Source organism: Eucalyptus grandis, chromosome 1, assembly GCF_016545825.1.
Source record: "Eucalyptus grandis isolate ANBG69807.140 chromosome 1, ASM1654582v1, whole genome shotgun sequence".
NCBI classification, from domain to species: Eukaryota; Viridiplantae; Streptophyta; class Magnoliopsida; order Myrtales; family Myrtaceae; genus Eucalyptus; species Eucalyptus grandis.
Genome location: NC_052612.1, coordinates 37,557,077 through 37,701,255, shown reverse-complemented (window position 1 = coordinate 37,701,255; position 144,179 = coordinate 37,557,077). Strand labels below are relative to the sequence as shown.

At 36.7% G+C, this 144,179-nt stretch overlaps 2 protein-coding genes and 2 pseudogenes across 5 annotated transcripts; all 4 read right to left on the bottom strand.

Moving 5' to 3' along the window:
* Positions 1-41,922: 41,922 nt before the first annotated feature.
* Positions 41,923-74,658, bottom strand: LOC104453613 (annotated as a pseudogene).
* A 20,152-nt stretch (positions 74,659-94,810) lies between these two features.
* On the bottom strand, positions 94,811-97,555 carry LOC104432007. 4 transcript variants are annotated; one of them, XM_039309067.1, is made up of 5 exons: positions 96,136-97,547; positions 95,732-95,996; positions 95,464-95,592; positions 95,228-95,302; positions 94,811-95,018 (listed from the first exon to the last, which is right to left on the bottom strand). In XM_039309067.1, the coding sequence occupies exons 2-5, from the start codon at positions 95,985-95,987 to the stop codon at positions 94,858-94,860; spliced, it is 621 nt and encodes a 206-aa protein (XP_039165001.1). In that variant the 5' UTR covers positions 95,988-95,996; positions 96,136-97,547; the 3' UTR covers positions 94,811-94,857. The 4 variants fall into 4 exon arrangements, with proteins under 4 accessions (XP_039165001.1, XP_039164996.1, XP_039165005.1 ...); XM_039309062.1 differs by having other exon boundaries at positions 95,464-95,996; positions 96,136-97,555; XM_039309071.1 differs by lacking the exon at positions 96,136-97,547 and having other exon boundaries at positions 95,732-96,093.
* A 603-nt stretch (positions 97,556-98,158) lies between these two features.
* LOC104453653 (receptor-like protein 6) lies at positions 98,159-99,213 on the bottom strand. Its single transcript, XM_039298947.1, has 2 exons — positions 98,269-99,213; positions 98,159-98,185 (listed from the first exon to the last, which is right to left on the bottom strand). The coding sequence occupies exons 1-2, from the start codon at positions 99,211-99,213 to the stop codon at positions 98,159-98,161; spliced, it is 972 nt and encodes a 323-aa protein (XP_039154881.1).
* Positions 99,214-101,670: 2,457 nt separating this feature from the next.
* LOC120286620 lies at positions 101,671-109,657 on the bottom strand (annotated as a pseudogene).
* Positions 109,658-144,179: the final 34,522 nt, after the last annotated feature.

Here is a 144,179-nt window from a genome sequence, read left to right as displayed (position 1 = left end):
AAGATGCAAGGAGACTCACAGGCAGTGTACCACCAAAGTTGTTTGAGGACAAGTCAATGATTTGAAGCATTTGCCAAGTGTTGTGACTATGCGGACATCCAATTTCCCCATACAATTTGTTGGATCGTAAAACAAGGACACGGAGACGTGACATAGCCGTGAAATGGCACGGAAATGTCCCGTCTATTTGATTGTCCCCAATGTTCACAAACTCCAATGCCGTGCAACTTGCCAATGACAACGGAATATGCCCTTGCAACATATTCTCACTGATATCTAATGTCGTCAGACTACATAGTCCCGAGATGTTTTGTGGAATGTTGCCATTCAACTGGTTATTCCTCAGATTCAATACCTTGGGGAACTCCATTAAACAATCAGGAATAGTTCCATTCAGATGGTTATGCGATAAGTCGAGAACTTCAAGATAAACTTGATCAACATCTTTGCAAATAGACGATGGGATGAAACCATGGAAATTATTCTTCGAGAGGGTAAAGAACGTCAACTCTGGTAGGATGTTGCCGATGTCATCCGGAATAACAGAGGTGAAGTTGTTACTCGAGAAATCCAAGTAGTAGGCATGTGGCAACGGCAGGGGTGGGAATTTCCCTTGAAGCATGTTTGAATGGAGGTCGACAACAAACACACAAGGAGTAGAATTGCCTAGAGGTGTTTCCATATCTTCAAAAAAATTAGAGGAAAGATTGAGATACGCTAATGTCCATATCCATCTTGGTATAGTTCCTCGAATATAGTTGTTGGAGAGGTCGAGGGAGGACAATTTGGATTGATTAGCCAAAAATTGAGGCAATGTCGTCAAGTGGCAGGAAGACAAATTTAAGGATTGAAGTTTAAGGAATGAAAAGGCCTGGGAAGCAGTATTTGTGGCATCAATGGAGAAACGATTGTAAGAAAGATCCAAATTCGAAAGATTTCTTAGTTGATGTACCCAATTAATATGGAATGAGCCACTAAAATTATTAAAAGAAAGCGAGAGGTAGTTGAGCCCTCGGAGTTCCCATATAGACGTTGGTAGTTCTCCTCCTATCTTGTTGTTGCTCAAATCAAGTATTTCCAGCATGTGAGATGGAGCATCAAAAGATTCCTTCAATTGACTAGAAAAGCGGTTGTCGGAAAGTAAAAGCTCCTGAATCGATGGATGTGTGAACAAAGATGAAGGAATATTCCCTTCAAGTAAATTGAATCCCGGAGTCAAGAATAAGAAGACTCGAGAGGGATTCCCATTGTGTTGAATCAATCGGACCAATTAGACTATTGTGGGACAAGAGTGACTTGTGTTAGATTCTTGGACTTGCTGAATGATGGAATTGGACCGGTAAAATTGTTGAATGAGAAGTCCAAATAAGACAATCGCAAACGATTGGTGAAAGAGCTTGGGAAATTTCCATGAAAGTTGCAATTCGCTAGTTCTATTCTTGACAGATTCCTGAGAGTACCAATTGAATCTGGGAGCCTCCCGGAAATATGCGTGTGACTAAGAACCAATGCTTTAAGAGAACTATTCTCCGGAAATTCTGGCAAAGAACGGAGTTTGTTGAATGATAATTCAAGAATTTGAAGTGTTTGTACCTGGAAGATTTCATGAGGAAATTCTCCTTGCAGACCGCAATCGATTAGGCTTAAAGTTTTCAAGCTAGAGAAATTAGCAAAGAATCGAGGAACTGTGGAGGACAAGTCATTGCCACTGAGTTGAATGACCGACAGGTTTGCAAGACTCATAAGAGAAGGGTCGATAGGACCAAACAGAGAACAAGAAGACATGCTCAACACCTCAAGTTTCGGCACTGAAGAAGACAAGGTGTTGCACCACTCACTTCCCTTAGTATTTACAATGACCCCATCAAGGTACAGCTCTCTCAACTCCTGCAAATCGCCAATTAGCGATCTCAAATTGCGAATCTCATGGTTCAGCAAAGACACTTCGTAGGAGAAACAACTAAGATCAAGAGTACGTAGGCGGCTGAGATTCGCGAGGCCCGATGAAATTGCCGTGTAGTTGAAGTCATTGAATGCCAAGTTCAGGCCCTGAAGGAACTCAAGCCTAAAAAGGCTCGACGAATCGTCGATTCCACCAGAGATCGACTCTTCACTCAAATCGAGACCCACCACGAGGCCATCCTCACACGTCACGCCACTCCATGAATTAGTGCTTTGGTCCCAATGTACTAGCTTGGAGGACCTGGAAGGGTCGAAGATGAGGCTGTTTCTCAGCTCAAGCAACAGCGATCTCTGGTCCACACCAAGACATTGGGCCGACGTTGAAGCCGTAGCAGCGTCAGAGAAGATGGAGATCGTGGATATCGCAAGAAGAAGCCATGAGATGATCGAACCATTCATTGAACGAAGAGGTTGAGGAAGAGAGTGGGAAGAGGGAGTCAATCGAAACAGAGTCATCACTGAGGAGTGGAGGAGCCTCGTCAAAGGAAAGCGCAAAGCCTTGTGTTGATATCCGGAATGTCTTTAGTCACCAAAGTTTGGCTTTTATTTCACTTTCAACGATACTAGCACAAATATTCTTTATTTAATATGCTGTTTCAATGGAAACAAAAGGCCATAATTTTATTTTCAAAGAGAAAAAAAAAACTTTCTAAAATGTTGAAGAAAGATTATATATAGAATGTAGCAATATGTATTTGCTTGGTTAATAATTAATTGTACTAATAATAGTTGCACTACAGACCAAACCTTGCTCATAAATTGCATACAATGTATTATTCATGCTTAACGGCACTATATCTCACACAAGAAATGTTTCAACACTAGATATGGTATCGACATCAGTCGCTAGAAAAGGAAACAACAGAAGAAAAGAAAAGAAATTAGAAAATTAAAAAGATTAAGGAAATCAACATTGTATTGTCCAGAAATAAAGTTGAGTCAATCTAAAGTTTTCTTCACGTTCAACCTTTTTGAAGGGATATGACATGAAGACAACAATGTTTCTAAGCAAGCCAGAATTGCATTTTGGGTCAAAATTGTTCCAACCCGTTGGAGAGCACCCTCAAAGTGGGAGTAATAAGTCAAAAGTTACCCAGGAAGCGATTTATGCATAACTTTCCAACCCACCAATAATTAGAAATGGTGAATATTCTCTTGAATGACGACTTTTACAAGTCAATAAATTTTATTTTGGATTAATGTGTCGTGCCATCCCATGTCCAAAATTATGGAAATTTATGACATCTGACAAATTGCCACTCACTCTAAGCGATAACTTGTAAAAAAAATTTCTATAAGAGGTGATTAAAGGTTTTACAAAAAAAAAAATAGAAAAAAAAACTGCATTGCAACTTTTCAAAAAGATTTAAGATTTAGAACCGCATTTCCTAAATGACTTAAAAATTCTAATGTAAATTTCTAATTAGTGCAGTAATATCATTTGAAATGTTTAAATAAAAGGATTATAAAGAAAATAAAGAATTAATGAGTCGAAGATAAGACAATTAATGTTAACTAATGTGCGAATTTACAATCGATTGAGAAATAATCAAAGCAAACATCATATTATAAGGAAGATTATCGAGACAAAACTTCAACGCAATGAATGGTAAATAATTTTGCCACTATAATTTTAACGTTGAAGAAAGATTATATATAGAATGTAGCAATATGCATTTGCTCGGTTAATGATTAATTATATTGAAAATAATTGCACTACAGACCAAACCTTGCTCATAAATTGCATACAATGTATTATTCATGCTTAAGGGCATTATATCTTACACAAGAAATGTTTCAACACTAGATATGGTATCGACACCAGTCGCTAGAAAAGGAAACAACAGAAGAAAAGAAAAGAAATTAGAAAATTAAAAAGATTAAGGAAATCAATGTTGTATTGTCCAGAAATAAAGTTTAGTCAATCTAAAGTCTCTTCACGCTCAAACTTTTTGAAGGGGTGTCACATGAAGACAACAATGTTTCTAAGCAAGCCAGAATTGCATTTTGGGTCAAAATTGATCCTACCCGTTGGATAGCACCCTCAAAGTGGGAGTAATTTGATAAGTCAAAAGTTACCCAGGAAGCGATTTATGCCTAATTTATGCTTAACTTTCCAACCCACCGATAATTAGGATTGGTGAATGTTCTATTGAATGAGGACTTTTACAAGTCAATAAATTTTATTTTGGAACAATGTGTCGTACCATAGAGATGAATGTACCACTAGCGATGTCCAAAATTATGCAACAACACACTCTAATCGATAACTTGTAAAAATGTTTCTATAGGAGGTGATTAAAGGTTGTACCAAAAAAAGTGGGAAAAAAAACTGCATTGCAACATTTCAAAAAGATTTAAGATCTAGACCCGCATTTCCTAAATGGTTTAAAAATTCTAATGTAAATTTCTAATTAGTGCAGTAACAACATTTGAAATGTCTAAATAAAAAAGATTATAAAGAAAAATAAGAATGAATGCGTTGAAGATAAGACAATCAATGTTAACTAATGTGTGAATTTACAATCGATTGAGAAATAATAAAAACAAAAATCACATTATAAGGAAGATTATTGAGACAAAACTTCAACATAATTAATAGTAAATAATTTTGCCACTATAAATTTAACGTTGAAGAGAAGTTATATATAGAATGCTGCAATATGCATTTGCTCGGCTAATGATTAATTGTACTGAAAATAGTTATACTACAGACCAAACCTCGTCCATAAATTGCATACAATGTATTATTCGTGCTTAAGGGGACAATATCTCACACAAGAAATGTTTCAACACTAGATATGGTATCAACACGAGTCGCTAGAAAATGAAACAAAAGAAGAAATTAGCAAAGAAATTAGAAAATTAAAAAGATTAAGGAAATCAACGTTGTATTGTCTAGAAATAGAGTTTAGTCAATCTAAAGTCTTCTTCACGCTCAACTTTTTTAAATGGGTATGACATGAAGACAATAATATTTCTAAGCGAGCCAGAATTGCATTTTAGGCCAAAATCGGTCTTACCCTTGGGATTGCACCCTTAAAGTGGGAGTAATTTGATAAGTCAAAAGTCATCGACGAACCGGTTTATGCCTAACTTTCCAACCCACCGATAATTAGGATTGGTGAATGTTCTCTTGAATGAGGACTTTTACAAGTTAATAAATTTTATTTTGGATTAATGTGTCGTGCCATAGAGATGAATGTTCCACTAGTGATGTCCAAAATTATGGAAATTTATGACAGCCGACAAATTGCCACTCACTATAAGCGATAACTTGTAAAAAATTTCTATAGGAGGTGATTAAAGGTTTTACCAAAAAAATTTAGAAAAAAAAAGCTTTATTGCAACTTTTTAAAAAAATTTAAGATTTAGAACCGCATTTCCTAAATAGTTTAAAAATTCTAATGTAAATTTCTAATTAATGTAGTAACATCATTTGAAATGTCTACATAAAAGGATTATAAAGAAAATAAAGAAAATAAAGAAAATAAAGAATGAATGAGTCGAAGGTAAGACAATTAATGTTAACTAATATGCGAATTTACAATCGATTGAGAAATAATCAAAGCAAATATCATATTATAAGAAAGATTATCTAGACAAAACTTCAACGCAATGAATGGTAAATAATTTTGCCACTATAAATTTAACGTTGAAAAAGATTATATATAAAATGTAGCAATATGCATTTGCTCGGTTAATGATTAATTGTACTGAAAATAGTTGCACTACAGACCAAACCTCGTTCATAAATTGCATTAAATGTATTATTCGTGCTTAAGCGGATTATATCTTACACAAGAAATGTTTCAACACTAGATCTGGTATCGACATCAGTCGCTAGAAAAGGAAACAACAAAAGAAAAGAAAAGAAATTAGAAAATTAGAAAGATTAAGGAAATCAACGTTGTATTGTCTAGAAATAAAGTTTAGTCAATCTAAAGTCTTCTTCACGCTCAACCTTTTTGAAGAGATATGACATGAAGACAATAATGTCTCTAAGCGAGCCAGAATTGAATTTTGGGCCAAAATTGGTCCTACCCGGTGGATTGCACCCTCAAAGTGTAAGTAATTTGATAAGTCAAAAGTCACCAAGAAAGCGATTTATGCCTAACATTCCAACCCACCAACAATTAGGATTGGTGAATAGTCTCTTGAATAAGGATTTTTACGAGTCAATAAATTTTATTTTGGAGCAATGTGTCGTGCCATAGAGATGAATGTACCACTAGCGATGTCCAAAATTATGAAAATTGATCCTACCCGTTGGGTTGCACCCTTAAAATGGGAGTAATTTGATAAGTCCAAAGTCACCGATAAAGCGATTTATGCCTAATTTTCCAATGCACCGATAATTAGGATTGGTAAATGTTCTCTTGAATGATGATTTTTACAAGTCAATGAATTTTATTTTGGAGCAATGTGTCGTGCCATAGAGACGAATGTATTACTAGCGATGTCCAAAATTATGCAACCACACACTCTAAGCGATAACTTGTAAAAATGTTTCTATATAAGATGATTAAAGGTTGTACCAAAAAAATTGGGAAAAAAAAACGGCATTGCAACATTTCAAAAAGATTTAAGATTTAGACCCGCATTTCCTAAATGGTTTTAACATTCTAATGTAAATTTCTAATTAGTGCAGTAACATCATTTGAAATGACTAAATAAAAGGATTATAAAGAAAATAAAGAATGAATGAGTCGAAGATAAGACAATCAATGTTAACTAATGTGTGAATTCACAACCGATTGAGAAATAATCAAAACAAATATCATATTATAAGGAAGATTATCGAGACAAAGATTTTAACGAAATGAAGGGTAAATAATTTTGCCACTTTGATTTAAACGTTGAAGAAATATTATATATAGTATGTATGAATATGCATTTGTTTAGTTAATGATTAATTGTACTGAAAATAGTTGCACTACAGATCAAACCTCGTTCATAAATTGCATACAATGTATTATTCTTGCTTAAGGGGACTATATCTCACACAATAAATCTTTCAACACTAGATTTGGTATCGACATCAGTCGCTAGAAAGGAAACAAAATAGAAAATTAGACAAGAAATTATAAAATTATAAAGATTAAGGAAATCAACGTTGTATTGTCTAGAAATAAAGTTTAGTCAATCTAAAGTCTTCTTCACGCTCAACCCATTTAAAGGGGTATGACATGAAGATAATAATGTTTCTAAGCGAGCCAGAATTGCATTTTGGGCCAAAATTGATCATACCCATTGGATTGCACCCTCCAAGTGAGAGTAATTTGATATGTCAAAAGTCACCGATGAAGCTATTTAAGCCTAACTTTCCAGCCCACCGATAATTAGGATTGGGGAATGTTCTCTTGAATGAGGACTTTTACAACTCAATAAATTTTATTTTAAAGTAATGTGTCATGCCATAGAGATGAATGTACCACTAGTAATGTCCAAAATTATGAAAATTTATGACAGCCGACAAATTGCCACTCACTATAAGCGATAACTTGTAAAAATTTTCTGTAGGAGGTGATTAAAGGTTATACAAAAAGAAAATTGGGAACAAAAATGCATTGCAACATTTTAAAAGATTTAAGATTTAGACCCGTATTTCCTAAATGGTTTAAAAATTCTAATGTAAATTTCTAATTAGTGCAGTAACATCATTTGAAATGTCTAAATAAAAGGATTTCAAAGAAAATAAAGAAAATAAAGAATGACTGAGTCGAAGATTAGACAATCAATGTTAACTAATGTGTGGATTTACAATCGATTGAGAAATAATCAAAGCAAATATTATATTATAAGAAAGATTATCGTGACAAAACTTTAACGCAATGAAGGGTAAATAATTTTGCCACTATGATTTTAACGTTGAAGAAAGATTACATATAGAATGTAGGCATATGTATTTGCTCGTTTAATGATTAATTGTACTGAAAATAGTTCACTATAAACCAAACCTCGTTCATAAATTGCATACAATGTATTATTCATGCTTAAGGGGACTATATTTCACACAATGAATGTTTTAACATTAAATCTAGTATCGACATCAGTCTTTAGAAAATGAAACAAAAGAAGAAAAGAAAATAAATTAGAAAATAAAAAGATTAAGGAAATCAACGTTGTATTGTCGAGAAATAGAATTTAGTCAATCTAAAGTTTTCTTCACGCTCAACATTTTTGAAGAGTTATGACATGAAGACAATAATGTTTCTAAGGGAGCCAGAATTGTATTTTGGGCCAAAATTGGTCCTACCTGTGGATTGCACCCTCAAAGTGGGAGTAATTTGATAAGTCAAAAGTCACTGAGAAAGCGATTTATGCCTAACTTTCCAACCCACCGATAATTAAAATTGGTGAATGTTCTTTTGAATAAGGATTTTACAAGTCAATAAATTTTATTTTGGAGCAATGTGTTGTGCCATCAAAATGAATGTACCACTAGCGATGTCCAAAAGTATGAAACTTGGTCCTACCCATTGGATTGCACCCTCAAAGTGGGAGTAATTTCATAAGTCAAAAGTCACCGATGAAGCGATTTATGCCTAAATTTCCAACGCACCGATAATTAGGATTGATAAATGTTTTCTTGAATGAGGACTTTTACAAGTCGAGAAATTTTATTTTAGAGCAATGTGTCGTGCCATGGAGATGAAGGTACTAATAGCGATGTCCAAAATTACGGAAATTTATGACAATCGACAAACGCCACTCACTCTAAGTGATAACTTGTAAAAATATTTCCAAAGGAGGTGATCAAAGGTTGTACCAAAAAAAAAATTTGTGAAAAAAAAAAATGCATTGTAACTTTTCAAAAAGATTTAAGATTTAGACCCGCATTCCCTAAATGGTTTAAAAATTATAATATAAATTCTAATTAGTGCAGTAACATCATTTGAAATGTTTAAATAAAAGGATTATAAAGAAAAGAAAGAAAATAAAGAATGAATGAATGGAAGATAAGACAATTAATGTTAACTAATGTGTGAATTTACAATCGATTGAAAAATAATCAAAGCAAATATCATATTATAAGGAAGATTACTGAGACAAAACTTCAACGCAATGAATGGTAAATAATTTTACCACTATAAATTTAACGTTGAAAAAAATGTTATATATAGAATGTAGCAATATGGATTTGCTCGGTTAATGATTAATTATACTGAAAATAGTTGCACTACAGACCAAACCTCGTTTATAAATTGCGTACAATGTATTATTCGTGCTTAAGGGGACTATATCTCACACAAGATATGTTTCACCACAAGATATGGTATCGACATGTGTCGCTAGAAAATGAAACAAAAGAAGAAATTAGCAAAGAAATTAGAAAATTAAAAAGATTAAGCAAATCGATGTTGTATTGTCCAAAAATAGAGTTTAGTCAATTTAAAGTCTTCTTAACGCTCAACTTTTTTAAAGGGCTATGACATGAAAACAATAATATTTCTAAGCGAGCCAAAATTGCATTTTGGGCCAAAATTGGTCATACTCTTGAGATTGCACCCTCTAAGTGGGAGTAATTTGATAAGTCAAAAGTCGCCGATGAAGTGATTTATGCCTAACTTTCCAACCCACCGATAATTATGATTGGTGAATGTTCTCTTGAATGAGAACTTTTACAAGTCAATAAATTTTATCTTGGAATAATGTGTCGTGCCATAGATATGAATATACCACTAGTGATGTCCAAAATTATGGAAATTTATGATAGCCGACAAATTGCCACTCATTCTAAGTGATAACTTGTAAAAAAATTTCTATAGGAGGTGATTAAAGGTTTTACAAAAAAGAATTTAGAAAGAAAAAGCTACATTGCAACTTTTTAAAAAGATTTAAGATGTAAACCCGCATTTCCTAAATTGTTTTAAAAATTCTAATGTAAATTTATAATTACTGCAGTAACATCATTTAAAATGTCTAAATAAAAGGATTATAAAGAAAATAAAGAAAATAAAAAAATGAATGAGTCAAAGATAAGACAATTAATGTTAACTAACGTGTGTATTTACAATCGATTGAGAAATAACAAAATCAAAAATCATATTATAAGGAAGATTATCGAGACAAAACTTCAATGCAATGAATGGTAAATAATTTTACCACTATAAATTTAACGTTGAAGAAAGATTATATATAGAATGTAGCAATATACATTTGCTCGGTTAATGATTAATTGTACTGAAAATAGTTGCACTACAGACCAAACCTCGTTCATAAATTGCATAAAATGTATTATTTGGGCTTAAGGGGATTATATCTCACACAAGAAATGTTTCAACACTAGATCTGGTATCCACATCAATCGCTAGAATACGAAACAACAGAAGAAAAGAAAAGAAATTAAAAAATTAAAAAGATATTAAGGAAATCAACGTTGTATTGTCCAGAAATAGAGTTTAGTCAATCGAAAGCCTTTTTCACACTCAACCTTTTTTAAAGGGGTAGGACACAAAGACAACAATATTTCTAAGCGAGCGAGAATTGTATTTTGGGCAAAAATTGGTCCTACCCGTTGGATTGCACCCTCAAAATGGGTGCAATTTGATAAGTCAAAAGTCACCGACGAAGCGATTTATGCCTAATTTTTCAATCCACCGATAACTAGGATTGGTGAATGTTCTCTTGAATTATGATTTTTACAAGTCAATAAATTCTCTTTTGGAGCAATGTGCCGTGCCATAGAGATGAATATACCACAAGTGATGTTCAAAATTATGCAACCACACACTCTAAGCGATAACTTGTAAAAACATTTCTATAGGAGGTGATTAAAGGTTGTACAAAAAAAATTGGGTAAAAAAAACTGCATTGCAACATTTCTAAAAGATTTAAGATTTAGACCCACATTTCCTAAATGGTTTAAAAATTCTAATGTAAATTTCTAATTAGTGCAGTAACATCATTTGAAATGTTTAAATAAAAGGATTATAAAGAAAATAAACAATGAATGAGTCGAAGATAGGACAATCAATGTTAACTAATGTGTGAATTTACAATCGATTGATAAATAATCAAAACAAATATCATATTATAAGGAAGATTATTGACACAAATCTTTAACGCAATGAAGGGTAAATAATTTTTCCATTATGATTTAAACGTTGAAGATATATTATATATAAAATGTAGGAATATGCATTTGCTCGTTTAATGATTAATTGTACTGAAAATAGTTGCACTACAGACCAAATCCCATTCATAAATTGCATGCAATGTATCATTCGTGCTTAAGGAGATTATATCTCACACAATAAATGTTTTAACACTAGATCTGGTATCGACATCAGTCGCTATAAAGGAAACAAAAGAAGAAATTAGACAAGAAACTAGAAAATTAAAAAGATTGAGGAAATCAAAGTTGTATTGTCTAGAAATAGAGTTTAAATGGATATGACATGAAGACAATAATGTTTCTAAACGAGCCAGAATTGCATTTTGGGCCAAAATTGGTCATACCCATTGGATTGCACCCTCAAAGTGAGAGTAATTTAATAAGTCAAAAGTCACCGATGAAGCTATTTAAGCCTAACTTTCCAGCCCACCGATAATTAGGATTGGAGAATGTTCTCTTGAATGAGGACTTTTACAAGTCAATAAATTTTATTTTGAAGTAATGTGCTGTGCTATAGAGATGAATGTATCACTAGCGATGTCCAAAATTATGGAAATTTATGACAGCCAGCAAATTGTCAATTACTCTAAGCGATAACTTGTAAAAATGTTTCTATAGGAGATGATTAAATGTTGTACAAAAAGAAAATTAGGAAAACAAATGCAGTGCAAGTTTTCAAAAAGATTTAAGATTTAGACCCGCATTTCCTAAATTGTTTAAAAATTCTAATGTGAATTTCTAATTAGTGCAATAACATCATTTGAAATGTCTAAATAAAAGGATTATAAAGAAAATAAGAAAATAAAGAATGAATGAGTCGAAGATAAGACAATCAATGTTAACTAATGCATGAATTTACAATTGATTGAGAAATAATGAAAGCAAATATCATATTATAAGGAAGATTATCGAGATTAAACTTTAACACGATGAAGGGTAAATAATTTTGCCACTATGATTTTAATGTTGAAGAAAGATTATATATAGAATGTAGGAATATGCATTTGCTCGATTAATGATTATTTGTACTGAAAATAGTTGCACTATAGACCAAACCTCGTTCATAAATTGCATACAATGTATTATTCATGCTTAAGGGGAATTTATCTCACACAATAAATGTTTCAATCCTAGTTTTGGTATCAACAGCAGTCGCTAGAAAATGAAACAAAAGAATAAAAGAAAATAAATTAGAAAATAAAAAGATCAAGGAAATCAACGTTGTATTGTTGAGAAATAAAGGTTAGTCAATCTAAAGTTTTCTTCATGTTCAACCTTTTGAAGGGGTATGACATAAAGACAATAATGTTTCTAAGCGAGTCAGAAATGCATTTTGGGCCAAAATTGGTCATAACCAGTGGATTACACCCTTAAAGTGGGAGTAATTTGATAAGTCAAAAGCCACCGAAGAAGCGATTTATGCCTAACTGTCCAACGCGCCAATAACTAGAATTGGTAAATGTTTTCTTGAATGAGGACTTTTACAAGTCAATAAATTCTATTTTGAAACAATGTGTCATGCCATAAAGATGAATGTATCACTAGCGATGTCCAAAATTACGGAAATTTATGACAGTCGATAAATTGCCACTCACTCTAAGTGATAACTTGTAAAAAATTTCAATAGGAGGTGATGAAAGCTTTTACAAAAAAAAAAAAACAAAATTAGAAAAAAAAAACAGCATTGTAACTTTTCAAAAAGATTTAAAATTTAGAACCACATTTCCTAAATAATTTAAAAATTCTATTGTGAATTTCTAATTAGTGCAGTAACATTATTTGAAATGTTTCAATAAAAGGATTATAAAGAAAATAAATAATGAATGAGTCGAAGATAGGACAATTAATGTTAACTAATGTGTGAATTGATAATCGATTGACAAAAAATAAAAGCAAATATCATATTATAAGGAACATTATCGAGACAAAAGTTCAACGCAATGAATGGTAAATAATTTTGCCACTATAAATTTAACGTTGAAGAAAGGTTATATATAGAATATAGTAATATGCATTTGCTCGGTTAACGATTAATTATATTGAAAATAGTTGTACTACGAGACCAAACCAAGTTCATAAATTGCATACAATGTATTATTCATGCTTAAGGGGACTATATCTCACACAATAAATGTTTCAACACTAGATATGGATTCGACATGAGTCGCTAGAAAATTAAACGAAAGAAGAAATTATCAAATAAACTAGAAAATTAAAAAGATTAAGGAAATCAATGTCGTATTGTCCAGAGATAGAGTTTAGTCAATTTAAAGTCTTTTTCACGCTCAACTTTTTTAAAGGGGTATGACATGAAGACAATAATATTTCTAAGCGAGCGAAAATTGCATTTTGGACCAAAATTGGATCTACCCATGGGATTGCACCCTCAAAGTGGGAGTAATTTGATAAGTCAAAAGTCACCGATGAAACGATTTATGCCTAACTTTCCAACCCATCGATAATTAGGATTGGTGATCATTCTCTTGAATGAGGACTTTTACAAGTCAATAAATTTTATTTTGGATTAATGTGTCGTGCCACAGAGATGCATGTACCGCTAGCGAAGTCCAAAATTATGAAAATTTATGACAGCCGACAAATTGCCACTCACTCTAAGCGATAACTTGTAAAAAAATTTCTATAGGAGGTGATTAAAGGTTTTACAAAAAAAAGAAAAAAAAAACTGCACTGCAACTTTTTAAAAGATTTAAGATTTAGAACCGCATTTCCTAAATTGTTTAAAAATTCTAATGTAAATTTCTAATTAGTGCAGTAACATCATTTGAAATATCAAAATAAAAGGATTATAAAGAAAATGAAGAAAATAAAGAATGAATGAGTCGAAGATAAGACAATTAATGTTAACTAATGTGTGAATTTACAATCAATTGAGTAATAATCAAAGCAAATATCATATTATAGGGAAGAATATCGAGAAAAAACTTCAACGCAATGAATGGTAAATAATGTTGCCACTATAAATTTAACTTTGGACAAAGATTATATATAGAATGTAGGAATATGCATTTACTCGGTTAATGATTAATTGTACTGAAAATAATTGCACTACAGACCAAACCCGTTCATAAATTGCATACAATGTATTATTCCTACTTAAGGGGACTATATCTCACACAATAAATGTTTCAACACTAGATCTGGTATCGACATCGGTCCGCTAGAAAATGAAACAAAAGAATAAAAGAAAATAAATTAGAAAATAAAAAATTAAGGAAATCAACGTTGTATTGTCGAGAAATAGAGTTTAGTTAATTTGAAGTTTTCTTCACGCTTAACCTTTTTAAAGGGGTATCACATGAAGACAATAATATTTCTGAGCGGGCCAAAATTGCATTTTGGGCCAAAATTGGTCTCGCCGGGTGGATTGCACCCTCAAAGTAGGAATAATTTGATAAGTTAAAAGTCAACGAGAAATCGATTTATGCCTAACTTTCCAACCCAACGATAATTAGGATTGGTGATGTTCTCTTGAATGATGATTTTTACAAGTCAATAAATTTTACATTGGAGCAATGTGTCGTGCCATAGAGATGAATGTACCACTAGCGATGTCCAAAGTTATGAAATTTGGTCCTACCCGTTGGATTGCAAACTCAAAGTGCGAGTAATTTGATAAATCAAAAGTCATCGATGAAACGATTTATGCTTAACTTACCAATGCTAAATGTTCTCTTGAATGAGGACTTTATAAGTCAATAAATTTTATTTTGGAGTAATGTGTCATGCCATAGAGATGAATGTACCACTAGCGATATCCAAAATTATGGAAATTTATGACAGTCGACAAACTGCCACTCACTCTAAGCAATAACTTGTAAAAATGTTTCTATAGGAGGTCAATAAAGATTGTACAAAAAAAAATTGTGAAAAAAAATGCATTGCAACTTTTCAAAAAGATTTAAGATTTAGACCCACATTTCATAAATGGTTTAAAAATTCTAATGTAAATTTCTAATTAGTGCAGTAACATCATTTGAAATGCTTAAATAAAAGGATTATAAAGAGAGTAAAGAAAATAAAGAATGAATGAGTCGAAGATAAGACAATTAATGTTAACTAATGTGTGAATTTACAATCGATTGAGGAATTATAAAAGCAAATATCATTTTATAAGGAAGATTATCGAGACAAAACTTCAACGCAATAAATGGTAAATAATTTCGCCACTATCAACTTAATGTTGAAGAAAGATTATATATAGAATGTAGCAATATACATTTGCTCAATTAATGATTAATTGTACTGAAAATAGTTGCACTACAGACCAAACCTCATTCATAAATTGCATAAAATGTATTATTCGTGCTTAAGGGGATTATATCTCACACAAAAAATGTTTCAACACTAGATCTGGTATCGACATCATTCGCTAGAAAATGAAATAATAGACAAAAAGAAAAGAAATTAGAAAATTAAAAAGATTAAGGAAATCAACATTGTATTGTCCAGAAATAGAGTTTAGTCAATCTAAAGTCTTCTTCTCGCTCAACCTTTTTTAAAGGGGTAGGACATGAAGACAGCAGTATTTCTAAGCGAGTCAAAATTGCATTTTGGGCCAAAATTGGTCATACCCGTTGGATTGCACCCTCAAAATTGGTGCAATTTGATAAGTCCAATGTCACCAACGAAGAGATTTATGCCAAAATTTTCAACCCATGGATATTCTCTTGAATTATGATTTTTACAAGGCAATAAATTCTCTTTTGGAGCAATGTGTCGTGCTATAGAGATAAATGTACCACTGGCGATATCCAAAATTATGCAACCACACATTCTGAGCGATAACTTGTAAAAATGTTTCTATAAGAGGTGATTAAAGGTTCTACCAAAAAAATTGGGATAAAAAACTGCATTGCAACATTTCAAAAAGATTTAACATTTAGACCCGCATTTCCTAAAATGATTTAAATTCTAATGCAAATTTCTAATTAGTGCAATAACATAATTTGAAATGTCTAAATAAAAGGATTATAAAGAAAATAAAGAATGAATGAGTCAAAGATAAAACAATTAATGTTAACTAATGTGTGAATTTACAATCGATTGAAAAATAATCAAAGCAAATATCATATTATAAGGAAGATTATCGAGACAAAACTTCAACGCAATGAATTTGAAATAATTTTGCCACTATGAATTTAACATTGAAGAAATGTTATATATAGAATGTAGCAATATGCATTTGCTCGGCTAATGATTAATTGTATTGAAAATAGTTGCACTGCAGACCAAACTTCATTAATAAATTGTATACAATGTATTATTCGTGCTTAAGGGGATAATATTTCACACAAGAAATGTTTTAACACTAGATATGGTATTGACATGAGTCGCTAAAAAACGAAACAAAAGAAGAAATTAGCAAAGAAATTAGAAAATTAAAAAGATTAAGGAAATCAATGTTGTATTGTCCAGAAAGAGTTTAGTCAATCTAAAGTCTTCTTCACGCTCAACTTTTTTACAGGGATATGACATGAAGACAATAATATTTCTAAGCAAGCTGGAATTGCATTTTGGGCCAAAATTGGTCCTCCCCTTGGGATTACACCCTCAAAGTGGGAGTAATTTGATAAGTCAAAAGTCGCCGATAAAGCGATTTATGCTTAACTTTCCAACCCACTGATAATTAGGATTGGTGAATGTTCTCTTGAATAAGGACTTTTACAAGTCAATAAATTTTATTTTGGATTAATGTGTGGTGCCATAGAGATGAATGTTCCACTAGCGATGTCCAAAATTATGGAAATTTAAGATAACCGACAAATTGCCACTCACTCTAAGTGATAACTTGTAAAAAAATTTCTATAGGAAGTGATTAAAGGTTTTTCCAAAAAAAAATTAGAAAAAAAAAGCTGCATTACAACTTTTCAAAAAGATTTAAGATTTAGAATCGCATTCCCTAAATGGTTTAAAAATTCTAATGTAAATTTCTAATTAGTGCAGTAACATCATTTGAAATGTCTAAATAAATAGGTTATAACAAAAATAAAGAATGAATGAGTCGAAGATAAGACAATCAACGTTAACTAATGTGTGAATTTACACTCGATTGAGAAATAATCAAAGCAATTACCATATTATAAGGAAAATTATCTAGACAAAACTTGTTTGTTTTTTTTTTTTTATGGTAAAAATCCAGACAAAACTTTAATGCAATGAAAGGTAAATAATTTTGCAACTATAATTTTAACGTTGACGAAAGATTATATATAGAATGTAGCAATATGCATTTGCTCGGTTAATGATTAATTGTATTGAAAATAGTTGCACTACAAATCAAACCTTGTTCATAAATTGCATACAATGTATTATTCATGCTTAAGAGAATTATATCTCATACAAGAAATGTTTCAACACTAGATCTAGTATCAACATCGGTCCCTAGAAAATGAAACAAAAGAAGAAAAGAAAAGAAATTAGAGATTTAAAAAGATTAAGGAAATCAATGTTGTATTGTCCACAAATAGAGTTTAGTCAATCTAAAATCTTCTTAACGCTCAACTTTTTTAAAGGGGTATGACATGAAGACAATAATATTTCTAAGCGAGCCAGAATTGCATTTTAGGCCAAAATTGGTCCTACCCTTGGGATTGCACTCTCAAAGTGGGAGTAATTTGATACGTCAAAAGTCACTGATGAAGCGATTTATGCCTAACTTTCCAACCCACTGATAATTAGGATTGGTGAATGTTCTCTTGAATGAAGACGTTTAGAAGTCAATAAATTTTATTTTGGATTAGGTCATGCCATAGAGGTGAATGTACCACTAGCGATGTCCAAAATTATGGAAATTCATGACAGCCGACAAATTGCCACTCACTTTCAGCGATAACTTGTAAAAAGTTTTCTATAGAAGGTGATTAAAGGATGTACAAAAAAAATTTAGAAAAAAAAAACTGCATTGTAACTTTTTAAAAAGATTTAAGATTTAGAATCGCATTTCCTAAATGATTTTAAATTTCTAATGTAAATTTCAAATTAGAGCAGTAACCTAATTTGAAATGTCGAAATAAAAGGGTTATAAAGAAAATAAAGAAAATAAAGAATGAATGAGTCGAAGATAAGGCAATCAATGTTAATTAATGTGTGAATTTAAAAATCGATTGAGATATAATCAAAGCAAATATCATATTATAAGGAAAATTATCGAGACAAAACTTTAATGCAATTAAGGCTAAATAATTTTGCCACTATAATTTTAACGTTGAGGAAAGATTATGTGTAGAATTTAGCAATATGCATTTGCTCGGTTAATGATTAATTGTACTAAAAATAGTTGCACTACAGACCAAACTTTACTCATAAGTTGCATACAATGTATTATTCATGCTCAAGGGGACTATATCTCACACAAGAAATGTTTCAACACTAGATATGGTATCGACATGAGTCGCTGGAAAATAAAACAAAAGAAGAAATTAGCAAAGAAATTAGAAAATTAAAATATTAAGGAAATCAACGTTGTATTGTCCAGAAATAGAGTTTAGTCAATCTAAAGTCTTCTTCACGCTTAACCTTTTTAAAGTGGTAGGACATGAAGACAATAATGTTTCTAAGCGAGCCAGAATTGCATTTTGGGCCAAAATTGGTCATACCCGTTGGATTGCACCCTCAAAGTGGGTGTAATTTGGTAAGTCGAAGTCACCGACGAAGTGATTTATGCCTAACTTTCCAACCCACCGATAACTAGGATTGGTGAATGTTCTCTTTAATTATGATTTTTACAAGTCGATAAATTTTATTTTGGAGCAATGTGTCGTGTCATAGAGATGAATGTACCACTAGCGATGTTCAAAATTATGCAACCACACATTCTAAGCGATAACTTGTAAAAATGTTTCTATAGGAGGAGAATAAAGGTTGTACAAAAAAAAATTGAGAAAAAAAAACTGCATTGTAACATTTCTAAAAGAATTAAAATTTAGACCTGCATTTCCTAAATGGTTTAAATTCTAATGTAAATTTCTAATTAGTGGAGTAACATCATTTGAAATGTCTAAAAAAAAGGATTATAAGGAAAATAAAGAAAATAAAGAATGAATAAATCGAAGATAAGACAATTAATGTTAACTAATGTGTGAATTTACAATCGATTGAGAAATAATCAAAGCATATATCATATTATAAGGAGGATTATTGAGACAAAACTTCAACGCAATGAATGGTAAATACTTTTGCCACTATAAATTTAACGTTGAACAAAGATTATATATAGAATGTAGCAATATGCATTTGCTCGGCTAATGATTAATTGTACTGAAAATAGATGCATTTTAAATTGCATACAATGTATTATTCGTGCTTAAGGGGACAATACCTCACACAAGCAATGTTTCAACACTAGATAAGGTATCAACATAAGTCGCTAGAAAATAAAACAAAAGAAGAAATTAGCAAAGAAATTAGAAAATGAAAAAGATTAAGGAAATCAACATTGTATTGTCCAGAAAAAGAGTTTAGTCAATCTAAAGTCTTCTTCACGCTCAACATTTTTAAAGGGGTATGACATGAACATAATAATATTTCTAAGCAAGCCAGAATTGCATTTTGGGCCAAAATTGGTCCTCCCCTTGGGATTGGACCCTCAAAGTGGGAGTAATTTGATAAGTGAAAAGGTCACCAATTAAGCGATTTATGCCTAACTTTCCAACCCACCGATAATTAGGATTGGTGAAAGTTCTCTTGAATGAGGACTTTTACAAGTCAATAAATTTTATTTTGGATTAATGTGTTGTGCCATTGAGATGAATGTACCACTAGCTATGTCTAAAATTATGGAAATTTATGACAGCCGACAAATTGCCACTCACTTTAAGCAATAACTTGTAAAAAAATTTCTATAGGAGGTGATTAAAGGTTGCAAAAAAAAAATTTAAAAAAAAAATCGCATTCCAACTTTTCAAAATGATTTAAGATTTAGAATCGCATTTCTAAATGATTTAAAAATTCTAATGTAAATTTCAAATTAGTGCAATAACCACATTTAAAATGTCTAAATAAAAGGGTTATAAAGAAAATAAAGAATGAATGAGTTGAAGATAAGGCAATCGATGTTAATTAATGTGTGAATTTACAATCGATTGAGATATAATCAAAGCGAATATGATATTATAAGGAAAATTATTGAGACAAAGCTTTAACGCAATGAAGGCTAAATAATTTTGCCACTATAATTTTAACGTTGAAGAAAGATTATATATAGAATGTAGCAATATGCATTTGCTCGGTTAATGATTAATTGTGCTGAAAATAGTTGCACTACTGAGACCAAACCTTGCTCATAAATTACATACAATATATTATTTGTGCTTAACAGGATTATATCTCATACAAGATATGTTTCAACCCTAGATATGGTATCGACATGAGTCGCTAGAAAATTAAACAAAAGAAGAACATAGCAAAGAAATTAGAAAATTATAAAGATTAAAGAAATCAACGTTATATTGTCCAGAAATAGAGTTTAGTCAATCTAAAGTCTTCTTCACGCTAACTTTTTTAAAGGGGTATTACATGAAGACAATAATATTTCTAAGTGAGCTAGACTTGCATTTTGGGCCCAAATTGGTCCTACCCTTGGGATTGCACTCTCAAAGTGGGAGTAATTTGATAAGTCAAAAGTTACTGATGAAGCGATTTATGCCTAATATTCCAACCCACCGATAATCAGGATTGGTGAATGTTTTATTGAATGAGGAGTTTTATAAGTCAACAAATTTTATTTTGGATTAATGTGCCGTGCCATTGAGATGAATGTACCACTGGCGATGTCCAAAATTATGGAAATTTATGTCATCTGACAAATTGCCACTCACTTTAAGCGATAACTTGTAAAAAAATTTCTATAGGAGGTGACTAAAGGTTGTACAAAAAAAATTTAGAAAAAAAAAACTGCAGTGCAATTTTTCAAAAAGATTTAAGATTTAGAACCACATTTCCTAAATGATTTAAAAATTCCAATGTAAATTTCAAATTAGTGCGGTAACCTCATTTGAAATGTTTAAGTAAAAGTGTTATAAAGAAAATAAAGAATGAATGAGTCAAAGGCAAGGCAATCAATGTTAACTAATGTGTGAATTTACAATCGATAGAGATATAATCAAAGCAAATATCATATTATAAGGAAAATTATCGAAACAAAACTTTAACGCAATGAAGGGTAAATAATTTTGCCACTATAATTTTAACGTTGAAGAAACATTATACATAGAATGTAGCAATATGCATTTGCTCGGTTAATGATTAATTGTGCTGAAAATAGTTGCACTACAGACCAAACCTTGCTCATAAATTACATACAATATATTATTCGTGCTTAACAGGATTATATCTCATACAAGATATGTTTCAACCCTAGATCTGGTATCGACATCAGTACCTGGAAAATGAAACAAAAGAAGAAAAGAAAAGAAATTAGAAAATTAAAAAGATTAAGGAAATCAACGTTGTATTGTCCAGAAAAGAGTTTAGTCAATCTAAAGTCTTCTTCACGCTCAACATTTTTAAAGGGGTATGACACGAAGACAATAATATTTCTAAGTGAGCCAGAATTGCATTTTGGGCCAAAATTGGTCCTATCCGTTGGATTGAACCCTCAAAGTGGGTGTAATTTGATAAGTCAAAAGTCACTCACGAAGCGATTTATGCTTAACTTTCCAACCCATCGATAACTATGATTGGTGAATGTTCTCTTGAGTTATGATTTTTACAAGTTAATAAATTCTCTTTTGGAGCAATGTGTCGTGCCATAGAGATGACTATCACTAGCGATGTCCAAAATTATGGAAATTTCTGATAGCCGACAAATTACCACACAGTCTAAGTGATAACTTGTAAAAATGTTTCTATAGGAGGTGATTCGAAGTTGTACAAAAAAAAAATGGGAAAAAAATGCAGTGCAATTTTTCAAAAAGATTTATAATTTAGACCGGCATTTCCTAAATGGTTTAAAAATTATAATGTAAACATAATTTGAAATGTCTAAATAAAAGGATTATAAAGAAAATAAAGAAAATGAAGAATGAATGAGTCGAAGATAAGACAATCAATGTTAACTACTGAGTGAATTTACAATTGATTGAGAAATAATCAAAGCAAATATCATATTATTAGGAAGATTATCGAGACAAAACTTTAAGGCAATGAATGGTAAATAATTTTGCCACTATGATTTTAACGTTGAAGAAAGATTATATATATAATGTAGTAATATGCATTTGCTCGGTAAATGATTAATTGTACTGAAAATAGTTGCACTCCACACTAAACCCCATTCGTAAATTAAATACAATGTATTATTCGTGCTTAAGGGGACTATATCTTACACAATAAATGTTTCAACAATAGATTTGGTATCGACATCAGTCGCTAGAAAAGGAAACAAAAGAAGAAATGAGCAAAGAAATTAAAAAATTAAAAAATTAAAAAGATTAATGAAATCAATGTTGTATTGTCCAGAAATAGAGTTTAGTCAACTTAAATCTTCTTCACGCTTAACCTTTTGAAAGGGGTATGACATGAAGACAATAATGTTTTGAAGCGAGCCAGAATTGCATTTTGGGCCAAAATTGGTCCTACCCGTTGGATTGCACCCTCAAATGGGTTGTAATGTGATAAGTCAAATGTCACCGATGAAGGGATTGATGCCAAACTTTCCAACCCACCGATAATTAGGATTGGTGAATGTTCTCTTGAATGAGGAGTTTTGCAAGTCAATAAATTTTATATTGGAGCAATGTGTCGTGCCATAGAGATAAATGTAGCACTAGCAATGGAAATTTATTACGTCGACAAACTACCACTCACTCTATGCGATAACTTGTATAAATGTTTCTATATGAGGTGATTTAAGGTTGTACAAAAAAAAAATTGGGAACAAAATACGTTGCAACTTTTCAAAATGATTTAAGATTTAGACCCGCATTTCCTAAATGGTTCAAAAATTCTAATGTAAATTTCTAATTAGTGCGGTAACATCATTTGAAATGTCTAAATAAAAGGGTTATAAAGAAAATAAAGTATGAATGAGTCGAAGATAAGACAATCAATGTTAACTAATGTGTGAATTTACAATTGATTGAGAAATAATCAAAGCAAATATCATATTATTAGGAAGATTATCGAGACAAAACTTTAACACAATGAATGGTAAATAATTTTGCCATTATAAATTTAACGTTGAAGAAAGATTATATATAGAATGAAGCAGTATGCATTTGCTCGATTAATGATTAATTGTACTGAAAAAGTTGCACTACAAACCAAACCTCGTTCACAAATTGCATACAATGTATTATTCGTGCTTAAGGGGACTATATATCACACAAGAAATGTTTCAACACTAGATATGGTATCGACATTAGTCGCTAAAAAGGAAACAAAAAAAGAAATTAGAAAATTAAGAAGATTAAGGAAATCAATGTTGTATTGTCTAGAAATAGAGTTTGGTCAATCTAAAGTCTTTTCATACTGAACCTTTTAAAGGGGTATGACATGAAGACAATAATATTTCTAAGTGGGCCAGAATTGCATTTTGGGCCAAAATTGGTCCTATCCGTTGGATTGAACCCTCAAAGTGGGTGTAATTTGATAAGTCAAAAGTCACTCACGAAGCGATTTATGCTTAACTTTCCAACCCATCGATAACTATGATTGGTGAATGTTCTCTTGAGTTATGATTTTTACAAGTTAATAAATTCTCTTTTGGAGCAATGTGTCGTGCCATAGAGATGACTGTATCACTAGCGATGTCCAAAATTATGGAAATTTCTGATAGCCGACAAATTACCACACGCCTAAGTGATAACTTGTAAAAATGTTTCTATAGGAGGTGATTCAAAGTTGTACAAAAAAAAAATGGGAAAAAATGCAGTGCAATTTTTCAAAAGATTTATAATTTAGACCGGCATTTCCTAAATGGTTTAAAAATTATAATGTAAACATAATTTGAAATGTCTAAATAAAAGGATTATAAAGAAAATAAAGAAAATGAAGAATGAATGAGTCGAAGATAAGACAATCAATGTTAACTACTGAGTGAATTTACAATTGATTGAGAAATAATCAAAGCAAATATCATATTATTAGGAAGATTATCGAGACAAAACTTTAAGGCAATGAATGGTAAATAATTTTGCCACTATGATTTTAACGTTGAAGAAAGATTATATATATAATGTAGTAATATGCATTTGCTCGGTAAATGATTAATTGTACTGAAAATAGTTGCACTCCACACTAAACCCCATTCGTAAATTAAATACAATGTATTATTCGTGCTTAAGGGGACTATATCTTACACAATAAATGTTTCAACAATAGATTTGGTATCGACATCACGCTAGAAAAGGAAACAAAAGAAGAAATGAGCAAAGAAATTAAAAATTAAAAAATTAAAAAGATTAATGAAATCAATGTTGTATTGTCCAGAAATAGAGTTTAGTCAACTTAAATCTTCTTCACGCTTAACCTTTTGAAAGGGGTATGACATGAAGACAATAATGTTTTGAAGCGAGCCAGAATTGCATTTTGGGCCAAAATTGGTCCTACCCGTTGGATTGCACCTCAAATGGGTTGTAATGTGATAAGTCAAATGTCACCGATGAAGGGATTGATGCCAAACTTTCCAACCCACCGATAATTAGGATTGGTGAATGTTCTCTTGAATGAGGAGTTTTGCAAGTCAATAAATTTTATATTGGAGCAATGTGTCGTGCCATAGAGATAAATGTAGCACTAGCAATGGAAATTTATTACAGTCGACAAACTACCACTCACTCTATGCGATAACTTGTATAAATGTTTCTATATGAGGTGATTTAAGGTTGTACAAAAAAAAAATTGGGAACAAAATACGTTGCAACTTTTCAAAATGATTTAAGATTTAGACCCGCATTTCCTAAATGGTTCAAAAATTCTAATGTAAATTTCTAATTAGTGCGGTAACATCATTTGAAATGTCTAAATAAAAGGGTTATAAAGAAAATAAAGTATGAATGAGTCAAGATAAGACAATCAATGTTAACTAATGTGTGAATTTACAATTGATTGAGAAATAATCAAAGCAAATATCATATTATTAGGAAGATTATCGAGACAAAACTTTAACACAATGAATGGTAAATAATTTTGCCATTATAAATTTAACGTTGAAGAAAGATTATATATAGAATGAAGCAGTATGCATTTGCTCGATTAATGATTAATTGTACTGAAAAAGTTGCACTACAAACCAAACCTCGTTCACAAATTGCATACAATGTATTATTCGTGCTTAAGGGGACTATATATCACACAAGAAATGTTTCAACACTAGATATGGTATCGACATTAGTCGCTAAAAAAGGAAACAAAAAAAGAAATTAGAAAATTAAGAAGATTAAGGAAATCAATGTTGTATTGTCTAGAAATAGAGTTTGGTCAATCTAAAGTCTTTTTCATACTGAACCTTTTTAAAGGGGTATGACATGAAGACAATAATATTTCTAAGTGGGCCAGAATTGCATTTTGGGCCAAAATTGGTCCTATCCGTTGGATTGAACCTCAAAGTGGGTGTAATTTGATAAGTCAAAAGTCACTCACGAAGCGATTTATGCTTAACTTTCCAACCCATCGATAACTATGATTGGTGAATGTTCTCTTGAGTTATGATTTTTACAAGTTAATAAATTCTCTTTTGGAGCAATGTGTCGTGCCATAGAGATGACTCAGTATCACTAGCGATGTCCAAAATTATGGAAATTTCTGATAGCCGACAAATTACCACACAGTCTAAGTGATAACTTGTAAAAATGTTTCTATAGGAGGTGATTCAAGTTGTACAAAAAAAAAAAATGGGAAAAAATGCAGTGCAATTTTTCAAAAGATTTATAATTTAGACCGGCATTTCCTAAATGGTTTAAAAATTATAATGTAAACATAATTTGAAATGTCTAAATAAAAGGATTATAAAGAAAATAAAGAAAATGAAGAATGAATGAGTCGAAGATAAGACAATCAATGTTAACTACTGAGTGAATTTACAATTGATTGAGAAATAATCAAAGCAAATATCATATTATTAGGAAGATTATCGAGACAAAACTTTAAGGCAATGAATGGTAAATAATTTTGCCACTATGATTTTAACGTTGAAGAAAGATTATATATATAATGTAGTAATATGCATTTGCTCGGTAAATGATTAATTGTACTGAAAATAGTTGCACTCCACACTAAACCCCATTCGTAAATTAAATACAATGTATTATTCGTGCTTAAGGGGACTATATCTTACACAATAAATGTTTCAACAATAGATTTGGTATCGACATCAGTCGCTAGAAAAGGAAACAAAAGAAGAAATGAGCAAAGAAATTAAAAATTAAAAAATTAAAAAGATTAATGAAATCAATGTTGTATTGTCCAGAAATAGAGTTTAGTCAACTTAAATCTTCTTCACGCTTAACCTTTTGAAAGGGGTATGACATGAAGACAATAATGTTTTGAAGCGAGCCAGAATTGCATTTTGGGCCAAAATTGGTCCTACCCGTTGGATTGCACCCTCAAATGGGTTGTAATGTGATAAGTCAAATGTCACCGATGAAGGGATTGATGCCAAACTTTCCAACCCACCGATAATTAGGATTGGTGAATGTTCTCTTGAATGAGGAGTTTTGCAAGTCAATAAATTTTATATTGGAGCAATGTGTCGTGCCATAGAGATAAATGTAGCACTAGCAATGGAAATTTATTACAATGACAAACTACCACTCACTCTATGCGATAACTTGTATAAATGTTTCTATATGAGGTGATTTAAGGTTGTACAAAAAAAAAAAAAAAAAAATTGGGAACAAAATACGTTGCAACTTTTCAAAATGATTTAAGATTTAGACCCGCATTTCCTAAATGGTTCAAAAATTCTAATGTAAATTTCTAATTAGTGCGGTAACATCATTTGAAATGTCTAAATAAAAGGGTTATAAAGAAAATAAAGTATGAATGAGTCGAAGATAAGACAATCAATGTTAACTAATGTGTGAATTTACAATTGATTGAGAAATAATCAAAGCAAATATCATATTATTAGGAAGATTATCGAGACAAAACTTTAACACAATGAATGGTAAATAATTTTGCCATTATAAATTTAACGTTGAAGAAAGATTATATATAGAATGAAGCAGTATGCATTTGCTCGATTAATGATTAATTGTACTGAAAAAGTTGCACTACAAACCAAACCTCGTTCACAAATTGCATACAATGTATTATTCGTGCTTAAGGGGACTATATATCACACAAGAAATGTTTCAACACTAGATATGGTATCGACATTAGTCGCTAAAAAGGAAACAAAAAAGAAATTAGAAAATTAAGAAGATTAAGGAAATCAATGTTGTATTGTCTAGAAATAGAGTTTGGTCAATCTAAAGTCTTTTCATACTGAACCTTTTTAAAGGGGTATGACATGAAGACAATAATATTTCTAAGTGGGCCAGAATTGCATTTTGGGCCAAAATTGGTCCTATCCGTTGGATTGAACCCTCAAAGTGGGTGTAATTTGATAAGTCAAAAGTCACTCACGAAGCGATTTATGCTTAACTTTCCAACCCATCGATAACTATGATTGGTGAATGTTCTCTTGAGTTATGATTTTTACAAGTTAATAAATTCTCTTTTGGAGCAATGTGTCGTGCCATAGAGATGACTGTATCACTAGCGATGTCCAAAATTATGGAAATTTCGATAGCCGACAAATTACCACACAGTCTAAGTGATAACTTGTAAAAATGTTTCTATAGGAGGTGATTCGAAGTTGTACAAAAAAAAAAAATGGGAAAAAATGCAGTGCAATTTTTCAAAAGATTTATAATTTAGACCGGCATTTCCTAAATGGTTTAAAAATTATAATGTAAACATAATTTGAAATGTCTAAATAAAAGGATTATAAAGAAAATAAAGAAAATGAAGAATGAATGAGTCGAAGATAAGACAATCAATGTTAACTACTGAGTGAATTTACAATTGATTGAGAAATAATCAAAGCAAATATCATATTATTAGGAAGATTATCGAGACAAAACTTTAAGGCAATGAATGGTAAATAATTTTGCCACTATGATTTTAACGTTGAAGAAAGATTATATATATAATGTAGTAATATGCATTTGCTCGGTAAATGATTAATTGTACTGAAAATAGTTGCACTCCACACTAAACCCCATTCGTAAATTAAATACAATGTATTATTCGTGCTTAAGGGGACTATATCTTACACAATAAATGTTTCAACAATAGATTTGGTATCGACATCAGTCGCTAGAAAAGGAAACAAAAGAAGAAATGAGCAAAGAAATTAAAAAATTAAAAAATTAAAAAGATTAATGAAATCAATGTTGTATTGTCCAGAAATAGAGTTTAGTCAACTTAAATCTTCTTCACGCTTAACCTTTTGAAAGGGGTATGACATGAAGACAATAATGTTTTGAAGCGAGCCAGAATTGCATTTTGGGCCAAAATTGGTCCTACCCGTTGGATTGCACCCTCAAATGGGTTGTAATGTGATAAGTCAAATGTCACCGATGAAGGGATTGATGCCAAACTTTCCAACCCACCGATAATTAGGATTGGTGAATGTTCTCTTGAATGAGGAGTTTTGCAAGTCAATAAATTTTATATTGGAGCAATGTGTCGTGCCATAGAGATAAATGTAGCACTAGCAATGGAAATTTATTACAGTCGACAAACTACCACTCACTCTATGCGATAACTTGTATAAATGTTTCTATATGAGGTGATTTAAGGTTGTACAAAAAAAAAAAAATTGGGAACAAAATACGTTGCAACTTTTCAAAATGATTTAAGATTTAGACCCGCATTTCCTAAATGGTTCAAAAATTCTAATGTAAATTTCTAATTAGTGCGGTAACATCATTTGAAATGTCTAAATAAAAGGGTTATAAAGAAAATAAAGTATGAATGAGTCGAAGATAAGACAATCAATGTTAACTAATGTGTGAATTTACAATTGATTGAGAAATAATCAAAGCAAATATCATATTATTAGGAAGATTATCGAGACAAAACTTTAACACAATGAATGGTAAATAATTTTGCCATTATAAATTTAACGTTGAAGAAAGATTATATATAGAATGAAGCAGTATGCATTTGCTCGATTAATGATTAATTGTACTGAAAAAAAGTTGCACTACAAACCAAACCTCGTTCACAAATTGCATACAATGTATTATTCGTGCTTAAGGGGACTATATATCACACAAGAAATGTTTCAACACTAGATATGGTATCGACATTAGTCGCTAAAAAGGAAACAAAAAAAGAAATTAGAAAATTAAGAAGATTAAGGAAATCAATGTTGTATTGTCTAGAAATAGAGTTTGGTCAATCTAAAGTCTTTTTCATACTGAACCTTTTTAAAGGGGTATGACATGAAGACAATAATATTTCTAAGTGGGCCAGAATTGCATTTTGGGCCAAAATTGGTCCTATCCGTTGGATTGAACCCTCAAAGTGGGTGTAATTTGATAAGTCAAAAGTCACTCACGAAGCGATTTATGCTTAACTTTCCAACCCATCGATAACTATGATTGGTGAATGTTCTCTTGAGTTATGATTTTTACAAGTTAATAAATTCTCTTTTGGAGCAATGTGTCGTGCCATAGAGATGACTGTATCACTAGCGATGTCCAAAATTATGGAAATTTCTGATAGCCGACAAATTACCACACGCCTAAGTGATAACTTGTAAAAATGTTTCTATAGGAGGTGATTCGAAGTTGTACAAAAAAAAAATGGGAAAAAAATGCAGTGCAATTTTTCAAAAAGATTTATAATTTAGACCGGCATTTCCTAAATGGTTTAAAAATTATAATGTAAACATAATTTGAAATGTCTAAATAAAAGGATTATAAAGAAAATAAAGAAAATGAAGAATGAATGAGTCGAAGATAAGACAATCAATGTTAACTACTGAGTGAATTTACAATTGATTGAGAAATAATCAAAGCAAATATCATATTATTAGGAAGATTATCGAGACAAAACTTTAAGGCAATGAATGGTAAATAATTTTGCCACTATGATTTTAACGTTGAAGAAAGATTATATATATAATGTAGTAATATGCATTTGCTCGGTAAATGATTAATTGTACTGAAAATAGTTGCACTCCACACTAAACCCCATTCGTAAATTAAATACAATGTATTATTCAGGCTTAAGGGGACTATATCTTACACAATAAATGTTTCAACAATAGATTTGGTATCGACATCAGTCTAGAAAAGGAAACAAAAGAAGAAATGAGCAAAGAAATTAAAAATTAAAAATTAAAAAGATTAATGAAATCAATGTTGTATTGTCCAGAAATAGAGTTTAGTCAACTTAAATCTTCTTCACGCTTAACCTTTTGAAAGGGGTATGACATGAAGACAATAATGTTTTGAAGCGAGCCAGAATTGCATTTTGGGCCAAAATTGGTCCTACCCGTTGGATTGCACCTCAAATGGGTTGTAATGTGATAAGTCAAATGTCACCGATGAAGGGATTGATGCCAAACTTTCCAACCCACCGATAATTAGGATTGGTGAATGTTCTCTTGAATGAGGAGTTTTGCAAGTCAATAAATTTTATATTGGAGCAATGTGTCGTGCCATAGAGATAAATGTAGCACTAGCAATGGAAATTTATTACAGTCGACAAACTACCACTCACTCTATGCGATAACTTGTATAAATGTTTCTATATGAGGTGATTTAAGGTTGTACAAAAAAAAAATTGGGAACAAAATACGTTGCAACTTTTCAAAATGATTTAAGATTTAGACCCGCATTTCCTAAATGGTTCAAAAATTCTAATGTAAATTTCTAATTAGTGCGGTAACATCATTTGAAATGTCTAAATAAAAGGGTTATAAAGAAAATAAAGTATGAATGAGTCGAAGATAAGACAATCAATGTTAACTAATGTGTGAATTTACAATTGATTGAGAAATAATCAAAGCAAATATCATATTATTAGGAAGATTATCGAGACAAAACTTTAACACAATGAATGGTAAATAATTTTGCCATTATAAATTTAACGTTGAAGAAAGATTATATATAGAATGAAGCAGTATGCATTTGCTCGATTAATGATTAATTGTACTGAAAAAAAGTTGCACTACAAACCAAACCTCGTTCACAAATTGCATACAATGTATTATTCGTGCTTAAGGGGACTATATATCACACAAGAAATGTTTCAACACTAGATATGGTATCGACATTAGTCGCTAAAAAAGGAAACAAAAAAAGAAATTAGAAAATTAAGAAGATTAAGGAAATCAATGTTGTATTGTCTAGAAATAGAGTTTGGTCAATCTAAAGTCTTTTCATACTGAACCTTTTAAAGGGGTATGACATGAAGACAATAATATTTCTAAGTGGGCCAGAATTGCATTTTGGGCCAAAATTGGTCCTATCCGTTGGATTGAACCCTCAAAGTGGGTGTAATTTGATAAGTCAAAAGTCACTCACGAAGCGATTTATGCTTAACTTTCCAACCCATCGATAACTATGATTGGTGAATGTTCTCTTGAGTTATGATTTTTACAAGTTAATAAATTCTCTTTTGGAGCAATGTGTCGTGCCATAGAGATGACTCGTATCACTAGCGATGTCCAAAATTATGGAAATTTCTGATAGCCGACAAATTACCACACAGTCTAAGTGATAACTTGTAAAAATGTTTCTATAGGAGGTGATTCAAGTTGTACAAAAAAAAAATGGGAAAAAAAATGCAGTGCAATTTTTCAAAAGATTTATAATTTAGACCGGCATTTCCTAAATGGTTTAAAAATTATAATGTAAACATAATTTGAAATGTCTAAATAAAAGGATTATAAAGAAAATAAAGAAAATGAAGAATGAATGAGTCAAGATAAGACAATCAATGTTAACTACTGAGTGAATTTACAATTGATTGAGAAATAATCAAAGCAAATATCATATTATTAGGAAGATTATCGAGACAAAACTTTAAGGCAATGAATGGTAAATAATTTTGCCACTATGATTTTAACGTTGAAGAAAGATTATATATATAATGTAGTAATATGCATTTGCTCGGTAAATGATTAATTGTACTGAAAATAGTTGCACTCCACACTAAACCCCATTCGTAAATTAAATACAATGTATTATTCGTGCTTAAGGGGACTATATCTTACACAATAAATGTTTCAACAATAGATTTGGTATCGACATCAGTCGCTAGAAAAGGAAACAAAAGAAGAAATGAGCAAAGAAATTAAAAAATTAAAAATTAAAAAGATTAATGAAATCAATGTTGTATTGTCCAGAAATAGAGTTTAGTCAACTTAAATCTTCTTCACGCTTAACCTTTTGAAAGGGGTATGACATGAAGACAATAATGTTTTGAAGCGAGCCAGAATTGCATTTTGGGCCAAAATTGGTCCTACCCGTTGGATTGCACCCTCAAATGGGTTGTAATGTGATAAGTCAAATGTCACCGATGAAGGGATTGATGCCAAACTTTCCAACCCACCGATAATTAGGATTGGTGAATGTTCTCTTGAATGAGGAGTTTTGCAAGTCAATAAATTTTATATTGGAGCAATGTGTCGTGCCATAGAGATAAATGTAGCACTAGCAATGGAAATTTATTACAGTCGACAAACTACCACTCACTCTATGCGATAACTTGTATAAATGTTTCTATATGAGGTGATTTAAGGTTGTACAAAAAAAAAATTGGGAACAAAATACGTTGCAACTTTTCAAAATGATTTAAGATTTAGACCCGCATTTCCTAAATGGTTCAAAAATTCTAATGTAAATTTCTAATTAGTGCGGTAACATCATTTGAAATGTCTAAATAAAAGGGTTATAAAGAAAATAAAGTATGAATGAGTCGAAGATAAGACAATCAATGTTAACTAATGTGTGAATTTACAATTGATTGAGAAATAATCAAAGCAAATATCATATTATTAGGAAGATTATCGAGACAAAACTTTAACACAATGAATGGTAAATAATTTTGCCATTATAAATTTAACGTTGAAGAAAGATTATATATAGAATGAAGCAGTATGCATTTGCTCGATTAATGATTAATTGTACTGAAAAAAGTTGCACTACAAACCAAACCTCGTTCACAAATTGCATACAATGTATTATTCGTGCTTAAGGGGACTATATATCACACAAGAAATGTTTCAACACTAGATATGGTATCGACATTAGTCGCTAAAAAAGGAAACAAAAAAGAAATTAGAAAATTAAGAAGATTAAGGAAATCAATGTTGTATTGTCTAGAAATAGAGTTTGGTCAATCTAAAGTCTTTTTCATACTGAACCTTTTAAAGGGTATGACATGAAGACAATAATATTTCTAAGGGGCCAGAATTGCATTTTGGGCCAAAATTGGTCCTATCCGTTGGATTGAACCCTCAAAGTGGGTGTAATTTGATAAGTCAAAAGTCACTCACGAAGCGATTTATGCTTAACTTTCCAACCCATCGATAACTATGATTGGTGAATGTTCTCTTGAGTTATGATTTTTACAAGTTAATAAATTCTCTTTTGGAGCAATGTGTCGTGCCATAGAGATGACTGTATCACTAGCGATGTCCAAAATTATGGAAATTTCTGATAGCCGACAAATTACCACACAGTCTAAGTGATAACTTGTAAAAATGTTTCTATAGGAGGTGATTCAAGTTGTACAAAAAAATGGGAAAAAAATGCAGTGCAATTTTTCAAAAGATTTATAATTTAGACCGGCATTTCCTAAATGGTTTAAAAATTATAATGTAAACATAATTTGAAATGTCTAAATAAAAGGATTATAAAGAAAATAAAGAAAATGAAGAATGAATGAGTCGAAGATAAGACAATCAATGTTAACTACTGAGTGAATTTACAATTGATTGAGAAATAATCAAAGCAAATATCATATTATTAGGAAGATTATCGAGACAAAACTTTAAGGCAATGAATGGTAAATAATTTTGCCACTATGATTTTAACGTTGAAGAAAGATTATATATATAATGTAGTAATATGCATTTGCTCGGTAAATGATTAATTGTACTGAAAATAGTTGCACTCCACACTAAACCCCATTCGTAAATTAAATACAATGTATTATTCGTGCTTAAGGGGACTATATCTTACACAATAAATGTTTCAACAATAGATTTGGTATCGACATCAGTCGCTAGAAAAGGAAACAAAAGAAGAAATGAGCAAAGAAATTAAAAAATTAAAAAATTAAAAAGATTAATGAAATCAATGTTGTATTGTCCAGAAATAGAGTTTAGTCAACTTAAATCTTCTTCACGCTTAACCTTTTGAAAGGGGTATGACATGAAGACAATAATGTTTTGAAGCGAGCCAGAATTGCATTTTGGGCCAAAATTGGTCCTACCCGTTGGATTGCACCCTCAAATGGGTTGTAATGTGATAAGTCAAATGTCACCGATGAAGGGATTGATGCCAAACTTTCCAACCCACCGATAATTAGGATTGGTGAATGTTCTCTTGAATGAGGAGTTTTGCAAGTCAATAAATTTTATATTGGAGCAATGTGTCGTGCCATAGAGATAAATGTAGCACTAGCAATGGAAATTTATTACAATCGACAAACTACCACTCACTCTATGCGATAACTTGTATAAATGTTTCTATATGAGGTGATTTAAGGTTGTACAAAAAAAAAATTGGGAACAAAATACGTTGCAACTTTTCAAAATGATTTAAGATTTAGACCCGCATTTCCTAAATGGTTTAAAAATTCTAATGTAAATTTCTAATTAGTGCGGTAACATCATTTGAAATGTCTAAATAAAAGGGTTATAAAGAAAATAAAGTATGAATGAGTCGAAGATAAGACAATCAATGTTAACTAATGTGTGAATTTACAATTGATTGAGAAATAATCAAAGCAAATATCATATTATTAGGAAGATTATCGAGACAAAACTTTAACGCAATGAATGGTAAATAATTTTGCCATTATAAATTTAACGTTGAAGAAAGATTATATATAGAATGAAGCAGTATGCATTTGCTCGATTAATGATTAATTGTACTGAAAAAGTTGCACTACAAACCAAACCTCGTTCACAAATTGCATACAATGTATTATTCGTGCTTAAGGGGACTATATATCACACAAGAAATGTTTCAACACTAGATATGGTATCGACATTAGTCGCTAAAAGGAAACAAAAAAAGAAATTAGAAAATTAAGAAGATTAAGGAAATCAATGTTGTATTGTCTAGAAATAGAGTTTGGTCAATCTAAAGTCTTTTTCATACTGAACCTTTTTAAAGGGGTATGACATGAAGACAATAATATTTCTAAGTGGGCCAGAATTGCATTTTGGGCCAAAATTGGTCCTACCCTTTGGATTGCACCCTCAAAGTGGGTGTAATTTTATAAGTCAAAAGTCACCGACGAAGCGATTTATGCCTAACTTTCCAACCCTCCGATAACTAGGATTGGTGAATGTTCTCTTGAATTGTGATTTTTACAAGTCAATAAATTTTATTTTGGAGCAATGTGTCATGCCATAGAGATGAATGTACCGCTAGCGATGTTCAAAATTATGAAAATTTATGACAGCCAACAAATTGCCTCTCACTCTAAGCGATAACCTGTAAAAAAATTTCTATAGAAGGTAATTAAAGGTAGTACTTAAAAAAATTGGAAAAGAAATGCATTGCAACTTTTCAAAAAGATTTAAGATTTAGACCCGCATTTCCTAAATGGTTTAAAAAATCTAATGCAAATTTCTAGATAGTGCGGTAACATCATTTCAAATGTCTAAATAAAAGGATTATAATGAAAATAAAGAAAATGGAGAATGAATGAGTCAAGATAAGACAATCAATGTTAACTAATGTGTGAATTTACAATCGATTGAGAAATAATCAAAGCAAATATCATATTATAAGGAAGATTATCGAGACAAAACTTTAACGCAATGAATGGTAAATAATTTTGCCACTATATATTTAATATTGAAGAAAGATTATATATAGAATGTAGCAATATGCATTTGCTCGGTTAATGATTAATTGTACTGAAAATAGTTGCACTACAGACCAAACCTCGTTCATAAATTGCATACAATGTATTATTCGTGCTTAAGGGGACTATATCTCACACAAGAATGTTTCAACACTAGATCTAGTATCGACATCAGTCGCTAGAAAAAGAAACAAAAGAAGAAATTAGAAAAGAAATTAAAAAAATTAAAAAGATTAAGGAAATCAACGTTGTATTGTCTAGAAATAGAGTTTAGTCAATCTAAAGTCTTCTTCATGCTCAACCTTTTTAAAGGGGTATGACATGAAGACAATAATATTTCTAAGCAAGCCATAATTGTATTTTGGGCCAAAATTGGTCCTACCCATTGAATTGCACCCTCAAAGTGGGAGTAATTTTATAAGTCAAAAGTCACCGACGAAATGATTTACGCCTAACTTTCCAACCTACCAATAGTTAGGATTGGTGAATGTTCTCTTGAATGAGAACTTTTACAAGTTAATAAATTTTATTTTGGAGCAATGTGTCGTGCCGTAGAGATGAATGTACCACTAGCGATCTCCAAAATTATGGAAATTTATGACAGCCAACAAATCGCCACTCACTCTAAGCGATAACTTGTAAAAGAATTTCTATAGGAGGTGATTAAAGGTTGTGCAAAAAAAAAATTAGATAAAAAAATGCATTGCAACTTTTCAAAAAGATTCAAGATTTAGAACCGCATTTCCTAAATGGTTTAAAAAGTCTAATGTAAATTTCTAAATAGTGCAGTAACATCGTTTGAAATGTCTAAATAAAATGATTATAAAGAAAATGAAGAATGAATGAGTCGAAGATAAGACGATCAATGTTAACTAATGTGTGAATTTACAATCGATTGAGAAATAATAAAAGCAAATATCGTATTATAAGGAAGATTATTGAGACAAAATTTTAACGCAATGAAGGGTAAATAATTTTGCCACTATGATTTTAACGTTGAAGAAAGATTATATATAGAATGTAGTAATATGCATTTGCTCGATTAATGATTAATTGTACTGAAAATAGTTGCACTACAGACCAAACCTCGTTAATAAATTGCATACAATGTATTATTCGTGCTTAAGGGGATTATATCTCACACAAGAAATGTTGCAGCACTAGATCTGGTATCGACATCAGTCGCTAGAAAAGGAAACAAAAGAAGAAAAGAAAAGAAATTAGAAAATTAAAAAGATTAAGGAAATCAATGTTGTATTTTCCAAAAATAGAGTTTAGTCAATCTAAAGTCTTCTTCACGCTCAACCTTTTTAAAGAGGTAAGACATGAAGACAATAATGTTTCTAAGTGAGCCAGGATTGCATTTTGGGCCAAAATTGTTCCTACCCATTGGATTGCAGCCTCAAAGTGGGTGTAATTTGATAAGTCAAAAGTCACCGATAAAACGATTTATGCCTAACTTTCCAACCCACTGATAACTAGGATTGGTGAATGTTATCTTGAATTATGATTTTTACAAGTTAATAAATTCTCTTTTGGAGCAATGTGTCGTGCCATAGAGATGAATGTACCACTAGCGATGTTCAAAATTATGAAAATTTATGATAACCGACAAATTGCCTCTCACTCTAAGTGATAACTTGTAAAAATGTTTCAATAGGAGGTGATTAAAGGTTGTACAAAAAAACATTGGAAAAAATAAATGCATTAGAACTTTTCAAAAAGATTTAAGATTTAGACCCGCATTTCCTAAATGGTTTAAAAATTCTAATGTAAATTTCTAAATAGTGCAGTAACATCATTTGAAATGTCTAAATAAAAGGATTATAAAGAAAATAAAGAAAATGAAGAATGAATGAGTCAAAGATAAGACAATCAATGTTAACTAATGTGCGAATTTATAATCGATTATGAAACAATCAAAGCAAATATCATATTATAAGGAAGATTATCGAGACAAAACTTTAACGCAATCAAAGGGTAAATAATTTTGCCCCTATGATTTTAACGTTTTAGAAAGATTATATATAGAATGTAGTAATATGCATTTGCTTGGTGAATGATTAATTGTATTGAAAATAGTTGCACTACAGACCAAACCTTGTTCGTAAATTGCAAACAATGTATTATTCGTGCTTAAGGGGACTATATCTCACACAATAAATGTTTCAACACTAGATCTGGTATCCACATTAGTCGCTAGAAAAGGAAACAAAAGAAGAAAAGAAAAGAAATTAAAAAATTAAAAAGATTAAGGAAATTAACGTTGTATTGTCGAGAAATAGAGTTTAATCAATCTAAAGTCTTCTTCACGCTTAACATTTTTAAAGGGGTAGGACATGAAGACAATACTGTTTCCAAGCAAGTCAGAATTGCATTTTGGGCCAAAATTGGTCCTACCCGTTGGATTGCACCCTCAAAGTGGGAGTAATTTGATAAGTCAAAAGTCACCGATGAAGCGATTTATGCCTAACTTTCTAACCCTCCGATAATTAGGATTGGTGAATGTTCTCTTGAATGATGACTTTTACAAGTCAATAAATTTTATTTTGGAGCAATGTGTTTTGCCATAGAGATGAATGTGCCACTACCGATGTCCAAAATTATGAAAATTTTTGGTGGCCGACAAATTGCCACTCTTTCTAAGCAATAACTTGTAAAAAGGTTTTTATAGTACGTGATTAAAGGTTGTACAAAAAAATCGAGAAAAAAATGATGATCAAAAGGACTACATTGCAACTTTTCAGATTGATTCAAGATTTAGACCTCATTTCCAAAATGGTTTAAAAATTCTAATGTAAATTTCTAATTAGTGCAGTCACATTTGAAATGCCTAAACAAAAAAAAAATAAATAAATAATGAATTAGTAGCAGATAATCAATGTTAATTAATGTGTGAATCTACAATTGATAGAGAGATAATCAAAGTAAGTATCATATTATAAGGAAGATTATCGAGACAAAACTTTAATGTGATGAAGGGCAAATAAATTTGCCACTATGATTTTAATGTTGAAGAAAGATTATACATAGAATGTCGCAATACGCATTTGCTCGGTTAATGATTAATTGTACTGAAAATAGTTGCACTACAGACCAAAATTCGTTCATAAATTGTATACAATGTATTATTCGTGCTTAAGAGGACTATATCTCACACAAGAAATGTAGCAAATGAGTTGTTAAATGAATAGAACTAAGATACTCTAGTGATAGGGTAGCAAATGAGTTGTTAAAGGAATCCTCAATGATAGCATTAGTGGATTGACGTGTAGGTTGAGGTGTACCTTTGTACTCGAGATCGGTTGTTTGTGCTTGTAAGTTGCTTGGGATGTCATCGATAATGATTGATGCAAGATGACCTCATCTATGACAATTTGTACAATACTATTTGCATGAGGAGGAAGGACTTGGAGTGGCAATCATCGCGTCTATAGGCAAGGACAAAGAGCATTGTGCTTTCAAGGTAGCAAGTTGAGTCTCCTCGGTCAATAACTCTAAAACAACTGCCGCAACACGGGGTAATGGATTTTGATATAGAAGTGAAGCTTGCACAAGTTGAAATTCATTAGTGTCACAAAAAATTGCATTATGCACATGCGATTGCGATATTTAGTAAACTTGCGAGCATCAGAATCTGTTTCCCATTGCAGTTGATCCTAAAAAGCATGCTTGGAGGACAAAAAACCATTAATAGACTGATATATCTCCGAATGCATGCGATGCAGATTCTCTAATAGCTAATAGTAAGGGAGATATATTTGAGGTAGCATATTAGTTGAAAAACATATCGCATGCTTCCTTTGTTGTATTAAGATAGCCAAACTGAAGTCTAATGGAAGGAATTTAAGTGTTTTGAAATAAGATAATAATCTGATGATTTGTGCATCCTAGTCATCAGAGCATTCATTAAATTTCTCCTTGGTTTCACTAGTAATTTGAGTAGGTGTATGAATAGCACCTGCGATGTAATGCTAGAGTCAGCATCCTCTAAAAAAATTGGATATTTCTTGAGCCTATAAAATATAATTGGATCCCTTCAACATGGTCTAAATCAATATTGTGACTTCCAGTTTTTCCATCGTATGCAAAATACTAGCATAAACCTGATAGATTTATAATGAGTTTAAAGAAAATCGATACATGCAAAGCTGATATTGAGAAAATATGGCAAAAACTAGATTTAGGATATCACAATATCTAAGAAAATGGTATTAAAACACCACAAACCGGTCCAAAACGAGTTAAACCGGCTGGAAAAGTAGCCGAATCGGTGTGGCCAATGTGGTCATAGACTGACGTGTCAAACATGTGGCAGACACATGGTAGACAACTTGGCTGAAAAGTGGTGCTGAGGTGGTGATGAAATGGAGGATGACGTCATTTGCTAAGAGGACACTGTGGTTCACTTCAGAGGCACACGGGCGCATGGATCTCACGTGCAAAGGACTTGGGCGGTGTATGAGGCCGCGTTAAAGCTCTTTTGGTGAAGTTGTTTGTTGGGTTGGACTCGTCCGAGGATGGATAACCTGTTTTTGGTGGCTTTTGTCAAAAATATCCAACTAATGACTTGGGAAAAAGCACTTACAGGCGACTGCATCGGTGAATCCATGAAGTGACGGCGCATGGTGGCATGCGTGGCGGCTTCCCGAGCCTTTAGCACTTTTGATGCATTTATGTTTTAGTATTGTTTATTTTTCTATAAACATTATGGAATTAGTTTTAGATTTTTCCAATTGAAAAGCTTTCCGTCTTAATTAAAACAATCCTTACTAAATAATTTACTTCATTGCAATTTTTCATCATAAAACCATATTTTCAATGGCGTCGAAGAAAAATATGAAGAGAAGAATGAATAATATACACTTTCTCAAATTACTGAACCTCTCAAGGGGAAATCTTCATGGACGTGACTGTCTGAACAACACTTTATCCCACAATTGATAATAAGCAAATCTCCCTGATCTTATAAACACTAATGGACCACAAAATATCTAGAAGCCAATACGAACCCAAGCGATATGCCCATATAAATCCATCTTTTCTCGTTATCATTATTGTCTCCATCATCTCTAGCTTCTTCTGTCCCGTTTGTGGTAATTGAGCAATTTTTGTTGAGCAAAAGCCTGCACAATGTGAAGTTTCCTTTGAAAGAACTTTCAGAAAACATGAGAAACTATGTTGGAGATGATTCCCACAAGTTGATTGTTCAAGAGGTTCAAGAACGAAAAGAAATCAAGATTCGCAAGCTGACTTAGTATGGTTCCACTGAGGTGATTCCTTGACAAATCCAATGACTCAAGCTTATCCAAATTCCCCAAATCAAGAGAACTGATGACATTGTGCGATAGGTTGAGGAAATAAAGTGCTTTGAGATATCCTCTAATCTATTGCCCAGGAAGCCGATTGACTTGAAAATTTTTAGAATCTTGACAAGTTCTAGCTTTAGACTTTCGAAGGTTAAACTCATTGTATCTGGATAATAGAGCCCCTTATTCGGAATAACTCGTATTGCAGGTGATTGAAGCTTACATCAGCCTTCATTATAAATTTAAACCATCATATTTTATAACAGAATTTTTTTTTTTTTTTTTTTTTTTTTTTAGGTTAAGGGTCAATTTATATCAGACCAATTACTTGATATGAAATAATAGAGACATATAATTAGAACGCCACAACAATATTAGAACTATATTGACAAAGTCATAAAATTCTGGACTATATTGAAATGCGTATAATGGATATAGGACTGAATTAATAATTTTTCCTCAGGTAACTGCACCAGGAGTCTTAAAACTTGGAGTGCAAGTGTACATGACATGCTCAACGCAGAGCCATGCAAACTTTACATCTTCGAGCTCGCTATCTTGCGGAGTTGTCCCTGAGACCACATTGAATTGGATGTCTGCGGGAGTTAAAATCATCGGAATCCTGAGCCAGCCATCCCCCTCTGACCCGTCTCAATGAAAGCTTCCCTTTTTCGTTCTTCTTCGCTTCCAGGATTCTCAACGTTTTCGACTTCCCACGAACAACCTCTAGCCCCTCCTCTGAGCACTTGGGCGCCACCACAATCTCACAGAACATCCGAGTTTCACCATCCGTTGGGCTTCTGAACTCCCGGAATTTCCTCGCCAAGTTCTATATGCACAGTAGGACATTGCAAGGTTAGTGTTGATGTTTAGCTCAATCAATTTTGTCGAGTGAAACATTGCAATACTGACTCAGCAATAGGAGACCCGCGGCTACACCACTATTGTTGTTTCAATTTTGAGGGATGCCCGTGCGGAATGAGGTTTTTTAAGTTGCCAAAACTCACATTCCTTTCTATTTATCAGAGAATTATAATACATAATGGAATGTGACCATAGGCATAACATTGAGCCTAATTCGTAGCTCAAACTAGCTTGACTCAAGAATGAGCTTCGATCGGAACTCTATAGATTAAAAAATGAGAAGCCTCTTTTAGTTTATTATATTTGGATTCCGTGGGTCTACTATATAAGTATATACCTCATCAATTTCTACGTTGAAGGCCACTATACTTGCAAATGCACTGACTAGGTCTGCTTTGACTGCTCATCTGTATGCTTCAAGAATATCGCTGCGGGAAGCCACCCCACAAGGATTTGTATGCTTGACAACGACGCATGTAGGGTGGCCAAATTCAGATACACAATTCCAGGCAGCACGAGCATTCAGATAGTTATTATATTACATTTCCTGAAGCATCAATACATAATTCACAACAAATGAGGGACAGATCTGCTATTGTTACCATGATCTGTTGATGAAGTAAAAGAACTTTATGGAACAAACTACACTTGCAGTTGCTTAGAGACTTCTAAAGAGCATCCAATCTCATCTCAAAAACACATAGTTAACACGGAAGCCAATTAGTCCCCTGTATTGCTAATCTCCTTCACAAAACATTATTAGCGTTTCATCAAAGCTAAACATTCTGCACACTGAATATACAGATGGTTGACCTGGAAAGGAAAAGAAACTAGATGCTCCTTAAGAATGATTTGTAGAATTATGTCGAGCTGCCAACAAAACCAAAAGTTTAAGCTGCCCTGTTAGATGGATTAATTTGGTATTTAAATGCTCTATATTTGCTATCACACATAGGCTAGCATTTTACCACAAATTGAAGGGTGGAAGATCATTATGTTGAAGAAGCAAATGAAGTACCAGAGAGATGCGAAATGTGTACCTCCTGCTCCATGCCATATTAATTTCTTGAGGCCTTTGTCAATTCATCAAAAAGCTTCAGCTATTAGATGAAGATACTATCTATTATTTAGATTCTCTAACAGGATTCAATTTTAGAAAACTACCTTCTCTATCTAATGAAGTTTTCAAAGCTAGATGATTACTAGATCCACTGCAATTTCAACTTCCTCAGAAGATTGACATTGATGTAAACATATGACAATCAAGGACTCCATTAACCTTGACAAGACTATTGTCCACATAAACTGCAGCCTTCTAGGGGGATTTTCCCCATAACAAAGAGGACTCTCAAGAGAGAGAGGCACTGTTAAGCTGGGAGGGAATTTCTCTATCGAAAAGAAGAGTCATCAACCCTACATAAATCAGTTCAAAAACTAAGAGGAAACACAACCTACTGAAATTACTGATTTCCAAAGGAAGCAAACTAAAGAGTACATCTCAACCAAGTCTCCATAAAAGCCCCTCATTTGCATGTTTAGTGTGTCTAGACCGACATGCAATTTTAATTTCCCTAGTGGCTATGACATCAATTGACAACATGAACCAGATGAATACCTCCAGTTGTTTGTCTCCAAAGCCACTCTGACCCTGCAGAATCATAGGAAGCAACGTGCTGAAAGGCCTTCCAAGAAAGTTTTCTAAGGAATTGTTGATCATCTCCATTACTTTTCAAGAACTCCAGCAGTGGAGGATAGTCGTGTGAATCAACCCCAACGAGGACATCCTTATGATTCTGTTAGGAGACAAATGTCAGTTCAATTCAGATCATAAACATAAAACCATCCTCTGTGTAAAAACTACAGAAAAATCGACCACATGCGTATTGATATTTATAGGGGCAAAGCCAGCAACACCTCTTCAAAAGAAAGTGCAACACATTAGACATACCTATTATAGTTTATGATTTAACAAGCATCATAAGAAAAATTGTTGTTTTAGCAAGAAAAGCACAAGAACAACCATTCCCCAAATAGTAAGAAAGAATCTGGAGCCACAAAATGTGAAGGTAACGTGCTCTCAATAAATTACATGCCTCGGTTACTAGTGCCTTTGTAGCAAACTATGCATGATATATGTGAGCTCAGTGGAACTGAAGACACCAAATACAATCATATTCCCGCATACTTCCAAATTAAGTGCAATGAAGCAAAAAGAAACATAAATAAGTCTATGCCCTGACGATAATGAAAATGAATATATATAATGGTAAAGAACCTTTGCAACAGCTCTATCATGGCAGGACCACCAATATCAACATTCTCAATTCCATCTTCAAATTCAATATCAGCCACAGAGGTAACTTTGTCATGGAATGGATAGAAATTAATCTGCACAAGTTCCATCTTTCATCCTCAGAATTTCTAAGCTGACAAACTGTCAGAATGTTTCTACAAACATTAGGATGTCCAAGTATATGAATTTGTTCGTGGACAACTAAAATGCAGATTGCATAAACCTACAAGACAACTCACCAATTCCATGCTTATCGAGAGCCTCCATGTGTTGTTGTTGATCTCTCCTGGCAAAGATTCCTCCATGAATATTAGGATACAAAGTCTTTAGGCGACCATCCAGCTATTAAATAGAGTAATGTAAAAATTTCCCGTTAAAATCTAAGTCAAGTTGCCAAAAGACGATTGTTCCATGTGTGATGTGCACCCATGTGCAGAGAAAAGAGATGAAATTATCATATGCAAACGTTAAAGAGGTAAATCCTCCGTCAAATGTCCCGAACAACAGAGATATCACAACCAGTCAAAAAGAGAGGCACCCTAAAAAATATTTGGAATGTACAAATTGAATGACGTAATATTGAATTTAGTACGGAAGCGATTCTCCTTGGTTAAGTATACTAGCAGTCTAACACGCATGGTGCAAATATGCATCTGATCTCTCTTGAGAATCAAGATTGAAGTGCAGTCACTTCAACTTTTAGTAATACAGGAGCATTACAGAGAATAAGAAAAGAGATGCTGTAGGTTTTAATGGTTCAACAAGTTTGTAAGGAGAGGGGCAGTAGAAAGGTTTGGGGCATCAGGTGCTCTATGCCAGAGTCCAGGCAAGTTACATCCGTGGTAACGAACTAAGGACAAATGGCACTCAAATTCACGACAGAGTCCCAATAATATGGTTTTAGTGGAGAAACTCTTTGAAAATCTTTGATGAGCATTAGTGACTACAAATTGATTCATTTGTTATGAGCAGGAAAGTCTTGAGAATCAAGATTGAAGTGCACTCCCTTCAACTTTTAGTAATACAGGAGCATTTACAGAGAATAAGAAAAGAGATGCTGTAGGTTTTAATGGTTCAACAAGTTTGTAAGGAGAGGGGCAGTAGTAAGGTTTGGGGCATCAGGTGCTCTATGTTGGAGTCCAGGCAAGTTTGTAAGGAGAGGGGCCGTTGGAAGGTTTGGGGCATCAGGTGCATCTTTCGTAATGAACTAAGGACAAATGGCACTCAAATTCACGAGAGTCCCAATAATATGGTTTCAGTGGAGGAACTCTTTGAAAATCTTTCATGAGCGGGAAAGTCTTGAGTGGTCTGAAGGGATTAAGGTATCCAATCATTGCCATCAAGGAATGGATGTAGCATGATAATGTCAGTAAAAGCTGTGAAGATCCGAGATAAACCACTTGAAGCCGAAACAGAATAAATTTGACTTTTTGACCCAAAATATAGAGATAAATTTGACTAATTAATGTTGGAGATAAAGTTGGTCTGTCTTGGATTATTTGATTATTTCCTTAACCATATATTGATTATTTCCACAGTTGAGAGCAAAATTCTTACCATAAAAAGTGGCTATTAATAATTAGAATTAAGCTATTTTGAGAACAAGATTATTGTATGAATAGGAAAATATTTTCTTTATTCATTAAGTATTCCATATAATTGTATTATAAATAGAGCCTACGTATGTACAAGGTTTCCGTGACAAAGTAATTTACGATGTGCCAATCTTCTAGCTTTCCATCCTTTTCTATGTCATGTCATGGTATCAGAGCTTACATTTCTTGGCCAAGCTTTCGTAATCTTGTTCTAATTGCTTCCCCTTTTTTCTTCTCTAACTTTACTGCTATAGAATCACATAGGGTGGCCAGTGATAACTGAAACGCTACAACAGCATTGGAACTACATTGGCAAAGCCACAAACTTTTGGATTATATTGAAATGCATATAATAAATACATGACTGAATTAACAATTTCTCTTTGGGTAATTGCACCAGGAGTCTTAAAATTTGGAGCACAATTGTACTTGGATCCTAAAATTTGTACAATCAAATAACAAAAATGTCAAAAGTACAACTAGATCCAAAAATTAATGCAAAAATTTTGATTTGAGTACTGTCCATAAGCTCTGACTGTTTTAATGTGGTATTATTATTTTTATTTTTATTTGGAGAACATGTAGAAATGATGTTGAGAGAGAGAGAGAGAGAGAGAGAGAGAGAGAGAGAGAGAGAGAGAGAGAGAGAGAGTTCTTTTTTTTCACATTTTTTTCTAATGCGCCGTCCACTTAAATCCACATCAATGCCAAGTATCACTAAGTATATTAAAGAAATCAAGTCAATTTTGTCACAGATGTAATTAATGGAAATGCTGTATTGTAATGAACAATTAGCAATTAGCAAGAGACTGGCCTATCTGAAAATTCTAAGATTTATAGTTTCCTACGAGTTTTAAGACTTTAGATGCATTTATTTGTTAATTATTCATTATTCTAATAACATTATGGCATTAGGTTTAGACTTTTCCAATTCAAAAGCATTTCATCCATCTTAGTTAAAATAATCCTCACTAAAGGATTTTCTTCATTGCAATTTTTTCATTCCAAAACTTGGATAAAATAGTTATATAGTTCTGTCATATTCATATTTCTACGCTTTTTCCAAATTTTTGGAAAGAATAAGATTTTTTTTTCAGATTCTTTTAATTTTTTTCAAAAATATTCTTCATTAATTTTAAAAATAATTTTTTAATCCGAAAATAGGGACTTGGGCCGGGTCCAAGGGCCCAGTCCGAACATGGTCTATGGTCTGGTCCTTTGTGGGCTTAGGCCATTCACACGAACCTGGCTTTTAACAAGCCCATATTCGGAATGATCTAAGCCCACCTTCCGAAAATAATTATACTAATCCCAAGCTCAACTAAATGTCAAAATCAGCCTCTATTTGCCTAGCTTCAGCCTAAGCCCAGGCTGAACGCAAATTCCTGGGCAGCAAGGCGCAAAAACACCTCCAACCTCCAACACGATCGTAACCGAGATACCACCGCGAGTTACGTCAGTCCAACACCGTCCGGCCATCACCGACCATCACCACATTAGCCACCACTGCCAGTCACATTAACAGCGGTTGCCGCAGGCCGCCATTCCAAACCCCAATCGTCGAACATTCGTGCACACAAAAACAGCCAACAGTTCGCAGCCAATCATCAAACAAGCTTAAACTTTCATCGGGCACATCCAACAAAATAGCAACCAGAAAACATATACCAAAAAACAATGTGCCGATTTGAGTTCAAAAAGAAGGATTTTAATTGAAATCGTAATCCTTTAACCAATGGATGGCTCCTCCCATGAAAACAAACGTGCTGAAAAATGCCCAAAATAGATCAGAACCGGGTCGAACCATACGCTGGGCATTCTAACGAACACTTTGGGAGCAAAGATACTCGCACCCAAATTCGAAGAAAACCGATAAACAAGGCTCCAAATTAACAGATAATGGGTCCTTCAAACCCAACTCGAATATGGACTAGAAATAGAAAGCCCTGGTCTCACGGTTCGGCCGAAACGGGCGAGGCAATAGTGGTTCACGAGAATGAGTTGTGACCGCAAAAATCCCTACCCGGCTCGGAAACAGCGGCTAGAAGTAGGGGTGTAATGGTTCGGTTCGGTTCGATTTAATTTAGTTTAATTCGGTTTTTATTTTTGCATTTTTTCCTAATACACCCATTTTTATAAATCTTTTTATTTTTATTAAAAAATCAAATTTTTAATTAATTAATTATTATTATTTTTTCCTTCTTTTTTTTTTTTTTTTTTTCTTTCTTTCTTCTTCTTCTTCTTCATTGGACGGTCGCCGGCCGCCACGGTGCGGCGGCGACCGTCCAATGAAGAAGAAGAAAAAGAAAATTAAAAATTAAAAAATGATTTTAAAAAAAAAAAATATAAAAAAGGAAAAATTTTAGATTTTATCGCTTTTAGTTCGATTAATAGATAAAAATCGAACCGGTTAAAAAAGTTTTGATTTTCAATAAGAATCAAATCGAATAAAAACCGAACTGAAAAAAAACCGATTTTGACACTCCCGGCTAGAGGGCGAGTTCAAGACAAACCAAACTAAGGCCGACTGCCTGCGATGTATCCAAGATGAGATCCTCGGGAAAAAAAAAAAAAAGAAACTGTCCGCTTATCGGGATGTTTCCTACAAGTTGATTGTTTGAGATGTTCAGTACCGAAAGGAAATTAAGATTTGCAAGCTGAGCTGGTATGGTTCCATTGAGGTAGTTCCACAGCCCTAGCGATTCAAGCTGACCTAGATTCCCCAAAACAGGAGGAATTGAACCCGAGAGGGCATTGTGTGATAGGTTGAGGACATGAAGTAATTTGAGATCTCCTAGTGTATCTGGTATTGGACCCTCCAATCTGTTGCTCGAGAAGTCGATTGACCTTAACATAGCCGGGATCTTAATGAATTCTAGCTTTACACCTTTCAAGGTTAGCCTCATTTTGTAATTCCCAATCGTATAAAATGCGCTATCATAAAACATATATTGTGGCTGATCATGGTCAACATTGGCCTTCATAGCCACCCAAGATGTGAGGAGTCTCATAGGCAGAGTGCCATTGAAATCGTTTGAAGACAAGTCAATGATTTGAAGTATCTTCCAGGTGCTATCATTACGTGTACATCCAATTTCCCCATGCAATTTGTTGGATCATAAAACAAGGACACGGAGATTCTACATATACTCAAGATGGCATGGAAATGTCCCATCTATTTGATTGTCCCCAATGTTCATGAAATCCAACATTTTGCAATTTGCCAATGACAATGGAATCTGCCCCTGTAATAAATTTTCATTGATATCCAATATCTCCAAACTACATGCTATCGGGATGTTTTGGGGAATCTTGCCATTCAACTGGTTATTCCTCAAATTCAATACTATGAGTGACTCATTCATTAAACAATCAGGAATACTTCCATTCAGATGGTTATGCAATAAGTCAAGCATTTTAAGATTACCAATTTTGCAAATAGACTGTGGAATGCACCCATGGAGATTATTCTTCGAGAGGGAGAAGAACACCAATTTTGATAAGTTGTTGCTGATGTCATCCGGAATAATAGAATTTATGTTGTTATTTGAGAAATCCAAGTAGGAAGCATATGATTGGAAAGGTAGCATATTCCCTCGAAGCCTGTTTGAATGGAGGTCGACTATATCCAGAGTAGAGGACTACCTAGGGGTGTTTCAGAATCCTCAAATAAATTAGAGGAAAGATTGAGATGATTAAGACTTTCTAGTGTCCATATCCATCTCGGTATATTTCCTCGAATAAAATTGTGGGAGAGGTGGAGGAAGCTCAATTTGGATTGGTTAGCCAAAAACTGAGGCAATGTCGTCAACTGGCAGGAAGTCAAATATAAGGATGTAAGGTCGGGGAATGAAAAGGCCTGGGAAGCAATATTTATGGCATAAGTGGAAAAACGATTGTAGGAAAGATCTAAATTCGAAAGATTTCGTAATTGCTGAACCCAATTAATATGAAATGAGCCACTAAAATTATTGGAAGAAAGTGAGAGCTGGTTGAGCCCTTGAAGTTCCCATATAAACATCGGTAGTTCTCCTCCTATATCGTTGTTGCTCAAATCAAGTGTTTTCAGCATGCGTGATGGAGCATGAAAAGATGCCTTCAATTGACTAGAAAATCGGTTGTCAAAAAGTAGAAGAGCCTCAATCGATGGATGTGTGAACAGAGATCAAGAGATGAGGGAATATTTCCTTCAAGTAAATTGGATCGTAGGTCGAGAATAAGAAGACTCGAGAGGGATTCCCATTGTATCGAATCAATTGGACCAATTAGACTATTGGAGGACAAAGTGATTCGTACTAGATTTTTGGACTTGCTGAGTGATGGAACTAGACTAGTAAAATTGTTGGATGAGAAGATCAAATAAGAAAGTCGTGAGAGATTAGTGAAAGAGCTTGGGATATTCCCATCAAAGCTGCACCCCTCCAATTCTATTGTTGACAAATTCTTGAGATTACCGATCGAATCCGAGAGCCTCCCAAACATGTTAGTGTCACTAAGAACCAACGTCTGGAGAGAATTATTCTCCAGAAATTTTGGCAAAGAACCATGAAGGAGGGAGTTGGATGATAGGTCAAGGGTTTGAAGTGTTTGTACTTGGAAGATTTCATAAGGAAATTCTCCATACAGGCCAGCTCCCCATAGGCTCAAAGTTTTCAAGCTAGAGAAATTCGATAAGAAACTAAGAACTGTGGTGGACAAGTTGTTGCCATCGAGTTGAATGACTAATAGATTAGCAAGACTCATAAGGGAAGTGCTTAAAGGACCAAAGAGAGAACTATAAGACATACTTAATGTGACATCCTAAAATTTCAATCATGTTTTCAATTGAATAAATCGGGTCTTTCATCAACGCGACTATAGTGTTTTTCTCTGAGATAGCCACTCATGAGATAACTAGCCTATTCGGTGAAGCAATTAAGGGATTTTACTGCAATAGACTTGAGAATTCGACTAGGAACCAATTGCTTGACAGTACCAGTCTACAAGGGTCATTATGACACAATTAAAAATCGATCAGAGACCGGAGATAAGTTGATTCGACTAAGATGTATGATCAAAGTGTGGGTGATTCTATCTGATTGCAAAATTCTCGTCGATCGGCATTAGACCGATTTTCTATCGTTTTGGGTATCATGTGCCCGTATTCGAAACCTCGAGATTTTCACGACCACCGAGAGTCACCAATGTGTCGAAGAGGTACGTGTGGCTCGAAGATAATCGACCATGAGTTAATTGCACCAAAAATTCCTAAAAGCTATCCGGTAAGTTAGGTCACGCTAAAATTGCGTCGGATTGAAATTAACTGCGAATTTGAATTCTATTTCAGAAATCGAGGCAAAATTAAGTCATCTGATTTGTACGTGTGCTTAGGCAATGTGACGGCCCAAGTGGCGATGCACGGGGAGGAGGGGATGGCGGTGCGTCCGCACCTTGGTCCCTGAACGTGCGCAGGGAAGGGGTCCCTTGTCCAACATCGCTTAGGGGAGGAGTCTTGGGCTAGTTTATAAGGCTTGGGTCCTTCTAATCTATGTAACGCGTTTCATGTACGCTTCCGCCGCGCTAAAAACAAAGCCATGAAGGAGGGTGGGCTAGTGGGCCACACCTTCAAAGCGGACAATATTATGGCTTGGGAGAGGGAAGGCCCGAGGGATGACCCTCTGCCCCTGCATAACGCGTTTTAAAGCCGTGAGAACTCAGTGTCCAAAGCAGACGATATTACACAGTGGGGCTCGGGTCGTTACAGGCAGCCCTTGGGGCGTAACGTCATCTCACCCCGTTATGAGATAACATTTTTAGGTTCTTAGATGAAGAATTCCCCCGAGCAGCATGGTCATCCCTTGAGGGTTACCGAACGAGTTTCTAGTTATCCCGACCCCGGGAGTTTTGGGTCTATGAGCTTGTTGTAACCACTGTCTGGATCGAAGAGGTTCCACATCAGGAGATACCTAATCAATTCAGAGCATAGTTCCACTATGCTCCCAATGGCGTCAGACTAGGTCCCCTTAGGACTTTCGATATCCCTTCTGTGGTGATTGATGTTGCCCTGGACGAGGGTCCAGCTTACCCCCCTGATAGTGCAGTGGAGAACCCGCCGCCTCGCCCTAACCCTATGGAGACTGCCGAATCAACGAAGGAGTCAGACTAGTTAGTCATGGAGTAGCTTGTTTGAGGATCGACCTTTTTGTAGACATTGTAAATATCGGTTACTAATGTATGTGAATTAGTCTGATATGTATAAATGTATGATGCGGTTTTTGAAAATTGTGATCCTACTTTTCTATCCTATCTCGTTGTTGTCTAAGGATTAATTATTCGCTTCCGCATGTGCATAAAAATGAATGGGTCGGCAATGCGTCCTAGGACGTTGTTATTTAATCGACCACCGAGGGATGAGCACGTGCTCGAGGATCGGGGCATGACACTCAACACCTCAAGTTTCAGCACTAAAGAAGACAACGTGTTGCACCACTCACTTCCCTCAGCAAACACATCGACCCCATCAAGGTACAACTCCCTTAACTCCCCTAAATCCCTAATCAACGACCTCAAATTGGGCTTTCTCAAGTTTTAGCCAAGTCCAACTGAGATCAAGGGTACGTAACTTTGTCAGGCATGATAACTTTGCAAGAATATGCCCGGTGAATCCGGCATTGGACAAGTTGAGATGTGCCAAGCAGCTGAGATTCACGAGGCCCGATGGAATCACCATGGAATTGAAGTTGTTGAATGCCAAGTTCAGGCTCCGAAGGAACTCGAGCCTAAAGAGGTTCGATGAATCGTCGATTCCACCAGAGATCGACTCTTCGCTCAAATCAAGACCGACCACGAGGCCATCCTTGTGTTGAAATTCGGGATGTCATTCCTTAGTCACCAAAGTTGGGCTTTTATTTCACTTTTGACAATACTAGAATAAATATTCTTTATTTAACATGCTTTTTCAATCGAAATGAAATGCGATAATTTTATTTTCAAGGAAAAAAAAAGGGGAAAGTTAAGGAAATCCGCCTAAAATGTTGAGATTAGAACTTGACATTCCTCGGAGAAATTTTGGCTTGTCTTTTTTTTTTTAAATAAAAAAATGATTTGTGTGATCGGTTTCGTTTTTGTACTCACATTAACACGTAGAGATCCATTAAAAGTAGATAATGGATATATACAAAAAAACACATACATTATAGTCACTTTCTTTTATTAAATTAGTAGATTCAAGAGAAGAAATCAAAAGATTTACTTATATTTGAATTTTATTGTAAATATTTTATAGTACTATCAAAAAGTGGAAAAAAGTATAAACTAAAGAATTGGAAAATACAGTGGATTAATTACGAAGTATGAAATAGGAAGATACAATAATATGTTGAAAAGATAGAATGAAAAACCAAATAAGGAAAAACTAAGAATAAATTTCTCTTTCATTAAACTGAAAAGAAAAATAAGAAGAAAAAGGAAACAGGCTAAAGAAAACGATGAAACAGTGGGCGTTATGTTGTTTAAAGGAAAATAAAAAAGCGAAAAAAAAAAAGATTTAAAATTAAAAGAAAGAAAAGAAAAAGCGTACTGTAAGGACGTTCAAAAGAAAGAAAAGAAAAAGCGAACTGTAAGCATGTTCGGCTACTGCAGGAAAGAAGGAAAAACCCAAAAAAAAAACCCTTGCCATTTATTTTATTTCAAGAAAAGAGAATTGCAAGGGAGGAGGGGGAGGAAAAACAGGGGATGCTTCAGCTTGGAAATTGGGAGCAATCAAAGTAAACGCCTGCTAGTGGGGACGATTCTGTCTAGTCTTAACGTTCATTGCGGGACTGATGATGTTGTGTTGCTTTATCCGTGGAATCATGTGTAGGGTATAGGAGCAAAAACGCATTTGGGTATGTCATCCTTTCCGTAATCGTTTGCGGATTTCTTGGCATCAATTTAAGTTGTGCTGGCCAGATCAAGAAAAATCAAAATTCAATAAGTAGGACATGCCGAGATTAGGAAATTGGTTTAATATCTATGGTTAGTGATGAAAACCGATATGAAAACAGAATTTGGTTTATTAGAATGATCGAGAAATCGCATTTCAAGAAGCGTTAGATTTTTTTATTGGATCCATACTTGTCACAACTGCTGAAGCTAGATATTGAATCAAAGATGGATTCGATTTTCATGTGAATGGGCTAGTTTTTGGATCAAAGATAGTCGACGGAGAAAAGATTGCTGAAAATGTCATAAGATCTCTATTAAAAGAAAGTACATTTTGATCACTTGTTAAAATTTGATAACTAATTGAAAACAATTTTTTTTATTTATGGATTGATGGTTTTTTTTTCTGGTTAATTTGGGCTTGGGCCTACTTAAGGGTTCCTAATATTTTAGTAATCTTGATTAGTGTGCGAATGATTCTTCTAAGCAAACTCAATTTAATGATATCGTAATTGTATTATGGGTTTGCATTGGGAACATATTTGCTGGGGCTGACTTCCATGGTAGATGCTAGGTAATATTCCATGTCCAGATTTTCTTTGCTTTTCTACCTTAAGTAATGTCATCTTGCACAAAGTCACAACCATATGCAAGATTCTCTTTGAACGAATGTCTAGTGATGACCGAGACCGACTTTTAAGTGGTGTTGAGGATAATTTTCAGAGGGTACTTAGAAGAGGTCTAGTCAAATCTTGTCTATTATTTACATTTGAACCAGAGTTAAGTCAAGAATTTAAAACTTGGATACTTGATTTAAACTCAATCAAAGCTAAATTTTATTTTATTTTATTTTTCTTGGATCAAGCTTGACTCGTGATTTATTTTTATAAACTTGAAATGACTTAATTTGATTCGACTCGATTATCATAAATGAGTTTCCATTGGAGCTTGATTCAAGCTTGAGTTCAAATTTGACTTTTGTAAAATCTGAACTAATGAGATGTGGACTTGATTTAGTCTCGCACTCGAACTTGTAATAATTTAAGCTAGCTTGATTGGCTTGATTGGTTTGCACATAAAAAAGCAATTACAACCTAATGTCGAAGAAGCATGTGAGAAAATGCTAGTAAAGCACCTGATCATTTCAATATCGAGTGTCGCGTATCTCGTTCGAGTTGAGTTTTTTCTTCTAATTGGGATAAATATATTTTTAATCCTCTAATTCATCATATTTGTGCGAATGGATCCTCAATAGAGGAAGCCATTCCCACTTCGATGGACAGCTGGAGTCCACCGTGACTGCTTCTTTAAAGGTCAAACCTGTTATGAGTTCTTCACATTTTCCAACTATCACCAATCACCGCCACGGCGTTCGTGGCCACCAAACCCTCCAACCCTTCTCGTGTCTCTCGCTTTTCCACCTTCGTCTTCTACATATTAATCTCTTATTTTTTCCTAGAACAAAACTAGTTTCTTTTGATGTTAACATTACTGACTTTTACCTTTTCAAAATAATAATAATAATAATAATAATAATAATAATAATAATAATAATAATAATAATAATAATAATAATAATAATAATAATAATAATAATAATAATAATAAATCATCCTAGCATGCCACACCAACATACTAAAAGTTATTTAAGGACTTGACCGAGAATGGGGTAGAGTTGGAGGAGTTGATTCCCCAAAAAAACTAAAATTGATGGATCCAAATGCATAGACAACATAAGTTAGGAGACTAAAATCGAACTTAACCCCACTAGCAAGCAAACACCAGTTAGCTAAGGTATTCAAAACATTATCAACTCATAGAAGAAGTCCTTAAATAATTGTTAATGTGACTAGGAAAATATATTTATAAAGTTCAAGAATTATGTAAACTCTATCTACTAAAAATAGATAAGTGCCAACTTTTTTATAAATCTCGACCACTAACATAACTATTTTTTTATTATAATTTTGAACATTTCAGTCTTTTCCTTTCTACATAGATCCTTTACTCCTTTCTCAACTTTCCTATAAAAATATATGTTTTTTCTTTCCAACTTTTGGATATTATTATTATTAAGGCTAGGTTTAGTTAAGGGTGTGAAAATGACTAATTTAATCCTAAATCTATCATATACTCCGATGTAGTTCTAAAATTTTCAATTGGTCAAATGCAATTATGAACTTTTGCATTAAATTCCAATATAGTCTTGCTTGTCAATTTTTACCTTAAAATAGCGATGTGGCACTATAGCCATCATTGGCTGTCCTGTGGGCTTGGCCAACAATTTACATAGACAAATTTATTTAAAATGATTTTCGAGTAATGTTATTTGTTTTTTTTTTTTTCAATACTGACATAGCTTCACACTTTTGAAGGTTAAACTCACTGTATCTTTAAAATAGAGCCCCATATTTGAAATATAACTTATACTACAGGTGATTGAAGCCTACATCAGCCTTCATCACAATTTTGACCTTCAAATTCTATAATGAATATTTTTTAGATAAGGGTCATTTACATCAGACCAATTGCTTGATACGATATACCGTTTTGTCTTGGAGACATAATTAGGATGCCACAACATTAGAAATACATTAGCAAAGCCACAAAGTTGAAAAAATTCTGGATTATATCGAAATGCTATATCAAATGAATATAAGACCGAATTAATGATTTTTCTTTGGGTAATTGCACCAGGAATCTTAAAACTTGGAGTGTGAGTGTACTCAATGTGCTCAACGCAGAGCCATGTAAACTTCGCGTCTTCAAGCTCACTATCTTGCGGAGCCGTCCCTGAGACCGCATTGAATATAATGTCTGCGGGAGTAAAATTATCAGAATCCTGAGCCAGCCATCTCCCACCGACCTGTCTCAATGAAATTGACGTGCAGATCCTAGAGTGCCTTAACTTTGCACAAATGGACACTTAAGTGTCATAACTACGAAAGGTACACTTAAGTGCCAAAATCGGAGTAAAATGGATCACTTGAATACCAATCTAACCAAAGTCCGGCCAAACGCTAACGTGGCATTTTTCCGGCAAACCAAGCCCAAAACGACACTGTTTTTTGCATGATGACGTGGCCAAATAATACAAAAACGGCATCGTTTTGGGCTGACGTGGTAAAAAAATAAATAAAAACTAAATAAATTAAATTTAAAATTAAATTTAGTTAAAATATTTAAAAATAATAATTTTAAAATTAAATTTAGTTAAAATATTTAAAAAAAAAAAGGAAAGGAGCCGGGAAGGGCCGGTGACGAGCGAGGAGGGTCGGCCCGGGGTCGCCGGGCCCCGGCCGGGTCGGCGACCGGGCCGACCGGCAGGCGACGGGTCGCGAGCCTCGCCGTGGCCATAGATTTGAGGAGGGTCGCGGCCCTCGCCCGGATCTGGCGAGGGTCGACGACCTTCGCTCGGCCCGGGCCAAGGGCGCCACTCGGGGGGCGATCCTCGGCGGGCGGCGGCCCTTAGCCGGCCGGGCGAGGGCCGCCGACCCTTGCCGGATCCGGGCGAGGGCCGTCGACCCTTGCCGGAGATCTGGTGAGGGCTGCGACCCTTGCCACCGGTCGGTCGGGGTCGGCTGGGCCCCGCCAGGCCCTGGCGACCCGGCCGACCCTCCCGCCGTCGCCGGCCCTTCCCAGTGGCGGCGGGGCAACGGCGGTGGTGGCGGCTCGGGGCGATCCCTCGGCCGCCTCCCCACATTTCCTTTTTTTTTTTTTAATTTTAAAATGATTAATTTTAAATATTTTAACTAAATTTAATTTTAAAATTATTATTTTTTAATATTTTAACTAAATTTAATTTTAAAATTATTATTTTTTAATATTTTAACTAAATTTAATTTAATTATTATTTTTTTTTTTTACCATGTCAGCCAAAAAAACAACGCCGCTTTTGCATTATTTGACCATATCAGCGTGTAAAACGGCGTCGTTTTGGGCGCACTTCACCAGAAAAATGCCACATCGGCATTTTGGCCGGACTTTGGTCGGAGTGGCACTCAAGTGATCCGTTTTTCTTCGAATGTGGCACTTAAGTATACCTTTTGTAAATTATGGCACTTAAGTGTCCCTTTGTGCAAAGTTATAGCACTTGAAGCATTCTTTTGCCCAATGAAATCTTCCCATTTTTGTTCTTCTTCACTTCCAGGATCCTCAACGTTTTCAACTTCCCACGGAGAACCTCTAGCCCCTTCTTTGAGCACTTTGGTGCCACCACAGTCTCATAAAACATTCGAGTTTCACCATCGGTTGGGCTTCTATATGCAGAAAGTAGGACAATGCAAGGTTAGTGTTGATGTTCAGCTCAATAAATTTTATCAAGTGAAACATTACAATACTGACTCAGCAATAGGAGACCCACACCTACACCAGCATCGTTGTTCAATTTCGAGGGATGCCCCTGCTGAATGAGGTTTTAAGTATCAAAAACTCACGATCCTTTGTATTTATCAGAGAATTATTATATATTATGCAATGTGACAATAGGCATAACATTTGTAGCCTAATTCGTAGCTCAAACTAGTTGACTCAAGAATGAGCTTTAATCTGGAACTCTATGGATTTAAAAAATGACAAGCCTCTTTCGGTTTATTATATTTGGATTCAGTAGGTCTACTATATAAGGAAATTAGAATTTTCTCTTTGTAACTTACATAATGAAATTAATATATATCTCGTCAATTTCTACGTTGAAAGGCCACTACACCACCAAACGCACTAACCTTTGACTACTAATCTGCATGCTTCAAGAATATCACCATCGGAAGCCACCCCACAAGGATTTGTATGCTTTACAGCGACACATGTAGGGTCGCTAAACTGGGATACGTAATTCGAGGCAGCATCCTCATCCAGATAGTTATATGACATTTCTGGCAGCATCAATACATTATTCACAACAAATGAGAGAGAGATTTGCTATTGTTACCGTGATCTGTTGGTGAAGTAAAAGAACTTTATGGAAAAAAAACACTATTCTTGCAATTGCTCAGAGACTTCTAGAGAGCATCTAATCTCATCTCAAAGACATGGTTATGATACTATAAAGGAAGCCAATTAGTCCCCTGTATCGTTAATCTCCTTTGCAAAACATTATTAGTGTTTCCTTGTAACTAACATTTTGCACACTAACACAAACAGATTGTTGACCTGGAAAAGAAAAGAAACTAGATGCTCCTTAAGAATGATTTGTAGAATTATGTAAACCTGCCAACAAAACCAGAAGTTGAAGCTACCCAGTCAGATGGAGTAATTTGAGATGTGTTTGATTGACATGTGATTCAGACGTTCCAATTGATGTGTGCATCTATTATACGCATTGAGTATATGAACTGTACTGATGTGCAAGAAGGAACTAAGGTGAGGTAAGTCTCATTGGTTGTGTGTGTAGACCGCCTCTAGGCGTATTTCCTTTGTGATCGGGGTTTAGAACGTGAACTCGCTGAGATTTATATCTCACCCCGTTGTGAGCTAATCTTTTTAGGTCCTCAATTTGGAGATATCGGAGGTGTCGTGGAGGATCCAAAGCCAGAGTCGAAAGGATTCGGAGTAGAGGTTGTCTGGTAGTTCTCTTAGGGCAGACCTTAGGGTACAGGCTTGTAGGATTGACTTGATTTGTATATACAGCATGACAGCACCACTTCTAAGCTCATATAGGTGAAGTATTTATAATGTGCTTCTGTTACTATTAACACATTACAAATTTGTACTATACTTCATTAAGAATTCAATTCAACCTACAAAACGTAACAGACGATACTAACTTCTCATATCGGGACTATGTTAGTATCAAACAATCGCATTCAATAACTTGTTCTTACCCATTAAACCTTGTAACTAACGATGTTCTAGAAAAAAAATCGGGTTATCATTATTGGTGATTTTAATTAAAGGGTTTCAGCCCCGTTTCTTATGAGGTCATCTTTACCCCATATCCTAGTAAAGCCTTTGTCAAGGCATTAGCAAGATTATTGCTTAACTTCACGTAGACAATTGTTATGGTACCATCTTTAATCAATTGTCTCACATATTCATGTCTTAGACTAATATGTCTAGACTTACTATTATAGGTGCTACTATAGGCTTTTGCCAAAGTAGCCTGACTATCATAGTGGATAGAAATAGGAGGCATAAGACTATGCCATAATTTGATATCCAACAACAAATTCCTAATCCATTCAGCCTCTTTCCCAGTTGCTACTAAACAATGATTCAAATTCCATAATTGAGTGAGTTATACATATTTGTTTCTTTGCTCATTCAAGAAACAACACAAACATCAAATGTGAAAATCCATCCAATAGTGGATTGTTTATCACCCACACTTGTAATCCAACTATCATCGGTGTATCCTTCTAATATAGCCGGATTATTATAGAAAAATAAAATAACCAAAAATTCTGGCAATAGCTTTTCAATGTTCTACATTTGGATTATTAGTATATCTACTCAACTTGGACATAGAAAAAGCAATATTAGGTCTAGTACATCATCATATACATTAAAGACCCTATAGCACTTACATATTTAAGTTGCACTACTGCTCTACCAATATTATAATTTAATTTAATACTAAATCAAATGGAGTACACATTTCTTTGAAGCCAAGATGTTTAAATTTATTTAACATCATTTCCATGTCATCACTTTAGCTTAAATAATAACCCCACTATTTAAAAAAATTAACATCCAATAAAGTATCTACTTCACTCAAATCTTTCATTTTAAAATGAAAGTTAGATATATATATTTGCCTCAATGACTCCAATCACATTGGCTCCATAGTCCCCTTCAAATACCCCCACTTCAAGACTATTTTAAGAGGCATCCAATATGATACGTACGTTTCATCATTTTATCCAATTAATAATAAACCAAGTATAGAAATCCACCCAAAAAAAAAGTATAGAAATCCATACAAGGATGGGAAATAAGTAAAAATAAATAGATAAATTCTAGCAATTTATACACCACCCCTAACAATCAAAAGCATGTGAGAACAGAAGCATACAGCAAATAATTTTCCAATAGCTTCACCAAGACAAACCGACGGTAGAACAAAAGATTGCCCCCTCATTACGATGGTTCATCATTTCAATAAGATCTTTCGGTTGTGTGTATCCAAATTCGTCAACAGCAAAACCAAAAAAAATGTTTACGAATTTTAGATCACTGAGAGGACAGTCAATCGAATTCTCCAATTTCTCATTCTCAGAAAGATCAAACAATAGTTAAAAAAGAAAAAGTTGCCGTAATGGGTCAACACCACCAATGCACGGAATGTGATATGATGCATTTCTCAATCAAATAATTTCCTCGCTCAAACTAGGAACCTAGATTGAGAATCACCAACCAACTTGCGGCGACCGCGATAGAGATGAACGACACGGCCGACCAGACATGCATCGGGTTCTTGTCCTTGGGAAGTACTCACTTGGAGCTCCAATCTCGTAAACGTCCTTACGCACGGCCCCTGGAGCCTGCTCATGACGTTCGAGTCCCTCCCGAAGTACTTGAGGAGGAAGGAGTTCTCGTTGCCAAGAGTTTGCCACACGATTGAGATAGCTAGTATAAACACCTAGAGGGGAGTGAATAGGTGCACAAACAATTTATCGAAATACGGAAGCGATTCTTAGCATATGATAGAAAGGAAATTCTCTCTTGATTAACAAAATGAAATACGATCGAGGTAGAGAGAGTGAGGAAGAGAAAATTGAACACGGGATTTATAGTGGTTCGGCTTATTCCAAGCCTACGTCCACTCTTCCGCACGACAACCCACCGGCTGGATTTCACTATGATCAAAAGAGAAGTTACAGCACAGCTTTGCCTTGATTCCACAAAGTGTAGATGTTCTACCACACCTCCTCAAGGTTTCTCACAAATATAGACTCTCTTTTGTATACAAGTATTCGCTCAAAGGATTTGTCTAAACAAAAGGAGCTTCGAGACTTTGGAATTCTTCTATCGCGCACACCTTGAACAACTAAGACAGTCTTCCTTATAGACTCCTTTATGCCATCATACCCGTTGGCACTTACCAAAGGAATTCCTCCAATCTACCCGTTGGATGGAATCAATTAGGAAGATTGTTCAAGCTATTAAAGGAACGTGTTGATAGCCCATCAATCATGTTCGCCCATACAATCGGGATCTCGGTTTCCATAAGCGAGAACCTTCCAATAATATTTAGGCAATCACCGGATCTTCATTTATCGAATCAATCTTCGATCAATCAAAGGACTCCGTTTATGTTTTCTCCAGCCACGAGATCTTCTCCCGTTGATAAGGTTAAATCCTTAACGAAACATCCAGTTACGGATAACCTTTCTTCAACGGATTAGAGACTGTCAATGAGGATAGACTTTGAGTCTTGAGTCGGCTGTCCTGAGGTCTTCGAGACTTTAAATAGCGAGTCTGCAAGCCTTCGGACTAGACTGATTGAAACGTTTTGTCAACTTCAAAACACTTCAAGAAGATTTCTCCAACAATTTCCCCCTTTTTGATGGTGACAAAACTTTCCTGCAAATTTGGATAACTTTGACCTGCAAAACATTTCTCAAACACATATGCATATCTTATAGAGATAAATGGCTAACAGAATAACACTAGAATCTGCAACCACGAAAATAGGTTAGTCGGTATATGATGAAGCCATTCATAAGATATCAATATTGGTTAATAGAAGCAGTCAAGTCCAAGTCTAGTTCAGTTCTTATCTAGACACAAACCAAAGTCAAACAGATTCAAACCACAAAACAATCCAACAAACAATTAAAAGTTTAATGAATGAAAAGTTTTTGATCAAATCTTGCATCTCTCCCCTTTTGTCATCATTAAAAAGGATGAGATGAAGTCAAAATTGCTTGGGAACGCGGACAAGCTGGAAATCTTCCATTGAGCGGACGATGCCTTCCAACCTTTTAAAGTCTTCCTTTAGCCGTGCAATCTCCTCACTCTTGGCATTGGCCCGATTCTCGAACAGAGAGGGCTTGCATCTTATCATTCAATGAACAGGAAGAAGCTTGACCTTCATTCTTCAAGCTTTGAACTTCGCATCCCAAGGCATAAATCTGACCTCGCATCTCCAAAAGAATATCCATGATTCTGCGAAAATCTGCTCCATTATCGGTTTGAGTACTTGCTTGGCTCGATCGATGGAGTAAATGCGACGATGGTAGATCGGCATAATCTTGCGGGTTTGGCGATGAAACTTCATGACCTTCCTCTGGAAACGAGATGCATAAACATCCTGCAGGTGCCGTGAGCGACCCGACTCCTTCACTTGCATCGGGACATGAAGACTTCACACCTTTCTCTGATCTCCCCCTGTTTCCATGCCTACAGGTGGAGAAGAGTGTTCTTCAGGTTCTCCTTCTTCTCTTCTTTCTTCTTTAAGTCTTTCCTCCTCTGTTTATTTTTCAGCTTCTATTTCTTCTTCTTCCTTCTCCTCTGCTTCTTTCGTCATTTGCTCCAATTCTTTCTGTGGAACAGGACGACTTAAATTCTTCAAAGCCAATGCAGAGATGGTGATGTCTTCCTCATCTTCTTCATCCTCAACAAGGAGAGCTCTTCTTCTCTTGGATGGAGCAACCATGGGCTCCTTCCCTTTTCTTTTAGCTGCGAAGATATTTGATGAGATTTTGCGGGAGTCTTCTCCTTGAATTTCTCCAACTCCTTGCTCGGTTCCTTCGACGCATTTTGGTCACCATTTTCAGACCTACCACCATATGATCGCATGGTCGAACACAAAAGATTTGTGGAGGCTGAATATTCGAGATGTCCGAATAACTTCGTAACAAGGCTTGGGTAAGGGAGTTGACCTCTGTCCTTCATCATTGCTCTATACATGTGAAACATCACGGTGTGAGGGAGAGAAAACCTTTTTCCAAAGAGAATGGCATACATCGGCTTGGCCTCCGAACTTGAAACATCGGTCTTGGAAGTTGATTTCGGTCGGAGGCAATTAATCACAATCTTGTGAAGCAAGATGTTGAATGCACCCATCCTTAAGTAGGTGATCTTTTCATCTGTTCTCCTGTCCTTCACCGGTTCAAGTGTGGCCCGAGCAATGGAAACTTTGATTGGGCGATATCTTCCTCTTTCTACTTCTAACACATCGCAAAGCATATTCATATCCACAACATAGTCTTGATCTTTAACGCTGAAAGAGAATCTATTCGCATCTAAAAGCTTAGATTTGAATAGAAATATGCGATTAATTCGGCATATGCCTCTGTAGAGTCGGACAGAACTTTTCAAGTTGAAGATAACTGAAATTTTCCCTCAAGTTCACATTCACGCATCCAGAAAATCAAAATCCACACTCCTAGGTTTATTACCCCACGCTTCAGCAATTTCGAGTACAAATCCTTTTGCTCCTTTGATCTGAACAAATCTCCCCTTTTTCCTTGATTTTCAACCGCAACACCCATTTTCGGTTGAAATTGACTGTATAATTTATCATCATCATTCCCATCTACAGGATTCGGCCCCTAGTCACGAGGATCACTTGGGATATTTGCAAGGGTTTCCTCAGCCACCCCTTTTCGAGCAATTCCCAAACTTTCCATTTTCGCAGAAAGATATATTCGTTCCCATGTCCTTTGTCTTTAAGAAAATCATCAATGTAGTTCAAAGGAGTGCAATTCCTTTTAGGGCACGATATAATGGTAAATATAAGCGGGCTTTTGAACTCTTACGAGTGCATCCTCGATGATTTCTTCCTGTTGTTGATGATCAACGCCTTGAGGACTAGATGGAGGAGAATGACGCTGTTGAGAATGTTGTGGGCTCGCTTCTTTGTTGGAGTCACTTCATCTTGATAAGATCGAAGTGCGTAGGCCCCTCACTCATCCGCCGTGGTCCCTTGCTTGCGATTCTTGAGGACTTTCTTGAAGATGACATCTTTCTCGGTTTTGGAAGATTCCTTGCTTGACTTTCCCGGGAAAGATGACAACTTTTGAGGATTAAACGAAGAAGACAAACGGGAATGGAGGATCGATGCTTTCTTGGGTTTTTGAGAGAAAAGTGAAGAGGAATCGACGGTGCACGATCGGTTAAAAGAGGGATAAACGAACCGTCACAAAGGAAATAAAAGAATGCCTTTTCAAAATAACTGTCTTTTTCCATAAAAATAGCCATTTCAAAAATAACTTCCTTTTTGAAAATGAAACGATGCAATATTTACGTCAATTAAATATAGCAACAATTTAAACACAGTCTGACGATCGTACCTTTTCAAGATGAGATTCAAGGGAGAAAGACTTACAGTCTGACGGACGTACCAAGACTGTCTTTCAGATAAAGTCTTGTAAGTCTGAGTCTGAAGGTCTTTAGACTTTGATATCCTCATACCTCAAAATGTTGAGTCTGGAACGTATAGACTCAAATTGATTTTTCTCCAAAGGCTTTGTGAATATATCCGCGAGTTGATTCTTTGAGTCAACAAATTGAATTGAAACATCTCCATTTTGAACATGGTCTCTAATAAAGTGATGTCGAATCTCTATATGCTTTGCTCTTGAGTGGAGAATTGGATTTTGGTGAGGTTGATAGCGGGTATTGTCGCAATTAATCTCCGTGCATGAGTCTTCAATTTCAAAGTCTCTTAGCTGTTGTTTTATCCATAGAATTTGCGAACAGCAGCTTCCCGGGCTACATACTCTACTTCATTGTTGAAATGGACACGGTGCTTTGTTTCCTTGAAAACCAAGACACATCACCTTCCAAGCAGCGGCAAGTTCCCGAAGTGCTCTTTCTATCAACTCTACAACCGGCCGGATCTGCGTGCCCGAATATCCCCGAGAAGATTGAAGTCTCCTTCTTAGGATACCAAAGGCCGATGCTTGATGATGAAGCAACGTATTTAATGATGCGTTTCGCAGCAGAGATGGGATTCTCTAGGATCGATTGAAACCTAGCACGGATGCAAACACTCAACAAGATGTCGAGTCTAGAGGCGGTAAGATAAAGGAGTGAACCAATGATGCTCTGTACGGCTTTTGATCAACTTTCTTCCCTTCTTCATCTTTGTCTATCTTCAAAGAACTTGACATCGGTATGTCGGTCTTTTTGCACTTTTCCAGTCAAATCTTTTGACAAGATCATTAACATATTTTTCTTGATAAATAAAAGTTCCTTCCTTCAATTGTTTTATTTGAAGACCAAGAAAGAATGTTAACTCTCCCATCATACTCATTTCAAATTCATCCTGCATAGACTTAGAAAATTTCTTGCACATATTTTCATTAGAAGATCCAAAAATAATGTCATCCACATATATTTGAACAAGTAAGAAACTTTTGATCTCCTTTTTGATAAATAAAGTCGTATCTACTTTACCTTTTACAAAACCATTTTGTATTAAAAACTTACTTAATTTGTCGTACCAAGCTCGAGCTGCTTGCTTTAAACCATACAAAGCCTTTTTTCATCCCGAAGACCGGAGTCGCTTCTTTGGGTCTTCAAACCACTGTGGTTGTTCCACATAAACTTCCTCATGGATAAATCCATTTAGGAAGGCGCTTTTGACGTCCATTTGGAATAACCTGAAATTCTTATAACAAGCAAACGCAAGTAATAGTCGAATAGCTTCTAACCTTGCTCTTGGAGCGTAAGTCTCATCATAGTCTATTCCTTCTTCTTGCGTATATCCCTTGGCCACGAGTCTTGCTTTGTTTCGTACGACTTTTCCTTTCTCATTCATCTTGTTTCGAACACCCATTTAGCTCCAATAACATTTTACCTTTTGGTTTGGATGTCAATTCCCCGGACATCATTAATGCTGAACTATCGAGCTCTTCTTGCATAGCTTCAATCCAGCTTTCATCGGATAAAGCTTCTTCTATGCTTTTTGGTTCAATTTCGAAACAAGAGCCACAAACTAGACTCTTCTCGCCTTTTGGATGCAGTGCGAATTCCTTCATTAATTTCGCCGATTATAAGATCTTTGGGATGACTGGACTTATGCTTCCGGTTACTTGTTGATTTGTCGGATGATGATCTCTTTCTTTGTTTGGATTTTCACGAACATCCACGATGCTGGTTTTCTAGAGTCGAGATGCTTCTTGAGTTGTAAGCTTTGGAAGATGCGGGAGCGAGGTTCGAGACTCTTCTTGATGAGTCGACTTGATTCATCTTGCGTTGAGTCTTGAAATTTGACATTCATTGACTCCTCCACGACGGCTCTTCTTGTTATAGACTCAAGGCTTTGCTTGATGTAGAATATCCAAGGAAGATACCTTCATCGATCTTTCTTCAAACTTACCAACTCGATCTTTTGCATTTTTCAATATAAAACATTTGCAACCGAATACATGAAAGTATGAAACAATAGGCTTCTTATCTTTGAACAATTCGTAAGGGTTTTCTCTAGAATAGGTCTTAAGAAGACTCTATTGATGATATAACATGCTGTTGAAACAGCTTCAGCCCAAAATCGTGAAGAAATCTTGCTTTCAATTAAAAGAGTTCTAGCCATTTCTGAAGAGATCTGTTCTTTCTTTCCACAACTCCATTTTGCTGAGGAGTATATGGAGAGGAGAACACATGATTAAAGCAGATTCATCACAAAATTTTGTAAAATCTTGATTTTCAAATTCACCTCCATGATCTGTTCTTATACTTGAAATAACACATCCTTTTTCATTTTGAACCTTTTTAGCAAACTTTTCAAAATACGAAAGGTTTCGGACTTACTTGCAAGGAAATATACCCAAGTAAACGGGAGTAATCATCCACAATTACTAGGCAATATTTCTTACCTCCAATACTCGTGTGTTCGGTTGGTTCGAAGAGATCCATATGCAGCAAGCTTGTAGTATATGATTAGTAGAGACATGATTTATTGGCTTAAATGAATTTCTTACCTGTTTTCCCAGAATACATGGAGTGCATGGATCAGTCTTTTGATAAGGTAATTTGGGTAGTCCTCGAACAAGCTTTTTTGATGAGATTTTGGCTAATTGCTTCATGTTGACATGACCAAGCTTTCTATGCCATAAGCTTGCTTCGTCTTGAATTGAGATAAAACATTGCGATTCATTTGGTTTCACATCCGAAGATAGATGTTTCCATGTCTTCGACCCATGAAAGACGAGTAGAGTCTTTGCGATTCCGAAACATATTCCTTCTTGAAAGAAGATCTTGAAACCAGTATCACACGTTGACTAATGCTGAGAAGATTGTAATTAAGTCCTTCCACTAAGGAAACATTACTTATTGTGAGATTTCCAATTTTCACGAGTTCCAAATCCCACAATACTTCCTTTGCTGTTTTCCTCCAAATGAAACTTTTCCACCATTTACTTGAGCAAGCTTTATAAAATAATTTGAGTCTCTGTCATGTGTCTTGAGCATCCACCGTCAAGATACCACTTTACCTTTTTCTTGACGGTGACCTGCATTTAAAAAAAGAGTCTCAAGCTTTCTTTGGTACCCAAACTTTCTTGGGTCCTTTGGTGTTAGTAACATAAGCAAGTATTAGCCCATAATTTCTTAACAGGTTTCCAAACCATAGGACACTCTTTTTCAAAGTGATCCGGATTTGTTGCATTTTGAACATCGAGAGCATTTCTACCTATAGATTTTACAAAAACTTTCTTGAAGTGATTTTTGTAAACCTCTCTCGAGAGTCTTTTCTTAATTCTTTCTTTTACTTTAGGAAAATCAATCAAGGGAATTGTTTCGCTGTCATACCTAGACCGGACTTATTGAAGTAAGGTCTTTGAGCTGAAAGAATTTTCTCAAGTTTTCAGACCTATTGAAAATTTCTTTGAGATATTTGATAAGTCTGTTTTTAAAAGAGCATTTTCTTTTAAAAGATTATCTTCATTTTCTTTAAGAGTGGAAACAAATCAAGTCTAGACTTTTAACTCTTTCTACTAAAACATTTTCCTTTTGCTTTAGAGCTGAGTTTTCCTTTTCAGTTCGGAAATTCTTTTGAGAGAAGTCTTAAGACTAAACACGAGTTCATCAATGTATTTAGAAACTTTGACAGGAATTTTAAAATTACTTGCCTCAAATTCACTTTATCGAGTCCGGGATCGATCCAGTCGAGTCTAATTGTGCCATCGAGACATAGATTGGCATATTCATTATCACTTTCTTCACACTCTGTGTCACTCCGTTTCGGCTTTGAGAGCTTTTTGAAATTTTTCAGCTTTTCCTTTCTTCTTCTTCGAAGAGGACAGTTGGAGTCGATGTGTCCCTTTTTCTTACATTCAAAGCGGACTATGTCTTTGTTTGGTTCCTCATCATCAACAGACTTGGTGCTGCTGTCTTTGAAAGCTTTGTTTCTTTGAGTTGAACCTTCTTCCTTTTCTATTCGGTTTTTCGAATCTTCTTATCATGAGCAAGCTCCTCATTGTCCATATCTTCTTCGAATCTGTATCATCGGAATCATCATTTGATTTTAATGCAATGGATTTCTTACCTTTTGGATCTTCATCTTCATTGATCCGTTCCACTTCATAAGACTGAAGAGTTCCAATTAACTCGTCGACAAATAGTGGCATAATTCTTTGCGTCTCTCTTATCGAAGTCTTTATGTGATTCCAATCCTGGAGAGTCCACGCAGACGACTTGTTTACCTTCATGGGATCGAAGTTGGTTGACCTTGATTTTCAAGACCATTCACAATATCTGTAAAACGACTAAACATGTCGGATATAGATTCTCCTGGTTTCATTACGAAGGCTTCATATTGACCGAGAAGAATGTTGATTCTTGTTTCCTTCACTCGTCTGTTCCTTCATAGGTGATATGCAATCTGTCCCAAACTTCTTTTCTTTGTACCACAAGAAGATATTCTATTATATTCAGTTGGTGATAAAGCACAATATAAGGAGTAAATTGCTTTTGCATCGAGTGCTTGTCTCTTGATTATTTCTTCTGAGACATTCCGCTGGTCTCATCGGTTTCTTTTCCTCTTTCGAGAGGCGATGCGGTGGTAGGAGTAATTCCTTTTTCTACAACGTCCCATTCCAGAGGATCCTTTGATCGAAGGAAAGCTTTCATCTTGTTCTTCCGGATGTTGTAATCCTTTCCATCAAAGTAGGGTGGTGCAGTATTGCTTTACCCTTCCATCAGCCACAGGTGCTAGCATACTAGCCATGGATCTTTTACTACGAAGTAAAACACTTCAAATAAAGTAAGTACACAGGCTCGATACCAATTGAGATAGCTAGTATAAACACCTAGAGGGGGTGAATAGGTGCACAAACAATTTATCGAAATACGGAAGCGATTCTTAGCATATGATAGAAAATTCTCTCTTGATTAACAAAATGAAATACGATCGAGGTAGAGAGAGTGAGGAAGAGAAAATTGAACACGGGATTTATAGTGGTTCGGCTTATTCCAAGCCTACGTCCACTTTCCGCACTGCAGCCCACCGGCTGGATTTCACTATGATCAAAGAGAAGTTACAGCACAGCTTTGCCTTAATTCCACGGTGTAGATGTTCTACCACACCTCCTCAAGGTTTCTCACAAATATAGACTCTCTTTTGTATACAAGTATTCGCTCAAAGGATTTGTCTAAACAAAAAGGAGCTTCAGACTTTGGAATTCTTCTATCGCGCACACCTTGAACAACTAAGACAATCTTCCTTATATACTCCTTTATGCCATCATACCCGTTGGCACTTACCAAAATTCCTCCAATCTACCCGTTGGATGGAATCAATTAGGAAGATTGTTCAAGCTATTAAAGGAACGTGTTGATAGCCCATCAATCCTGTTCGCCCATACAATCAGGATCTCGGTTTCCATAAGTAGAACCTTCCAATAATATTTAGGCAATCACCGGATCTTCATTTATCGAATCAATCTTCGATCAATCAAAGGACTCCGTTTATGTCTTCTCCAGCCACGAGATCTTCTCCGGTTGATAAGGTTAAATCCTTAACGAAACATCCGGTTACGGATAACCTTTCTTCAACGGATTAGAGACTGTCAATGTGGATAGACTTTGAGTCTTGAGTCTGGCTGTCCGGAGGTCTTCAGACTTTAAATAGCAGAGTCTGCAAGCCTTCAGACTAGACTGATAGAAACGTTTTGTCAACTTCAAAACACTTCAAGAAGATTTCTCCAACAACGATGTCCCCACAACCCTTGGCCAACTTCACGCTCATCTCTGCTGCTCCTTTCGCGAATTCCTTCGCATGGTCCACCGCATTCCTGATCTCTCCGACACTGGCGTCTCCAAATTCAATCATTTTTTTAACTAAAACAATATCCCCATGAGTTCACATATTTCGCAGCCATTTAGACAAATCTAGAATGTGACTCCTCGAGGTGGTAAAAAAAAAAAAAAAATCAAAATTGGACCATAGCTACGAAAGTACCTCCTACTTGATATGGATACAAAATGCCAATCAGCGGAAGAGATTAAAAGGCATCTTCAAAAAAGTGAATCCATCATGTATCTACCCCTTGACGAGACCGAGTTATTGATGTGTGCAGGGACCCAGACAACACATTCTTGATAGTCATACCAAGGTAATGTTGGAAATTAATTTAGAGAAAACACACTGTTTATTGTAATCAGATCATCAATGTAAAGAAGACGATAATAATTTTATAATATCCTTCTTACAAATCTTAAAGAAGAAGAAAATAAGATATCACTAGAAAAAACATAAATTAGAGGTGAGGAACGGATATCTGAATCTCCTTAAGGTGATTAGTTCCTACCAATGGTGCTCCGCAAATTCACGAACTATGCCTCCCAAGATACAACACCTCGAACATGTTTGGATTAGCACTATACAAACAGGACTCAGTCGAACCGTTCGATTGAACCAGCATACTCAGAAGAATCAGAGGAGTAGAAAAGTATATCAAAGCCTTTTTGGAATCGAGTCGGAAAAACCAAAACCGAAAAACTATAATGAAGCTCTATGCTCCCATCTATTTATAGAAATTTTTAGTTCATGTATAGAAGAGATACATGAATTAAATAGACGCATGTATCCACGAAATTCATGAATCAAGAGATACATGAATTCAAGAGATTCATGAATCTAGAGATACGTGAATTCAAGAGATTCATGAACTCTATAAATACATTAACTAAAAGATACATGAATCTAGGAAATTCATGAATTCAATAGATACGTGAACATAAAAGTTGAGGAAATTCATGAATTCAATAGATACGTGAATAGAAAAAACATATCTTAATTTATCGACTTTTGTTGATCCATTAACCATAATTATAACCATAATTACAACAATCCCCCACAGTAATGGATCAACAAAACATTTTTGACTCGAAGGAATCTGAGCATGCACATTGAAATACACTGCATCAAGATAGGTGGCTTTCGCTTTGAACCTTCTTTAGTGAAAGCCTATCGAACTTACTTAACTAGTCGATGAACTAAGCCTTGAATCGCCAGTTGTTTGTGTGAGCCTAGACAATAAACCTCACACGGAGTATTTCCAATTCAAGATTGGTCCTCGGTTGTGCTCATTCTTTCGGCCCTGAACCTCTCGGGATTCATGCGTGTTTTAGAAAATCTAGCTTTTAAAGATTTTCATAGAGTCGGCCAGCTCCACGCATATAGGTGCATTCTTATTAAAGATATCCTACTATATCTTACTTGGATGTTAAATTCTAAGTTATAGGAATCATTAAACGCATAGCGTACCCTTAATAACACTATAGGAAAGCACTGTTGCATCATAGGAATGGGAGACAGTGCTTACACTAGAGTTTTCAAATTTTGCGTTATCCTATTGAACCTAGACCATGGGATCTCCAATCGCATAGGTTAGGTTTCCACCATAGAATCTCTTTATTGGGTTAAGGCTCTTAAACCCATTCCCCTTGATGCGCAGTTTATCTGCTCTCTTGACAAACCTTTTGTCAGCGGATTCGCAATATTTTTCTTTGACTTTACAAAATTTCTAAAGAAATGATTTCATTTGAGAGTAACTACCTTACGGTATTGTGTTTAGGACGAATGTGTCTAGACTTACCGTTATAAATCACATTATGCACTCTTGCAATTGCCGCTTGATTCTCACAATGTATGCAAATTGCAGGCATAGGTTTTGGCCAAACACCCCCACACTTTTAGAAAATTGTAGGATGGCAACTCTCCATTCCATAACTCGTATGGAGTTTTACCTATCTTTTTGTGGGGGTATTTATTAAGAATAAAATTTGCAGTTAAAACTGCCCCCCCACAAGTTCTGAGGTAAACCTAAACTCAAAAGCATGGCGTTAGCCATCTCTTTTAGTGTCCTATTCAATCGTTCAGCAACTCCATTTTGTTGTGGAGTATAAGGTGCAGTTGTTTAGAGAATTATTCCAAAACTAGCACAAAGCACTTTGAAATTGATTGAACAGTATTCTCCTCCTCTATCAAACCTAAGCACTTTGATTCGTTTATCAAGTTGATTTTCAACTTCATTTTTATACTTGACAAGCATGCTCATAGTCTCATCTTTTCTAGTTAGTAAATAAACATAGCAAAATCTAGTACAATCATCCACAAATGTGATTAAGTACTTCTTTCCACCTTTACTTTCTACAAAATTTTAAATCACATAGATTACTATGGATTAATTGTAGAGGTCCACTTGTTCTTTCAATGGATTTGAAAGGTTTCTTGGCAAACTTGGCCTCAACATAAGTCTCACACTTGTAACGAGCATCTAACTCAAATCTTGGAATTAACCCCAAGTTTGCTATTATCTTCATTGTGCCATAGTTTACATGTCCTAATTTACCATGCCATAGATAAGGAGACACAACAGTGTAAACTGAAGACTTTTCTTTATTAATAGTCTTTGGGTACACATAATTCGAGTTTACATCAATGACAGCCACATTGGCTTTAAACAGGTCATTACACAAGTACCTTTTCCCCACATACATCCCTCCTTTCGAAAGTACAAATTTGTCGGATTCAAATACAACTTTGAAACCCTTCTTGACAAGTATGAGGCTAGAAATTAGGTTTTTCTAAATCTCTGGTACATGCAGCACATTCAGCAAGGCAACCTCCTTGCTAGATGTAAACTTCCAGATCACCTTTCCTCTTCCGGCAACCTTTGTTGATGCAGAGATAGCCATATAAAGCTTTTCATCTTCTTCAGCCTTCTCATAAGATGAGAACATGTGTTTATCTGCACAGATGTGATTTGTGGCACCTGTGTCTAGCCACCAGCCATTAGTGTTCGACACCAGAGATGCTTCGGATATTACCACACCAGACAGTCTCTCAATATTGTCATGTTCTATCAAATTCAGTTGCTGGGCTGCACCATTGTTCTTGCCTTTTTTCGGGTGCTTCTTGCAATCATTAGCACGATGGCCAGGCTTATTGCATATAAAGCATGTCCCTTGGAATTTCTGGAACTGCTCCTTCTGCTTGCCTTTTCCTTGAAAAAACATCTTCCTTTTTATATCTTGCTTGGATTTAGAAGATTCCACAACGTTGGCCTTCAGTTCAGAAGAAGGATTCACACTCCTTCTATTGTCCTCCTCGATTTTGAGGCGCATAATGAGATCTTCAAGGCTCATCTCCTTTCGTTTGTGCTTCAAATAATTTTTGAAGTCTGACCAGCCCGAAGGCAATTTCTCAATCATAGCTACCACTTGGAATGATTCACTAAGTATCATTCCTTCAACAGAGATGTCATTCAGAATTAATTGTAATTTTTGAACCTAACTCATGACAGATTTAGAATCTACCATCTTGTAGTCCAAGAATTTGGCAACCACAAATTTCTCGGTGCCAGCGTCCTCAGTCTTGTATTTCTTCTCTAAGGACTCCCATAACTGTTTAGCGGATTCAATATGACAATAAATGTTATATAGAGAATTCACTAAACAGTTAAGAATATAATTTCGGCATAAGAAGTCCTCATGCTTCCAAGCCTCCAATGCACCGAGCGTCGTGACATCTTGCTTATTTGGACTAATTATCAGGCATACCTCCGATAAATATTTTGTCAGATTGAGCATGGTCAGATAGAAGAACATCTTCTGCTGCCATTGTTTAAAGCCCACTTCGGTGAATTTCTCCAATTTCTCATTAGCTGTAACTGGAGGTGTTGCCATCGAAGTAGGCAAGGTTCGTTGAACTGTCCCTCCAGAAATAGAGCCAAAAACCATTTGGCGTATATTGTTATGAAAAACACTCCCGGGCATACCAGTCGTATGACTTGTACCCGCACCACCAAAATTGGTGTTGGCCCAAGGGCCCGTAGCATTGGCTGCTACAAATTCAGACCTTGAGGGTTGAACATCTCCCATAGCAATGGTCGAATCAACCATAGGAACGTCTCCTGAAACATTCAGGACGTTGAAGGGCACTTGATTGTTTTCAGCCATCTCAATAATCTGACAAGAACAACAAACAATGAGTGAGATAATCGCCTTAAGATTGTTGGAAATTAATCCAGAGAAAATACACTGTTTATTGTAATTAGATTATCAATGTAAAGAAGACGATAACAATTTTATAATATCCTTCTTACAAATCTTGAAGAAGAAGAAAATAAGATATCACTGGAAAAAACATAAAATTGGAGGTGAGGTACGGATATCCAAATCTCTTTAAGGTGATTAGTTCCTGCCAATGATGCTTCGCAGATTCACGAACTATGCCTCCCAAGATACAACACCTCGAACATGTTTGGATTAGTACTATGCAAACAGGACTCAGTCGAACCGTTCAATTGAACCAGCACACTCAGAAAAATCAGAGGAGTAGAAAAGTATATCAAAGCCTTTTTGGAATCGAGTCGGAAAAACCAAAACCGAAAAACCATAATGAAGCTCTATGCTCCCATCTATTTATAGAGATTTCTAGTTCATGTATAGAAGAGATACATGAATTAAATAAACGCATGTATCCACGAAATTCATGAATCAAGAGATACATGAATCTAGAGATACGTGAATTCAAGAGATTCGTGAACTCTATAAATACATGAACTAAAATATACATGAATCTAGGAAATTCATGAATTCAATAGATACGTGAACATAAAAGTTGAGGAAATTCATGAATCCAAAAGAGATACGTGAATAAAAAAAATGTATCTTAATTTATTGGCTTCCGTTGATCCATTAACCATAATTATAACCATAATTACAAAAGGTAAGCCTCACCAGTCTCACGCATCTTTGTAAGGAGTGTGGATGAAATTCCCTCCACGGCAAATTGCTTCTTTACGACCTTGAAATTGACGACAATCATGGGCTTGTTGCCAGGACTAGCAATAACCTTGAACAACCAGTCCACCTATCACTCTGGAGTGAAGGGCCAGTGAATCTCCTCTTGATCAATTGCTTTGCATCAGAGACAATGTTGGTGGGAGTCATCGCGACTCGACTCTTGGCGACCGCACCGATCAACCTCTCTCATTTTCAACCATCAATTCCTTCTCTTTGACATTGGTTCCATTGTTGCAAAAATAAATTCTTAAAATTGTTGGGAAAATATGGCTTCAAATTGGGTAGAACAATGAAGTCGGATCGAGTAATCAAGTCGGACTTTGAGGCATAATATCACTTTCTTTAAGGATTTATTTGCCCCACAAAGATGCTAATGGTCACCGGAAAATTTCCTCAAGAATACAACAAAGTCTCAAATGAGAATATTAGATAGCAATTCTAGTACTTCTCCAGGGTCTCTCATGGGAAACAATTGGAACAATGGTTGTAGTTTCTTTCGAAAGAAAAACGAAAAAATATGAAAGAAGATGTCTGTTTGATCTCAAAGCAAACGTACTTATCTTTGTCTTTCGAATAGAAGCAACTCTTCAAAATGTTGCAAAAAAGAACAAAGGCAACCTTTCGAGAAATACTGCAAAATGAACAAATACGTCTCAAAGGTTACGTTGAAAAGACATAAAAAAATGATCATCGGTTAGTGTCAAATCTCATATACATGCGCGCTCACATCTTTTCGATGTGGGACAAGGCACCTCTTCATTTGTTTTATAAACAAACTACCAACATCTTCTACATATTACTCTCTTATTTTTCCGTAGAATAAAACTAGTTTCTTTTGATACAGTATTGACTTTTACCTCTTTCAATAATAATAATAATAAATCATCCTAGCATACCACACCAACATACTAAGAGTTATTTAGGGACTTGACTAAGAATGGGTTAGAGTTGGAGGAGTTGATTCCCTAAAAAAATATAAAAATTAAAGGATCCAATTGCACAGGCAACATAAGTTAGGGAACGAAAATCGAACTTAATCGCACTAGCAAGGGAACATCTGTTGGTTGAGGTATTCAAAACATTATCAACTAGTAGCATAAGTCCTTAAATAATTGTTAACGTGAATAGGAAAATATAATTGTAAAGTTCAAGTATTATGTAAACTCTATCTACTAAAAATAAATAAGTGCCAACTTTTCTTATGAATCTCGGTATTTTTTAACACAACTTTTTTTTTTTTATTCTGAACATTTCAGTCTTTTCCTTTCCACGTCAATCCTTTACTCCTTTCTCAATTTTCTTTTAAAAAAAATCCAGTCTTTTTCCAGTGTTCGGATAAGATTATCAAGGCTAGGTTTAGTAAAGGTGGGAAAATTACTAATTTAATCTATGATTGATTCCAATGTAGTTATATTAATTTCAATGGGTCAAATACATTTCTTAGCTATTGCGTCAGATTCCAATGTAGTCTTGCTTGCCAATTTTCGCTTGAAAATAGTGATGTGGCAATTCAATCATCATTGGCTATCCCATGGCAGCTGATGATTATGTGGGCATATTTATTCAAAATGAGTTTTTTGAGTAATTTTATTTGTTTTTTTTTTTTTTTTCAAAATATTGATGTGGTTTCATACTTTTGAAAGTTAAACTCACAGTATCTTCATTGTCACACCCCGATCCTCAGGCATGCACACATCCCTTACCTTGGTCGATTTTAGACTACGATATCCCTGGACTATGTATCACCGACCCTTTCATTTTAATACACATGCGGAAGTAGTTATAAATCCCCATACAATAAAACAATGGGATAGAAAAGCAGGGCCGTATTTTTCATACTGAAAAGTCACAACCAAACTTTTATACAACCACACCTCAAAGTATTTTACCATACTATTAACAAAGGTCTAGTCTCACACTCAACCACCTATAAACAGGGTTCACAAAAGAGGGTGGGATCTCAGTCCTCATCCGGGTCATACTCGGGATCATCACCGAGGTTCTCCTCCAGGTACTCCTCTTCGGGTTCTTTCTCCTTAGGCTCATCATCAGGGTCCTGAAATGTTGTCCCACAACCGGGATAAGACTACGTCTCAGCAAGTTCTACCCCCTAAGACTCAATTAGTAAACCAATACGTTATTCGGGCTGCCTATGCACGCACGGGTCAGAGGACTTACCTTGGCCTCATATTCCACCTGCATATTAGTACAGTTCAATAGGCACCCAAGAAATCACATCACAGATCGATATCTCGATCAATCGACCTAGTTGATTTCATGCTAATCGGACCATTCACCGATCATTTAAATTCAATCAATCAATTCACGACATCAGATCAAAGCAATGATTAATCGACCTAGTCGATTACATGTCATCTCGACTCTTTCTTGGTCGGCTTATCTCATACTATCTATAAGTCCATTCATATCAGGACTGCTCACTGTTAAGCTGATAAATAGATAGTATAGCTCGCTTCTGAGATGATTGGGTATACTGCTCTCTGCTAAGCTACCATATCACCCGTAGGTCGATATAGTATACCATCCCAACCATACGATCAACTCCATCTTTTTATCATTCTCAATAAAATAGCCGTGTGTGGGTACACGGTCAGCCTTAGCCAAAATATAATATTTTCCTTTCCATAACTCCAACATTTTCTGTAGTTCACTCAAATATTTTTGGCACTATCAACCGATGCCTGGTTATTTTTAAATTAATAACCAACGATTATCCAATTAAAGAATAATTCCCACTTTCACAAATAATTCAATTCAGCACGAAATAAAGCTCAATTAAATAAACAGACCACGCCATGACAATCAGCATAAAATTCCGATCGTCGGCTATCCCTGCCTAATTTCCGGAAAATAAATAAATAATTAAATTAATTTCGAAAATTAATAAATAAATACTAAAAATCCAATTTAGGCCCGTAATGCTTGATTGAAGCCCGAAACGGGTCAGGAAAAATCCCGAGATACATTCAATAAATAAAAGTACATCTCTATTTGCTAATTGCACAATTAAATTGCTTAACATGCATCGCAATTATCTAATAATCACTAATCTAATATAATCTAACCACCTAATTGCACTTAATTAAATCTAATCAACCCTTAAGCATAATTAGCAAACTAAAAAAGCATTAGTGAACAAAATTCACTTGATTGAAACCGGAGACCGAAAAACAGCGACGACAAAAGTGCGACGGCGGCCAAAATATGAATTTTCGGTGACGTCGACGGCACTGGGCCGGGCTCAAAGCCTCACAAGCCCACAGCAAAAGTTGGGCTTGGGCCGAACTCCAATGGGCTGAACTGCAAGAATTTGGGCTTCAATTGAGATGGGCTGCTGGTCGCGGGCTTGGTCGGCTTCACAGGCTTGGGCTTCAAATAAACTAAACTAGGGTTGGGCTGCTGGGCTGAAAATGAGTTCGCGGGCCACAGCTTGGCTTCGAATGGGCTCAACTACTAAGCTTGTGGGCTGATCTGGGCTTGATGGAGAGTTGGGCCGAAATTGCTGTGAAGATGGGCCTCCAAAAACTAACTGAAATTGAACTCGCGTGGGCTGGATGCTGGGCCGTGTTTGATGGAGATGGGCTCACGAAATTCGCTGGATGGAGCTGCACGAATCCATGGGACGTCGCTGCGTGAGGGCATTTGCAGGAGCTTGGAAAATGCTTCGGTGCTGCGAGTGAAGACGCCAGGTGGTGGGGGACGCGTGGCCAGAGGGGTGGAGCAGCTTCGGTGGACAAGATGGAGTCTTCGCTGGTGCGGCTGCTTCGCTTGACTTCACAAGACCGAACGGAGATAAAAGTAACGAAACAGAGCATAAAGCTTCGGTGGTGGCGTGAGTCTTCGGTGGAGAAGCAGGCGAAGATGGATGAAGGTTGGGACGCCGACAGCTGCTTCGGTCAACACCTGGGCTTCGCTTGCAGTGAAATTGACCCAGTAAATCGAAGACACTGTAAGGCAGCTTCGGTGGGCTTAAAGACAGCTGCAGGAATTCGGTGGATCGTGGGCAAGGAAACAGCAGCTGCTTCGATTGAGGAGAACAAGAAATGTGGACGTGCAGATGAAGGAGCTTCGTTCGGTGGGTTTGCTGGGTCAACAGACCGCTTGAGAAGACGCAAGGTTGACTGAAGCTTCAGTGGATTGGGATTCGGTGGAGTGGCAAGCTGTTTCGGTTGAGAGGAACAAATAAATGAAGAGCTGCTGGTTCGTCCAAGAGAAGGAGAGAGAGAACGTGGATAAGGCTTCGATGGTCGGTTGCTTGAGGGAAAAGGCACGCATGCGAAGATGGAGAGGAAACAGCTAGCACGAGGAGGAGATTGGAGAGAGAGAGACCAAAAGTCCACAAGTTTAGTAAAAGACTTAAATGCTTGGTTCCCCCTTTGGTGTTCAAGTCTATCTCCAAGTTCCTTAATACTTTCTTGAAACCAATCTCCCATTTAAACAATTTTTGGTGCCAAAATTTGCTGTCCAAGCTTAAATCCGAATTTCACACTTTGGCACTCATCTTTGGCTTCATTTTCATCCTCAAATTCTCCAATTCAAAGTCCAATTTCGTTGAAGAGAATGTCCACAAAATTTCTATAAGTTCCCAACGTCAAATAGCTCGGCTTAGAAGTCGAAATTCCATTCAATTTGGCCGATCCAAATTTCCGCTAATTTCCGTGACATACGAATCGATTTTCCGTAAAAATCTCAGAATCTCTAAAAAAAATTCTGAGACTGAGTCGATGTTCCTAAAATAGCTCGTGACACTACAGAATCTTCAATTTCTAAAATCGGACTTGAATTCACGATTAATTTCCATTCGGCGTGTTTTTAGCGTGACCTAGACTACCGGGTAGTTTTCAGAGATTTTTAGTGCAAATGACCCATGGTCGATTTTGTTTGAGTCACAATGAACCCACTCAACACGTTGGCGACTCTCTATTATCGTGAAAATCTCGATGATTCAAATACGGACACAGGATACCAAAGCGATAGTAAAATCAGTTTAGTGTCGGCCGACGAGAATTTTTCAATTTAGTGGTGTCACCCACGATTAGCCACACATCTTAGTCGAACCAACCTATCTCGATCTCGAATAGATTTATATCTATGCCGTAATGACCTTTAAAGATGGACACGGTCGAGAAGCCGATTCCTGGTCGAATTCTTAAGTCTATTTACTTTAAAATTCTTAATGGCTTTCCTCGATAGTCTAGTTATCTCGAGAGTGATTAGCTCTGAGAACAACCCTATAAGCGCGTCAATGAAATGCCCGATTTATTCAGAAAAAAACAGAATTGAAAATGCAGGATGTCACATTCGTAATAAAGCCCCCTTATTTGGAATAACTTATACTGCAGGTGATTGAAGCCAGTATCAGCCCCCGTCTGGCCACCTCCGGCCACCGTTCGACCCCGCCGGACCTCCCCGACGTCCCCCTCACCTTCCGCCAGCCTCCCCTCACCGTCTTGGCCACCGAAGTAGCTCCGGCCAGCCCAAGTCCGCAACCCATAGAGTGGGTATCCAGCGACTTCGGACCTGCTTTTGGGCCGTTTAGGGCCTGGATCCGTGAGCCGCTTTGGGAAGAAACGACCCTCGTGTCGTCCCCCCGTCGGATTGGTCCATTTTGCGCTAAAATCCGGTGAGTAATCTCACTAATCCTTGCTTAGTGAACTAATTGCGCTTAAGGGTTGTTTAGTTTTAATTAATTAGGTTTAGGTGGTTAGATTAGTATGGATTAGTGTTTATTAGTCAATTGTGATGCGAATTAGATAAATTGAATGTGTATTTAGCAAGTAGACATGGTCTACTATTTATTGAAGGTAGCTCGAATTTTCGGACCCCTAATCGGGCTTCAATTTGAGGATTCGGGCCTAAGTGGAATTTTTGGCATTTAAATATTATTTTTCGGAATTATAATTTATTTTCCGAAAATTTAACTGGGATGACTAGTGACCGGAATATTATGCTGATGACCGTGGTGAAAGTCTGTTTATTTAATTGGGTTTTATTTTTGAGCTAAATTGAATTTTTAATATTAATTATTTAATTTTTGAAATTAATTAATTAATTATTTAATTTCTGAAAATTCAACTTGGATGGCTAGTGATCGGACTATTATGCCGATGATCGTGGTGAAGTCCGTTTATTTAATCGGGCTTTATTTTGAGCTAAATTGAATTTTTAATACTTATAAATTAATTTTCGAAATTATTTATTTATTTATTTTTCGGAAATTAAAAATGAGATAGCCAAATGACCGAAATTTCGTGCTGATTGTCGTAGTACAGTCCGTTTATTTAATTGAGCTTGATTTTGTGCTAAATCAATTTATGAGTGATTTTAGGATTTATTCATAAATTATTGGATTTTGGTTATTAATTGGAAAATAACCAGGTGTCGATTGACAGCACCAAAAGTGTTTTGGTCGGCTATAGAGAATGGTTGGAATTATGAAAAAGGAAATTATAATATGTTGGCTAAGGCCGATCGTGTACCCACACACGACTATTTTATCGGGTATGATAAAAATAATGAGAATATTGGACGATGGAGATGGTATCCTATATCGGCCTTCGGACGATATGTCAGCTTTGGGTGAGCAGTATACCGGTATACTATATCGACCTACGGGTGATATGTCAGCTTTGGATGAGCAGTATACCTTATTATCAGCTTTGGGCGAGCAATATACTATTAGCTTTGGGTGAGCATATGGTATACTATATCGGCCTTCGGGCGATATACCAGCTTTGGGTGAGCAGTATACCTTATTATCAGCTTTGGGCAAGCTATGATATCTATTTATCAGCTTTGGGTGAGCAGTCCTGATTTGATAGGACTTTATAGATAGTATTGAATATGCCGACCAAGCATGGGTCGTGATGTCATGTAATCGATTAGATCGATTGATCATTGCTTTGATATGATGCTGTGAATTGATTGATTGGATGGAAATGACCGTGAGTGGTCTTGTCAGCATGTAATCGACTAGGTCGATTTGATCGATGCTTCGATCTGTGATGTGATTGCTTGGGTGTCTATTTGATCTGTACTAACATGCAGGTGGGATCTGAGGTCAAGGTAAGTCCTCTAACTCATGCTGTGCTTAGGCAACCATGTGGTGTATTGGTTCCCTAATCGAGTCTTAGTGGGGTAGAACTCGCTGAGACGTAGTCTCATCCCGGTTTGGAGAAATCATTTCAGGACCCCGCTGAGGAGCTGAGGAGGAAGAGTCTGAGAAGGAGAACTTAGAGGTGAAACTTGAGGAGAAGTATTTTTGGAAGAAGAAGATAATCCCGAGAGGGATCTTGAGTACGATCCAGAGAACTGAAATTTCATCTTCTTTTATGAACTCCCTTTTGATGTGAATAGAGTAAAGTAAAAAGTTGTGAATAGTTATGAAGTACTCTGCTTTATGTTATGTATAAAGGTTTGGTTGTGTATTTCAATATGAAAGATATGGCCTACTTTTCTATCCCATTGTTTTATTGTCTGGGGATTTATAACTGCTTCCGCATGTGCTTAATAATAGAAAGGGTCGGCGATACATAGTCCTGGGATATCGCATTTTAAAATCGACCAAGTAGAAGGATGTGTGCGTGCCCGAGGATCGGGGCGTGACGTCCCCTTTTTGTGGTATCAGAGCTAAGTTCAAGATTGGAGTAATAAGGAGCGATGGTTCATGGGATAGTAGTACGATGGCCTTTAAATTCATGCCGGTGCATGTCTGTGTTAGCTGAATGCTAAAATTGTTTGTTGTTTGAATCGCTCTGTTTCTAATTCGGTGTTGAATTGGAAGCAGATGTTAGAAGATTAAAGCGACACCATGAGCGATCAGGACCCGAGAACTCCTAGGCAGAGGACCTTGTCCTCAGTGACTCGAGCTAGGACGCCGACAAGAGTTGGTGCCCGAGGTGTCGAGGTAGATCGCAAGCTGAGGCTAGCGCGAGTGGAGCAACACCACCTCCCGTTGGTGCCGGGGTAGCAGCCCCAGTTGATCAGGGAGTAGTTTGGATCACGCAAGCGTTGGATGCTATGCGTGAGATGATGGGGCAATAGGCCCGGGAACAAACAGCTGCCTTTACTGCCGCCGTTGCAGCCGCTACTACTGCTGTTGCCAATGTTGTTCTTTGCAGATCGTACCTGCCGCCATACCTGCTAAAGTCCCGCCCGGGAGACCAATGCCTAGCTTAGTGGAACAATTTTTGAAATTGAAGCCACCGAAGTTTTCTGGGGCAGGAGACCCCGAAGCTGCTGCTCTGTGGATCCAAGGACTGGAGAAAGCCTTTGCTTTATTGATGTGCTCTGAGATTGAGAAAGTGGTCCTCGCAGTCTACCAATTAGAAGGAGTTGCGAGTACATGGTGGAGAACCACTCAAGGAGCAATATTTCCCGAAGGTGTAGCCCCTGAATGGAACGCCTTTGTTGAGGCCTTCAATGGGAAATACTTTTCAGAAACTGCTAAAGAGATTAAGATGGTTGAGTTCCAGCGCCTTCGCCAAGGCTCTATGACTGTGGATCAATATGAGGCGAAGTTTGTTGAACTGTCACAATATGCCCCTAAATTAGTTGAGAATCCAATAAACCGAGGGAGAAGATTTAGAAATGGACTCGGGCCAGAGTTGAGAAGCCCATTGATTTTGCTGAATCTGAGAATTATAATGACCTTTATGAGAGGGCTCAAATGATCGAGAGAGATCTGAATCATAGAGCTGCCTCATTTGGATCGAGGTTTAACTCTCAGCGAGAAAGCATTCGCCATGGGAAGAGGCCCATGCCTGGAAATAGATTTCAAGTCCCACCCAATAAGAGAGGTGGAGTTAGCAAGCCAATGCCAAATTAGAATGGCCAGTGTCGCTTTTGTGGAAGGCGACATGGTTCAGCTCCATGTCCTCGAAGGCCAGGTGTTTGTTTTGGATGTGGTCGGCAGGGCCACATGATCAGAGATTGTCCTAATAAACCAAGAGGACAACCTCAACTACCGCCACCACCACCGATGAGACAGATAAGAGGGTATGCCCCTTAGAATGCACCGCAAGGAGGACAGCAGAGACCTCCAGTTCAAGGCACCGTGTACGCAATTACCCAAGGTCAGGCAGAAGCTGCGCCTGGCGTTATCACAAGTATGGTCTCGCTCAACGACCAACTTGCTTATGCTTTGTTTGATTCGGGAGCAACACATTCCTTCATTGCCGAGCAATATGTTAGGATGCTAGGGTTGAGTCATGTATTGTTGGAGTCGGCAATTTGCATATCTACACCCTTGAAAGATAAAGTTATTACTGCTTTGGGATGTTCGGGGTGCAAGTTAGAGATTGGTGAGCGAGTGGGGAAAATTGACTTGTTAGTCCTAGCCATGTATGATTTTGATTTGATAATTGGCATGGATTGGCTCATCAATCAACGAGCTAAAATGGACTGCTATCGCAAGGCGATTCAGTTTGACCCATTAGAGGGTAAGAGCTTCGAGTTCGTCGGGAATCGACGAGGACCTACGATTTCCTTAATCTCGTCGCCGGAAGCAACTCGTTTGTTAGATGAGGGTTGCCGTGGGTACTTAGCAACTGTCGTGGATACGACAGTTGAGGAGCTGAAAATGGAAGATATTGCAATGGTACAGAAGTTTCCAGATGTTTTTCCAAAAGAATTATCAGGGTTACCGCCAAAAAGAGAGATTGAATTTGTAATTGAGCTAGCACCAGGGACAGAACCGATCTCAAAGGCACCTTATCGAATGTCGTTATCTGAGTTGAAGGAACTTAAGGTGCAAATGCAAGAATTACTGGATAAAGGATTTATTCGTCCTAGTGCATCACTTTGGGGAGCACCAGTTCTGTTTGTTAAGAAGAAAGATGGTTCGTTGCGTTTGTGCATCAACTATCGACAGCTCAATCAAGTAACGATCAAGAACAAGTATCCATTGCCGAGGATAGATGACTTGTTCGATCAGCTGCAAGGAGCGTCAATATTCTCGAAGATTGATTTGAGGACATGATATCATCAGCTGAGGATTAGGAAGGAGGATATTCTTAAGTCGGCATTTCATACCCGGTATGGCCATTATGAGTTTACAGTGATGCCATTCAGATTGACGAATGCTCCAGCTGCCTTTATGGATTTGATGAACAGAGTGTTCAAGGAATACTTAAATCGGTTTGTGATCATGTTCATAGATGATATCTTGGTCTATTCGAGGAGTAATGAAGAGCATGAGAATCACTTGAGATTAGTGCTTCAGACCTTAAGAACTCATCAGATGTATGCTAAGTTTAGCAAATGCGAGTTTTGGTTAAACCGTGTTGCTTTCTTAGGTCATGTGATTTCCGGAGAAGGAATCTCCGTTGACCCGAGCAAGATAGAAGCCGTGATCAATTGGCAGAGACCGACATCGGTGGCGAAAATCGAAGTTTTCTGGGATTAGCGAGGTTATTACGGACGGTTTGTAGAAGGTTTCTCAGCGTTAGCATCGCCTCTAACAAAGCTCACGAAGAAAGATGAGAAGTTCATATGGACAGACAAGTGCGAGCGTAGCTTTCAAGAGCTGAAGGAAAAACTGACTACCGCGCCTGTGCTGACGATTCCATCTGGTCCTGGAGGATTTGAGATCTACAGTGATGCGTCATTTAGAGGGTTGGGTTGCGTGCTGATGCAACATGGTAGAGTGGTTGCATACGCTTCCCGCCGATTGAGACCTCATGAATTGAATTATCCGACTCATGACTTAGAGCTCGCAGCCATTATCTTTGTTCTGAAGATTTGGAGACATTATTTGTGTGGTGAAAAATTTCAAATCTTCACGGACCATCAGAGTCTCAAGTATTTGTTCTCTCAGAAGGAGTTGAACATGAGACAGCGCCGATGGATGGAATTACTGAAAGACTACGACTGTGACATTCTATATCACCCGGGAAAGGCGAACAAGGTCGCCGATGCATTGAGTCGGAAGTCTTCAGTGGCACAGATCTTGGTTAAGGAGTGGAACTTAATCGAGAGAGCTCGGGATTCGGAATTCAAATTTGAGGTATGCCACCTTTCGAGTCTTATGGCCACCCTTAGAATCGAACCAGATGTTCAAGTCAGAATCAAGCAACTCCAACCGACAGACCCAGATGTACAGAGAATTCTTCAGAAAGACGCATATAAAAAGAAGGCTGATTTTCATATTGCTGATGACAGAACTCTAAGGTTTCAAGGACGTTTGATTGTACCTGACGATGTAGAGCTTAGAGAAGAGATTTTATTTGAAGCACATCGTAGTAGTTACAGCATTCATCCTGGAAGCACTAAGATGTATCAGAATATGCGTCAACATTACTGGTGGTCAGGTATGAAGGCGGACATTGCCAAGCATGTCGCCAAGTGTTTGACTTGTCGGCAAGTAAAAGCTCGGCATTGCAAGCCGGGAGGACTTACGCAGCCTCTTGCGATCCCAGTGGAAATGGGAGCATATCACGATGGACTTCGTGACTGGACTACCAAGGAGTCAAAGAGGAAATGATTCAATTTGGGTAGTGGTCGACAGGCTAACAAAGTCGGCTCACTTCATTGCAGTTCAAAAGGACTTGAGTCTGGATAGACACGCAGACTTATATGTGTGTCAAGTGGTTCGAATGCATGGAGTGCCGGTTACGATAATTTCATATAGAGACCCGAGATTTACTGCTGCTTTTTGGAAGAGCTTGCAGAGTGCTTTAGGTACAAAGCTTTAGTACGGTACAGCGTATCATCCTCAGACGGATGGCTAGTCTGAAAGGACAATTCAGACTCTCGAAGACATGCTGAGAGCGTGTGTAATAGACTTCAAAGGAAGTTGGGAAGATCAATTGCACCTGGTAGAATTCGCCTACAACAACAGTTATTAGCAGAGTATCAAGATGGCTCCTTTTGAAGCGTTGTATGGCAGAGCGTGCAGAACTCCAGTATGTTGGGATGAAGTTGGAGAAAGGAAGATAACAGGTCCGAGTTGGTTCAGCAATCAGTAGATGCCGTGACACTAATCAGAGACAGATTAAAGACCACTAAGAGCGGGCGGAAAAGTTAGGCGATAAGCGTCAAAGGTCTTTGGAATTCCAAGTTGGTGATCACGTTTTCTAAAAGTGTCACCAATGAGGGAACTTCGCTTTGGTAAGAAAGGCAAGCTGAGTCCGAGGTACGTAGGTCCGTTTGAGATTCTCAAAAGAATCGGAAACCTAGCGTATCGTCTTGCGTTGCCGCCAAGATTGGCGCAAGTGCATGACATCTTTCACGTGTCGATGTTAAGGAAGTACGAGCCTGACCCGACCCACGTGCTCAATTTCGAGGAATTGGACGTGGATGACCATGTGTCATACGTGGAAAGCCCGGTTCAAATTGTTGATCGCAAAGAACAAGTTCTACGTACAAAGACCATTCCGTTGGTCAAAGTGGTCTGGCAACACCACGGCACTGAAGGAGCAACTTGGGAGACTGAAGAGTCGATGAGAGAATTGCACCCCCACCTTTTTGAGCAAAGTGTGTAATGGTTTAAATTTCGAGGACAAAATTTTTATAAGAGGGGAAGAGTTGTGACATTCTGAAATTTGACCCGTTTCGATAAAATGAAATGTGCATATCGTTGGCATGCCTATGGTCCTTTTTCTCTGAGCTGATCACTCACGAGTTAACTAACCTATTGGGTGAAGCCGTTAAGGGATATATTCGCGGTAAAATCCCTAAAAGCTACCTAATTTGTTGGATTGGACTAAAATCGCGTCCGGTCGATTTTAATCATGGAATTTGATTTGGTTTCGGGAATCGAATATTCGAGCGTGTCACAATTCATTTTTAGGACCTCGTCTCACTGTCCGTCAAATTATCGACGAGTTCGAAATTTCAATCAAGAAATTATCGGAAGAAAAATCGAAGACCGGAAGAAAATAGAAAGGAAATGGAAAGAAAAGAAAATTTAGAATAATTCTATTCTAAATTTTCTTTTCTTTTCTCTCTCTCTCCCTTTTCTCTCTCTCTTTTCTCTCTCCTTTCTCCCCCTTCGTGCGCAGCCCCCACCGAACACCCCTTTTGCCAATTTCAAATTGGCTTCTTCTCCTCTCTCTCTACTTTGACTAGTCAAAAGTTATCTCTTCTTCTCTCTCCTCTCTCTTCTCCTCCATTCTCACCCCACGTGACCGAAACCCCCTCTTTCTTTCTTCTTGTTCGTGAAAAACCAGCAAGCGGAAGAAGAAGAAGAGCAGCTCACCGAAGCTCGACGCCGTCGCACCGGAGTTGCCGCACCGCCGCCCGCGCACGCCGCGCGTTCCGCCGGCCGCCCCTCGCGCCCTGGCGTCTTCCCCCGCGCGATCTAGCCGCTGCCCAACCTCTGTCTAGCTTTGTTCAGCCCCGTCTGGCCACCTCCGGCCGCCATTCGACCCCGCCGGACCTCCCCGGCGTCCCCCTCACCTTACGCCTGCCTCCCCTCGCCGTCTTGGCCACCGGAGTAGCTCCGGCCAGCCCAAGTCCGCAACCCACCGAGTGGGTATCCAACGACTTCGGACCCGCTTTTGGGCCGTTTCCGGGCCCTGGATCCGTGAGCCGCTTTGGGAAGAAACGACCCTCGTGTCGTCCCCGTCGGATTGGTCCATTTTGCGCTAAAATCCGGTGAGTAATCTCACTAATCCTTGCTTAGTGAACTAATTGCGCTTAAGGGTTGTTTAGTTTTAATTAATTAGGTTTAGGTGGTTATATTAGTATGGATTAGTATTTATTAGTCAATTGTGATGCGAATTAGATAAATTGAATGTGTATTTAGCAAGTAGACATGGTCTACTATTTATTGAAGGTAGCTCGGGAATTTTCGGACCCCTAATCGGGCTTCAATTTGAGGATTCGGGCCTAAGTGGAATTTTTGGCATTTAAATATTATTTTTCGGAATTATAATTTATTTTCCGAAAATTTAACTGGATGACTAGTGACCGGAATATTATGCTGATGACCGTGGTGAAGTCTGTTTATTTAATTGGGTTTTATTTTGAGCTAAATTGAATTTTTAATATTAATTATTTAATTTTTGAAATTAATTAATTAATTATTTAATTTCTGAAAATTCAACTTGGATGGCTAGTGATCGGAATATTATGCTGATGATCGTGGTGAAGTCCGTTTATTTAATCGGGCTTTATTTTGAGCTAAATTGAACTTTTAATATTTATAAATTAATTTTCGAAATTATTTATTTATTTATTTATTTTTCGGAAATTAAAAAAGCCGAGATAGCCAGCGACCGAAATTTCGTGCTGATTGTCGTAGTACAGTCCGTTTATTTAATTGAGCTTGATTTTGTGCTAAATCAATTTATGAGTGATTTTAGGATTTATTCATAAATTATTGGATTTTGGTTATTAATTGGAAAATAACCAGTGTCGATTGACAAACACCAAAAGTGTTTTGGTCGGCTATAGAGAATGGTTGGAATTATGAAAAAGGAAATTATAATATGTTGGCTAAGGCCGATCGTGTACCCACACACGACTATTTTATCGGGTATGATAAAAATAATGAGAATATTGGACGATGGAGATGGTATCCTATATCGGCCTTCGGATGATATGTCAGCTTTGGGTGAGCAGTATACCGGTATACTATATCGACCTACGGGTGATATGTCAGCTTTGGGTGAGCAGTATATCTTATTATCAGCTTTGGGCGAGCAATATACTATCAGCTATGGGTGAGCATATGGTATCTTATATCGGCCTTCGGGCGATATACCAGCTTTGGGTGAGCAGTATACCTTATTATCAGCTTTGGACGAGCTATGCTATCTATTTATCAGCTTTGGGTGAGCAGTCCTGATTTGATTGGACTTTATAGATAGTATTGAATATGCCGACCGAGCATGGGTCGTGATGTCATGTAATCGATTAGATCGATTGATCATTGCTTTGATATGATGCTGTGAATTGATTGATTGGATGGAAATGACTGTGAGTGGTTTTGTCGGCATGTAATCGACTAGGTCGATTTGATCGATGCTTCGATCTATGATGTGATTGCTTGGGTGTCTATTTGATCTGTACTAACATGCAGGTGGGATCTGAGGTCAAGGTAAGTCCTCTAACTCGTGCTGTGCTTAGGCAACCATGTGGTGTATTGGTTCCCTAATCGAGTCTTAGTGGGGTAGAACTCGCTGAGACGTAGTCTCATCCCGGTTTGGAGAAATCATTTCAGGACCCCGCTGAGGAGCTGAGGAGGAAGAGTCTGAGAAGGAGAACTCAGAGGTGAAACTTGAGGAGAAGTATTTTTGGAAGAAGAAGATAATCCCAAGAGGGATCTTGAGTACGATCCAGAGGACTAAAATTTCATCTTCTTTTATGAACTCTCTTTTGATGTGAATAGAGTAAAGTAAAAAGTTGTGAATAGTTGTAAAGTACTCTGCTTTATGTCATGTATAAAGGTTTGGTTGTGTATTTCAATATGAAAGATATGGCCTACTTTTCTATCCCATTGTTTTATTGTCTGGAGATTTATAACTACTTCCACATGTGCTTAATAATAGAAAGGGTCGGCGATACATAGTCCTGGGATATCGTATTTTAAAATCGACCAAGTAAAAGGATGTGTGTGTGCCCGAGGATCGGGGCGTGACAGGATTCGTCCCTGAGACCGCATTGAATTGAATATTTGTGGGAGTCAAATCATTGGAATCCTGAGCCAGCCATTTCCCTCTGACCTGTCTCGATGAAAGCTTCCCCTTTTCAGTCTTCTTCGCTTCCAGGATCCTCAACGTTTTCAACTTCCCACAGAGAACCTCTAGCCCCTTCTTTGAGTCCTTGGGTGCCACCACAATCCCATAGAACATCCAAGTTTCACCATCCGTTGCAAGGTTAGTGTCGATGTTCAGCTCAATCAATTGTATCAAGTGAAACATTACAATACCGACTCAGCAATAGGAGACCCGCACCTGCACCACTACCGTTGTTTCAATTTTGAGGGATGCCCATGCTGAATGAGGTTTTTTAAGTTTCAAAAACTCATGCTCCTTTTTATTTATCTGAGAATTATAATAGATTACGGAATGTGACCATAGGCAGAACATTTATAGCCTAATTCGTAGCTCAGACTAGTTGACTCAACAATGAGATTCAATCTGGAACTATACGGGTTAAGAAATGAGAAGCCACTTTCAGTTTATTATATTTGGATTCGGTGGGTCTACCATATAAGGAAATTAGAATTCTCCCTTTGTAACCGACATAATGAAATAAGTATATACCTCATCAATTTCTACGTTGGAGGCCACTACACCACAATATGCACTAACTTTTGACTGCCAATCTATATGCTTCAAGAATATCACCACCGGAAGCCACCCCACAGGATTTGTATACTTTACAATGACACATGTAGGGTCGCTAAACTCAGATAAGTAATTCCAGGCAGCATCCGCATCCAGATAGTTATATGGCATTTCCTGCAGCGTCAATACATAATTCACAAAAAATGAGAGATGGATCTGCTATTGTTACCATGATCTGTTGATGAAGTAAAAGAACTTTATAAAAAAAACTGTTTCTTGCAGTTGTTAAGAGACTTCTAAAGAGCATCTAATCCCATCTCAAAGACATATGGTTATGATACTAAAAAGGAAGCCAATTAGTCCCCTGTATCTCTAATCTCCTTCGCAAAACATTATTAGTGTTTCCTTATAACTAAACATTCTGCACGCTACAATATACAGATAGTTGACCTAGAATAGAAAAGAAACTAGATGCTCATTAAGAAAGCTTTGTAGAATTATGTCAAACTGCCAACAAAACCAAAAGTTGAAGCTACCTGTTAGATGGAGTGATTTCTACGGAACTGTTGATCATCTCCATTACTCTTCAGGAACTCCAGCAGTACAGGGTAGTCGTGTGAATCGACCACAACGAGGACATCTTGATGATTCTGTTAGAAGACAAATGCGAACATCAATTCAAATTAAGGGCATATAATGGCAGTTGATGCAAAATTACAGAAAAATTTACCACGTGCATATTGATACATAAAGGCACAAAGCCAGCAACAATTCTTCAAAAAAAGTGCAACATATCAGACATACGTATTTTAGTTTATAATTTAACAAGCATCGCAAGAGAAATTGTTGTTTTAGCATAAAAGCATGAGAGAAATCATTACCCAAATAGTAAGAAGATAATCTGGAGTCGCAATCTCAATGGAAAAGTTAACATGCTTTCAGTCAATTACATGCCTCAGTAACAAGTGCCATCGTAGCAAAGTTTGCTGGATATCCGTGAGCCCAGTGTGACTAAAGACACCAATACAATCATATTCTCTCATTGCAATGAAGCAAAACTGAACCATAAGAAAGTCTATGCTCTAATAACAATGAACATGAACATGTAATAGTAAAAACCTTTGTGGCAGCACTGATCATGGCAGGACCACCAATATCAACATTCTCAATTCCATCTTCAAATCAACCACAGAGGTAGCTTTGTCGTAGAAAGGATACAAATTAACCACCACTACATCAGAAGTACCTACACAAGTTCCATCTTGCATTTAGTATAGTAAAATTATGTAGGAGCATAGTAACACTAAGAAAATTATTTGTTTATCCTCAGAATTTCTAAGCTGAAAAATGGTCAGAATGTTACCATAGGACAACTCACCAATTCTGTGCTAACCAAGAGCCTCCATGTGATGCTGTTGATCTCTCCCAGCAAAAATTCCTCCATGAATATGAAGATGCAAGGTCTTTACGTGACCATCCAGCTGTTAAATAGAGTAATGTAACATTCCCAAATTAAAATCTAAATCATTTTGCCAAAAGAAGATTATTCTGTTTGGTGTGTGTCCGGTTGCAGAGAAAAGAGATGAAATTATCATATATGAATGTTAAAGAGGGAAATCCTTTGGTCAAAGGTCTCAAACGACTAAGATATCATAACCTCCCACAAAGAGAGGCACCATGACTTCTTGAAATGTACTGATTGAACATTGTGATCTTGAATTTAGTAGGGAAGTAATTCTCCTTAGTGAAGGATGCTAGCAAGCATAGTGCAAGTCTGCATCTGATTTCTCTAGAGAATCAAGATTGAAGAGCACTCACTTTAACTTTTAGTAAGACAAGGAGTATTTGCAGAGAAGAAGAAAAGAGATGCGCTAGGTTTCAATGGTTCAACAAGTTTGTAAGGATGAATGGATCTCAAAAGGGAGAAAAGAAAAGTTTGGGGCATCAGGTACTCTGTGCCGCCTAAGGACAAATGGCACTCACATTCACGACAGAATCTAAAAAATACAGTCTCAGCAGAGGAACTCTTGAAATTCTTTGATAGGCATTAACGACTAGAAATTGATTTTTTTTGTCATGAGCTGAAGAGTCTTGAGCTGTCTGAAGTGGTTAAGTTATCTGATTTATGCCACCATTGTTAGGAATAGACGTAGCGTGATAATGTTAGCAAAAGCTGTGAAGATCCTAGAAAAACCACTTGAAGCCAAGAGGGATTTCAAGTTTTATGGCATCAGTGCAGTGCCAATCTCGACTGTCGTCATCACTCATTACAATCAGCTTCCTAAGACAAGGCAACTAAAGAAAGAAAAGAATAAACAATGCAAGTAAGGGACAAAGAAACAAACCATCTCCGGGAAGCAAGTAAGCTGTTCCACTTTGGTGACGGACAACCTGGCATTTTCCAGAGCAGATGCGGTTCCTCCAGTTGAGACAACAGTATACCTAAATGTTTGAATCGGTTAAGACAACATGAACACTTGAATATGCCGACCCGACAAGTACTCATACCATCCACAAGCAATGAAACGTGCCTAAAATCCAATCCAACGAAAACAGCGTGGCTTCAGCACCTAAGCTACACCACACGCACACGCACACGCATACGCATACGAACACGCACACAAGAGAAGTGTGCAAAGTAAAGTCCTCACCCCAATTCCTGGAGGCCTTTTCCAAGAAAAGCAAATCAGTTTTGTCAGACAAAGATATCAATGCCTGCTTGCCCTCTGAACATTGGAGAAAGGAAAAGAAAATCAGATTTTTTATTGCATTCACAAAAGGGCACACGCCCAGAAAAAAAGAACGACGACGCTGAAGCAGCCCTCTTCAAAATCTGGAATGATAAGATCAACAAGGAAGTTAAAGACACGAGAGAAAAGAGGGGTACGAGGAGAACAAGGGCGCAGCTCCTTGTCGGGCACGGACAGAATCTCAGCCTCGGCAGCCATGGCTTTGATCGGAGAGGAGCAGCGCGTGACGACGAACACGATTGAAGTCGAACACACCCCACAGGTACCTGCAACCCCCATGAGGCAAGACGGAGAGAAAGCAGATAGAGTCGAGAGCTGAGACTGAAAGCCACACAAAAAGAGAAGGCCCAAACGAAAAGAAAACAAAAACTTTATGAGATGAACGAATTGCGCCGGAATTTCTACCGGCTGAGAGGTGGAAGGGCAAGTTCTGGCCCGGTGAATGGTGGAGAAGTGAAGCAAAGAGCTCCGGAAAGAAGCGGCGGCGGCGGCAGCGGTGGCGGCGGAGGAGGTGGAAGCGGCGGGAGAACCCAACATGCTTTGCTTGATGAGTGTTTAAGTGTTCAAACAAACCCCTTACCTTCTTCGCGCGGCGCTGGAAGACGGCCGTGGACGTGGCAAAGGCACAAAGGAAAAATGCTAAATGCTTTTGAAGTTGCATTTTTCTATCCTGCGAATAAATTTTGCTGATTAATGTTGGAGATATAGTTGCCACGCTTGGATCAATCGATTATTTCCTTATACATTTTCTGATTATGAAGAGAAGAAGAACGAAATACTCTTGCTCGAGTTTGATAATTGAACCTTACCCGAAATCTTCATGGTCGCAAGAATTTGAATAGCACTTTATCCCAGAATCGATAATAAGCAAACCTCCATGATCTCACAAACATTAATGGACCACAAAAAACCCAGAAGCCAACGACGAACCCAAGCGGTATGCCCATGTAAAACCACTTTTTCTCGCTATCATCATTGTTGCCATCTACATCAACTTCTTCCGTCCTGTTCGGGGTAATTGAGCAACTTTTGTTGAGTTGAAGCCCACACAATCCGAGGTTCCCTTCAAAAGAACTTTTGGAAAATGTGAGAAATTGTCCGCTTGTCGGGATGTTTCCTACAAGTTGATTGTTTGAGAGGTTCAACAACGAAAGGAAATTGAGATTTGCAAGTTGAGCTGGTATGGTTCCATTAAGGTAATTCACCGATAGATCCAATGACTCAATCTGATACAAATTCCCTAATATAGGAGGAATTGAACCCGAGATGGCATTGCGTGATAGGTTGAGGACATAAAGTGCTTTGAGATCTCCAAGTGCATTGGGTATTGGACCCTCCAATCTATTGCTCGAGAAGTCGATCAATGTGAAAACAGTCCAGATCTTAATGAGTTCTAGCCGTAGATCTTTCGAGGTTGCACTCATCGTATCCTCATAATAAAACTCATTATTAAATGAGTAATCAAAAAACTGATACCGTAGATGATCGAAGTCCTTATTGGCCTTCATAGCCTCCAAAGATGCAAGGAGACTCACAGGCAGTGTGCCACCAAAGTCGTTTGAGGACAAGTCAATGATTTGAAGCATTTGCCAGGTGTCGTGACTATGCGGACATCCAATTTCCCCATACAATTTGTTGGATCGTAAAACAAGGACACGGAGACGTGACATAGCCATGAAATGGCATGGAAATGTCCCGTATATTTGATTGTCCCCAATGTTCACAAACTCCAATGCCGTGCAACTTGCCAACGACAACGGAATATGCCCTAGCAACATATTCTCACTGATATCTAATGTCGTCAAACTACATGTTCTCGGGAAGTTTTGTGGAATGTCGCCATTCAACTGGTTATTCCTTAGATTCAATACCATGAGGGACTCCAGCTTCATTAAACAATCAGGAATAGTTCCATTCAAATGGTTATGTGATAAGTCGAGCACTACAAGAGGAATTTTGCAAAAAAACTGCGCGATGAACCCATGGAAATTATTCTTCGAAAGGGAGAAGAAGCCCAAGTTTGTTAGGTTGTTGCCGATATCATTCGGAATAACAGAATTTATGTTGTTACTTGAGAAATCCAAGTAGTAAGCATCTAAAGGCAAGGGTAGCATATTCCCTTGGAGCTTGTTTGTATGGAGGTCAACAAAACCCAGACCAGGAGTAAGATTGCTCAAGGGTGTTTCGAAATCTTCAAAGAAATTAGAGGACAAATTGAGGGAGTAAAGACTTTCTAGAATCCATATCCATCTTGGTACATCCCCTTGAATATAATTGTTAGAGAGGTCGAGATAATTCAATTCGGACTGGTTAGCCAAAAATTGAGGCAATGTCATCAATTGGCAAGAAGCCAAATATAAGGATGCAAGGTTGGGGAATGAAGAGGCTTGGGAAGTAGTATTTGTGGCATCAATGGAGAAATGATTGTAGGAAAGATCCAATTCCAAAAGATATCTAAGTTGCTGAATCACGTTAATATGGAATGAGCCACTAAAATTATTGGAAGAAAGATAGAGAAAGCTGAGCTCTCGGAGTTCCCATATAAACGTTGGTAGTTCTCCTCCTATATTGTTGTGGCTCAAATCAAGTGTATCAAGCATGTGCGATGGAGCATCAAAAGATTCCTCGAATTGACCAGAAAATTGGTTATTGGAAAGAGATAGCTCCTCAATCGATGGATGTGTGAATAGAGATGAAGGAATATTTCCTTCAAGTAAATTGAATTGCAGGTCGAGAACAAGAAGACTCAGGAGGGATTCCCATTGTGTTGAATCAATTGGACCAGTTAGATTATTGAAGCTTAAAATGATTTGCGTTAGACTCTTGGACTTGCTAAGTGATGGAATTGGACCAGTAAAACTGTTGGATGAGAAGTCCAAATAAGAAAGTCGCGAGAGATTGGTGAAAGAGCTTGGGATATTTCCATGGAAGCCACAATTCACCAGTTCTATTCTTGACAGATTTCTAAGATTACCAATTGAATCTGGAAACTTCCTGGAAATATTCGTGTCACTAAGAATCAATGTCTGAAGAGAACCATTCTCAGGAAATTCTGGCAAAGAACCCTCAAGGAGTTCATTGGATGATAGGTCAAGGGTATGAAGTGTTTGTATTTGGAAGATTTCATGAGGAAATTCTCCCCATAGACCAACTTCCCCTAGGCTCAGAGTTTTCAAGCTAGAAAAATTCGCTAAGAAACTAGGAACCGTGGAGAACAAGTCATTGCCATCGAGTCGAATGATCGACAGATTAGCAAGACGCAAAAGGGAAGGGTCTATAGGACCAAACAAAGAACAATATGACATGCTCAACACCTCAAGTTTTGGCACTGAAGAAGACAATGCATCGCACCACTCACTTCCCTTAGCAGACACATTGACCTGATCAAGGTATAGCTCCCTTAACTCCCCCATATCCTCAATTAGCGACCTCAAAGAGAGCTTCTCAAGTGTCAACAAACCCTTGTGAATGTTGTAAACAAGACTGAGATCAAGAGTACGTAACTTCGTTAGGCACGATAGCTCCACAGGAATCTGCCCAGCAAATCCAGCATTGGACAAGTTGAGATGTGCCAAGCGGCTGAGATTAGCGAGGCCTGATGGAATCGCAATGGAGTTGAAGTCGTTGAATGCCAAGTTCAGGCTTCGAAGGAACTTGAGCCTAAAGAGGCTCGAGGAACCATTGATTCCGCCAGAGATTGACTCTTCGCTCAAATCGAGACCAACCACGAGGCCGTCCTCACATGTCACGCCGCTCCACGAATTAGCACTTTGGTCCCAGCGTACTAGCTTGGATGACGTGGAGGCGTCGAAGACAAGGCTGTATCTCAGCTCGAGCAATAGTAATCTCTGGTCAACGCCAAGACACTGGGTTGACGCTGAAGCCATAGCAACGTTGGAGAAGATGGTGATCGTGGATATTGCAAGAAGAAGCCATGAGATGATGGAATTTCTCATCGGAAGAGGCTGAGGAAGAGAGCGGGAAGAGCAGTCGTTCCAAGGAAAGTGCAAAGCCTTTTGTTGATATTCGGGATGTCATCATTAGTCACTAAAGTTAGGCTTTTATATCACTTTTCACAGTACTAGGACAAATATTATTAGGGAATGGGAGCAGACCCGCGTCAAAGTCCGCTTTTCTTTATTCGTTTGCGGATATCTTGGCGTCAATTTAGGTGGTGCTGGCCAGAGCAAGAAAAATCAAACTTCAATAGATAGGATATGACCAGCTTAAGGAATTGGTTTATAAGCTATGGTTAGTGATGAAAATAGAGATTGTCGAGTATTGCCCAAATCCAAAGGATGGTTCGGTATTAGAACGATTGAGATATTTGCGCTTCAAAAAACGGTAAATTTATATTTGATCCATACTCGTTATGACCACTAAAGTCAATATTGAATTAGAGATGGATTCGATTTTCGTGTAAGTGGACCTGTTTTTGGATTAGAAATAGTCGACGGACAAAAGGTTGCTAAAAATGTCTCAATTTCTCTGTTAAAAAAAAGTCCTTTTGATCACTTGTTAAAATTTGATAACTAATTGAAAACGAAAATTTTCTATCGATTTACGGTTGTTCTTGTTGATTTGTGATTGTGTCTACTTAAGTGTTCCTACTATTTTGGTAATCTTGACTAGTGTGGTAATGATTCTTATAAGTAGACTCAATTTAATTATATCGTGATTGTATTATGGATCTACATTGGGAACTGCTAGGGCTGACTTCCACGGTAGGTGCAAGGTAATGTTCCATGTCCAAATTTTCGTTGCTTTTCCACCTTAAGTAGTGTCATCTTGCACAAAGTCAGGACCATATGCAACATTCTCTTTGAATGAAGAGATATGTTTACTGGAAATCCTGAAACTAATTAGGGAAGTACAGTTGAGTCATAAAACTTGTCAAATTTGGGTAGTCGAGTCATTTCATTTACACCATACAATAATATGTTGAAAAGATAGAATGAAAAACCAAATAAGCAAAAACTAAGAATAACTCTTTTATTAAACTGAAAAGAAAAATAAGAAGAAAAGGAAGACAGGCTGAAAGAAAAACGATGAAACAATGGGCGTTATGTGGTTTAAAGGAAAATAGAAAGGGCGAAAAATGCAAAAAGATTTAAAATTAAAAGAAAGAAAAGAAAAAGCGTACTGTAAGCATGTTCAAAGGAAGAAAAGAAAAAGCGAAACTGTAAGCATGTTCGGCTACCGCAGGAAAAACAAGGGATGCTTCAGCTTGGAAATTGGGAGCAGTCAAAGTAAACGCCTGCTGGTGGGGGCGATTCTGTCTAGTGTTAACGTTCGTTGCGGCACTGATGATGTTGTGTTGCTTTCTCCGTGGAATCATGTGTAGGGTATAGGAGCAAAAACGCGTTTGGGTATGTCGTCTTTTCCATAATCGTTTGCGGATTTCTTGGCGTCAATTTAAGTTGCACTAGCCGGATAAAAAAAAATCAAACTTCAATAAGTAGGACATGACGAGCTCAGGGAATTGGTTTATAATCTATTGTTAGTGATGAAAACAGATATGAAAACAGAATTTGGTTTATTAGAATGATCGAGAAATTTGCACTTCAAAAAGCGTTAGATTTTATATTGGATCCATAGTTGTCACGACCGTTGAAGCTAGATATTGAATTGGAGATGGATTCGAGTTTCATGTGGATGGGCTAATTTTTGGATCAAAGATAGTCGATGAACAAAAGATTGCTGAAAATGTCACAAGTTCTCCATTAAAAGAAAGTGCCTTTCGATCACTCATTAAAAAAATATGTTTTTCTTTCCAACATTTGGATATTATTATTATTATTATTATTATTATTATTATTATTATTATTATTAGTATTAAGGCTAGGTTTAGTTAATGGTGTGAAAATGACTAATTTAATCTTAAATCTATTATATAGATTCCAATGTAGTTCTAAAATTTTCAATTGGTCAAATGCAATCCTGAACTTTTGCATTAAATTCCTATATAGTCTTGCTTGTCAATTTTTTTCCTGAAAATAGTGACGTTATGTGGCACTCCAGCCATCATTGGCCATCCTTTGGGCTCTGCCGGCAATTTACATGGACAAATTTATTCAAAATGATTTTCGAGTAATGATATTTGTTATTTGCTTTTTTAATATTGACGTAGCTTCACACTTTTGAAGGTTAAATTCACCGTATCTTTAAAATAGAGCCCCATATTCGAAATATAACTCATGCTACAGGTGAATGAAGCCTACATCAGCCTTCATCACAATTTTTTTTTTTTTTGATACCCAGGGAACCCCGTACAGTCGGCAGCCGGTGAATAAACCGTGGGGGCAACACTAGCGGAGACCTTCATCACAATTTTGACCTTCAAATTCTATAATAGAATATTTTTTAGATAAGAGTCATTTACATCAGACCAATTACTTGATCCGAAATACTGTTCTGTCTGAGACATAATTAGGATGCCACAACATTAGAACTACATTGGCAAAGCCACAAAGTTGAAAAAATTCTGGATTATATCGAAATGTGTATATTGAATATAAGACCGAATTAATAATTTTTCTTTGGGTAATTGCACCAGGATTCTTAAAACTTGGAGCGTAAGTGTACTTAATGTGCTCAACGCAGAGCCATGCAAACTTTGCGTCTTCAAGCTCGCTATCTTGCGGAGCCGTCCCTGAGACTGCATTGAATTGAATGTCTGCGGGAGTAAAATTATCAGAATCCTCAGCCAGCCATCTCCCACCGACCTGTCTCAATGAAAGCTTCCCGTTTTCATTCTTCTTCGCTTCCAGGATCCTCAACGTTTTGGACTTCCCACGGAGAACCTCTAGCCCCTTCTTTGAGTACTTTGGTGCCACCACAGTCTCATAGAACATTCGAGTTTCGCCATCGGTTGGGCTTCAATATGCACAGTAGGACAATGCAAGGTTAGTGTTAGTGTTCACCTCAATCAATTTTATCAAGTGAAACATTACAATACTGACTCAGCAATAGGAGACCCACACCTACACCAGTATTGTCGTTCAATTTCGAGGGATGCCCGTGCTGAATGAGGTTTTAAGTTTCAAACACTCGTGATCCTTTGTATTTAGCAGAGAATTATAATATATTACGCAATGTGACAATAGGCATAACATTTGGAACCTAATTCGTAGCTCAAACTAGTTGACTCAAGAATGAGCTTCAATCTGGAACTCTATGGATTTAAAAAATGACAAACCTCTTTCAGTTTACTATGCTATATAAGGAAATTAGAATTTTATTTTTGTAACTTACATAATGAAATAAGTATATACCTCATCAATTTCTACGTTGAAAGGCCACTATACCACCAAATGCACTAACCTTTGACTGCTAATCTGCATGCTTCAAGAATATCACCACCGGAAGCCACCCCACAAGGATTTGTATGCTTTACAACGACAGATATAGGGTCACTAAACTGGGATATGTAATTCAAGGCAGCATCCACATCCAGATAGTTATATGCCATTTCCTGCGGCATCAATACATAATTCACAACAAATGAGAGAGAGATCTGCTATTGTTACCATGATCTGTTGATGAAGTAAAAGAACTTTATGGAAAAAAAACTATTCTTGCAATTGCTCAGAGACTTCTAAAGAGCATCTAATCTCATCTCAAAGACATGGTTATGATACTAAAAAGGAAGCCAATTAGTCCCTTGTATCGCTACTCTCCTTCACCAAATATTATTAGTGTTTCCTTATAACTAACATTCTGCAAACTAACATATACAGATAGTTGACCTGGAAAAGAAAAGAAGCTAGATGCTCCTTAAGAATGGTTTGTAGAATTATGTCAACCTGCCAACAAAACCAAAAGTTGAAGCTACCTGGTCAGATGGAGTAATTTGGTATATAAATGCTCTATATTTGCCATCACACATAGGCCAGCATTTTGCCACAAATTGAGGGGTGGAAGATCATTATGTTGAAGAAGCAAATAAAGTGCCTGAGAGATTTGAAATGAGTACCTCCTATTCTAATCCCGTATTGATTTCTTGAGGCCTTTGTCAATTTATCAAAAAGCTTTAGCTATTAGATGAAGATACTGTCTATTATTTAGATTCAATAACAAGATACAATTTTAGAAACTGCCTTCTCTATCTATGAAGTTTTCAAAGCTAGATAATTACTAGATCCGCTGCAATTTCAACTTCCTCAAAAGATTGACCTTGATGTAAAAATATGACATTCAAGGACTCACCTCTCCATGATGTTGGATAGCAGTTGCGATACCACCTCCAATAACCTCAGCAAGACTCTTGTCCACATGCAGCCTTCTGCTGGGGATTTTCACCACAACGAAAAGAACTTCTAAGAGATAGCTCCAGCAGCGTAGGGTAGTCGTGTGAATCAACCACAATGAGGACATCCTGATGATTCTGTTAGATGACAAATGCCAACATCAATTCAGATTAAGGGCATATAATGGTACTTGACGCAAAATTACAAAAAAAATTACCACATGCATATTGATACATAGAAGCACAAAGCCAGCAACAATTCTTCGAGAAAACTGCAACATATTGGACATACCTATTTTAGTTTATAATTTAACGAGCATCACAAGAGAAATTGTTGTTTTAACATAAAAGCAAGAGAGAAATCATTATCCAAATAGTAAGAAGATAATCCGGAGGCACAATCTCAATGTAAAAGTTAACATGCTTTCAGTCAATTATATGCCTCAGTTACGAGTGCTGTTGTGGCAAATTTTGCCTGATATCCACGAGCCCCGTGTGACTGAAGACACCAATACAATCATATTCCCTCATACGTCCAAATTGAGATGCAATGAAGCAAAACTGAAACATAAGCAAGTCTATGCTCTAATAACAATTAACATGAACAAGTAATAGTAAAAAACCTTTGCAGCAGCTCTGATCATGGTAGGACCACCAATATCAACATTCTCAATTCCATCTTCAAATCAACCATAGAGGTAACTTTGTCGTAGAAAGGATACAAATTAACCATCACTACATCAGAAGTGTCACGCCCCGATCCTCGGGCACGCGCACATCCTTCACTCTTGGTCGATTTTATAATGCAATATCCCAGGACAATGTATCGCCGACCCTTTCATTTATTAAGCACATGCGGAAGCAGTTAAAATCTCCAGACAATAAAACGATGGGATAGAAAAGCAAGGCCATATTTTTCATATTGAAATTTATAACCAAACTTTTATACAAAACACAAATCACTTCATAACTATTCACATCAAAATGAATTCTCAAAAGAAGATAGACTCTCAGCCCATCCAGGCCATACTCAAGGCCCCTCTCGGGATTATCTTCTTCTTCCAAAATCCTTCTACTCAGGTTTCACCTCCGAGTTCTCCTTCTCAGATTCCTCCTCAGCTCCTCAACAGGGTCCTGAAATGTTTTTCCCCAAACTGGGATGAGACTACGTCTCAGCGAGTTCTACCCCACTAAGCCCGATTAGTAAACCATTATACTAAAGGCTGCCTATACACGCACAGGGCAGAAGACGTACCTTGGCCTCATGTCCCACCTGCAAGACAGTACAATTCATAATAGGCACACAAGCAATCATATTACCGATCGAAGCATCGATCAAATCGACCTAGTCGATTACAAGCCAATAAGACCACTCACGGTCATTTCCAATCAGTCAATCAATTCACAACATCAATTCAAAGCAATGATCAATCGACCACGTCGATTACATGTCAGCTTGACCATTTCCCGGTCATTCAAGCTATTGCTATTCAAACTCAATTAATAAAACCAATCACCGAGCCACGTGCATTCTCCGAGGTAATGCATTACTTTACCGAGCCCACGCGCCCTTTAATGCCATTCTGAATCAGCGAGCCCACGTGCATTCTCCGAGGCGATGCATCAAGTCACCGAGCCCACGTGTCTCTTCAAGATGCCAAATGAACTCATTGGGACCACGTGCATTCTCCGAGGTAATGCATCAAATTACCGAGCCCACGTGTCCTTTTAGATGCCAAATATACTCATTGGGACCACGTGCATTCTCCGAGGTAATGCATCAAATTACCGAGCCCACGTGTCCTTTTAGATGCCAAATGTACTCTTTGAGACCACGTGCATTCTCCGAGGTAATGCATCAAATTACCGAGCCCACGTGTCTCTTTTAGGATGCCACACTTAATCACCGAGCCACATGCATTCTCCAAGGTGACATACTTTGTCACCGAGCCATGTGCATTCTCCGAGGTGATATATCTAATCATCAAGCCCCAAGCTTTTCATGATTCATCCCATTTCTAAAGTAATTATCCACAATTAAATCAATTCAGCACAATTTAAAGCTTAATTAAATAAACGGACTGCGCCACGACGATCAGCACGAGATTCCGGTCGTCGGCCATCTCAAACTTAATTTCCGAAAAATAAATAAATAATTAATTAATTTTCGAAAATTAATTATTAAATATTAAAAATTCCGTTTAGCTCAAATTAAGGTCCAATTAAATAAACGAACTTCACCACGATCATCAGCATAATTTTCCGGTCACGGGCCATCTCAGTTGAATTTTCAGGAAATAAATAATTAATTAATTAATTTCGAAAATTATATAATTAATATTAAAAATTCAATTTAGCTCAAAATAAAGCCCGATTAAATAAACAGACTTCACCACAGTCATCCGCATAATATTCCGGTTCTGGACCATCTCTCTTGAATTTTCGGAAAATAAATAATTATTTAATTTATTTCCGAAAATTAATATTTAAATGCCCAAAAATCTCACTTAGGCCCAAATCGCCAAATTGAAGCCCGATTAGGGGTCGGAAAATTCCCGAGATACTTCCAATAAATAGTAGACCACGTCTACTTGTTAATTGCGCAATCAATCTATTTAAATCGCATCACAATTGACTAATAATTGCTAATTTATTCTAATCTAACAACCTAAACATAATTAATTAAAACTAAACCAACCTTAAGCATAATTAGCCAACTAATCTTGGATTAGTGAGATTACTCACAAAATCGCGCGCAAATCGGATCAATCCGACGGCGGCGACGCGAGGAACGATTGTTCCCAAAGCACGGCTCGGGTTCGGGGCCGGGAAACGGCCCAAAAGCGGGCCCGAAGATGCTGCAACCCACTCCGTGGGTCTGCTGGACGGAGCAGATCGGGGCTGCTCCGGCGGCTAGGGCGGCGAGGGGAAGCCGGCGGAGGGCAAGGGGGTCGCGGGGATGGTCCGGCGGGGCTAAGCGGTCGCCGGAGGTGGCTGGTCGGTGCGGAACGAGGGGCGAACAGCGGCTGGTTCGCGCGGCCTGGGCGTGCGCGGACGGCGGAACGGCGGCGAGCGCGCGGCGCGGCGCGCGGCGGCGGGACGAGCGGCGAGCGAGCGGCGGTCGCGGCGACGGAGCTGCAGCTTCGGGTCTTCCTCCGCTTCTGGTTCGCTCGAACGGAAGGGGAAGGAAATGTCGAGGAGAGAGATGAGAGAGAGGAGGGGAGATAAACATTGACTGGTCAAGGGGAAAAAGAAAGAGAGAGAGAGAGAGAGAGAATGGGCGGTGGGGGCAATTCGCACGAGGGGGAGGGGAGAGGAGAGAGGAGAGAGAGAAAATAGAGAAAAGAAAGAAAAGAAAAGAGAGGGAGAGAGAAAAAGAAAAATAAAATGCATACTTCCTTTATGCAATTTTTCCTTTTCTCTTTTCCTTTTCCTTTCTATTTTCTTTTGGTCTTCAATTTTCTTCCGATAATTTCTTTATTGAAATTTCGGACTCGTCAATAAATTGACGAGCGATGAGACAGGATCCTAAAATAAGAATTATGACGCGCTTAAAATTCGATTCCCGAAATCGAGTTCAATTTCGTGGTTAAAAATCGATCGACGTGATTTTAGCTCAATCCAACCAATTAGGTAGCTTTTAGGGATTTTACGGCTGATACATCCCTTAACGGCTTCACCCAATAGGTTAGTTAACTCGTGAGTGATCAGCTCAGAGAAAAAGGGCCATAGGCACGTCGACGAAATGCCCATTTCACTTTATCGAAATGGGGTCGAATTTCAGGATGTCACAAGAAGTACCTGCACAAGTTCCATCTTGCATTTAGTATAGTAAAATTATGTAGGGCTATAGTAACACCAAGAACATTATTTGTCTGTCCTCAGAATTTCTAAGCTGAAAAACGGTCAGAATGTTACTACAAGAAAACTCACCAATTCTGAGCTTATCAAGAGCCTGATCTCTCCTAGCAAAAATTCCTCCACAAATATGAGGATGCAAGGTCTTTATGCGACCATCCAGCTGTTATATAGGGTAATGTAACATTCCCAAGTTAAAATGTAAATCATTTTGCCAAAAGAAGATTATTCTGTTTGGGGTGTGCGCCTGGTTGCAGAGACAAGAGATGAAATTATCATATGTGAATGTTCAAGAGGGTAATCCTTGGTCAAAGGTCCTAAACCTCACAAACGACGTGCGAACCTCTCAAGTGCCATAACTTTGGCCAAATGGACACTTAAGTGCCATAATCGGAGTAAAAGGGATCACTTGAGTGCTAATCCAGCCAAAATCCGGCCAAAATGCTGACATGGCATTTTTCCGGCGAAGCACACCCAAAACGACGCCGTTTTGCACGCTTATGTGGCGAAAATAATGCAAAAACGGCGTCGTTTTGGCTTGACGTAGTAAAAATTAAATAAATAATTAAATTAAATTAAATTTAGTTAAAATATTAAAAATAATAATTTAAAAATTTTAAAAAACTCTAAAAAACTTTAAAAAATTGAAAAAAAAAAAAAAAAAAGGAACGGGGGAGGCGGCGGGGATCAACCCTCGGCCGCCGCCACCGCCGGGAGGGTCGGCCGAGGCTCGTGAGCCCTCACCGGATCTGGGCGAGGGCCGCGAGCCCTCGCCGCTGGATCCGGGAGGCTCGCGGCCCTCGCCGCCGGTCGGGCGAGGTTGCGAGCCCTCGCCGCCGGTCGGGCGAGGGCCGCGAGTCCTTGCCGCTGGATCTGGGGGCTCGCGGCCCTCGCCGCCGGTCGGCCGGGTCGCCGGCCCTTGGCCGGGCTCGCGGCCCCGGCCGACCCTCCCCCGCTGTCACCAGCCCTTCCCGACGGCGGTGGGGCAACGGCGGCGGCGGTTGAGGGCTGATCCCTCAGCCGCCTCCCCATTCCCTTTTTGTTTTTAAATTTTGTTTAAATTTTTTAAAGTTTTTTAGAGTTTTTTTACTTTTTAAAATTATTTTTTAATATTTTAACTAAATTTAATTTTAAAATTATTATTTTTAATATTTTTAACTAAAATTAATTTTAAAATTAAATTAATTATTTATTTATTTATTTTTTTACCACGTCAGCCCAAAACGACGCCGTTTTTGCATTATTTCGCCATGTCAGCATGCAAAACGGCGTCGTTTTGGGCGTGTTTCGCCGGAAAAATGCCACGTCAGCGTTTTGGCCGGACTTTGGCCGGAGTGGTACTCAAGTGATCCGTTTTTCTTCGAATGTGGCACTTAAGTGTACATTTCGTAAGTTATGGCACTTAAGTGTCCCTTTGGGCAAAGTTATGGCACTTGAAGCGTTCTTTTGCCCCTCACAAACAGAGGCACCATGACTACTTGAAATGTACTAATTGAATATTGTGATCTTGAATTTATTAGGAAGTAATTCTCCTTAGTGAGGGGTGCCAGCAAGCACGGTGCAAATCCGCATCTGATTTCTTTAGAGAATCAGGACGTGCGGACCCCTCAAGTGCCTTAACTTTGCCCAAAGGGACACTTAAGTGCCATAACTTATGAAAGGTACACTTAAGTGCCAAAATCGGACCAAAATGGATCACTTGAGTGCCAATCCGGCCAAAATCCGGCCAAATTGCATACGTGGCATTTTCCGGCGATTTTCGACGACTTCTTTTACTGATGTGGCAAATGTTTTTTTTTTTAAAAGTCGACGTGGACGACAAAAACGACGTCGTCCATCGACATTGAGTGCGCTCAACTAAACGACGTCGTTTAGGTCATTGTGCGATGACCTAAATGCCGTTCCTCCCCGTCCGCGTTGACAGTCGATCTCAGGCCCTTCTCTTCGTCACCGTTCACGCCCAGAGTTGGTCATCGGTCGCCGTCGTCAGTCGCTGCTGTTGGTCGCCGTCGCCGCTCACCGCTCACCATCGTTGGTCATCGTCACCGCTCACCATCGTCGCTTGTCTAGGTTCAACCCCTTCTCCCCATCCCCTATGATGAAATTAGGGCTCGATTATTTAATTAGGGCTCACTCGATTATTTAATTAGGGTTGACTGACCTAAATGCCGTTCCTCATCGTTCGCGTTCACAGGTAGATCACAGGCCCTTCTCTCCATCGCCATTCACGCCTAGAGCTGGTCATCGGTCGCCGCTGTCAGTTGCCATTGTTGGTGGCCGTCGCCGCTCACCGCTCACCATCCTTGGTTATCGTCACCGCTCACCATTATCGGTCGTCCAGGTTTAGCCCCTTCTCCCCCTCCCCTGTGATGAAATTAGGGCTCAATTATTTAATTAGGGCTTGATTATTTAATTAGGGCTCGCTCGATTATTTAATCATGGCTCAATTATTTTATTATAGCTCCGATGGAATTTGTGTTGATACACTTTAACTGAAACTTGATGGCATTACACAAAGAGACTGGATTTCTCATTATTTTGGTGAATTTGTCTTTCAAGCCAATGTCAGAGTATGTGATTGTTAGATCACTGTCTATGCATCTCCTTAAGAGCATCCTAGTAAAGCAGGTGACTAATGCCATTCTGAAAAAAAAAAAAAAAAAAAACTAAATTCTTGAACCACCCTGCTTGTGAGAGTATATAGGGTATGTCCTTGAACCACCTTGTTTGTGAGGCTATATAGGGTATGTCCTTCAACCACTGTCACGCCCCGATCCTCGGGCACGCACACATCTTTCTACTCTTGGTCGATTTTATAATGCGATATCCCAGGACTATGTATCGCCGACCCTTTCATTATTTAAGCACATGCGGAAGCAGTTAAAATCCCCAGACAATAAAACAATGGGATAGAAAAGCGGGCCATATTTCTCATATTGAAACTTATAACCAAACTTTTATACAAAACACAAATCAAAGCACTTCACAACTTTTTACTCTAAACTCTATTCACATCAATTGAAGTTCACAAAAGAAGATGGGATCTCAATCCATCCGGGTCGTACTCAAGACCCCCTTCGGAATTATCTTCTTCTTCCAAAAATCATTTTCCTCAAGTTCGCCTTCGAGTTCTCCTTCTCAAACTCCTCCTCCTCAGCTCTTCAACGGAGTCCTGAAATGTTTTTCCCCAAACCGGGATGAGACTACGTCTCAACGAGTTCTACCCCACTAAGCCTGATTAGTAAACCATTATACTATACGTTGCCTAAACACGCACAGGGCAGATGACTTACCTTGGCCTCAAATTCCACCTGCAAGTCAGTACAATTCGCATACCTTATGTATAGAATCGATACATCCAGCAATTGAAATGCATCACTCAACTCAATAAATCACAAGGGTCCAGATTATAAGGCCAAATCGTTATGACACGTCCCATACCATGTCACATAATTTTGTCTCATAATCCGGTGCATCAAACTCAACCATCATGCGTTCCAATTGTTAATTACACCCCTCAAGGGTACGGCCAACTCTATTGGTGGTCTTCTGGCATTGCCAGGCGTCGTCTCCCCGTGAGCACGGCAACGTCTCTCAATTAGATGGCTTCCCCGAAGGGGCGTAGGTCCAGAATCTACTGCGACCCGCTACCCTAATGCATGGGTAACCCGAAAAGGGATTTAGTAACGTCCGGCATAATTGCTCGAGACTGGTTCTCTTAACCAACACACGACCACTCAATCTCGGCCCAGGACCCTGTGCATTGCACTCAAATGCCTCCATTAAAATAGTGATCCTGGCCTATTTCCTTCGTATTAAAAATATCCTGAAAATAGTCGTGTGTGGGTACACGGTCAATTCGAACCGAAGACGATACTGTCTTTTTCAAACCCCACTATTTGATATAGTACTTAAAATCCATTTTCGGTGTTAAAACCCGACACCCGGGATTTTCTGAATAAATATCAAAATCCACAAATTTTGGAATTAAATACCAAGAATCCAATCAGCACTTAATTTGCATAATTTAACACTCAATTGCAGAATTTAACCACGCCATTTACCAATCCATAATTCAGTCTCAATCAATTCCAATCAATTTAGAATAAATCTCTAAAATATCACAATTTATTTAATTCCATACAACGTGGAGCTCAAATAAATAAACGGACTACGCCACGACGATCAGCACGAGATTTCGGTCATCGGCCATCAAAATCTTAATTTCCGAAAAATAATTATTTAATTTATTAATTTCGAAAATTAAATAATTAATATTAAAAATTCAATTTAGCACAAAATAAAGCCCAATTAAATAAACGGACTTCACCACAGTCATCAGCATAAAATTCCGATTCCGGACCATCTCAGTTGAATTTTCGGAAAATAAATAAATAATTAATTTAATTCCGAAAAATAATATTTAAATGCCAAAAATCACACTTAGGCCCGAATCGCCAAATTGAAGCCCAATTAGGGGTCGGAAAATTTCCGAGATACTTCCAATAAATAGTAGACCACGTCTACTTGTTAATTGCGCAATCAATTTATCTAAATCACATCACAATTAACTAATAATTGCTAATTTATTCTAATCTAACAACCTAAACATAATTAATTAAAACTAAACCAACCTTAAGCATAATTAGCCAACTAATCCTGGATTAGTGAGATTACTCACCAAATCGCGCGCAAATCGGATCAATCCGACGGCAGCGATGCGAGGAACGAAACTTCCCAAAGCGACTCGCGGATCCGGGGCCCGGAAACGGCCCAAAAGCGGGCCCGAACCAGCTGGAAACCCATTTCGTGGGTTGCTGGTTGGCTGCGAAACAGGGGAAAACAGAGATGGTTAGGGGCGGAGAAGGCTTCGGGAGAGCGGGTGGTGCTCCGGGGAGGACCGATGGAGGTCCTGGCGGCTTCACCGGGCGGCCGGACGGGGGCGGGGCCGGGCGAGGCGATTTCGCTCGGGAGAAGGGGCGTACGGACGAAGGAGAAGGTAGGCGGCGCACGAGGGGGTGAGCTGCGGGCGCATGGGCGTGCGCGGGCGTGCGGTGCGGGCGGCGATGGCTTCGGCGAGCTGCTGACTTCGTGCGCTTCGTGCGCTCGCGGCTTCCGCTCGAGCTTTTGCTTTCTGGTTTTGCTTGCTCGAGCGTGCGGAAGAAGGAAGAAGAAGAAGAATGAGAGAGAGAGAGAGAGAGGATAGACATTGACTAGTCAAAAGAAAAAAAAGGAGAGAGAGAAGGTGGGCGGTGGGGAATTCGCACGAGGGGGAGGGGAGAGGAGAGAGGAGAGAGAAAGAAAAGAGAGGAAAGAAGAGAGAGGGAGAGAGAATTATAAAATAAAAATAACACTTATTCTTATTTTATTTTCTTTTCTCTTCCCTTTTTAATTTCTTTCGGTCTTCGATTTTCTTCCGATAATTTCTTTATTGAAATTTCGGACTCGTCAACAATTTGACGGACAATGAGACAGGATCCTAAAAATAAGAATTATGACGCGCTTAAAATTCGATTCCCGAAATCGAGTTCAATTTCGTGGTTAAAAATCGATCAGACGTGATTTTAGCCAAATCCAACTAATTAGGTAGCTTTTAGGGATTTTACAGCTGATACATCCCTTAACGGCTTTACCCAATAGGTTAGTTAACTCGTGAGTGATCAGCTCAGAGAAAAAGGGCCATAGGCACGTCGACGAAGTGCCCATTTCACTTTATCGAAACGGGGTCGAATTTCAGGATGTCACAACCACCCTGCTGTGATTGTTGTATAGGGTATGTTTATCAATCCAAAACCCTGCTGTGATTGCTGTATATGGTATGTTTATCAATCCAAAACCCTACTGTGATTGCTGTATAGAGTATGTTTATCAATCCAAAATCCTGAATAAGAACATAATCCTGCTGTGATTTGATTAAATTGATGTCAAAGTATGCTATGCTTTGATTTGCTTAAGTTAATGTACATTCTCTCACATCGCACGTTTAGTGCAGTAGACATGCTTAGGCTGTGATTGATGTGGGGACCTCTATTTTTGGTTAATATTTTAAGGGAATGGAAGGCAAATAATTAAAGTGCCGACCTCCTTTTTGGCTTTTTTGGTTGTCATGTAGGGGCATATTGTCAGTGTGGGGACCTCTATTTACTAAAGTCCATGAGAGTGGGGGGACTCCCATGTGCAATTGTCTAGTGGTCCCAAAAACTAATGATTCTTTTTCTTGTTCTTGGTGCAGTAATGGCGCATGACAAGGATTATGTTGCTGTTATAGTTTGCTACAATGGGGAATTTGCGATTGGGGAGGATGAGTGGGAGTATGAGGGTGGAAATGAGGGCACCATCTTTGTGGATATAAAGAAGGCATCTTATATAGGATTTCTTAGGGATATAAATACTTATTTGCCTTGTAAAGTTCAGAAGCTGCGGTATTGTATTCCTGGGAAAGACTTAAGAGATGGTTTGAGCTGCTTAGAAGATGATAATGGTCTTAGGGATGTTCTATACCATTATCTTCATGGTGAAGAGGTAAAAATATTAGTTGAGTATAATAGTGAAAGTGAGGATGAAGATGATGATGGAGAGAGCGCTGAAGTAGGACAAGAAGGAGATGGTATTCAAGGTAGTACTGACGTTAGGGTCGAAGGAGGGTATGATAGATATGATGGTCATGAGAGAAGTGCAGATGCAGTTCACCAAAGTGATGATGACATAGGTGATGTCACAATCTCTGGATTAGATTGGGAAGTAGCTGAATCAACTGATGATGATGATGGAGGGTTGCCTGTTGAAAATTTTATAAGTGATGACGACGACGAGGAGCTTGTACAGTCAAGAATACAGCGAAGGGATTTTTTGACAGCTAAGTTTGCAGCTTTGCAAGTAGCCGAGGAAGTTCCAAATAGACCCGAAGGCCCTACGAATGCTTTGGTCTTTGGGCGAGGAGACCGACTATGAAGAAAGCGTTGAGAATGCTACTTCCCAAGATGAGCTTGAAGAAGATGAAGGACCTGTGCATAGAAGGAAAATGAAAAGTAAGTTTCCTTCTTATGATCCATCCGTTGCCTCTCCCACTTTGTCGGTAGGCATGAAATTTCATGATGCTAAACAATTTAGGGAAGCTATACTAAAGATCTCCATTGCTGCACAAAGGAACATTGACTTCATTAGAAACACTAACACCTTTGTAAGAGCTAGGTGTTCGCAACAAAATTATCCATGGAAGATCTATGGCGCATTTGTTAGGAGAACTGGATCTTTCAGTTAGAGCCTACCAAGAGGAACATACTTGTTCCATTAATTTTGAGAATAAAATGGTAACAAGTGCATGGTTATCGAAGCACTTCTTTGAATTGATTAAGCTGATGCCTCAGATGAATACTACTCAGTTCACGATGTTAGTGAAGGAGCGGGTAGGCATCAATATATCTAGGAATCAATGCAAAAGATCGAAGCAAAAGGTGATGAAAATACTCATTGGTCAGTACAACGGTAAATATGGACAGTTGTGGGACTATGCTTGGGAGTGTAGGTTGCAAAATCCTGGAAGTAGAGTGTATCTCGAGGTTGTGGAGAGACCACTTCCTGATATTGGGACGAAGTTCGATAAATTCTATGTTCGTTTCGATGCATGCAAATGAGGTTTTTATCTGGATGTAGACGGATTATAGGATTGGACGGGTGTTTTTTGAAGGGCTTGTGTAAGGGAGAATCGCTGGCCGCAATTGGAAGAAATGCAAACAACCAAATGTTTCCACTAGCTTGGACTGTTGTGAAGGTAGAGAACAAGGACAATTGGTCCTGGTTCCTAAAAAAATTGATGACTGATTTAGAGATAATAAATGGGGCATGGTGGGCATTCATGAGCGACCAACAAAAGGTAATGTTTGCTTTTTAAAAAAAATTGTCACTTGTTTGCTTTTTGATATCAACATGTCATTTGCTTACATTTTTTTATATTTTCAATTATTGCAGGGACTTGTTCTAGCAATAGCTGAGTTGTTGCCTTATGCTGAACATCGAATGTGTGCGCGACACATATACGCAAATTGGGCAAAGACCTATAAAGGGGACAAGTTGCAGTCGCAATTTTGGCAGCTAGCAAAGAGCACGAATATGGCTGACTTTAGGATGGCCAAAGAAGAGATGCTTCAATTGACAAAGGATGGTTATGATGCACTGTTCCAAACAGACCCGAAGCATTGGTGTAGGGCATTCTTCAGCGAGGAATTCAAGTGCGATAACATTGATAACAACATCTGCGAAGCATTCAATAGGAGGATAATAGATGCTAGATGTAAACCAATTATCTCGATGCTTGAAGACATACGGGTTTTGGTCATGACTCAGCTGCACAGACAAAGAGATGACACTGCAAAGTGGACTAAGCAATATGGTTCTAGGGTTGCTAAGAAATTGGATGACAACTTGGCTGCAAGTAGGTATTGTCATCCCATTTGGAATGGGGATGAAGGATATGAGATAATGAAGGGTTTCGATAAGTATGTTGTCCATTTAGGTACGATGAAGTATTCATGTAGAGCATGGCAACTCAGTGGAATTCCTTGTGCACATGCCATATGTGCAATTCAATTGAAGGGCCATAACATAGAAGACTACCTTGATGATTGGTACAAGAAACCGAAATATCTTGCTTCGTATCAATTCATGTTGCAGCCAATTAGAAGTAGTAAGTTCTGGGAGCCAACAGATCGCGAAGCACCTTAACCTTTGCCACTAAAGAAGAAAATGGGAAGACCAAAGAAAAAAAGAAAAATGACGGAGGGAGAGGACTCATGTCACCGTAGGATGAATAGGATGTGTGTATCGATAAAGTGCTCTTTTTGCCACATAGCAGGGCACAATATTAAGGGTTGTCAATTAAAGAAGCAGCAGGAACAATTGAGGCCAGCTGAAGGGCCTAGTGAATGGACATTTGGAGAAGGAGAAATAGAAAGGCGAAGTGAGTCGACTGTTCTTCAATCGACGACAATAAACCTAGTAAGTCATGACAATTGTGTTTATGTTGCTTTATGGTTTGTTATGAATATGTACATAGATATAAGTGACATGTATGTAATGTTTTTGTCTTTGTCAGGTCACGGTGACACGTGAAGAATTGGCCGAAGCCCCTGCTATACCTGAAAATGAAGGGCCTATTCAAAGAACCGAAGGTGGAAAAAAACCAGTTGCAGGATTGGCTAAAACAACTGGAGGGCCAGTTAAGTCGACTATTCTTCAGCAGCAACAAAGAAAAAAAATACCCGGTCAGTTAAATGATTTGAGTTTACTTTTCATTTACGTTCTAATATGGCCTGATGTTATATTTATGATGTCATTTGCCTTTTTCTCAGGTTCGAAGAAGGCAAGCTATAGCTCAGCTGCTAATAGAGGACCCAACTGAAGGGCCACCACAAGATCCATCACCAAGGTCATCACAAAGGCCACTAGAAGGGTCATCACAAGGGCCACCACCAAAGCCTACCAAAGGTGTTACTAAAGTTGAAGGCATAACTAGAAAAACAACCAGAAGAAAGCCAAAGCCAAATCAAGAGCCACCTATAAGAAGGCCATCTACAAGACGCCTAGCTGAAGAATTGGCCAAAGAAGCCCCTTCTGTAGCTGAACAGCAACAAGAGCCGAAGAAATCACATGCGAGAAGAAGAGGCAACCAATCATAAGTACCTGAAAGTGACGCTCCTCTTCGAACAATAGGGGCTCTTGGGAAGAGGCTTAAACAATATGGTTATGGCCTTTATACAGATGACCATTCTGGAACAATTATTCTTAATGTAAGTTTTATAGGCTGCATTTAATTTAATTTATAATGCAAAATTTTGTTGATAATTGAGTTTTCTTTTTGAAGCCTGGGAGAAGTTAAGAGGTTCTTATCTCTCAAGGCCAAACTCAAGAATCATATGTGTTTTTTGTCCTTTTCAATTCCAAATGAATACAACACAAAGTAGAGTTTTCTACGACGCCATTAATACTCTAATCCACAATGCCTTTGAACTATAGATGTGTTGGAGGTTTTTTATGTTATTAATCCAAAAAGAAAACTCGGTATGACTTTTAGGATTTGTCATGTGAATTACGGGTTTACTCATTCAACACACATTTCTATATAAAAGAATAGAAAGTATGATAATAACCCAATGGAGTTGGGCCCATGGTACTTTCCTAGCGTGCACGATGGATCAATTCCACGCACATGTAGTTCGCTATTTTCTCTAGCTTGTGTTGATGAAGTCTACCAAAAGTAGACCTTCTTTTTTCCCTTGCTTCACTTAAGTCATGCATCTTTTTCCATTGTGGTCATTGTTTCCGCTGCTTCATCAAAATCAAACTACTGTTGGTTTTATTCTTTAGGATTTTTTTTTTCTATTTTATGTTTTTTTTGTCGTTTTCAATTTCAAATGAAGGCAACACAAAGTAGAGTTTCTACGATGCCATTGATACTCCAATTTGCAATGCCTATGAACCATAGAGGTGTTGAACCTTCTTGCAATTGTGAGCATTATTAATGAGCAAATTCACAGTCAAGTGTTTAGGCAGCTGTGAGAGTCGGTGTGAAGGATTAATTCATCAAGTAGCCAAAGTGGAGCATCATGGGGTGATTTAGTTTAGCTTGTCACAATTCAAGTTGAATTTATATGCTATATAAATTTAGTGACCCTAACCTAACCCAACCCATATCCTCCTAGTTAACTCACTTTAAATTCTTCATATGTAAGTCGGATAAAATTGCTATGTAGACTATAAGATGCTAAATAATTGGCTTTTTAATATTGCATAAAATTTTTGGTTTTTATATTTATTCACAATGAATAATAAGAGCAAGTTTTCAAGGCGAAGTCCTCGGTTATTAATAATAATAATAATAATAATAATAATAATAATAATAATTATTATTATTATTATTATTATTATTATTATTATTATTATTATTATTATAAGAGCAAGTTAGTACTTGGTAGTGGATTTATAAAATTACATTAACAAATAACATGGAGGATTTGAAAGTAAAATTAAATGAAATGTTAAATATTGAAGAAGATGAGTTATGCTAACAAAGGATTGCAATGAGAAAAACTAATATTAGAATATTGCGTAAAAATAACAATGCAAGATACAATCAAGAATAGATGTAGTCTAACAATTAACCAATGAATCTTACAATATTAATGAAAATAAAAATAATGGGAAAAAAGAAGCCATGTTGATTTTTTTATGAGGGTGCAGTTGGGCTCATTTTGTGGGCCCATCTAGATTTCTTTGAGAGTGGATCATAAACATAAGTTAGGTTTAGGTAGACTGTGAACTCATTTAATACATATATTGTGTTTAAACTCTTTTACTAAAAATAACTAACCCATATAATAGAGCTTACAATTATCCGACCCATTTTTATGCAGGAAAAATCCTCGAGAAGTGTGTAAGTAAACAAAGATCGTGGTCTTTCATTTTTATTTTGTTTGGAGAAGATAGAAAATCGATAATGGGGTGCTGATTGAGTGTTACTTTTTATTTTTTTAGTTGATATGTGATTTTGACAATTTAATTATATCCGAAATCTAAAAATAAAGTGATGTCTTACATGGTAAGGGAGTTTGCTCCCTTCTTTATGAGTCTTGGTTTTGGAGTTGTAATGGAAGCTAACTCAACGCTCAATTCAAAATAAAAATAATAATTGAAAGCCTAAAAAATCTCTATCAAGTCACTCTTAGCATAGCAAAACTCACAAGAAACTAAAAAGAAAAAAATATTAAATTATGTCTCGAGTTTAAGTGTATATAGGAATCAACGTGATTGGAGGATTTGTTTTTTGTTGGTTGAAAATAACATAAAAGTCCAAGTTTGACTGAGTTGACTTCTTTGACACCAATATGCAGCACTGGAACTTCTTTTGGGCAAATTAAATGAAGTGGCACATGCTCACCGGTCAATGTTAGGTTTGTCAAACACATAAAAGACATAGGGTTTCTTATGGATGGTGGCAGCACTCTAAAGTAAATAACGTTCTTGTGTTCTACCGTGCAAGAGCATCAGGCCTGAACATGCGGTGTCATGTTGGGAGTTTATATCCTACCGAGTTATTTTATTTATAAATACTTTGAATTTGGATATAATTTAGGTGTGATAAATACTCGAGCTTGAGTAATTGAAACTCTATGATTCTCCAGTTTGATAATAGATTATTTATTGGTGACTCTTCCCGTGAATATAGGTACTAACACTCATGCCGAACCACATATATCTTTAGTGTCATTTATTGTTCTTCATTTATTTTTTGGTATTTTCATATCGATTTAATTGCAAGAGTTGGTTAGCATTTCCACAATATTTTTCAACAAAAATAAGGAAAGAAAACCTTTAAATATATGGTTAATACCCTGAAAATCCCTAAATTAGTACAAGTGTGACAAATTTATCCTAAATTATTTTTTTGACCATCAAAACGAGTACACTTATAATAAATTTATCATATGTTAGTTTTAGTTAAATTTTACTATCAAATTACTAAGTTAGATAACATTTGATAGTTGACTAGTGTATTGGTTTGAGATTTTACTTTCCGTTTGTTATAATTATATAACTTTTATGATTTTTTGAGGTATTAATCAAATTTAATGGAGGGTATATTCTTCACAAATATACTAGTTTGGGGTTTTTGGTGGTCAAACAAATTAGTTTAGGATAAATTTATCACAAGTATAACCATTTAGGGTTTTTTGTAGTCGTTTGGGGTAAATTTATTACAGATATATCAATTTATGGTTTTTTCCTAGTCAAAAAATTAATATTAAGTAAATTTGTCACACGTGTACTGATTTAGATTGTTTTAGGATATTAACCCTTAAATATATCAATGCGCAATACCAAAAGAGAAAACCCGGGGCAACCATATGGATTTGTCGTGCTTTTTATGTCGATTGCTTTTTCAACACACATATAGTAATAGCCACATGGAGGTGGGCCCATGGTACCTTCCTAGCATGCACAATGGATGAATTCCACATTCATACATTTTTTTCCTTTCTTTCTTTTCATTTTATATCTTTTGAATTTTCCCCTCTTCTGATCTTCCCTTAAACTGCTAAAGGTAACGCCCATTTTTTCATAAAAAAAAAAAAAAAAAACCTAAGACAAAACATACAGTCATTTGTTTTTGACGAAGTAACAGAAACAATGACCACGATAGAAAAAGATGCACGACTTAAGTGAAGCAAGGGAAAAAAGAGGGTCCACTTTTGATAGACTTCACGGACACAAGTTAGAGAAAATAACGAACTACATGCACATGGAATTGATCAATCGTGCGTGCTAGGAAAGTACCATGGGCCCACCTCCACTAAGTTATTATCGTACTTTATATTCTTTTATATAGACATGCATGTTGAAAGAGTAAACCCGTAAATCACATGACAAATTCTGAAAGTCATACCAAGTTTTCTCTTTGGATTAATAACATGAAAAACTTTCAACACGTCTATAGTTCAGAGGCATTGCGGATTGGAGTATGAATGGCATTGTAGAAAACTCTACTTTGTGTTGTCTTCATTTAGAATTGAAGATGACAAAAAACACATAAAATAGAAAAAAAAAATCCAAAGACCAAAACATACAGTCGTTTGATTTTGACGAAGTAGCGGAAACAATGACCGCGATGGAAAAAGATGCATGACTTAAGTGAAGTAAAGAAAAAAAAGAGGGTCCACTTTTGGTAGACTTCACCGACACAAGCTAGAGAAAACATCGAACTATATGCACATGGAATTGATCCATCGTGCACACTAGGAAAGTATTATGGGCCCACATCTACTAAGTTAATATCATACTTTCTAGTCTTTTATATAGAAATGCATATTGAAAGAGTAAACCTGTAAATAACACGACAAATTCAAAAAGTCATATCGAGTTTTCTCTTTGGATTAACAACACGAAAAACCTTTAACACGTCTATAGTTCAAAGGCATTGCGGATTGGAGTATTAATGGCACTGTAGAAAACTCTACTTTGGGTTGTCTTCCTTTGGAATTGAAAATGAGAAAAAAACACATAAAAAAAAAAAAAATCCGAAGACCAAAACATACAGTCGTTTGATTTTAATGAAGTAGCGGAAATAATGACTACGATGGATAAAGATGCATTACTTAAGTGAAGTAAGGGAAAAAAGATGGTCCACTTTTGGTAGACTTCACCGATAAAGGCTAGAGAAATAGCGAACTACAAGCACATGGAATTGATCCATCGTGCACGCTAGGATAGTATCATGAGCCCACCTCCACCGAGTTATTATCATACTTTCTATTCTTTTATATAGAAATGCATGTTGAAAGAGTAAACCGTAAATCACATGACAAATTCTAAAAGTCATACCGAGTTTTCTCTTTCGATTAATAACATGAAAAACCTTCTCACATCTATAGTTCGGAGGCATTGCGGATTGGAGTATTAATGCCATCGTATAAAACTCTACTTTGAGTTGTCTTCATTTGGAATTGAAAAGGATAAAAAAAAACACACAAAACTAAAAAAAATCCTAAGAAATAAACATATAGTCGTTTCATTTTGATGAAGTAGCGGAAACAATGACCACAATGGAGAAAAATGCATGACTTAAGTGAAGCAAGGGAAAAAAGAGGGTCCACTTTTGGTAGACTTGACTAACAGAAATTATAGAAAATAGCGAACTACATGCACATGGAATTGATCCATCGGGCACACTAGGAAAGTATCATGGGCCCACCTCCACTGAGTTATTATCATACTTTCTATTCTTTTATATAGAAATGCATGTTGAAAGAGTAAACCCGTAAATCACATGACAAATTCTAAAAGTCATACCGAGTTTTCTCTTTGGATTAATAACACGAAAAACCTTCACACATCTATAGTTCAGAGGCATTGCGGATTGGAGTATTAATGGCATCATAGAAAACTCTCATTTGTGTTATCTTCATTTGGAATTGAAAAAGATAAAAACACAGAAAATAGAAAGAAAAAAAAAACTAAGACCAAAACATACAGTCGTTTGATTTTCACGAAGTAGTGGAAACAATGACCACGATGGAGAAAAATGCTTGACTTAAGTGAAGCAAGGGACAATAGAGGGTCCACTTTTGGTAAACTTCACCAACACAAGCTAGAGAAAATAGCGAACTACATGCACATGGAATTGATCCATTGTGCATGCTAAGAAAGTATCATAGGACAATCTCCACTGAGTTATTATCATATTTTCTATTCTTTTATATAGAAATGCATGTTGAAAGAGTAAACACGTGAATCACATGACAAATTTTAAAAGTTATACCGAGTTTTCTCTTTGGATTAATAACATGAAAAACCTTCACATGTCTATAGTTTAGAAGCATTGCGGATTGGAGTATTAATGGCATCGTAGAAAACTCTACTTTGCGCTGTCTTCCTTTGGAATCGAAAAGGAAAAAAAAACACATAAAATAGAAAAAAAAAAAACCTAAGACCAAAACATATAGTCGTTTGATTTTGACGAAGTAGGGGAAACAATGATCATGATGGAGAAAGATACATGACTTAAGTGAAGCAAGAGAAAAAAGATGGTCTACTTTTGGTAGACTTCACCGACACAAGTTTGAGAAAATAGCCAACTACATGGACATGGAATTGATCCATGGTGCACGCTAGGAAAGTATCATGCCCCCACCTTGACTGAGTTATTATCGTACTTTCTATTCTTTTATATAGAAATGCATATTGAAAGAGCAAACTCGTAAATCACTTGACAAATTCTAAAAGTCATATCGAGTTTTCTCTTTGGATTAATAACATGAAAAACGTTCAACACGTCTATAGTTCAGAGGCATTGCGGATTGGAGTATTAATGGTATCGTATAAAACTCTACTTTGTGGTGTCTTATTTGCAGTTGAAAATGACAAAAAACACATAAAAAATAAAAAAATCCTCATAACAAAACATATAGTCATTTGATCTTGACGAAGTAGCGGAAACAATTACCACGATAAAGAAAGATTCATGACTTAAGTGAAATAAGGGAAAAATGAGGGTCCCATTTTGGTAAACTTCACTGACACAAGCTAGAGAAAATAGCGAACTATATGCACATGGAATTGATCCATCATGCACACTAGGAAAGTATCATGCGCCCACCTTGACTAAGTTATTATCATACTTTCTATTTTTTTATATAGAAATGCATGTTGAAAGAGTAAACCCGTAAATCACATGACAAATTCTAAAAGTTATACCGAGTTTTCTCTTTTGATTAATAACATGAAAAACTTTCAACACGTCTATAATTCAGAGGTATTGCGGATTGGTGTATTAATGGCATCATCGAAAACAAATTCTAAAAGTTATACCGAGTTTTCTCTTTTATTTAATAACATGAAAAACCTTCAACACGTCTATAATTCAGAGGTATTGCGGATTGGTGTATTAATGGCATCGTCGAAAACTCTACTTTGTGTTGTCTTCATTTGGAATTGAAAATGACAAAAAACACATAAAATAGAAAAAAAAAATCCTAAGACCAAACCATACCGTCATTTTATTTTGACGAAGTAGCGGAAACAATGACCACAATTGAGAAAGATGCATGACTTAAGTGAAGCAAGGGAAAAAAGAAGGTCCACTTTTGGTCGACTTCACGGACACAAGTTAGAGAAAATAGCGAACTACATGAACATTGAAAAGATCCATCGTGCATGCTAGGAAGGTATCATGGGCCCACCTCCACTGAGTTGTTATCATAATTTCCATTTTTTATTATGTAGAAATGCATCTTCAAAGAGTAAACCCGTAAATCACATGACAAATTCTAAAAGTCATACCGAGTTTTCTCTTTCGATTAATAATATGAAAAACCTTCAACACGTCTATAGTTCAGAGGCATTGCGGATTGGAGTATTAATGTCATCGTATAAAACTCTACTTTGTGTTGTCTTTACTTGGAATTGAAAAGGAGAAAAACACCAAAAAAAAAAAATCCTAAGACCAAGACATACAGACGTTTGATTTTGACGAAGTAGCGGAAACAATGACCACGATGGAAAAAGATGCATGAATTAAGTGAAGCAAAGGAAAAAAGAAAGTCCATTTTTGGTAGACTTCACAAACACAGTTTAAAGAAAATAGTGAACTACATGCACATGGAATAGATCCATTGTGCACACTAGGAAATTATCATGGCCCCACCTCCACTAAGTTGTTATCATACTTTCAATTTTTTATATAGAAATGCATATTGAAAGAGTAAACCCGTAAATCACATGACAAATTCTAAAAGTCATACCGAGTTTTCTCTTTGAATTAATAACACGAAAAACCTTCACACATCTATAGTTTAGAGGCATTACGAATTGGAGTATTAATGGCATCATAGAAAACTCTCATTTGTGTTGTCTTCTTTTGGAATTGAAAAGATAAAAATCACATAAAATATAAAAAAAAAAACTAAGACCAAAACATACAGTCGTTTGATTTTCACGAAGTAGCGGAAACAATGACCACGATGGAGAAAGATGCATGACTTAAGTGAAGCAAGAGAAAAGGAGGGTCCACTTTTGGTAAACTTCACCGGCACAAGTTAGAGAAAATAGCGAGCTACATGCACATGGAATAGATCCATTGTGCACGCTTGGAAAGTATCGTAGGCCCACCTCCACTGAGTTGTTATCATACTTTTTATTCTTTTATATAGAAATGCATGTTGAAAGGGTAAACCCGTAAATCACATGATAAATTCTAAAAGTCATACCGAGTTTTCTTTTTGGATTAATAACATGAAAAGCCTTCAACACGTCTATAGTTCAGAGGCATTGCGGATTAGAGTATTAATGGCATTGTCGAAAACTCTAATTTGTGTTCTCTTCACTTGGATTTGAAATAGAGAAAACACAAAAAAAAAAAAAAAAAATTCTAAGACCAAAACATATGGTCGTTTGATTTAGGCGTAGTGGAAACAATGAACACGATGGAGAAAGATGCATGACTTAAGTGAAGAAAGGGAAAAAGAAGGTCCACTTTTGGTAGACTTCACCGATATAAGTTAGAAAAATAGCAAACTACATGCACATGGAATTGATTCATTGTGCATGCTAGGAAAGTATCATGCGCCCACCTTAACTAAGTTATTATCATACTTTCTATTCTTTTTATATAGAAATGCATGTTGAAAGAGCAAACCCGTAAATTACATGACAAATTCTAAAAGTCATATCAAGTTTTCTCTTTGGATTAATAACATGAAAATCCTTCAACATGTCTATAGTTCAAAGGCAATGCGGATTGGAGTATTAATGGCATCGTATAAAACTCTACTTTGTGTTGTCTTTATTTGGAATTGGAAATGACAAAAAACACTTGAAAAAATAAATAAAAAAATCCTCGGAACAAAACATACAGTCGTTAGATTTTGACAAACAATGACCGCGATAGAGAAAGATGCATGACTTATGTGAAATAAGGGAAAAATGAGGGTTCACTTTTGGTAGACTTCATCGACACAAGTTAGAGATAATAACAAACTATGTGCACATGGAATTGATCTATCGTGCACGCTAGGAAAGTATCATGGGCCTACCTCCACTGAGTTATTATTATAGTTTTTATTTTTTTATATAGAAATGCATGTTGAAAGAGTAAATCCGTAAATCACATGACAAATTCTAAAAGTCATATCGATTTTTCTCTTTCGATTAATAACATGAAAAACTTTCAACACGTCTATAGTTCAGAGGCATTGCGTATTGGAGTATTAATGACATCTTAAAAAACTCTACTTTGTGTTATCTTCATTTGGAATTGAAAAGGACAAAAAACACATAAAAATAAATAAATATATCCTCAGAACAAAACAAACAGTCGTTTGATTTTGACGAAGTAGCGGAAAGAATGACCACGATGGAGAAAGAAGCATGACTTAAGTGAAGCAAGGGAAAAAGAGGGTCTACTTTTGGTAGAATTCACGAACACAAATTAGAGAAAATAGAGAACTACATGCACATGGAATTGATCCATCGTGCACGCTAGGAAACTATCATCGGCCCACCTCCACTGAGTTATTATTATACTTTATATTCTTTTATATATAAATGCATGTTGAAAGAGTAAACCGGTAAATCACATGACAAATTCTAAAAGTTATATGGAGTTTTCTCTTTGGATTAATAACATGAAAAACCTTCAACACGTCTATACTTCAAAGGCATTATGGATTTGAGTATTAATAGCATCATATAAAACTCTACTTTGTGTTGTCTTCCTTTGGAATTGAAAAGGACAAAAAACACAAAAAAAAATAAAAAAATCCTCCGAACGAAACATACAATAGTTTGATTTTGACGAAATAGCGGAAACAATGACCACGATAGAGAATGATGCATAATTTAAGTAAAGTGAGAGAAAAAAGAGGGTCCACTTTTGGTAGACTTCACCGACACAAGTTAGAGAAAATAGCGAACTACATGCACATGGAATTGATCCATCGTGCATGGTAGGAAAGTATCATGGGCCCACCTCCACTGAGTTATTATCAAACTTTCTATTCTTTTATATAGAAATGCATGTTGAAAGAGTAAACTTGTAAATCACATGACAAATTCTGAAAGTCATACTGAGTTTTCTGTTTGGATTAATAACATTAAAAACCTTCAACACGACTGTAGTTCAAAGGCATTGTGGATTGGAGTATTAATGGCATCGTAGAAAATTCTACAATGTGTTGTCTTCATCTGGAATTGAAAATGACAAAAAACACATAAAAAAAAAACCCAAGACCAAAACATACAGTCATTTCATTTTGACGAAGTAGCGGAAACAATGATCACAATGGAGAACAATGCATGACTTAAGTGAAGCAAGGGAAGAAAGAGTGTCCACTTTTGGTCAACTTCACCGACACAAGTTAGAGAAAATAGCGAACACATGAACATGGAATTGATCCATCGAGCACGCTGGGAACGTATCATGGGCCCACCTCCACTGAGTTATTATCATACTTTCTATTCTTTTATATAGAAATGCATATAGAAAGAGAAAACCCATAAATCACATGGCAAATTCTAAAAGTCATGCCGAGTTTTCTCTTCGGATTAGTAACTTGAAAAACCTTCAACACGTCTATAGTTAAGAGGCATTGCGGATTGGAGTATTAATGGCGTCGTATAAAATTCTACTTTGTGTTGTCTTCATTTGGAATTGAAGATGAAAAAAAGAAACACATAAAAAAATAAATAAAAAATCATAAGAGCAAAACATACAGTTGTTTGATTTTGACGAAGTAGCGGAAACAATGACCACAGTGGAGAAAGATGCATGACTTAAGTGAAGTAAGGGAAAAAAGAGGATCTACTTTTGGTAGACTTCATCGACACAAGCTAGAGAAAATAGCGTAGTACATGCACATGAAAGTGATCCATCGTGCACGCTAAGAAAGTATCATGGGCCTACTTCCAGTGAGTTATTATCATACTTTCTATTCTTTTATATAGAAATGAATGTTGATAGAGCCGTAAATCACATGACAAATTATAAAAGTTATACCGAGTTTTCTCTTTGGATTAATAACATGAAAAATCTTTAACACGTCTATAGTTCATAGACATTGCAGATTGGAGTTTTAATGGCATTCTAGAAAACTATATTTTGTGTTGTTTTCATTTGGAATTGAAAAGGACAAAAAACACATAAAAGAGAAAAAAAAAAAAACCTAAGACCAAAACATACGGTCGTTTGATTTTGACGAAGTAGCGGAAACAATGACCACGATGAAGAAAGATACATGACTTAAGTGAAGCAAGGGAAAAAAGAGGGTCTACTTTTGGTAGACTTCAAAGACACAAGCTAAAGAAAATGGCGAACTACATGCACGTGGAATTGATCTATCGTGCACGGTAAGAAAGTATCATGGGCCCACCTCCACTAAGTTATTATGATGTTGAAATAATATACCCGTAAATCACATGACAAATTCTAAATGTCGTACCGAGTTTTCTCCGTGGATTAATAACATGAAAAACCTTCAACACGTCTATAGTTAAGAAGTATTGCGGATTGGAGTATTAACGGCATCGTAGAAACTCTATTTTTTTGTTATTTTCATTTGGAATTGAAAAGGACAAAAAACACATAAAATTGGAAAGAAAGAAAAAAACTTATCACCAAAACATACAGTCGTTTGATTTTGACGAAATAGCGGAAAAATTGACCACAATAGAGAAAGATGCATGATTTAAGTGAAGTAACAGAAAAAGAGGGTCCATTTTTGGTAGACTTCATTGACACAAATTAGAGAAAATAGTGAACTACGAGCGCATGAAAATGATCCATCGTGCACGCTAGGAACGTATCATGGAACCACCTCCACTGAGTTATTTTCATACTTTCTATTCTTTTATATAGAAATGCATGTTGAAAGAGTAAACCCGTAAATCACATGACAAATTCTAAAAGTCATACCGAGTTTTCTCTTTGGAGTAATGACATGAAAAACCTTCAACACGTCTACTATTCAGAGGCATTACAGATTAGAGTATTAATGACATTGTATAATACTCTACTTTGGGTTGTCTTTATTTGGAATTGAAAGAACAACAAAAACATAAAAATAAATAAAAGATAAAAAATAAATCCTAAAAACAAAACATACAATCGTTTGATTTTGATGAATTAGCGGAAACAATAACCACGATGGATAAAGATGCATGACTTAAGTGAAGCAACGGAAAAAAGACTGTCCACTTTTGCTTGACTTTACCAACACAAACTAGAAATAATAACGAACTACATGTACATGTAATTGATCAATTGTGCACGCTAAGAAAATATCATGAGCCCACCTCCACTGAGTTATTATCATGTTGAAAGAGTATACTTGTAAATCACATGACAAATTCTAAAATTCATACCAAGTTTTCTCTGTGGATTAATAACATGAAAAACCTTCAACACGTTTATAGTTTAGAGGTATTGCGGATTGGAGTATTAATGGCATCGTAGAAACTCTACTTTATGTTGTTTTCATTTGAAATTGAAAAGGACAAAAAACACATAACATTGGAAAAAAAGAAAAAAACCTATCACCAAAACATATAGTCATTTGATTTTGACGAAGTAGCGGGAAAATTGACCACAATAGAGAAAGTTGCATGATTTAAGTGAAGCAAGGGAAAAAAGAGGGTCCACTTTTGGTAGACTTCACCGACATAAGTTAGAGAAAATAGCAAACTACGAGCAAATGAAAGTGATCCATCATGCACGCTAGGAACGTATCATAGAACCGCCTCCACTGAGTTATTTTCATAATTTCTATTCTTTTATATAAAAATGCATGTTGAAAGAGTAAACTCGTAAATCACGTAAGAAATTCTAAAAGTCACACCGAGTTTTCTCTTTGGATTAATAACATGAAAAACCTTCAACATGTCTATAGTTCAGAGGCATTGCGGATCGGAGTATTAATGTCATCGTCTAATACTCCACTTTGTGTTGTCTTCATTTGGAATTGAAAAGGAAAAACAAAACATAAAAAAAATAAAATAATAATTCTTAAAAACAAACATGCAGTCGTTTGATTTTGACGAAGTAGCGGAAACAATGACCACGATAAGAAAAGATGCAAGACTTAAGTGAATCGACGGAAAAAAGAGGATCCACTTTTGCTTGACTTTACCGACACAAACTAGAGATAATAGCGAACTACATGCACATGTAATTGATCCATCGTGCATGCTAAGAAAGTATCATGGGCCCACCTCGACCGAGTTATTATCATACTTTCTATTCTTTTATATAGAAATGCATGTTGAAGGAGTAAACCCGTAAATCACATGACAAATTTTAAAAGTCATACCGAGTTTTCTTTTTGGATTAATAACACGAAAAACCTTCAACACGTCTATAGTTCAGAGGCATTGCGGATTTGAGTATTAGTGGCATCGTAGAAAATTCTACTTTGTGTTATCTTCATTTGGAATTGAAAAGGGCAAAAAACACATAAAATAGAAAAAAAAAAAAAACTAAAACCAAAACAAATAGTCATTTGATTTTGACGAAGTAGCGGAAACAATTACCACGATGGAGAAAGATGTATGACTTAATTGAAATAACGGAAAAAGAGGTCCACTTTTTGTAGACTTCACAGACACAAGTTAGACAAAATAGAGAACTACATGTACATAGATTTGATCCATCGTGCACGCTAAGAAAGTATCATGGGCCCACCTCCATTGAGTTATTATCATATTTTCTTTTTCTTTTTTTTTATATATAGAAATGCATGTTTAAAGAGTAAACTCGTACATCACATGATAACTTCTAAGTCATATCGAGTTTTCTATTTGGATTAATAACATGAAAAACATTCATCACGTCTATAGTTCAGAAGCATTGCGGAATTGAGTATTAATGGCATCATAGAAAACTTTATTTTGTGTTGTCTTCGTTTGGAATTGAAAATGAGAAAAAACACATAAAAAAAAATAAAATCCTAAGACCAAAACATACAGTCATTTGATTTTGACGAAATAGTAGAAACAATGACCACGATGGAGAAATATGCATGACTTAAATGAAATAAGGGAGAAAAGAGGTCCACTTTTGGTATATTTCGTGGACACAAGTTAGAGAAAATAGCGAACTACATGCACATGGATTTGATCCATGGTGCACGCTAGAAAGTATCATGGGCTCACCTCCACTGAGCTATTATCATACTTTCTATTCTTTTATATAGAAATGCATGTTGAAAGAGTAAACCTGTTACATGACAAATTCTAAAAGTTATACCGAGTTTTCTATTTAGATTAATAACATGAAAAACATTCAACACGTCTATAGTTCAAAAGCATTGCGGAATGGAGTATTAATGGTATCATAGAAAACTTTATTTTGTGTTGTCTTCGTTTGGAATTGAAAATGAGAAAAAACACATAAAAAAAATCCTAAGACCAAAACATACCGTCATTTGATTTTGACGAAATAATAGAAATAATGACCACGATGGAGAAAGATACATGACTTAAATGAAATAAGGGAAAAAAGAGGTCCACTTTTGGTAGATTTCGTGGACACAAGTTAGAGAAAATAGCGAACTACATGCACATGGATTTGATCCACGGTGCACGCTAGGAAAGTATCATGGGCCCACCTCCACTGAGCTATTATCATACTTTCTATTCTTTTATATAGAAATGCATGTTGGAAGAGTAAACCTGTAAATTACATGACAAATTCTAAAAGTTATACCGAGTTTTCTCTTTGGATTAATAACATAAAAAACCTTCAACACGGTTATAGTTTAGAGGCATTGCAGATTGGAGTATTAATGGCCTTGTAGAAAATATTACAGTGTGTTGTCTTCATTTGGAATTGAAAATGACAAAAAACACATAAAATAGAAAAAAAGAAAAAAACCTAAGACCAAAACATACGGTTGTTTGATTTTGATGAAGTAGTGGAAACAATGATCACAATGAAGAAAGATGCATGACTTAAGTGAAGCAAGGGAAGAAAGAGTGTCCACTTTTGGTGGACTTCAACGACACAAGTTAGAGAAAATAGCGAAGTACATGCACATGGAATTGATCCATTGTGCACACTAGAAAAATATCATGGGCCCACCTCCACTGAGTTATTATCATATTTTCTATTCCTTTATATAGAAATGCATGTTGAAAGAGAGAACCCGTAAATCACATGGCAAATTCTAAAAGTCATGCTAAGTTTTCTCTTTTGATTAATAAACATGAAAAACCTTCAACATGTCTATAGTTCAGAGGCATTGAGGATTGGAGTACTAATGGCGTCGTATAAAACTCTACTTTGTGTTGTCTTCATTTGGAATTGAAAATGATAAAAAAACACATAAAAACAAATCCTAAGAACAAAACATACAGTCGTTTGATTTTGACGAAGTGGCGGAAACAATGATCATAGTGGAGAAAGATGTGTGACTTAAGTGAAGTAAGGGAAAAAAGAGGATCCACTTTTGGTAGACTTCACCAACACAAGCTAGAGAAAATGGCGAACTACATGCACGTGGAATTGATCCATCGTGCCCGCTAGGAAAGTATCATGGGCCCACCTCCACTAAGTTATTATCATACATTTTATTATTTCATATAAAAATGCATGTTGAAAGAGTATACTCGTAAATCACATGACAAATTCTAAAAGTCATACCAATTTTTCTCTGTGGATTAATAACATAAAAAACCTTAAATACGTATATAGTTCAGAGGTATTGCGGATTGGAGTAGTAATGGTATCGTAACTCTACTTTGTATTGTCTTCATTTGGAATTGAAAAAGTCAAAGAACACATAAAATTGAAAAAAAAAAACCCAAGACCAAAACAGACAGTCATTTGATTTTGACGAAGTAGCAGAAAAATTGACCACAATAGAGAAAGATGCATGATATAAGTGAAGCAAGGGAAAAAAGAGGATCCACTTTTGGTAGACTTCACCGACACAAGTTAGAGAAAATAGCGAACTACGAGTGCATGAAAGTGATCCATCGTTCACACTAGGAACGTATCATGGAACCACCTCCATCGATTTATTTTCATATTTTTTATTCTTTTATATAGAAATGCATGTTGAAAGAGTAAACCCATAAATCACATGAGAAATTCTAAAAGTCATATCGAGTTTTCTCTTTGGATTAATAATATGAAAAACCTTCAACACGTCTATAGTTCAGAGGCATTGCGGATTGAAGTATTAATGGCATCGTATAATACTCTACTTTGTGTTGTCTTCATTTTGAATTGAAAAGGACAAAAAAAACATAAAAAAATAAAAAATAAATCCTAAAAACAAAACATACAGTTGTTTTATTTTGACGAAATAGCGGAAACAATGACCACAATGGAGAAAGATGCATGACTTAAGTGAAGCAACGAAAAAAAGAGAGTCCACTTTTGCTTGACTTCATCGACACAAACTAAAGATAATAGCGAACTACATGCACATGTCATTGATCCATCGTGCACGCTAAGAAAGTATCATGGGCCCACCTCCACCGAGTTATTATCGTACTTTCTATTCTTTTATATGCTAATGTATGTTGGAAGAGTAAACCCATAAATCACATGACAAATTTTAAAAGTCTTACCGAGTTTTCTTTTTGAATTAATAACATGAAAAACCTTCAACACGTTTATAGTTCTGAGGCATTGGGGATTTGAATATTAATGGCATCGTAGAAAACTCTACTTTGTGTTGTCTTCATTTTGAATTGGAAAGGGCAAAAAACACATAAAATAGAAAAAAAAAAAAACCTAAGACCAAAACAAATAGTCGTTTGATTTTGACGAAGTAGCGGAAATAATGACCACGATGGAGAAAGATGCATGACTTAAGTGAAATAAGGGAAAAAGAGGTCTACTTTTGGGAGACTTGACGGACATAAGTTAGAGAAAATAGCGAACTACATGTACATGGATTTGATCCTTTGTGCACGCTAGGAAAGTATCGTGGGCCCACATCCACTAAGTTATTATCATACTTTCTATTCTTTTATATAGAAATGCATGTTTAAAGAGTAAACCCGTACATCACATGACAAATTCTAAAAGTCATATTGAGTTTTCTCTTTGGATTAATAACTTGAAAAACCTTCAACACGTCTATAGTTCAGAGGCATTGCGGATTAGAGTATTAATGGCATCATAGAAAACTTTATCTTGTGTTGTGTTCGTTTGGAATTGAAAATGAGAAAAAACACATAAAAATAAAATAAAATCCTAAGACCAAAACATACAGTCGTGTGATTTTGACGAAGTAGCGAAAACAAGGACCACAATGGATAAAGATGCATGACTTAAGTGAAATAAGGGAAAAATGAGGTCCACTTTTGGTAGACTTCACGGACACAAGTTAGAGAAAGTAGCGAACTACATGCACATGGATTTGATCCATTGTATACGCTAGGAAAGTATCATGGGCCCACCCCTACTAAGTTATTATCATACTTTGTATTTTTTTTATATAGAAATGCATGTTGAAAGAGTAAACCCTTAAATCACATGACAAATTCTAAAAGTCATACCGAGTTTTCTCTTTGGATTAATAACATGAAAAACCTTCAACACATCTATAGTTCAAAAGCATTGCGGATTGGTGTATTAATGGCATCGTTGAAAACTCTATTTTGTGTTGTCTTCACTTGGATTTGAAAAAGAAAAACACATAAAAAAAAATTCTAAGACCAAAACATACAGTCGTTTAATTTTGACAAAGTAGCGGAAACAATGACTACGATGAAGAAAGATGCATGACTCAAGTGAAGTAAGGGAAAAAGAGGGTCCACTTTTGGTAGATTACACCAACGCAAGATAGAGAAAACAACGAACTATATGCACATGGAATTGATCCGTCATGCACGCTAGGAAAGTGTCATGGGCTCACCTCCACTGAGTTATTATCATACTTTCTATTCTTTTATATAGAAATGCATGTTGAAAGAGAAAACCCGTAAATCACATGACAAATTCTAAAAGTCATACTGAGTTTTCTCTTTGGATTAATAACATGAAAAGCCTAAACTAATGTTAAACCTATGATAAATTTACTCTAAATTTATTTTTTTACCACGGAAAGCCTTTAGTTGGTACATATGTCACAAATTTATCTTAGACTAACATTTTAACCATACAAAAAACCTCAAATTTGTATATTTGTAACAGATTTATCCTTTGATAAATAGAATTGATACCGCTAAAAATCATAACGTTGGTATATATTTGACAAACAAAGGGTAAAACCCCAAATTGGTATATCCATCAACTAATATGTGTCATCCAATTTATAATTTGATGTCAAAACTTAATAGAAACTAACAAAATGTAAATTTCCCACAAGCATACCGATTTGGAAGTTTTGGTAGTAAAAAAATCAATTCATGATAAAATTTTCATCGGTGTACTAGTTTAGAGTTTTTTTTTTTGTGATATCAACTCTCTCTCATATGGTATTGCAAATTAATATATTTAAAGGTTTTCTTCCCTTATTTTTTTTTAATTTCATTATGAGTTTTTAGAACTACGGATACCTAGAGTGTCAAAACTTGGCATGAAATGGACATTTAAGTGCCCAAAGTTAGGAAAGTGACACTTAAGTGCCAAAATTGAAGCAAAATAAATCACTTAAGTGCCAATCTAACCAAAATCCGACCAAAATGCTGACGTGTCGATTTTCCGGTGAGGTAAGTACAAAACGACATCGTTTTGCACGCTGATGTGGCTAAAAAAAAAAAAAAGCAAAAACGATGTCGTTTTGCCTCGATGTAGTAAAAATTTAATATAAATTTTAATTAAATTGAATTGAAAAACTAAATTTATTTAAACATTTAAAAATATAAATTCAAATATTTAATAATAATAATAATAATAATAAAAGGAGGGGGAGGGAGATAGTTGAGCCCTCATTGCCACCGCCTCCCCTGCCGTTCTTGGAAGGGTCGGCGACGGAGGGAGGAGGGTCGGCCGGGGTCACTGGCCCTTCCCAGCGGCGATGGGAGGCTGCGAGGGCCCACGAGCCCTCGCCGGATCTGGTGAGGGCCGCGATCCTCACCCTGAATCTGGCGAGGGCTCGCGGACCCTCACCGCCTTTGTCGACCAAGGGTCGTCGACGCGCATGACCCTCCCCTTTTGTCGCTAGCTTTTCCCGGTGGTGGTGAGGAGGCGGCGAGGCTTGCGGCCAAGGGCCGGCAACCCGGTCGACCCTCCCCCTCCGTCGTCGACCCTTCCCGACGGTGGTGGGGAGGCAACGAGGCCCACGAGCCCTCGCCGTCGGTCGATTGTGGACCGACGACCCCGTGACCCTTCCCCATCGTCGCCAGCCCTTCCCCGCCAAGGGCTCGGCCCTTAGCCGCTGCCTCGTCTCCCCACCTTTTTTTCAAAAATATTATTTTTATTAAAATAATAATAATTTATTTTTATAATTTAATTAAATTAATTTTTATATTAACATTTGAATCCGCTTAAAACGACGTCATTTTTGGATTTGTTTGTTGAGTCAGAATTCCGGCGAGCCACATAGACAAAAAAAATAATAAAAAATTGACACGTAAGATTTCCGGTTGGGTTCGCCGGAGATGGCACTTAAGTGTCCCACTTTTTTGGAAAAGTGGCATTTAAGTATCACTTTCCTAACTTTTGGCACTTAAGTGTCATTCGGTGCCAAGTTTTGGCACTTGAGCTGTACTTCTTCCTAAGTTTTTATTTTGGATTGAGGAATCAAGTGTCGAGTTAGCTTTCAATAAGACTCAAAACCATGACCATAAGGAAAGGAGCAAACCCCCTTACCATCTAAGACAACACCTTATATTTAGATCTCAAATGTAATTAAATTGCCAAAATCTTACATCAATTAAAAGAATAAAAAGCAACACTAAAATGAGCACCACATTAGCCATGCTCTATCTTCTCCAAACCAAACAAAAAAAAAAAAAAAGGCCACATTCTCTATTTACTTACACACTTCTCAAGGGCTTGTCTTATATTAAAAGAGCCAGATAATTGCTAGACCTATCAAAATGGGACATAAACCCATTTCTTAACCCATATAATATGGACTAAGTTGTTATTTGGGTTAGTTATATTGAGTAAATGAGTTTATATATAATATGTGTCGCGACCTACCCTCGGGGGGAAGGGAACAGGTTTAGGGGTATTGCCTAAAGGACAGGCCTAAGGCCAATGATTAGGCACGGGCTCTCCCAAGCTCATACCCCGCGTGACATTTGGATATTTTCTAGGAATTTTGCACAAAAGGAGTCGCCACTAGCCTATTGGGGTCGGCTAGAAACCAAGTGAGGCATGGGAGTGTGCCTCACTTCTACGCAACCAGAGAATCTAGGGTCGGGGACTTGATTACATTAATTAACCAATTAGTGCCCTTTCGGTACCTAATCTTGTTCATTCAAAATGATTTTCGTTAGGCAGTTTGGATTAATTTTATGTTTAACCACTAACATGTGAGGTGATCATGCGGGTGCACAATCATTAAAATAAATCATAGCTACCAAGATCCTAATTGCAGTAAAATTAACACATGCAATCAAACATAATTAAATACACAAATTAAGCATATAACATAATTAATATACGAGCACATGAAGGTCTAATTATGCTAAAATGGCAATACACAGCAAGTCCTAATCAAACCCCATCATTTTTGGATTTTCGAGATTTTTAATTTTTTAAAATTTTTTAAAATTTTTAAAATTTTTAAATAATTTTTTTATAATTTTTAATTAATTTTTTAAATTATAATTTTTATTTAAAAGACGAACCGGGTCGGGTCTGATTTGACCCGACCGGTGTCTGATCGGACCCGATTCGGTCCAAAGGGGGTCGGCTGAATTGGCCCAACTAGCCTTGGTCGGGCCTTCAATTAAATTCGGATTGGGCCCAACCAGGCAAGCCCAATCTAGTCTAAGTTTTTTCATTTCAAAAATGAAGCCCACAAGCCCAATGTGCTAAAACAGCCCAAACCCAAGTTAGGTATGCTCGACCCAATACGTAAAACCCTACCCGGTTGATCGGACCTAGCTCGGCTTGACTTGGCAGCCGCAACCCGACTTGTACCTCCTCTCCCTAGGGTTTGCTAGCGGTGCCGACAACGGTGGCGGCGGGCTTGACGGCAGCGGCGGCACGGCGGGTGGTGGAGGCAATGCGGCGGGCGGCGGCGGCATCGGCTTGGGCAGCGTCGGGCAAGAGGACGGAGCAGCGAGGGCAAAGGCGGGCGGGACGGGCGGCGCGAGCTCGCGAGCGAAGCGGTGGCGTGAGCTTGCGGGCGAGGAGGAACTCCAGCAGCTGGCGGGACGATGGCCGACTCGGGTGGAGTGGCGGTGGCGCGAGGAGGCTCGGGCGGCGCCGGAGACCCCACCTTTTTCCTCTCTGGTTCTCTCTCCCTCTCCTGTTTCTTCAGATTTGGGTTCCGGGGAAGCGCGCGGCGACCGGTGTTATCGATGGAGGCACGACTCGAGGAAGCGACACGAGTGAGGGGGCTTGGAGCAGCGGTGTCCGGCGGAGGCGCGCGGTGGGTGGCGCGGTGCTCGCGAATCTAGTGCTCGAGTAGAAGGGTGCGGTGACGAGGTTGAGCAAAGTGGCGTCGGGTTCGGTCGAGCAAGCACGGGCGGAGCGGCGGGCGGGGAGCGAAGGCAGCTTTGCTCGGAGGAGGCTCGAAGCGGATCTACGGGCGTCGGAGCGAGGAGGACCCGGTAGTAGGGGGTCTCAAAAAGAGGTGGGGCCTCGGGCTTGCAGGAGTCTTGGTGGCGCGGCGAGGGGCTTGGTGAACGCGGGATCTTCAAGTCGAAGGCGAGGCATAACATAAGCGGGTCGGCACTTTGGGCGATCACGGGCGGGCGGCTCGAATGACTTTGGACTCGAGAGGATGGCGGCTCGACGGCGACGGGCGGGAGGGCGGCGGCTCGGACGGCGGTGGGCAGCGTCGTTGCCGCCCTCCTCCCCCTCCATTCCTTCTCTGTTTTTTTTTCTCTCTATCGAGCTCTCTATGCTTTCTCTGTTCTTCCTCTTTTTTTTTCTGCCCTCTGCTACTTTTCTTTTTTGTAGGTTTTGCGTGCGAAACAAGCTGGAGGAGGAAACGGGCTCAGCCCCTTCCACGTTTTCTTTTTCTTTTTTCTTTTCTTTTTTTGTTTGCTTTGTTTGTTTGTTTGTTTTTTTTTTTTTTTTTTTGGTTTTAGTGACTAATTCCTAATTTTGTACATAATAAAATTGTAAAATTTAGGTGTCAACAATATGGATATTAAATGGGTTCACAGTTTACATAAACCTAACTCACGTTTGTGACTCTTTTCGCGCTCTATAAGAAAATAATGAACTCCTTGAATTATTCTGAGTTCAGAGAAGTCTCAATGGGCCCACAAAATGGGCTCAACTTTACCCTCACTAAACATATCAAGAAGACTTCTTTATTTCCATTATTTTTAGTTCTGTTAATATTGTAAACTTCATTTGTTAATTATTAGAGTATATCTATCCTTTATTACATTTGACATTGTTATTTTTACGTAATATTCTAATATTAGTTTTTCTCATTGTAACCCATTATCAGCATAAATCATCTTCTTCAATATCTAATATGTTGACAATGAATTATATGCGCGTGGAATTGCTAAAATATGTTTTTTTTTTTTATCATTTTCAATTCCAGATGAAGAAAAACACAAAGTAGAGTTTTCTATGGTGCCATTAGTCTTCCAATCTGCAACATTTGCATACCATAGACGTGTTGAAAGTTCTTGCAATTGCAAGAAAAAGAAACTAAGACCAAAACTAACAGTAGTTTGATTTTGACGAAGTAGCAGAATGAATGACTCCAACGGAAGAAGATGCACAACTTAAGTGAAGCTAGGGAAAAAAGAGGGTCCACTTTTAGTAGATTTCATCAACACAAGCTAAGGAACAAAGCAAATTATATGTGCATGGAATTGCTCCATCATGCACGCTGGGAAAGTACCATGGCCCCACCTCCACTGGGCCATCACCATACTTTCTATTCTTTTATATAGGAATGTGTGTTGAAGGAGCAAACAACGTAAATCACATGGCAAATCCTAATAGTCATTTCAGATTTTCTCTTTGGATTAATATCACAAAAAACTCTAAAGCGATACACGTATGATAAATTTACTCCAAACTTATTTTTTACCAAGAAAAGCCTTTAACTAGTACATATGTCACAAATTTATCTCGAACAAATTTTTTTACCAGAAAAAAACTCCAAATTGGTCAATTTATAACAAGTTTACCCTCTGTTAAATTGGATTAATACAATAAAACCATAAAAGTGGTATTTTTGTGATAAATGAAGGGTAAAACCCAAACTGATACACTAGTCAACTGACAAGCATTATCCAACTCAGCAATTTTGATGCCAAAATTTAATAAAAACTAACAAAAAAATAAATTTGTCTTGGATATACTAGATTTAGGTTTTGGTGGTAAAAAAAAAATTAATTTGGAATATAATTATCATGGGTTAACTAGTTTTGGATTTTTTTGTGAGATCAACTCTTTCTCATATGGTATTGCAAATTGATATATTTAAAGGTTTGCTTCCTTCTTTAATTTTTTGTTTCGTTATGGGTTTTTATTTTGAATTAAGCAATCAAGCGTCGAGTTAGCTTCAATTATGACTCGAAACCATAACCATAAGGAAAGGAGCGAACTCCCTTACCATCTAAGATGACACCTTATATTTAGATCTCAAATGGAATTAAATTGTCAAAATTTTACATCAATTAAATTAATAGAAAGCAACACTCAAATGAGCACCACATTAGCTATGCTCTATCTTCTCCAAACCAAAAAAAGAAAAAGAAAAGTTAAGACCAAATTCTCTAATTTCTTGCACACTTCTCAAGGGCTTGTCCTGTGGGTCGGATAATTGCGAGACCTATCAGAATGGGACATATACTCAATTCTCAACCCATATTTGATGGACTAAGTTTTCATATGGGTTTGTTATATTGAGTCAATGAGTTTAAATATAATATTGATGTTAAATGGATTCACAGTTTGTCATATGGGTTTGTTACATCGAACCAATGAGTTTTAAACAAATGTTTTTCTACGTCAAATTTACATGTAGGCATCCATTAAAAATATATAATGGATATATATTAGCATTTGACCAAAAAAAAATACATATATTATATTCTTTTTCTTTTATAAAATAAGTAGATTCAAGAAAAGAAACCCAAAGATTTATTTATATCTGAATTTGATTGTAATCATTTTATAGTACTATCAAAAAGAAAAAAAAAGCATAAACTACAGAATTGGAAAATCCAATGGATTAATTATGAAATATGAAATAGAAAAATTCAATAATATGTTTAAAAAAAAAAAAAAGAGAATGAAAAACAAAATAAGTAAAAAGTAAGGATAAATTTCTCTTTTATTAAACCGAAAGGAAAAATAAGAAGAAAAGGGAAAAAGACAAGGAAAACGATTGAAAAATGGGCATTGTTTTAAGTAGTTTTAAAGGAAAATAAAAGGAGGGAAAAATTCAAAAAGATTCTAAAATTAAAAGAAAGATAAGAAAAAGCAAGTTGTGTGCACGTGGAATTGATTCATTGTGCATGCTGGGAAAGTATCATGGGCCAACCCACATCGTGCGAAATGGACAATTTCGAGAACATAGAATTGCAAGGGAGGAGAGGGAGGAAAAACAGGGGATGGTGCTTCAGCTGGAAAAGTGGGAGCAGTCAAAGTAAACGCCTGCTAATGGGGACGATTCTGTCCAGTGTTCACTCTCGTTGCGGGACTGATGCTGTTATGTTGCTTTCTCTGCGGAATCATGCGTAGGGAATAGGAGCGGAAACGCATTTGGGTCTGTTGTCTTTTCTGCATTTGTTTGTGGATTTCTAGGCATCAATTTAAGTTGCGCTGGCCAGACCAAGAAAAATCAAACTTCAATAAATAGGATATAACCAGCTTAGGGAATTGGTTTATAAGCTATGGTTAGTGATGAATACATATATGAAAACAGAATTTGGTTTATTAGAACAATCGAGAAATTTGCGCTTCTAGAAGCGTTAGATTTTATATTGAATCCACACTTGTAGCGGCCACTGAAGCTAATATTGACCCGGAGATGGATTTGATTTTTATGTGAATGGGCTAATTTTTGGATCAGTTGACGGACAAAAGGTTGCTAAAAATGTCACAAGTTCTTTATTAAAAGAAAGTATCTTTGATCAATCGTTAAATTTTGATAACCAATTGAAAATGAAAATTTTCTATGGATTGATGTCTTTTTTTTTTTTTTTTTTTTGGTTAATTTGTGCTTGTGTCTACTTAAGTGTTCCTACTATTTTAGTAATTTTGACTAGTGTGTGAATGATTCTCATAAGCAAACTGAATTAATTATATCATAATTGTATTGTGGGTCTGCATTGGGAACGTGTCTGCTAGGGCTGACTTCCGTGGTTTGATGCTAGGTAATATTCCATGTCCAAATTTTCTTTGCTTTTCCACCTTAAGTAATGTCGTATTGCACAAAGTCACGACCATATGCAAGATTCTCTTTGAACAAATGTCTAGTAATGACCGAGACCGACTTCTAAGTGATGTTGAAAATATTTTGCAACGGGTACTTAGAAGAGGTCTAGTAGAGTCTTCTCGATTATTTATAATTAAAGTAGAATTGGATACTTGATTTAAACTCAATCAAAGCTCAACTTGCTCGAATCAAGCTTGGCTCGTGATTTATTTTTATTGACTTGAAGCGATTAGTTTGATTCGACGTGATTGTCATAAATGTGTTTCTATGGGAGCTTGATTCAAGCTTGAGCTCCAATTCAACTTTCCTAAAATCTGAACTTATTAGACGTGCACTCGTACTCATAATAAGTTAAGCGAGCTTGATTGGCTTGCTTAGTTTGCACATAAAAAAGCAATTAAAACCTGACGTCGAAGAAGCATGTGAGAAAATGCTAGTAAAGCACCTAATCATTTCAATTTTGAGTGTCACGTATTTCATTCAAGTTGAATTTTTTTTCTTCAAATTGGGATAAATCTTTTTTTAATCTAGTTCATAATATATGTGTGATTAGACACTCAATAGAGCAAGCCATAACCACTTTGATGGATAGCTGGAGATCACCATGAACACTCAATAGTCAAACCTGTAATAAGCTCTTCACATTTTCCAACCATCACCAATCATTGCCACAGCGTTCACGGCTGCCAAATCCTCCAACCCTTCTCGTGTCTCTCGCTTTTCCACCTTTGTCTTCTACATATTATTCTCTTATTTTTCCTAGAATAAAACTAGTTTCTTTTGATACAGTATTGACTTTTACCTCTTTCAATAATAATAATAATAAAATCATCCTAGCATACCACACCAATATACTAAGAGTTATTTAGGGACTTGACTAAGAATGGGGTAGAGTTGGAGGAGTTGATTCCCCAAAAAAATATAAAAATTAAAGGATCCAATTGTACAAGCAACATAAGTTAGGGAACTAAAATCGACATTAATCCCACTAGCAAGGGAACATCTGTTGGCTTGAGGCATTCAAAACATTATCAACTAGTAGTAGAAGTCCTTGAATAATTGTTAATGTGAATATGAAAATATAATTGCAAAGTTCAAGTATTATATAAACTCTATCTACTAAAAATAAATAAGTACTATCCGGGAGGAGGAGTTCGAGACTTGCAGGCAATGCAAACGCGCGTCTTACCTGCGTTTGGGGGTCGCGGTGGGGTCCCGGCGCTCCAGATTTACTCTCCACCGCGAAACGGAGGTTCCCCTCCAAAAAAAATAATAATAATAAATAAATAAATAAGTACCAACTTTTTTTATGAATCTCGACCACTATATTTTTTAACACAACTATTTTTTTAATTTTTTAATTTTGAACCTTTCAGCCCTTTCCTTTCTACATCAATCCTTTACTCCTTTCTCAGCTTTCTTTAAAAAAAAAAAAAATCCAGTCTTTTTCCAGCGTCCAGATAAGATTATCAAGGCTAGGTTTAGTAAAAGTGGGAAAATTACTAATCTAATCCTAAATCTATGATAGATTCCAATGTAGTTCTATTATTTTTAATGGGTCAAATACAATTCTATACTTTTGCGTCAGATTCCAATGTAGTCTTGCTTGCCAATTTTTGCTTGAAAATAGTGATGTGGTAATTCAATCATCATCGCCTATCCTATGGGCTCAGTTGACGATTTACGTGGACAAATTTATTCAAAACGATTT

Bases quoted from the DNA above. Each gene is read 5' to 3' on its own strand.
- LOC104432007 (XM_039309062.1), bottom strand. From the start codon at position 95,863: ATGTTGGGTTCTCCCGCCGCTTCCACCTCCTCCGCCGCCACCGCTGCC. The intron at 95,303-95,463 runs GTACCCCTCTTT...TCCAATGTTCAG, and splicing joins GCTGCGCCCTTGTTCTCCTC to AGGGCAAGCAGGCATTGATA. The intron at 95,019-95,227 runs GTGAGGACTTTA...TCAAACATTTAG, and splicing joins AAAGGCCTCCAGGAATTGGG to GTATACTGTTGTCTCAACTG.
- LOC104453653 (XM_039298947.1), bottom strand. From the start codon at position 99,213: ATGGCTTCAGCGTCAACCCAGTGTCTTGGCGTTGACCAGAGATTACTA. The intron at 98,186-98,268 runs GTGAATTGTGGC...CTCATCCAACAG, and splicing joins ATCTGTCAAGAATAGAACTG to TTTTACTGGTCCAATTCCAT.